Raw genomic sequence first — 144,179 nt, 5'->3', positions numbered from 1 at the left:
TGTGTGACTCTGGAAACAAATACACGGAGATTGACAGTTTCACCAAAAACGCATACAGCTGTACACTTCTGATACAGTATTGTATATCTGCTGGTTGGATTACGGTCAAATACATACTGGGAGAGCATCTGTGAGTAATGAATTATAACGGAGATTTAAATTTTTCCATACACCTTACACAGCTGTACGCTCCTCATACAGTACCATATCTCTGCTGGCATTTTTGGTACATTTTCCCAAACATGAGGAAGTATGGTGGAAGAGGCCATGTATGTGGGCGTGAGGGCGCAGCTGGTACTGATGGTGGTTGTGGTGCATCTGCTGGTTATGGCAAAAACACAATAGCAGTTAAGGCAGGAGGTGTTGAGCCTGCATCATCGTCTGGCACAAGAAGGCCTTTAAGGTTCCCTTTTCTGGGAGTAGCTAAACCGCTTTTAAAGCCAGAACATCAGGAACAGGTTTTGGCTTACATTGCCGAAACAGCCTCCAGCTCTATTGCCTCTTCAGAAGTAACAAATACTGCAAGCACAGAGTCGTCAGTGCAGGCTTCTGGTCAGGAACAAAACACTTCCTTGTGTCCTTCACCCCCACCAAAAGTGAAGGATGCCGCAGCACACACTTCAGATTACTCCATGGAGCTCTTTTCACATACCATGCCAGGGTTATCAAGTCAAATCCTGAATTCCCCAGTCCAAGATGAATCTGACATGGAGTGCACTGATGCACAGCCACTGCTAGATTTATCTTCTGGTACATTCACCCAGAGAAATACATTTGCCTGGCAGTCTAGTGAGCCTGAATCAGACCCTGATGAAACTCAGGTGCCCCTTCCCACATACTATACCACCTTACACGGTGACACAGAGGATGGTGCAGATGAAATTGAAGAGGAGGTGATGGATGACCCAGTTGTTGACCCGCATTAGCATCCATTGGGGGAAGAGGGTGCCGCTGGCAATAGCTCATAAGAGGAGAAGGATCCGCAGCAGGCATCGACATCGCAGTAGCGGTTATCTGGCAGGACCGTAGCTGTACAAAAACTTGTTTAAAAAAAACAAAAAGAGTTGCAGGACAGCTTGGCCAGACAGTCAAATTAGCACAGCGTGCAAGACCTGCAAATTTATACCATAGTACGAAGAGTGCAGTGTGGCACTTTTTTAACCAAAATCCTATTGATGACCCAAAGGTTATCTGTAAGAAGTGTGGAAGGACCTTCAGCCAAGGTAAAAATCTCTGAAATTTAAACACCAGTTGCATGCTTAGACATTTAACCACCATGCACTTGAAAGCGTGGACGGACTACAAAACCTCAGGTAGCAAATGTGCACATGCTCCAACTGAAGGTAGCCAGTCACTTTCCATTGCTTCCCCCACTGAAAGGCCACCGCTAAGCACACCACCAGCAAGAAATGTTGAGGTGTTGTCGCAAGGCCAAAGCAGTCAGAATCACAATGTTTTTGCAAAAAAAGACTGAATCTAGGCCATCACTGTGACGGGGTATACGACAGAGCAAGAAGGGACAACAGACCGAGGGACGATCCAACGAGATTTATTAAGGCAGGGAGCATACAACATCAAATAGCCATAATGTCCTTGGAGTCCATGAGAAGTCCACAATAAGTCCACACAATGGAAACAAATTCGGGCACCTCACGATAGTCCTTGTGCCAGATGCGATAACAATAATCCTTGCAATAGTCCACAGGATTCCACACAATCCCACGGACGTCACGAGCTGGCCTCAACTCAGTTCGTGACTCCTTCCACCTCCGCACTCAAATTACAACTGATCTTAAAACAAGAATGTATTGTCAGGGCTCCTGGGTTCAGCCCATCTGAAGGGGGGTAGGGGTCACACCTACTATTCAATGGTTTGGTCCATCAGAAGATTCTAGAAATGTAAGGGCTCCACTGAGTCTACAGGATGTGTATTGTAGCTTATCTTCTGCTTAGGAAACAATAGCCAAAGTTCGACTAGCTGTTGACACAAGCCTAAATTAGATTATGGTCCAGGTACATCACAAGACATTGCAAAGTATTGGGGAAAGGAGACATGGTTAATTTACAGCAAATACAACCAGAGAAAAGTTAAATGACATATTATACAAAATACAGGACAGGGCAAAACTACAAATCATGACAATCACCAACACCATCATCACCAACACCACCATCACCAACCCCCTCTCAGTCCTTAATGTCCACCGCTAGTTCCACCCTATGCAGCTCTCAAGTCCAGCTCACCCTAGCAGACACTCTGAGTAGGAGAAGAAAGTACTCATCCGCGTACACTGGCTTTGAATGGCTACATTGCCAAACTGATCTCATTAGAGATGATGCCCTTCCGTTTGGTTGAAAGCGAAGCTTTCTGAGAGCTCATGGCCTGCGCTGTACCATGCTATGACCTACCCAGTCAGCACTTCTTTTCTCGAAAAGCCATCCCTGCCCTCCACCTGCGTGTGAAAGACCGCATTGTCCATGCACTCAAACTATCAGTGAGTGGAAAGGTGCACCTCACAACAGATGCATGGGCCAGTAGGTATGGCCAGGGCCATTACGTGTCCATCACTGCACACTGGGTTAATGTGGTGGATGCTGGCTCCATAGGGGACAGCAGCGGTGGAACAGTGCTTCCTAGCCCACGGTATAGGAAACAGTTGGCTGTAGCCGTTCAACCCTCCTCCTCCGGAAGCGAAACCTCGGCGACAGAGCACAGTCGCACGAGCACTCCATCCGCAGCTGCCAGTGTCCCACTATCGAACAGCTAGTGGTAAGCGGCAGCAGGCTGTTTTAAAGATGATGTCTTTGGGTAACAAAAGACACACTGCGGAGGTACTGGCCGACTACTTGCGTCAACAAACTGAGTCATGGCTGGGCAGTCTACATCTTGAGCCAGGCAAGGTAGTCAGTGATAACGGCAGGAATTTTTTGGCAGCCATAGCCCTTGCAAAACTCAGACACATACCTTGCCTTGCTCACACCTTGAACCTGGTGGTGCAGTGCTTCCTAAATAATTATCCAGAGTTAACAGCCATGCTCAATAAGGTACAAAGACTGTGCTCGCACATCCGTCACTCGCCTGTACACTCCAGTCGTATGCAGAAGCTGCAGTGATCGCTCCACCTCCCCAAGCACCGCCTAATCATAGATGTTGCAGCAAGGTGGAACTCCACCATGCACATGGTTGAGAGGCTGTGCGAACAGAGACAGGCTGTAATGCATTTGAGGGAGGATACACGGGCAGGCAGTTTGAGGGAAGACATGGAATTGTTGGGTGTACAGTGGTCAAAGCTGAAAGACCTCTGTAAAGTCCTTCAGTGTTTTGAGGAATGCACACGGCTGGTAAGTGCAGATGACGCCTTCATAAGCATGAGCATACCACTTATGCGTCTGCTCATGCAAACTTTGACACACATTAAGGATCATGCGTCTGCAGCAGAGGAGGAGGAAGAGGAGGAGGGAAGCCTTGATGACAGTCAGCCATTGTCAACGAGGGCAACTGACCTGGACGAGGTGGAGGAAGAAGAGGAAGAAGAGGATGAGGATGAGGGGGATGATTATTTTGGGGAGGAGGATGCTTCTCAGGGGACAAGAGATAATTTTGGCGTGCCAAGGTCAGGTCCAGGGTTTGTGCGTGACTGGAGGGATGTGGATTTCCAAGAAAGTGCTCCTCCACCCACCACCGGCAGTGCATCATTGACACCGGGAACATTGGCCCACATGTGTGATTATGCCTTGCGGATCCTAAAAAGGGACCCCCGCATTGCCAAAATGATGAGGGATGATGACTACAGGTTGGCCAGCATCCTTGATCCATGCTATAAAGGCAAATTACAGAACATCATGCCACAAGAGAACCTAGAGATAATATTGGCTAACAAACAAGCAACTCTGGTAAACCGTTTGTTGGAGGCATTCCCAGCACACAGCAGCGGTGCTGGTTCTCCCACGAGCCGTAGAGGTCAAAATGGAAGAGGTGTTCGTGGTGCACACAGCTGAAGTGGAATGGAGACAGGGGTTTCATGACTATGTTGTGGACTGATTTTTCAAGTACCGCTCGCACGACTGCTAATACAGAATCGATTGCAAGTGACAGGAGACAGCAGTTGTCAACTATGGTTACAAGCTACTTCTCCTCCCATATCGATGTTTTCCCTCACAGGTCATTCCCCTTTGACTATTGGGCCTGTAAACTGGACACCTGGCCTGAATTGGCACAATATGCCTTACAGGAGCTCGCTTGTCTTGCTGCTAGTGTGTTATCTGAAAGAGTCTTCAGTGCTGCTGGATCAATCCTGACAGAAAAAAGGACCCGTCTGTCGACCCAAAATGTTGATGATCTAACCTTCATTAAAATGAACCTTGCATCGGTTTCAAAGGATTTTGTCCCACCTTCCCCTGATGACACATAGGTGTCAATAAAAATGTCTCGCTTTTGTCCTCCTCTTCCTCGTACTTCTCCACTTTCTCCATTTGCAGCGGCTGAACGTACAGCCTACACATCAACATATGCCATTTTTTCATCCACCCAAACTGGGCTGCCCCCCCATGGCCAGGTTCACCACCTGGCAAACCCGGGCAAGTGTCGTTGCCCTGAATGGGTGGGTGGGCCCACTCTTGTGCGACGGCACTGGCACAGGGCCCCTCGTAGTACAATAAAGTGTCTCTGACGGTGGGGGGCCCACTCGCCGTCAGACACACCGGTGTACTGAGGGGCCCTGTGCCAGTACCGCCGCCCACGAATGTGCCCCCCCGCTTGCTCAGGGCCCAAGCACTTGCAATACTTACCTCTCCCTGCTCCACCGCCGTGTAGTCTGGCCAGTTAAATCCTTCACAGGGACGGGCACTACAACTTTGATGAATTGATCGATGATGGTTAAAACGTATCTATGGCCAGTCCTGCTGGGCTCTACCTTCAGATGATCAATGGCTACCATTTGTAATGGACGTCGACTCACAATCGGATGCAGGGATGCTTTATGATCAGCTTTCACAGTTTTCCTAGTCACAGATGCGTGACATTCCTGCCACCATTTTTCAATGTCTCCTCTCATGGCAATCCAATAGAATCGCCTACGGCCTGTGGCTACTGTCTTTTGCACTCCAAAGTGAACAGACAGATTATGATAGGCAGTGAGGACCATGTGTACATCTCTCGCTGTGATCACAATTTGATGGAGATGAGTAACGGTGATGGGATCCACGCTACTGCGATTCAGCAACCCTTTATTCACAAAAAAACGTTTTCGCAGTCTCCACAGACAAATTCATTGAGGGTCAGCATCGCCTCTGCGAATTCTCCCGGGATGATTTCCTGTGATTAGTAATTTCCAAAATTTCTGCAATCACTTGACTTTTCTTCTGGACTTGTATCCATCGAAGATTCCTGTAGCGGAGTGTCTGGACTAGCTTACTGACACTGAAATATATATGAATATTTAAAAGTACCACAACACTGTATACTGTTGTACATGTCGAATACATTTCCTTTTCTCTAATTTTTATATTCTGGTTTAATCCGTATTGAGCCTGTGAGAGTTTGTGTCAGACTCTGCAAAACTATAAGGAGATTTAAAATGACACCAACACTGTATGCAGCTGTACGCTTGTAATATATTACCCTTTTTGGACTTTTTATATTCTTGTCTAATCCATACTGAGCCTGGGAGTGTATTTTTCTGACTCCGGAAATATAGACGGATATTTCCAATTACCCCCTGGACTGGATACACCTTGTATCTGCTGATACAGTACCTATTTTCAACTTATTTGAGAATGGTTAAATCCATACTGACTGAGTGAACGGGTGTGGTTGACTCATGAAATCCGGTGGTTGGAAAAAATAATGGAAACACATGGAAACATCAACAAAACTTAGGTTAATATGGTGTAGGTCCACATTTTGTGGCGATTACAGCCTCGATTAACCGAGGTATGGATTTATACAAGGTGTTAATTGTTTCCAAAGGAATTGTAGCCCATTCTTCAGTTAAAACACCATCCAGTTCTTTGAGCGACAATGGTGGCGGAAATCGACGTCTAACTTGAATCTAGAAAATCTGCCATAAATGATCAATAATGTGGAGGTCTGGGGATTGTGGGGGACAGATGAGATGCTCAACTTCATTAGAGTGTTTCTCGTGCCATGCTTTAACAATTCGAGCTGTATGAATTGGTGCATTATCATCCTGAAAGATGGCGTTCCCGTCCAGGAACAGTGCTTGATCCACAGGATGCACTTGGTTGCCCAAAATGCTTAAATAATCGCGGCTGTTACTTCTTCAATTAAGGGATATCATTGGCCCAGCGTATCTCCACGAAATATCACCCCAGATCATCACAGAACATCCGCCATGTTTTACGGTTGAGAGAAGGTAGGCTATCTCCAAGCGTACACTCGGCAGGAAGTCGTAAATAGGGTAACGATTCGTCTGAGAATATAAAATGTTTTCACAGCTCAAGAGACCTTTTCTGTAGGTTTCTACACCACTCTAAACGCATGGAAACATTTGTCATTGAGAGAAGCATTTTTACAATTGCAGCTCTTCCGTGGAATCCAGATTTGTGCAGCTCGCGACAAACTTTTTTCGTGGAAACTGTGTTCTGTAGGTGTTCATTGAGCTCTGCATTGTTTTTCTGAGCAGTGGTCTTGCAATCCTCTCTCCAAATTTGCTTTACAGTCTGACAGTAACTCTCTCAGTCAACTTCGACTTTCGGCCGGACCTGTGCTTTGCTACAGACATTTTTCCTTCTCTTTCAAACGCAGTCATTACTTTGGAGACAGTACTTCTTGACACGCCAAGCATACGGTCACTTTCTGTTACACTAGCGCCTGCCATACGAGCACCAACAATTTGGGCTTTTTGAAAATCAGAGCGGTCTGCCATTGGTATCAGGTTTTCCTCAATGTTCTTAGAATTATGCAAAACAAACATTTAATTTACATACACATATCACATGACACAAATAATCAACTGCAAAACATTAACATATGTCACGGTTTGCATGTTTATAACATGTTTGAAGATTATGATGCCAAAACGTTAGGTGTTTGCATTATTTTGTCCAACCCCTGTATATACAGAGTGTGTATAAAAGCCCTCACCGCCGACCGCCATTTTTCTTCTGCCCATCTTTACAGTAGGGAGAGGTTGCTGACGCTGTTTATGATTTGGGAGACACTTAGGCCTGTAAACAGAAGTTGTTATGTGCTTGCGCTGAATGCAATTGTTGTGTTCTGTTAGTGTGCAGTGACAGGGGAGGATTTTCTTGTGTGCAGCAGAGCTAGTTATTCGAATGCCTGCCAGTGACAGGGAGGATTTTCTTGTGTGCAGCAGCGCTGATTATTAGCCTGCCTTATAGCAGTATTGCTGTGTGGACACTGCTGTGCAGACTGCTTTTTACACAGCACTCCTACTTTTATTCTGTTTTCCTGCAGTGAACGAACGTTCATTATTTCCCACAACGTATAGAGCTGTACACTCCTCACACACTACCGTGTACCGGATGGTATCACAGAGAAATACATGCTGACTATCTGTATGAGACTCCGGAAATATATAGGGAGATTAACATTTTCACTTATACTATCTACACCTGGTATCTGCTGATACAGTATCTTAGTTCTAAATTTTTGCTTACGGTATAATACATACTGAGTGAGCGTGTGTGGTTTACTCATTCAATATATACGGAGAAAAAATTTTTACCCTATACTCTATACACCTCCTATCTTGTGATACAGTACCTTTTTGACATTTTGTATTACGGTCAAATCCATACTTGGTGAGTGTCTGAGGGTGACTATGGAAATATATACGGACATTTAAATTGTACCCTACAATACACATACTTGCTATCTTGTTATCCAGTACCTTTTTTAAACATTTTGTATTATGGTTAAATCCAAACTGAGTGAGCGTCTGAGGGAGACTCGGGAAATATATAGGAGGCTGAGGACTAAATATGTACCCCAAGGACTGTCACCTGCCCTCAGTCGGCCTCTGCTCCAGGGAATGAGCTCCCGGCTCCATCAGGTTCCAACACACCAGTGCGGTTGTACTTAGTGTCAGGGAACCCAACCTGCTCCTCACTTCTGCACCAAGGACGCCATCTTTTTTCGGTAATAGATAAGGAAGATGAGGAAGCTAAAGGACCTTCGGTGACGTCATGACCATGTGATGCATCACATGTATGTGTGGGCGGGATCAGAATGCCGGCAGGGCCAGAAGTCAGGTGCTTCATTCATCACAGAGAAGTATGTGTCTGCACTACAGTGCCATGTGTGTACAATATGTGCTTGACAAACCATAAATATATACTGTATATACTAGCTGGAGAGCCTGGCGTTGCCCAGGCATAGCAACTAACTGTGGTTAGTTATAACAAATTAAAATGATTATCCTCCATCCCATAGTCCAGTGCCCATATACCCATCATACATATCTGCCATCCCATAGTCCTGTGCCCATATACCCAACATTCATATCCGCCATCCCATAGTCCCGTGCCCATATACCCTTCATACATCCTCCATTTCATAGTACCATGCCCATATACCCATCATTAGTGTTGAGCATTCCGATACCGCAAGTATCGGGTATCGGCCGATACTTGCTGTATCGGAATTCCGATACCGACTTCCGATATTTTTTCAATATCGGAATTCGGCATCGGAATCGGAATTCAAAGTTGATTGACAGACTGACGTCATCATGATGCGCGGTGTGTGCGCATCATGATGCGCCGTCATTTCGGGCCTTCCGGGGGTCTCTGCCGGCCTGCCGGGGGGCTGTGCCGGCCTGCCGGGGGGCTGTGCCGGCCTGCCGGGGGGCTGTGTGGACTGCCCGGGGTCTGTACCGGCCTGCCGGGGGGCTGTGCCGGCCTGCCGGTGGTCTGTGCACCCTGTGGGGGTCTGTACCGGCCTGCCGGTGGTCTGTGCACCCTGTGGGGGTCTGTACCGGCCTGCCGGGGGGCTGTGCCGGCCTGCCGGGGGGCTGTGCTGATGTCCGGGGGTCTGTGCAAGCATCGTCCGATGGGACTACAAGTCCCATCGGGCGATGCCTGCTACCATGACAGTGATTGACACATTAGCCAATGATGGGACAGTAGTAGTCCCATCATCCGGCTAATGTGTTAAATGTTAAAAAAAAAAAAAAAAAAAAAAAAATACTACATACATACTACATGCATGCTACATACATACTACATACTACATACATACTACATATATACTACATACATACTACATGCTACATACATACTACATGCATGCTACATACATACTACATACATACTACATGCATGCTACATACATACTACATACTACATACATACTACATATATACTACATACATACTACATGCTACATACATACTACATACATACTACATACATGCTACATACATGCTACATACATGCTACATACATGCTACATACATACTACATGCATGCTACATACATACATGCTACATACATACTACATGCATGCTACATACATACTACATATATACTACATACATGCTACATGCATGCTACATACATACTACATACATGCTACATACATGCTACATGCATGCTACATGCATGCTACATGCTACATACATACCACATACATACTACATACATACTACATATATACTACATGCTACATACATACCACATACATACTACATACATGCTACATACTACATACATACTACATACATACTACATGCATGCTACATACATACTACATGCATGCTACATACATACTACATGCCACATACATACTACATGCCACATACATACTACATACATACTACATACATACTACATGCTACATACATACTACATATATACTACATGCATGCTACATACATACTACATGCTACATACATACCACATACATACTACATACATGCTACATATATACTACATGCATGCTACATACATACTACATGCTACATACATACCACATACATACTACATACATGCTACATACATACTACATACATACTACATGCTACATACATACCACATATATACTACATACATACTACATACAATACATTCATACAATACATACATAGACATACAGTACATATAACATAGAGTAACATACTTACCAATACTTGTCACATTGTTCCCCGAAGCCATTGTCTTTTCTGGAATAAATATTAACATAACAAACCACAAAAATACTCACCCACGATCCGAAGCAGTCCACGAGTGTGTCCCACGACGATCTTGGGTAGAGAACTGCAGCATCAGCTGTTGCTGCCGTTCTCTACGGGCTGCAGGAATCCAATGACGGAAGGTAGGTATCCTTCCGCACTGTATTCCTCCGCCACTTAAAAAAAAAAAAAAGTCCCTAGTCTCACTTTATGCCATTGCTGTGTGGGAATTTCCCACGCAGCAATGGCATAAAGTGAGACTAGGGACTTTTTTTTTTTTTAAGTGGCGGAGGAATACAGTGCGGAAGGATACCTACCTTCCGTCATTGGATTCCTGCAGCCCGTAGAGAACGGCAGCAACAGCTGATGCTGCAGTTCTCTACCCAAGATCGTCGTGGGACACACTCGTGGACTGCTTCGGATCGTGGGTGAGTATTTTTGTGGTTTGTTATGTTAATATTTATTCCGGAAAAGACAATGGCTTCGGGGAACAATGTGACAAGTATTGGTAAGTATGTTACTCTATGTTATATGTACTGTATGTCTATGTATGTATTGTATGAATGTATTGTATGTAGTATGTATGTAGTATATATGTGGTATGTATGTAGCATGTAGTATGTATGTAGTATGTATGTAGCATGCAGTATGTATGTAGCATGCATGTAGTATATATGTAGTATGTATGTGGTATGTATGTAGCATGCATGTAGTATGTATGTAGCATGCATGTAGTATGTATGTAGCATGCATGTAGTATATATGTAGTATGTATGTAGCATGTAGTATGTATGTAGCATGCATGTAGTATATATGTAGTATGTAGCATGTAGTATGTATGTAGCATGCATGTAGTATATATGTAGTATGTAGCATGTAGTATGTATGTAGCATGCATGTAGTATATATGTGTTATGTATGTAGCATGTAGCATGCATGTAGTATGTATGTAGTATATATGTGGTATCTATGTAGCATGCAGTATGTATGTAGCATGCATGTAGTATATATGTAGTATGTATGTTGCATGTAGTATTTATGTAGTATGAATGTAGCATGTATGTAGTATGTAGTATGAATGTAGCATGTATGTAGTATGCATGTTGTATGTATGTAGCATGTAATTTTTTTTTTTTTTACATTTAACACATTAGCCGGATGATGGGACTACTACTGTCCCATCATTGGCTAATGTGTCAATCACTGTCATGGTAGCAGGCATCGCCCGATGGGACTTGTAGTCCCATCGGACGATGCCTGCACAGACCACCGGCAGGCCGGCACAGCCCCCCGGAGCCTGCACAGCCCCCCGGCAGGCCGGCACAGCCCCCCGGAGCCTGCACAGCCCCCCGGCAGGCCGGCACAGCCCCCCGGAGCCTGCACAGACCACCGGCAGGCCGGCACAGCCCCCCGGCAGGCCGGCACAGCCCCCCGGCAGGCCGGCACAGACCACCGGAGCCTGCACAGCCCCCCTGGCAGGCCGGCACAGCCCCCCGAAAGGCCCGTACAGACCCCAGAGAGGCTGTACAAGGGCAGGAAAGGGTTTTTCTTATTCCGATACCGGAAGTCCCATAGACTTGAATGGGACTTCCGGTATCGGAATCGGCGATACCGATACTTTTTTTAAAGATCGGCCGATACCATCCGATACGATACTTTGAAGTATCGGACGGTATCGCTCAACTCTACCCATCATACATATCCTCCATCCCATAATCCTTGTGTTTCCTCCCGCTACTAATGTACCTACACCCGACATTGCCATTTCCGTCTGTGGTTCCACTATTACTCCCCAGCAACATGCCCGCTGTCTTGGGGTCATACTTGATTCCGAGCTTTCCTTTGCCCCCCACATTCGATCACTGGCTCGCTCTTGTCATCTGCACCTCAAAAACATTTCTAGAATTCGACCTTTTCTTACTTTTGACTCTGCAAAAACTCTTACTGTTTCTCTTATTCATTCTCGTCTCGACTATTGTAACTCTCTTCTAATCGGTCTCCCTCTTACAAAACTCTCCCCTCTCCAATCTGTCTTGAATGCTGCAGCCAGGATCATATTCCTCACCAATCGTTACACCGATGCCTCTACCTTGTGCCAGTCATTACACTGGCTACCCATCCACTCCAGAATTCAGTATAAACTTATTACCCTCACCCACAAAGCCCTCCATGGCTCAGCACCACCCTACATCTCCTCCCTTGTTTCAGTATACCACCCTACCCGCGCCCTCCGTTCTGCTGATGACCTGAGGTTAGTATCCTCAAAAGTCAGAACCTCCCACTCCCGTCTCCAAGACTTTACACGTGCCGCGCCAATTCTTTGGAATGCACTTCCCAGGTCAATACGATTAGTCCCCAATCCCCACAATTTTAAGCGTGTCCTGAAAACGCATTTATTCAGACTGGCCTATCGCCTCAACACATTAACCTAACCTATCCCTGTGTGGCAGAGCCAAAAGTTTTACCATAACCAGGTTCCCAGCATCATGTTCCCACATGCTTTATGCATCCATTAGCCCTCTGTGTCTGTACTGTTACACACTTAACATTATGGCTGGTCCATACAATCAGGGCAACTGTTACCACCCACCTTTCGTGTCTACCTCTTTCCTCATAGACTGTAAGCTTGCGAGCAGGGCCCTCACTCCTCTTGGTATTTGTTATAATCTACTGTATGTGATTATTGTTATGCTGTAATGTCTATTGTCTGTACAAATCCCCTCTGAAATGTAAAGTGCTGCGGAATATGTCGGCGCTATAAAAATAAAATTTATTATTATTATTATTATTATTATAATCCAGTGCCCATATACCGATCAAACATATCCTCCATCCCACGGTCCCGTGTCCATAGACCCATCATACATATTCGCCATCCCATAGTCCCGTGCCCATATGCCCATCACACATCCTCCATCCCACATAGTTCCATGCCCATATACCCGATATGACATCATCTTCGCCATGGCATGACATCATTGCCACCACGGCAACCATTAAGACATCATAATGAGGGGCGGGGCTTGATACACACACATACACACACACATACACTTGTTTTTATATATAGATATACAGTGTATATATATATATATATATATATATATATATATACGCACGCACAAAGTATATCACAAAAGGGGTGGAGCTATGGAGTGAGTGTGGCTATGCGGAGTGGGCAGGGCTATGTGGAGTGCATGTGGCTTGATGCATACACACACATACACTCAGCTTTATACATATAGATCCTTAAACATATGGAGACAAGGAGAAGTATGAATAGCAGGATGAATGGATGACGGCAAGTGTGCTTCATTGGGTCCTGTGTTCAGGAGGACATGACGAGGATACCATTTAAATCATGGATCCCGCACCTTATAGGCGACAATGGAATACAACTCCTCAAATATCCTAGAAAGTGAACAAGAACTCCATGCAAAACTACCCCTCCTAGATTATTAAAACAATTCAAACAACATACCATCAAAAGCAAATAAAAAATACAATAATAAAAAGACAGTCATGTCCAATCATAACAGCAACGGGTGATTTTGGTGCCGGGTATATTTTGCTCTCAAATCATACTTACACTTTACTTTTTGCCAAGCACATTATCACGGCTAGTTAGCCTGTCTGGGAAAATGTATCCCTGTTCAGTTTGAATGGAGTATTAGCGGATAGAAAAAATGTGGATCAATATTTTTGGGATTGTGAACAGAAGGGTGTCCTTCACACTATCAGCACTAAAACGCTGGAATACAAACTTACCAGTCTGGCAGAATGAGAGGTCTGACCTTTTTGGTCTTTAGACAAGTAATTCTCTAAAGTCATAAGCAGAATGTGACAGAGTACCCTGTGGTTTGAAACTTTGTAAAGATATATTCCATTTTCAAAACAACAGGGATTTTTCATGGAATGGGAAGCAATATTGCTGCAAGGCTCCCAGCAACTGCTGAATTTAGTAGTCAAAGAAAATGAAAAATACTATCAGGATACTAATGCGGAGTTAGCGAAAGCAAAATGTGAACTGCATTCGTGATTGACTGAAATTCAATGGACTACCTTCAATAAAAAATTGGATAAAAGATTTGTCTTGATCCAGGCAGAGATTCAACAAAAAAAACAAGATACATTAATAAAAGACAAAGAGAACTTTTTCCTGGAACAAAAACCAACCTACAGCAGAAAAACTGTTTTTCTCCTTATAAAAAAAGTTGCAAAAAGACAACTGATTTGGACTCTAGTGCCGATGAGGATATGGGTGTAAGATAGAACCATGATACAGAATCCCACTCTCCAGGATCTCTAGTGGTACTTTCAGGAAGTGTATACAAATGGGTGGCAGGAGGCGTAAGCCATATCCTGGATCGGAAACGAAAACACATGGAGACATTACACTGCTGTGCAAATTAATTGGGACAAATCATTTTTTTAAGTAAAATCGTACGTTGGTTACCAGTCTGTGATTCAAACCAGTTTTAACAGCTTTGACCAGGCACTCACACCTGTTCAAAGCAGTTAAAACTGGTTTGAATCACTGACTGGTAACCAACTTACGATTTTACTTAAAAAAATGCTTTGTCCCAATTAATTTGCACAGCACTGTAACTGACTATTGTTCCCAGAACAACATGATCATTAACTTAACTGAACATGTATTGGATAATGATGTATGCTTTGTATTATCTAAGGGGATGTGTTTTTTGTACCTGAAAATTTTGGTCTGGTAGATTTTAAAATTGATATGTATAAAGCATTCAGAAAAGTGCATTTGCATGAATCCTTTGTAACTCCTAAGTACAACACAAACACCACTCCAGAAGGGGAGAATCCATGCTCTATACGACCACTTGGGTTCATGGTGAGATCACCGCATGATTCTACATTAGCTTCAGTCACTGAGGAGGATGCTCTACTAGTGAGCATTGGGGAAAACCCAGAGAACCCTAATGGTGAAACAATCAATTATAGGAATAGTCCAGGGTCCCCATTAGCACCCTTTACAAGGGGAATTAAGTCCACCTATACGCCACCCATTGTGCAGGGCAATGCCATCGACAAGTTGGAATGACACAATAATAAGACAAGCCGACAAGGAGGGCAATATTGTTCTGCTGCCCTGCAGGAGTCCCATAGATAATCATTAGATACACGCCCTTACAATAGATTGCTCTGCCCTGTTGAGGGGCCACGACGGGAAGCAAAGAAAACTACATCACCGTTAGAAGATAGGAGGCGCCGGACTGGACCGCGACACCCATCGGACCAAATTCGGACCCGGACCGCCCCTGGGTGAGTATAATATAACTCATTTTTCTCATCTTTCAGGTTACATCGGGGGCTTATCTACAGCATTACAGAATGCTATAGATAAGCGCCTGAAGGCGGTGCCGGCAGGTGATACTCAAAAAAAGAGGTGACAGATTCCCTTTAAATCGATCACCACTTGCAGAGGTTGCTGCTTTGAAAAGATTTAGGCCACCAGCATGGGGAGGAAATCTGCATAAACTGCTATTGACAAAGGAAGCTATATGGATCCTGCGCACGAAAGTCCCACAGGTTTCAGTGGCAAGTCGGACATGACTGTCTATTTATAATTGTAGTTTTTATTTGTTTTTGATGGTATGCTGTTGTAATTGTTTTAATAATGTATGAGGGGTAATTTTGCATGGAGTTCTTGTTCACTTTCCAGGGTATTTGAGGAGGTATACTCCATTGGCACCTATCATGTCCAGAATCCATGATTTTAATGGTATCCTCATCAATTCAGGACCCATTGAAGCTCAGTTAGGGCGAAACTGCCATCGACCATTCATCCTGCACGCCACACTTTTCCTCGTCTCCATGTTTTTAGGGATATGTAATAAAAGTCTTTTTACAAGCACTAGACGTAGCGCAGTTTCTATTCAATACAAATGAAAGGAGCATGGCCTAACCATTGGCTGGGGATATGTATAACTCATACATATCCTCTGGTGTTGGGTCTGAAACTGATGAACCCCTGGAGCTCACAGTGCATACATTGGGGGATTCATTAGTCTGCCGTCACACAGAGTGACTGCAGACTTGTCACTTTTGACCGGACAACCCCTTTAATGCGATTACTCTAGGCTGGATTAAGGGTAAATGAGAAACTGGGTCTGAGCAGAAAAAGTAAATTAATGTGCATGCAAAATGTAATTGCATATGAACACATGACCTTTACACAGAGAAAACCAAAAACAAAACACAAAACAAATATCCTGGAATAAAAAAGTAAAAAAAAAAATATATTGCAAAAATTGCATGAAGGTAGTAATAATAGTAATAATAAGGGTATTTAGTTAACATAATTTTGATCAAAATAATGTAGAAGCCATCCCGCCACGTCACGGCAACCCTTGTGGGACAGTCCTAACTCTTGTATTTAAAACCTTTGCACTTGTCAAGTGACGTAAATGTGAACAAGGACAGAGGGACTGAACCACCAGTAATAGTGTAGGCCAGACAGGATGGATTTTCCAACTCAGAAGCAGGGCGGTCACACCCTTATATGCACAGAATGCACAATGAAACAAATGAGAAACTGGGTCTGAGCAGAAAAAGTAAATTAATGTGCATGCAAAATGTAATTGCATATGAACACATGACCTTTACACAGAGAAAACCAAAAACAAAACACAAAACAAATATCCTGGAATAAAAAAGTAAAAAAAAAATACGTGACGTGGCGGGATGGCTTCTACATTATTTTGATCAAAATTATGTTAACTAAATACCCTTATTATTACTATTATTACTACCTTCATGCAATTTTTGCAATATATTTTTTTTTTACTTTTTTATTCCAGGATATTTGTTTTGTGTTTTGTTTTTGGTTTTCTCTGTGTAAAGGTCATGTGTTCATATGCAATTACATTTTGCATGCACATTAATTTACTTTTTCTGCTCAGACCCAGTTTCTCATTTGTTTCATTGTGCATTCTGTGCATATAAGGGTGTGACCACCCTGCTTCTGAGTTGGAAAATCCATCCTGTCTGGCCTACACTATTACTGGTGGTTCAGTCCCTCTGTCCTTGTTCACATTTACGTCACTTGACAAGTGGAAAGGTTTTAAATACAAGAGTTAGGACTGTCCCACAAGGGTTGCCGTGACGTGGCGGGATGGCTTCTACATTATTTTGATCAAAATTATGTTAACTAAATACCCTTATTATTACTATTATTACTACCTTCATGCAATTTTTGCAATATATTTTTTTTTACTTTTTTATTCCAGGATATTTGTTTTGTGTTTTGTTTTTGGTTTTCTCTGGATTAAGGGTAAGACTAGTGCTCTACTATTAAGATTAAACCGCTCTCGAGTGTGGAGGAGTGGAAGATGAACTTGGCGACAGGCATCAGATTGTTTGTCTACGTTATTCAGTTACATGTGAGACAGTGTGATGAGAGGTTGCCTGCCGCTCTATATAGTGAAAAGTATTTTGAAAATCTGTATACAAGCATAATTTTTTTTTTTTATTTGCACCCTTATTTCCTTTCTTTCAGATCATGTCTGTCTCTGCTATTTCAAGTAGTAAGAGCCTAAACAGTCCTGATTCCTTTTGTTATATCTTTGGCAGTTTCACCATTCCCAGTCCAAGAACGACCAGCACATTTGTTAAGCAAGCCTATTTTGCATATTTCAAAGTAAAATCTGGTGATCAAGATAAGTCTTGTATCCATCACAAGGTGTGCAAGCAGTTTGTCAAGAATTTACGGATGTCAACTAAGGGAACACGTGGTAAGATACCTTTGGTATACCGATGGTTTGGCAAAAACCAAGGGATCATTTCAGTGACTGTTACTTTTGTAAAATGAAAACTTCAGGATATAACAAGAAAAATCAATCTAAAATAGAGTGTCCTAGTCTACCATCAGCTGTACGTCCAGTGCCTCACTCAGCTGAAATTTCAGAGACAGTTTTCCTTGAAGTGACAAACACTTTGAGGGTGTGTGCACACGTAAGCATTTTTTTCGCGTTTTTTAAGCGTTTTTACTGACAAAGACGCTTAAAAATGCTTACAAGCATCCCATTCATTTCAATGAATTCTGCACTTTTTGTGCATATTGATGCGTTTTTTTCCGTGAAAAAAACGCATCGCGGTAAAAAACGCAGCATGCTCATTAATTTGCGCTGAAAAATCCGCATTTCTAACTATATTCTATGAGACTGGGGAAGCTGCTGAAAAAAAAAACGCATAAAAAGAGCGCAAAAATCGCACAAAAAAACGAGCAGAAAAAAACACGCGTTTTCTGGGAAGGAGTCCGGTTTTTAGTCAGGAATTTTCTGCATACATGGGTGCATAGCCTGAAACTGAAGATGTCTCAGTTCATAAGGGGTAAGGTTTCTCCTTGTGGAGAATTTCATACCAGCTCTGGCTTGTCAAGGTAAGGAGGCTTATTTGCCGAGCAATGCTCCTCTGGGAAATTTAATATGCAAATTGCCTCTTCAGAGAGAAAGAGGACTTTTTCTCTACATCTCCACCTATTGGTAGTAGCGATCCTACAAGTCACAATCAACACTTTAATGAGTCTTGTAAAATGACTTAGGATAAAAGCCAAATCAGAATCTCAATTTGCAGACATGGTGTTTCGAGCTATTGGCTCTCATCAGTGCAAAGTATGAGATCTGATTTGGCTAGGTGAGAGGCTCTGGACTGAGGTCTAAAGGGTAAGGTTTCTCCTTGTGGAGAGTGACATACCAGCTCTGTCTTGTCAAGGTAAGGAGGCATATTCGCCGTGCAATGCTCTTCTGGGAAATTTAATATGCAAATTGCCTCTACAGAGATCGCTACTACCAATAGGTGGCGCTGTAGAGTAAAAGTCCTCAGTTCATAAGGAATTTGACCAGCATGTGTTAATCAATTTGGCATGAGATTTGAGACTATCAATAAAGGCTTCAGAACGCCTAGCATCAAGACTGCATGAGGAAAAACTTGCCTGAAAAAGGAGTAAAGGTATCCTACTTTTTACCCTGACAAAGTGCATTTCTGCAATACTTTAGAAGTGACAGAAGCTTTGGGAATTGCCATAACATATATGGCTTAATTGAAGAATTGAGAATGAATGGTGACTGTTCATCGATAGCTCAACACAAAGCTTCCTCCACAATGGCTATGTATTTTATGCATACCCAATTGGCTATTCAGTTTTTCTTTGTGAAAAATATGGAGACATAAGGAAAATCATTAAGTTGTTCCAATATCACAAACACAATTGGATCATCTGTGTTTACCTTAATATTGCATTTTTATTTCTTGGTCAGCAACGTGAATACACCAAGTATCCTTGTTTTCTGTGCATGTGGGACAGCAGAGCTTTTGAGAAGCATTGTGTAGAGAGGAATGGGTTCAAAGATCTGACCTCAAACTTGGTGATCCAAATATTCTTCAGGAGTCACTTGATGACAGAACATTATATTCGCACCTCTGTAAATGAAACTGGGTCTCATAAAGCAATTCATTAAATATTTGCTAACTGAAGGAGACTGTTTCACGTGCCATGTATTAGCATTTTCTAGCCTGTTATTTGAAAAAATATAGTTTGGTGTGTTTGATGGTCCACAGATTCAGCAGCCCATCAAACATGAATATTTCAGAAGAACTTCAAAAGAATGCTTAGTTATTATTCAAACACCTTGTCAAGAACTTTCTTGGACATACACAAGCAAAGAGTTACACCAAAATTATTCAGAATTTATTGGAGAGCTACAAAATACTTTTGTCGCAACAAGAGCATCAAGGTGCATTTTCTGCATCGCCATCTTGTTAACTTCCCTGAATATCTTGGTGCAGCCAGTGTTGCGCAAGGGGGACAATTTCACCAAGATCTGAAGGTCATGGAGGGACAGTATCAGGGTAGATGGGATGTACATATGTTGGCTGACTATTGTTCGAACTTCATGCGAGATTGTCCACAAATTGAACACTACAGGAAAAGCTGTAATCATAAATTTTCACTTTAACATCTACCAAATTTTACTTCTTGCACACAATTTGACTTACAGTAACTATATCCTTTGTATGAACATAGCAAATACATTCAGGTAATTATTTTCCATTATTTTCCATTGTATGGACATTTTGTATGGTTTTGAAGACAACGAGAGGGTATTCTGTAGCTTAAAAGGGTGTTGTGATAGAGAAAAATTGGTCAATTTTGGATTCAGAAACCAAAAGTTAGTCAAAATTGAGTTAGATCTAACTCAATAAAAATTGTTTTCCCCCAGAGTTATGAAAGGGTCCCCAAATCTTTACTTTTAATCCCTTTCCTACATTAGACGTATTATTCCGTCCATGTGGCCTGGGACCTAAGTCCCAAGGACGGAAGAGTACGTCTAGCGCGATCAGCTGCGCTCATGGGGGGAGCACAGCTGATCGCGGCCGGGTGTCAGCTGATTATCACAGCTGACACCCGGCACTATGTGTCAGGGGTGGTCACGGACCGCCCACAACACGTTAACCCCTGGCACACTGCGATCAAACATGATCTCAGTGTGCCAGGGGTTTAGGGAAGCATCAGCAGGGAGGGGGCTCCCTCCGTGCTTCCCTGAGACTCCCCAGCAGCGCAATATGCAGCGTTGCTTCGGGGGCCTCCTTCCCTGCAGGTCCCCGGATCCAATAAGGCGGCGGGGACCTTCGGGGGCTTGCAGGGAGCCGGCTTCCTCATGCCTGCAAAGCTCCGGCATGAGGAAGCCTCCAGCACTGCCTGTGACAGATCGTTGATCTGTCACTGTGATCTGTGATGTGACAGATCAGCGATCTGTCCATGACAGTGATGTCCCCACTGAGACAATGTAATAAAGTAAAAAAAAAAAAAGTAAAAATAATTTATAAAAAATCGCTAAATAAATTAAAAAAAAAAATTCCCTAATGAATTCATTTACTGAAAATAAAAACAAACAATAAAAGTACACATATTTGGTATCGCCGCGTCCGTAACGACCCGCCCTATAAAACTTTCCCACTAGTTAACCCCTTTATTGAACCCCTTAAAAAATAAAAATAAAAAACGAAGCAAAAAATAAAGCTTTATCATCATACCGCCGAACATAAAGTGCAAAACGCGTGATCAAAAAGACGGATATAAATAACCATGGTACCGCTGAAAACGTCATCTTGTCCCACAAAAAACAAGCCATGACAGACGTCATCAGCAAAAAAATAAAAAAGTTATAGCTCGCAGAATAAAGCGATGCAAAAATAATAATTTTTTTATATAAAATTGATTTCATTGCATAAAAGCGCCAAAACATAAAAAACCGACATAATTGAGGTATCGCTGTAACCGTACTGACCCAAAGAATAAAACCGCCTTATCAATTTTACCACACACGGAGTGGTGTAAACGCACCCCCCAAAATAAATTCATGAAACGCTGGTTTTTGTTCATTCTGCGTCCCAAAAATATGGAAAAATGACAGCTCTCAAAATGTGGTGAAGCATAAACTATTTTTACAATAAAAAGCGTCTTTTAGCATGCGACAGCTGCCAAAAATAAAAACCCGCCATAAATAGTAAATCAAACCCCCCGTTACCACCCCCTTAGTTAGGGAAAAATAATAAAATGAAAAAAATGTATTTATTACCATTTTCGCATTAAGGCTAGGGTTAGGGTTAGGGCTGTGTTAGGGTTGGAGTTAGAATTGGGGGGTTTCCACTGTTTTGGCACATCAGGGGCTTTCCAAACGCGACATAGCGTCCGATCTCAATTCCAGCCAAAAAAATTCCAGCAATGGCATAAAGTGAGACTAGGGACTTTTTTTTTTTTAAGTGGCGGAGGAATACAGTGCGGAAGGATACCTACCTTCCGTCATTGGATTCCTGCAGCCCGTAGAGAACGGCAGCAACAGCTGATGCTGCAGTTCTCTACCCAAGATCGTCGTGGGACACACTCGTGGACTGCTTCGGATCGTGGGTGAGTATTTTTGTGGTTTGTTATGTTAATATTTATTCCGGAAAAGACAATGGCTTCGGGGAACAATGTGACAAGTATTGGTAAGTATGTCACTCTATGTTATATGTACTGTATGTCTATGTATGTATTGTATGAATGTATTGTATGTATGTAGTATATATGTGGTATGTATGTAGCATGCATGTAGCATGCAGTATGTATGTAGCATGCATGTAGCATGCAGTATGTATGTAGTATGTATGTAGTATGTATGTAGCATGTAGTATGTATGTAGCATGCATGTAGTATATATGTAGTATGTATGTAGCATGTAGTATGTATGTAGCATGCATGTAGTATATATGTGGTATGTATGTAGCATTTAGTATGTATGTAGCATGCATGTAGCATGCATGTAGTATATATGTAGTATGTATGTAGCATGTAGTATGTAGCATGCATGTAGTATATATGTAGTATGTATGTAGCATGTAGTATGTATGTAGCATGCATGTAGTATGTATGTGTTATGTATGTAGCATGTAGCATGCATGTAGCATGCATGTAGTATGTATGTAGTATGTATGTAGTATGTATGTAGCATGCATGTAGTATGTATGTAGTATATATGTGGTATGTAGTATGTATGTAGCATGCAGTATGTATGTAGCATGCAGTATGTATGTAGCATGCAGTATGTATGTAGTATATATGTAGTATGTATGTTGCATGTAGTATTTATGTAGTATGAATGTAGCATGTATGTAGTATGTAGTATGAATGTAGCATGTATGTAGTATGCATGTTGTATGTATGTAGCATGTATGTAGCATGTCATTTTTTTTTTTTTTTTTACATTCAACACATTAGCCGGATGATGGGACTACTACTGTCCCATCATTGGCTAATGTGTCAATCACTGTCATGGTAGCAGGCATCGCCCGATGGGACTTGTAGTCCCATCGGACGATGCCTGCACAGACCCCCGAAGCCTGCACAGACCACCGGCAGGCTGGCACAGCCCCCCGGCAGGCCGGCACAGCACCCCGGAGCCTGCACAGACCACCGGCAGGCCGGCACAGCCCCCGGCAGGCCGGCACAGCCCCCCGGAGCCTGCACAGACCACCGGCAGGCCGGCACAGCCCCCCGGCAGGCCGGCACAGCCCCCCGGAGCCTGCACAGACCACCGGCAGGCCGGGTCAGCCCCCCGGCAGGCCGGCACAGACCACCGGAGCCTGCACAGACCCCCTGGCAGGCCGGCACAGCCCCCCGAAAGGCCCGTACAGAACCCAGAGAGGCTGTACAAGGCAAAAACAGGGTTTTTCTTATTCCGATACCGGAAGTCCCATAGACTTGAATGGGACTTCCGGTATCGGCATCGGCTATACCGATACTTTTTTTTAAAGATCGGCCGATCCATTCCGATCCGATACTTTGAAGTATCGGACGGTATCGCTCAACTCTAGTCATGAGAAAACAGTGTCAGAATCACTGGGATCCAAGGAAGCGTTCCAGAGTTATTACCTCATAAATGGACAGTGGTCAGAATGGTAAAAATTGGCCCAGTCATGAATGTGCAAACCACCCTTGGGAGTAAAGGGGTTAAGGAGCAAATAACTCTATGTCTCCCATTCTTTCCTGCAGGCTTTCTTTTAACTGGAACAAAGATTTAGTTTGAAGTCCTTGAAGCCCTGTATCTAAATACAATGGCCAAGACTAGAAGGCTTTCTGACTCATAGCGCCCCAATCACAAATCCTAGTAGCTCCTCCTGAATACACCCATGCCTTCCTATATATATCTCCAACATGCAGGAATTTTGTTTTTTACTAAATTAAGTACATATGTAGAAAAGTATCATCAGTCTATACATTGTAGAATAATTCTGGATATACTGAGTGTTTCTTGCAATAAAAAGATTCTCATTAAAACCATAGTATCAGTGCAGGGACACAGACAGAAGAGGGGCCCTGCTGAAGAACAACATAATAGCTATTTGAAGTCCAATAGATTATCATAATGCACAATTCCACAGCTTTGGAGGTAGAAGTTGGACTCCATTACCTCTTGGGCCCCTGTGTGTTTGCACAGGTTATACCAATGGAATGGGCAACTCTGTAATCAGTCATAACTCATAAGTTATGTTGTGAAGCTGGCCTTCCTTCCCGGCACAAATCATCATCTGTGAGAGGCATGAATGATACTGTCTGGTTAAAAATCCTCTACTTTCTCTAGAATGGAAGTATTTTAAATTCTATATTTACTGCTCATTTTCTAGGTCACCGACCACCTTTACAATGTACAATTTTGTTTTGTTTTGCTGTTTGTAATGTTTTGTTTGTAATGCTGTTGTAACGCTGCTGTGATACCATAATTTCCCTTGGGATCAATAAAGTGTATCGTATCGTATCAGAGGTGGCCAGTTCCCTAAGCAAAAAGCTCAAACTTGCAAGCTCTTTGCTTTACATCTGGATCTGTAGATGGAGCAATAAAATTATTTCTATCTTTTTTTGTAATTCCTGAAACGCGATTTCAAAATATTTGTTTATAAATCTTGCAAAGTCACCAGCCTTCACCATTCTCAGCTGCCAAATCATCATCATCTTTATTTTTATATAGCGCTAACATATTCCACAGCGCTTTACAGTTTGCACACATTTTCATCACTGTCCCCGATGGGGCTCACAATCAAATGTCAGGGTCCTGTCAGCGCCGGTGTGCAGCCTACGCAGAGCAGGGACTCACCCGGACTGTAGGGGTGCCCGGGGTCAGGTATGGCCAGGAAGCTCAGACAAACAGGACCTGGGGATGCTGAAGTTTAGCAAGCAGTGAAGGACCTACGGTCATGTGACTGCAAGGGGCGGGGCTTAGCGTCCTGCTGCCTGAGATCGGCAGGACACAACTACAGGAATGCTCAAAGTCAGGTAAACGGTGGTCATACACAGAGATAGCAGTAAAGTACCAGCAATGAGACAGAACGGATAGTCAGGGCCAAGCAGAGGTGAAAACCAAACAGACATAGAAGGTACCAAGCAGAATCCAGCAAGCAGTATCCAGAGAACAGACCGAGTCAAAACCAAAGTATCAGGCAACCAGAACACAGCACAAACACACTCAGGGGTCAACACACTCTGCCAAGGGTGAAATTATAACTGACGGGGATTGGAGCTTCCTGAGGCTATAAGAAGCCTTCCCAGAACCAAGGAGAGGCCACAATAATAAGCCCCAGGTGTGCAGGTAAGAGTCTGCACTGAGATCATAACATTAACCCCAGAAGTGCAGGTCTACCAGCACTGGTTCCAGACATTAACCCCAAGCGTGCGGGTCCAACCTGCACTGGGATCATGACACCAGAAAGGTTTCCTAATCATGGCTCTCACTTTCTTGAGCTGTATGCTTGTTCAAGAGAAGCCGTATGGGGCCTCTGGCCTCACCGGGAGGCTGACATGACAGGGTCTTGTGTGAATAGGGTGAGTGTTTAAGATCTGGCTTGGATTAGGGGCTAATAACTTTAGGAGGTGTGGCTTGTGGTTTTTCTTGGGTCTGGATGAGAGGAGGGGCTAAATCGTGGAGGGGGTAGGACAGGCGGGGGGTTAGAGGGCTGGTATATAGGGTCCAGCCATCTTAGAGTGGGAACCATTTTAGGTCCCCCCGTTTACTCAGGAACAAGCTGTGGGGTTACCTGACAGGATGGATGTGGAGGCCTTGATGCAACGTTTGAGAGATGCGGTGGGCACTCAGGGTGCGGGTTGGCTGCAGGCTTCAGTGGATAGATGGCTGCAGGGGTCTGTGACTGGAGCTTCCCAGGATTCTGATGGTGGACGCCGGCCACGGAGGTCTTGGCGCGCTTAAGTCCCGAGGTCACTCCCCGGGCCCGGCGCCGTATTAGGAGCCCCTCCGCGGACTCTCCGGCAAATAGCACGGGACGCAGGCCCGCGATCCAAGTGCAGAGTGCCAGGAGGAATCCACCTGGTCGGAGGGGCGTACAGCGGGAGGAGTCGGCCTCCCTCTCAGCAGCTGCCGGACGCCGAGGATTGTCAGGAGCAGGAGTGGCAGGCACCTATGTCAGAGCAAGCCCTGCTCAGCGTAGCAGAGGCAGAGAATCAAGGGGGCTGGGGCCTCACCGGGGGTCCCTCAGCATGTGGAGAGCAGCGGGCAGTCACTGCCGTGTCTGGCCCTGGCACCGACGCTCTGCAACCAGCGGTGCAGGAGGTATTGCTACAGCCCAGCGGAGGTCAGGGGGTTCTGGAGCCACGGGATCTGTCAGAAAGAGGTGGGCAGCAGGTGACTGCCTTGGTCTGCAACCTTTCCAGCCTGTCAGCAGGGAGTGGAAGCACGTACTTTCACGGGCAGCCGGACGCTGGCCTGTCACAACCATCCACAGCATCGTCAGCAGCTCCAAAGGTCTCTGGCTCGGCAGTGGATACGGCTGTAGGGGGTAGCCGGCTGTTGTTGGATCGGAGAGACTCAGGAGCTGCAGGCTCATCGGTGAATCTGCCCAGAAGTGGAGTGGCGCAGGGTCCATCATCACTGGATTCCGGACCTTCAGCTGCTGGGTTCACAGCACCCAGGCAGCCAGGTGAGAGAAATCACTTTTTTCTTTTTAACCCCTATATAGCTTCCCTTGAGTCTAGAGGGCAGGATGGGTTTTACGGGGGTGCGTGTGGGGGGGGTTGTGTTAATCTTGCATGGTTTGAGGGATTTAGCTTTGAAGCGGGGATCTGGGGGGCTGCAAGGAGGAACATCGCCTTCAGCAGTGTGGATAGGGGGTCCCAATACAGTATTGGGACCTATGGGTTTGTCGGGTTTATCGGGTAGTTTAGGGAATGCATGTATCGGCGTGCCTGCGGCTTCTGGGGCCAGTAGTGAGGCAGCTGTGAGTAATTTGCAGGCAGAAGAGCCATTGATGGTTGCAGGGTCTGGCAGTGAGAAGGATAGGGAGTCTGAGGTACGCTTGGATGATGCAGCAAAAGGGAAAGTTTATGTGTGTTTTGAGGGTCCATTGGGGGCTCACTTAAAACAGGAAACAAGAGAAAAAATAAGGAAAGGGGAATACATTGAGATATTTTCGGTATTACAGCAGGAACGTTTCAATTTGGATAGACCTAGGGGGGATGATTTTAAAAAAGAGGATGAGGAAAGGAGGAGGTATCGCTTGATACCCAGAACCTTCCCTAATTGGTTGCAAGCATTTGCGATTTTAGCCAGCGTTATTGGGGAAAAGGCTCCTGAGAATTATTTGGGCCTTTTTTGTTACATGGATGCAATAGATGAAGCTTACCGGGTTTACGGGGGTCAGGGTTGGCTAGGTTATGACAAACAATTTCGCCAGCGTAAGGCGGTTCGTTCCAACATTCGGTGGGATCACAAGGATATCGCTCTCTGGATGAAGATGATGGTTCCATCTCGGTTAGGGCCAGGGAGTCAGCCCTTTCCAGGGGGCACCGGGGGCTCCGGGCAGTCAGGACACTCGGTGGCTATGCAGAAAGGACTGTGCTTTGCATTTAATGAGGGGACATGTAAATTCGGCGGTAAATGCAAGTTTAAACACGAATGCGCAGCCTGCGAGGGCTCTCACGGTGCAGCAAAATGTTTTAAGGGTAGCATATCAAAAGAGGGCGACAAAGTTAAAAATAGCGGAGTCGCCGATACGGCTGGACGCGATGGCATGTTTCCTAGATAGGTACCCGGATACTTCAGCTGCAGTTTTGCTGTATGAGGGTTTTATGGATGGTTTTAAGATCCCTTTTGTTGATCAGGAAGTACGTTTGAGTGCAAAAAATTTAAAGTCGGCTTTACAATATCCGGAGGTGGTTTCTGACAAGCTAGAAAAAGAAGTTAGTTTGGACAGGATGGCGGGTCCGTTTGCTGCAGTCCCACTTAACAACCTGAGAGTATCACCACTTGGTGTGGTTCCTAAGAAAGAGCCTAATAAGTTTAGGCTTATTCATCACTTGTCTTTTCCCAAAGGGTCATTGGTTAATGATGGAATAGATCCACGGTTGTGCTCGCTGTTGTACACGTCATTTGATGCAGCCATGGACTGGGTACGGTTGTGTGGAAAAAGAGCATTGTTGGCAAAGACGTACATCGTTTCGTTTGTTACCAGTTCACCCAGATAATTTGCATTTACTAGGTTGTATTTGGGATGGCGGCTGTTTCGTGGATCATTGTCTTCCCATGGGCTGTTCGCTTTCAGGTTTGAGTTCTTGCATTCATTATCTCAATTATTTTTTGTTTGTTGGCCCTGCTAACGCGTCAGATTGTTCAATTTTGCTGCATACTATGGAAAGTGCATCAAAAAGGTTTGGGGTTCCACTGGCGGCCGAGAAAACCGTTGGGCCATTGTCAGCCTTGAGTTTTCTCGGCATTGAAATCGATACTGTGGCTATGGAGTGCAGGTTACCCTCTGATAAATTGCTTGCATTGCGGGAGGAGGTGTTGAGGGCCTGCGGATTTCGAAAAATGTTGTTACGGAATCTGCAGTCGCTGCTGGGCAAGCGGAATTTTGCCTGCAGGATAATGCCGATGGGACATCTTTTGGGAAAGCCATGGATGACGAGAGTAAGTTACTTTTGCTAGTGGGTTATTGCTGGGAGTCCGGTTGGTCGGTGTCTATGGTGAACAAATTTATGGCGGGCCTGGCTTTCGTTTTTAAGTCAAGGGGCTTGAAGGATGTGACTAAATCTTTTCTGGTGCTCCTGGTGTTAAGGAGCTGGAGGAAGGGTTGGAAATCGGCTGACACTAGGAGACCGGTTTCGTATGAGATTTTGATGATTATTGGTCGACACTTATCGTGAGTGTGTTATTCAAATTGGGAAGTGGATTTGTTTAAAGTGGCTTTTGCTCTGGTGTTTTTTGGGGCCTTTCGCTTGGGGGAATTAATCAGTCCGACCAGGTACAAAAAGGGGGGAGTGTTGAGGGAAGACATGGATGTGTTTGCGGATTGAGCGGTGGTATTTCTCCGTTCCTCAAAAACAGATGTGACGGGAACAGTATGTAAGGTAATTTTGTTTGAAGTTCCCGGTTCACCATTGTGTCCAGTGGCCTGTGTGAGGAACTTTATGGTCTGGGGAGGGATTCCGCATGATCCTTTGTTGGTTCATGCTGATGGTTCGTTTTTGTCTCGTTTCCAATTTGTGACAATATTTCAACACTGTTTGGGGTTGGCGGGTATATCGGCAATGGACTATAGTGGGCACTCATTTCGAATTGGGGCAGCTATGGAGGCAGCAAGGTTAGGCCTAGGTGAAGAGGTGGTTAAGAGGATTGGGCGATGGGAATCAGCTAGATTTCGGTCTTATGTGCGTCCAAATTTGGTATAGATTGGTGGTGTTTGTATTTTTGTCTGGTTGGGTTTAAAACGTGTTGGTGTTTTGTGCTTTATTTCAGGGTTCAGTCGGCCTCTCGTTCGGATAATGGGCCATTCGTATGTTTTCTGGGCAGCTATTCGTGCAGCGGTTCGTCCGGATGGACGTTAATTAGGCTTCCCTTGTGAAGGAGCGGTTCTGCGTTGGATTGGAAAAAGGGGGATGATGTGGAGGCAGTTTTTACCAGAATTTCATCGACTTGTCCATTTGGATCACGCTCCTGGTGTTGTCATCATTCACTTGGGTGGGAATGACCTGGGAATGAGGCCATGTAGGGAGGTGATTAAGGACATAACATTTGATATACTGAGGTTATAGGCGGAGTTTCCGAAAGTAGTGGTAATATGGTCTGATATTGTTTTTAGAAAAGTATGGAGGGGAGCTCGGTCTGTGGAAGGGATGAACAAAGCAAGGATAAAGGTGAATCGGGCCATATCTGGCTTCATGGCGAGGAATGGGGCCGTGGTGGTTCGTCACTCGGATTTGGAGTCAGGCGTGGAGATCAGATGGGGTGCATTTGAATGTAGTATGTATGGACATGTGGTGTCTCAACATTCAAAATGGCATTGAAATCAGTTTGAAGGTGTGGGGGGACATAAATGTTTAAGGGGTCAGAACTTTTATGTTGGTGGCGTGGTGGGAGGTCCTCGAAGTCGATTGATCTTTGGAATGGTGAATTGGTGGGGGGGATCTTAACAGGTCCTGGACTCCCTATGGGGGAATTTAAGTGGACGGGGTGAATTAATCCTGTGGAATGGATAATCAGGGGACCCGTGATGGGTTCAGTTTGGCAGGGTTGATTACGGTATGCCTCCGAGCTGGTGCTGAGCGGCTGGGGGTAAGACTCAACCTGGGGCCAAGGTGGAATTTTCTGAGCAGTTGGTGGCTTTCAAACTTTGGGGCTTCGAGGACCACCTCCTATGGTAAATGTTTGGCTTTAAAATGTTAAATAAAATGTTTGTAATATTTGTTAATAAAAGGTTGATGTGGCCATTAAATCCATTACATGTCTAGTGTATTTGATGGGGGGTGTTTTTCGTAATAACTGGTGTGTGGCGATCATTCAGGGGAATTACGGGGCTTGATCCAAGCTCACTTGAATCACGAGTACCCTCATGTCAAGTGTACTGTTATCTCTATGTGCAAATGTAGTGATAGTAGTGTAGACTCCAAATAGCACTCGGACCAATGTTATACAATAGGGCAGTGCAGATCTGCCAATCCAGCATGAGAAACTAGTTGTAGCATTCTGTGAGCAACCATACAAGTCTATGGGTGCATGTGAAAAATTGGACTGCACTCGGATGACTCCCAGAGACAATGGAGAAGATGGAGAAATTATATTCTTCATCCTCTCCACACCTGTGCTGCAATTTTGTCATGTGAGTGTGCCAACTGTCATTAGCATAATCGGCCAGATTCTTTCACATGAGAGAACATAAGGCAGTGTGAGCAAACCCTTAAGCTCACCACAAGTTGTGCTAATGATACAGGTGTGACCTGAAGAGTTAAGGTCCCGTTACATTTAGCAATGCAGCAGCGATCCCGACAACGATACGACCTGGTAAGGATCGCTGGTGCATCGCTACATGGTCGCTAACGAGCTGCCAAACAGGAAGATCTCACTAGCGATGCAGCAGCAGTCGGCGGTCATTACTTACCTGTCACACGCAGCTCTGATGACGTCTTCTGTCCGCGTCCATGCGTCGCTCGTCGGCGCCAGCAGAAACCAGGCGATAAGAAAATGGACCAGGACGTTCTCACGCAATCAGCGATATCAAGCGGGGGCCGGTTGGAGGTAAGTGTCACATGTGGCAAGATCGCTAACGATATCGCTGTTGCGTCACAAAATCGGTGACGCTTTAGCGATATCGCTATGTGTAAAAGGCCCTTTACTCAAGGAGGAGTGCCCGGCCCACCCAGAAATTAGGAAATATAGAAACTGCAAAGCCATGAGCTACTGAATACACAAGTTGAGAATACCCCTAAATAAGACAACCCAGAATTCACATCCAGTCATGAAATGTTTTTAATATTGAAATTGTAAATGTCAGCTAAAAATATGCCTTACAATAAACCACAGTTGAAGCCAACATTTTATGGAGGGCATTAATGAATAATATTTTTTCGATGACTTGGAAGCCAGTTACTTCATATCTTCCATGGCATATCTCACCAAACGGCCCCTTTTGCTTCTGTTAATTAGGCATATTTTACCATATCATGTGGGTTGGACTACTTGGACAAGCTTCTTGTCGACTCATTGACAGAAACCAATTTGTCTTCTCCTCTCCTGTATAACGCCTGCCAGATACTGATATCAGCACACCCATTACACTGACAGTGAGTGGAAATCAATAGCTCTGTTACGGCAGAATCAGACTGCTTTATCTGTATGTCATAAAATATTACTAAACTGTTAAGGGAAGACATAAAATATCTATGGACAAGACAGTCAAGTCCATTTAATTACGTTATTGATTTTAAAGCTTTGAAAGGTTTGGTTTATTATTTTACATTTATTTTGTACTACACATTGTTTTAACATCACAAACGCAAAATATAAAGCCTAAGACATTTTTTTTTCTTTTCAGTTTAAGACACAGACAAAAAAAATGATAATATTGGTGCTGTCGCCCATATGTTATGCAATATAGCAATATCTAAGACAAGGGTAAAGTTGGAAGATGCCATGACAGGAAAATCACTATTAAAGGTACTGATAAATGCAGCAGGAGTGTTGGACTGGGGAGGCAAGGGAACACCAGTAGGATTTACTCTGAGGTGCCACTTATTCAGCTACATGCCAGTATTACATTACCCTCTTTCATAAATTTACAGATATTTCTAAATAGTAAACTAGGTAGTTTGTTGAATGAAGAATGAAATGATGCTTTTGTCTGTACATAGTGAATCAAATACTGTATATTGGGCATGACACTGCTCATTTAAAGAGGGAAAATGGCTTAATCCTGCAAAGAGGCCCACCTGGGGATCCTACTGTTCATTTGTGAGACAGTCAGAGCATAATGCTGCTGGTGGATGTGGACCCACTGCACCCTGGGGCGAGCTTTACCCTGAAGGATTGTGACTAAGTGCCTACAAGGTCTTCACTAGGGCCTCTGATGATTAGGGTAGGCAGAGCTGCCGTTGCACAGCTGTTACCACTCCAGGGCAGTCCCCGGGACTGAAACAGCTGACTGGATGGTCAGAAGTGTTGGTTCGAGATATAGGAGGGCAAGCCAAAAACGTAGATAGATGGTCCGAGCTCAATGCAGACATCACTGCTTCAAAAACCAAAGCCGGAGTAAGGGATGAAGAAGTCAAACTGAGAGGGTAAATAGGCCGGATCGATAATCAGAGACTGAGAAATGTATAAACGGGTATTAGCAGGCTAGGAGCCAACATTCAAGCAAGGAATAGAGGGTGAAGTCGCCTGGTACATCACCTGCTAGTGGATGATAAGCTGAGAAAGCAAGTCTCTGCATGACAGAGTGGATACAAATTCATGCAGCGTTCGGCTGCGCCCCGCTATGACTCACAACTAGCACAATCAGGGCAATGGTCAGGTGCTGGATGGAGCAAAGTGAAACACAAAGTGAGTAGGGTGGCACTTGAAAGGCATGCAAATGGCCGACATAACAGTACCATACCTTCCGCCACCTCCTTTTCTGGCCAGACCGACAGAAAAACCTTTCCTAGATGATAGGGACACAGATTTTCTCATCAGGTTTCCAGGATCTTTCATCAGGTCCAAATCCTTTCCCTGGAAGAACTGCGTGGTGAGCTTAGGAGCAGATAGAAGGCCAGCCAAAGGAATGAAGTGAACCATCTTAGAGAACTGATCCACCACAACCCAGGTGGTGATACAACCCTTGGTTTGAATATGATGAATATGAATATATTTCCAGGGAGCAGTAAGAGGATGGAGGTCAAACGCCTGTTCAGCTTGTTTCTGTGAACAGGCGTTTATGAAGTTACATGCATCCTTGACCAGCGAGGGCCACCAGAAGCAATGAGCAATCAGCAAAGAGGAATTGCATATGCCCTTGTAAGGGGGCCAGGGTGGTAGTCGTGATGAGCTATAGCGTCCCCATACCCTGGCGCCCCACAGAAAGTCCTTACTGTTGTGTGTGCGATGTGTGCAGCAGAGTACTCACTTCACTTGCTGGAGTTCCCTCACTCTCTGTCACTCCAGCTTCATGTTTCCAGGTTCTATAAAACACTGCAAGAGTCACAGTCCTTTTCAAACAGTTCAACTTTACTGACAACATGGGCACTCATCACTTTGGCAGCACAATTCACAAAGAGCCGCATATCATGCATTTTCCCTGCCTTCCGGGCAGACTCCATTCTTTCTGTATCCTCTCTTTCTGCTCTCCTAGTAATCCCTGCTGTCTCTGAGGACATACCGTGTCCCATCCGTACTTCCTGCGTCACAAGCTCCCTGTCAGCCCTTCGTCCATTTCCAATTGGGAAATGTGCCAGGAGTGCCATCCTAATGACTCCCACCCCAGTCATAGACCCCAGATCCTTGGTGAGGATGGTCCTGCTGAGCTTGTGCCCATCTGCACTACTCTCCAGCCTGGGGCCCCTTAATGCCATCTGCAGCTTTATCCCTATGGCCTGTAACTGTCTCCTGCACTGCATGCACCTTGCCCTTGGGCAGGTTGCTGGGCTTCTGACTCTAATCAGGAAGAATCCTGACTATACTTGCCTGCTCTGTGCTGTTCCTCCAATTTAGTTAACCCCTGTGCTGCCTATCTCCTACTCTATTTTTAAGCTGTTCTCTATCTCTAATGTGCCCCCCTCTTTTCTACCCCACTATGGTCCTATTCTATCTAAGATCCTATAACAGTACATGACATCACAATGTATAGACATTACATTACATATCACATCAATAACAATGATAACCATGCCAACAGCAACAGCGTCCAGGAGACAAAAGGTGTTGTGAGTTCATTTTCCGGTCAACCAGTTGTGAGTTCTCCTTCCAGGCTCCCTCTGGTGGTAGTGAGGCTGATTTAATCAGTAGAGATCTGCCACCTGATAATGAGGATGACGATTGGACCTCAGGAATCTCAGACTGGATTTAAGATAGCCGACACCCTAGTCTGGTGCTGGTGATACCTTCTGGCTTTTCAGGTCCTGGTATTCAACTTTGTTTCAGTCATTTCAAGCTAAGTTTTTCTGCTATTGTTCACACTTGATTTTGTTGGTCTATTCAGTTTTTGTGTGGTCAGCCAGCCCCGGCTGGGGCTGTGCTGAATTTCCACTCTTATTTATCTGTATTTGCCAATTTGCTTTTTTTGTCCCTTATTAGATTGGCCTCTTTTTGCTCTGTCTCAGAATATTTCAGAGTGCTGATATAGTGGGGGAAATCTAGTGACTTCAGGGTTAATTTTCTATCTGAAGTGTTGGACATTATTTTTGTAGGGTTTTTGGCAGATTGCAGACAGTGTCTTTCCTTTCCTATCCTTTCTAGCTAGTCTGGGCCCTATCATTTGCTCAGCCTATTTTCCTGCCTGTGTTTGTGCTTTCATCTTGTTTCACCGTCAATACATGTGAGGGGGCTGTCTTTCCTTTGGGGTCTGCTCTGGGGCAGTCAATTTTCCCCTTTTCTTGCTGTAGGCTTATTTAGTCCTCCGGCTGTGTTGAAGCGTCTAGGACCATCGTAGGTACGCACCATGGCTGCTGCTAGTTGTTGTGGTTAGGATCAGGGATCTGCAATCTGCATAGTTACCAACCTTTCTGGTTTTCTGTGACTTAGCTTGTTCAGTCTTTTTCTCCTCGGTGACCCATTCATAACAGAATCACCAACCATAACGCAGATTCTTTGGTACTCAAAAGTAGGAAAAAGTTGTTAAAAAAAAAAGAAAAAACGTGTCAGAATTTTTTTTTTTAATTTATTTTTTCCTCTTTTTTTTCTGGGGCCGTAGGAGGATTTTTTTTTTCCTAATGGAGATTAAGCAATTGTCTGATCGTGTGGAGCAACTTGCTGCTGAAGTACAGGGAATTTCCACCTACCTCATTCAGTCACATGCTGCTGAACCTAAGATCCCTACTCCTGATGTGTTTTCTGGGGATCGGTCTAAATTTCTGAATTTTAAGAATAATTGTAAATTATTTCTTGCCTTGAAGCCTAACTAATCGGGGAGCTCTGTGCAGCAGGTTAAAATTGTCATCTCCTTGCTGCGCGGCGATCCCCAGGATTGGGCTTTTTCTCTGACACCTGAAAATCCTGTTTTGACTAATGTGGATGCATTTTTTCAGGCCTTGGGGTTGTTGTATGATGAACCTAATGCTGTTGATCAAGCTGAGAGAACCCTGTTGACATTAAACCAGGGTCAGGATTCTGCAGAGTTATACTGTCAAAAATTCCAAAAGTGGGCGGTCCTTACTACATGGAATGATAGTGCATTGGCAGCTCTCTTTCGGAAGGGTTTATCAGAGACCGAAATGTTATGGTGGGATTTCCTGTTCCCTCTGGTCTGGATGATTCTATGTCATTAGTAGTGTTGAGCGATACCGTTCGATACCCAAAAATATCGTATCAGATGGTATCGCCCGATACGAAAAAAATATCGGGTATCGCCGATTCCGATACCGGAAGTCCCATTCAAGTCAATGGGACTTCCGGTATCGGAATTTAAAAAAGCCCTTTATTTCCTTGTTGGCTAATTCTACATAATTGAAAACAAATAAGAATCATGTAGAATGTATTGTGGGAGGTGGAGGAGACATTAAAGGCATAGTGGTTTATTCAAATCACATGGCATAGCATTAATTCCAATTTTTTTTTACAAGACGTTCGGAGTTAAAAAGATATTCACTATGTTAACCTTTTTTATATTTTGTCAGATATGTATGTTTCACAACTTCCATGCTCTTCACCTTGTTTTGTACTTCTCCCACACTTTCTCCTTCATGATACGCAGCAGTAGCATTTTTTTCATCAACTTTTTCTTCACCTTATTCATCTTTTTCTTCTTCATCTTCTTCCCATTAAGTTTTTTTTTCCATTCTTTATATTCTTCTTATTCAGCTATTATAAATTTTCATATGCTATTTCTTCATCTTCTTCCTATTCTTCTTTTTCTTCATTTGCTTATGGTGACAGGCATTCCTGTAGTACTTATCTATAAAAGTTATAAGATTACACCTTACGTTCTGCCTGTCACTAAAGATTTACAACAGGATTTGTCCGCGTTCAGTTTGGCCTGCAGCAGCAGGCATTTTCCAGGGGCACCACGAGGAGGAACGGACTCACCCCCATTTACTGTTTAGTCTTCTTCTGCTTATAATTTTGATTTCTTCTATGCTGATTTTTAGTCTTATGCTTAATGTTCTTCTGCTTTCTGTTCTTCTGCTTTTGCTTCTTCTGCTTCTTGTTCTTCTGTCTTTTGTTCTGTATCTTGGTGGTTGTCTTCATATTCTTTGTCCTCTTGGTCATATTATTTAGGGTCATATTTCTGGTCTTCTTTGGTGTGGTCTTCAGGGTCGTCGTCATGGAGATCAATACAAATTACCAAAGACAATTTCAAAAAACTTGATCTTGGAAATGTAGCAGAAGGTACAAGAAGGCTGAGAAACTGGCGAGAACCAGCTGACAGTACTGGAACCCGTAGTGGCAGCAGAAGGAACAAGAGCCAATGGCACTACTGAGGAACAGCTGACAGTGCTGGAACCCAGATGGGTAGCAAAAGCTACAAGAGCCAATGGCACTACCGAGGACCAACTGATGGTGCTGGACCACGGTTACTAAGCAGAAGGTACCTGTGCTAAAAAGCACTACCAAGGACCAGCTGACGTTGCTGGACCTCGGATACCGAGATGGAGGCACCTAGGCCAAAGGCTCTGGCGAGAACCAGCTGACAGTGCAGGAACCCGGATGGGTAGCAGAAGGAACAAGAGCCAATGGCACTACCGAGGACCAACTGACGGTGCTGGACCATGGTTACTAAGCAGAAGGTACCTGTGCTAAAAAGCACTACCAAGGACCAGCTGACGTTGCTGGACCTCGGATACCAAGATGGAGGCACCTATGCCAAAGGCTCTGGCGAGAACCAGCTGACAGTGCTGGAACCCGGGTGGGTAGCAGAAGGTACCCATCCAAAGCAAAGTAGCCAGGCCGCAAGCCGACCGCAGTTACCGAAACCCACAGTCCTACAGGGGGTCCATGTCCCATTGGCACTACGGATCCAGCCTTCAGTGCCAGTTCCCGCAGCCCACATAGGAGTCACCTAAACTGCAGGCACCGTAGAGTCGGCTAACCCGGCCGCAAAATGACAGGACAACGGATTGTTGGCATAGTGACCTTGACACTACCCGGAAACAGCTGGCGTGCTGGAACCAGGATGGGCAACAGGGAGTACCCGTGCCAAAGACACTGCTGAGAACCAGCTGACGGTGCTGGAACCCAGATGGGTAGCAAAAGCTACAAGAGCCAATGGCACTACCGAGGAACAGCTGACGGTGCTGGACGACGGTTACTAGGCAGGAGGTACCTGTGCTAGAAAGCACTACCAAGGACCAGCTGACGGTGCTGGACCTTCGGATACCGAGATGGAGGCACCTAGGCCAAAGGCTCTGGCGAGAACCAGCTGACAGTGCTGGAACCCGGGTGGGTAGCAGAAGGTACCCATCCAAAGCAAAGTAGCCAGGCCGCAAGCCAGCCACAGTTACCGAAACCCACAGTCCTACAGGGGGTCCATGTCCCATTGGCACTACGGATCCAGCCTTCAGTGCCAGTTCCCGCAGCCCACAAAGGAGTCACCTAAACTGCAGGCACCGTAGAGTCGGCTAACCCGGCCGCAAGATGACAGGACAACGGATTGTTGGCATAGTGACCTTGACACTACCCGGAAACAGATGGCGTGCTGGAACCAGGTTGGGCAACAGGGAGTACCCGTGCCAAAGACACTGCCGAAAACCAACTGGCGTTGTTGGAACCCAGGGACAATCATGGTGCAGGCCGAGGCCTACTAGGAGCCAGGTGTAAATCGGAGGTATATTGACTTTGGAGGGAGCAGGACACTTTGCAATCCACACAGCAGGGGATCAGCTGACGTTACCGAACCCCACTTTCACATGAAAGAGTGTTTTTTTCTGTGTGGACAGCACTTCCGAGCACCAACTGGCGTTGTTGGAGCCCAGGGACAATCATGGTGTAGGCCGAGGCCTACTAGGTGGCAGTTTTAGATTGTTTGTAGGCTACAACAGACTGTCAACGTGCTCCAATTAGGCATCTGTCTCCACTCTGTTTCCAGGATTTCACGTGACCACCAACACCGCCAGTTTATGCGTACAGCAGCTGTCTGCCCAATCCACACGTGTTCAAGTGTTACTGGGGTTCTGTAATGTCAGCAGATCCCCTGATGTGTGTCTGCCACTGTCTCCTGCTCTGTCCACCTTCCCACCACTTGCAGTGGGAAGGTGGACAGCGCAGGAGACAGTGCCGGACACACATTGGGGGATCTGCTCACTTAACAGAACACCAGGAACACAGGAACAAGTGTGGAATGCGTGGACGGCAACTGTGAGCAGGAACTGGCGGTGTTGGAGGTCAGGGGAAATACTAGAGACAGAGTGGAGACAGAGGCCAAATCAGAGATTGTTTAAATCTGAAGTAGCTACAATTTGGAGGCAGCAGCAGTTTGCACTCTACACAGCAGGGGATCAGCTGACGTTACTGACACCCACTTTCACATGAACGAGTGTTTTTTTCTGTGTGGACAGCACTTCCGAGCAACAACTGACGATGTTGGAGCCCAGGCATAGTCATTTTGTAGGCTGAGGCCTACTTGGAGGCAGTTTAAGATAAGACGTTGTTTGAATTTGGAGGCAGCAGGAGAGTTTGCCGTACACACAGCAGGGGATCAGCTGACGTTACCGAACCCCACTTACACATGAGCGAGTGTTTTGTCTGTGCGTACAGCACTTCTGAGCACCAACTGGCGGTGTCGGAGCCCAGGGAAAATCAGGTAGTAGGCCGAGGCCTACTTGGAGCCAGGTGTAAATCTGAGGTTGTTTGACTGTGGAGGGAGCAGAACACTTTGCCATACACACAGCAGGGGATCAGCTGACGTTACCGAACCCCACTTACACATGAGCGAGTGTTTTGTCTGTGCATACAGCACTTCTGAGCACCAACTGGCGGTGTCAGAGCCCAGGGAAAATCAGGTAGTAGGCTGAGGCCTACTTGGTGGCAGTTTTCGATTGTTTCTAGACTACTACTAACTGTCAACGTACTCCAATTAGGCCTCTGTCTTCACTCTGTTTCGAGCATTTCCTCTGGCTTCCAACCACGCCAGTTGCTGCTCTGAAATGCCATCTGCACAACCCACACTTGTTCCTGTGTTACTGGGGTTCTGTAACAGCAGCTTCTCCCTAGAGGTGAGTCAGGCAATGTCTCCTGCTCTGTCCACTTTTCCACTACAAGTAGTGGGAATGTAGACAAAGCAGGAGACATTGCCGGACTCACCTCTGGAGATGAGCAAATGTTACAGGACCCAGGTAACACAGGAACAAGTGTTGATTGTGCAGACGGCACTTGAGAGCAGAAACAGGCGGTGTTGTAGGCCGGAGGAAATACTCAAAACAGAGTGGAGACAGGGCAAATCAGAGAACATATTAAATCAGAGGTAGTCAGAAGTTGTAGGCAGCAGGAGAGTTTGCCGTACACACAGCAGGGGATCAGCTGACGTTACCGAACCCCACTTACACATGAGCGAGTGTTTTGTCTGTGCGTACAGCACTTCTGAGCACCAACTGGCGGTGTCGGAGCCCAGGGAAAATCAGGTAGTAGGCCGAGGCCTACTTGGAGCCAGGTGTAAATCTGAGGTTGTTTGACTGTGGAGGGAGCAGGACACTTTGCCATACACACAGCAGGGGATCAGCTGACGTTACCGAACCCCACTTACACATGAGCGAGTGTTTTGTCTGTGTGGACAGCACTTCTGAGCAACAACGGGCGTTGCTGTAGCCCAGGAAATAAAGTTCAGGTCATAGAAACATGAACACAACAGGAGACCTGGATCCTGTTGCCAGCCAATTATTTATTCTGGAAGAGGACTGGCAAATTCAGGTGAGATCCAGGCCTTGTTCATTTTCACAAAAGTAAGCCGGTCAACATTATCGGCGGATAGTCGCGTGCGACGGTCTGTTACCACACCACATGCAGCACTAAAGACACGTTCCAATAATACACTGGCAGCAGGGCAAGCCAGCACCTCCAATGCATACTGGCTAAGCTCTGGCCATGTATCCAGCTTAGAGACCCAATACTTGAACGGGGAAGAGCCGTCTGGGAGTACACTAACAGGGCAAGACAAGTAGTCTGTCACCATCTGACGGAAACGTTGCCTCCTGCTGACTGGAGCCGTCTGTGATGGTGTAGTCGTTTGTGGCGGACCCACAAAACTTTTCCACATTTGGGCCATACTGGCCTTGCCTTGTCCGGCGGCACTGCCTCTGCTACCTCTTTGTGCAGAGCTTCCTCCACTGCCTCTACCCACATGGCTGCTTTGAAAAGCACTACCAGCAACACTTGCGGGGGGAATGGAGAACATGATGGCCTGCACAAGTGTTTCTTGGTACTCCCGCATTTTACGCTCCCGATTCAACTGTGGTATGAGGCTTTGTTAGTTGTCCCGGTAGCGAGGATCTAGGAGGGTGTACACCCAATAATCAGCCGTGTGGAGAATGTTGGCGATGCGGCGGTCATTTAACAAGCACTGCAGCATGAAATCAACCATGTGCTTCAGACTGCCAACTGGACCGGAAACACTGTCCCCAGCTTGAGGCAGCATCTCAGCCTGCTCAGCATCACCCCACCCTCGCTGTACACACTGACTACTAGAGCCTTGTGTACCTCCCTCCTCTGGAGAGATGTGTTCCTCCTCCATTGACTCCTCGTCATCCTCCTCACTAAGTGTCCCCTGCCTGAGCCTTTGTGTGGAGGCACGTTGCGCAGACTTGCCAGAAGCAGATGGCATTTCTGACTCCTCATACTCGACCTCTTCAAAAACCTCCTCACTTAGTGCTTGTAAGGTTTTTTGAAGCAGACAGATAAGGGGGACAGTCATGCTGACTAGTGCATCATCTGCACTGGCCATCCACGTGGAGTCATCGAAGGCACGCAAAACTTGGCAGATGTCCCTCATAGTGGCCCACTCAGTGGTGGTGAAGTGTGTCCGGCGCACAGTGCGACTTGTTTGCGCCTGATGCAGCTGGTACTCCATTACTGCTGCCTGCTGATCACACAACCGCTCCAACATATGTAACGTTGAATTCCACCTGGTGGGGAGGTCACATATGATGCGATGTTCTGGCAGGCGGAATCGGCATTGCAGAGATGCAATGCGCGATCTTGCCATGCTGGAACGCCGCAAGTGAGCACACTCTAGGCGAACCTTGTGCAGCAGTGCATCAAGATCCGGATAGTCCCTCAGAAAGTTCTGCATGACCAAATTGAGCACGTGTGCCAGACATGGTATGTGAGTGAGGTTGCCTAGGCCCAGAGCTGCCACTAGATTTTGGCCATTGTCACTCACTACCAAATCTGGCTGGAGATTCGCTGGCACAAACCACACATCGCTCTCCTGCTTGATGGCATTCCAGAGCTCCTGTGCTGTGTGGCTCCGATTCCCCAAAGAAATTAATTTAAGGACGGCCTGTTGACGTTTGGCCACACCTGTTCTCATATCTGGCCTAACAGGCTCATGCAGTGCTGATTCGGAGGAACTAGAGTAGGAGGAGGACTCAATATGTACAGACTGCATTCCTGCAATCCTTGGAGTTGGCAGAATATGTACAGAGCCACTCTCCAGATCTGTACCCGGCTCCACAACACTGACCCAATGGGCAGTGAGGGAAAGGTATCGTCCCTGTCCATGGCTACTGGTCCACGCATCGGTGGTCAGGTGGACCTTGCTACTGACGGCGTTTAGTAGCGCATTTTTAATTTTTCCCTCCACATGCTTTTGCAGGGCAGGGACGGCTTGCCTGCTGAAATAAAAGCGGCTGGGCACATTGTATTGTGGAACTGCCAATGACATCAAGTTCCGGAAGGTGTCAGTCTCCACCAGCCTGAATGACAGCATCTCAAGGGCCAGTAGTTTGGCAATGCCGGCATTCAGAGCCAGTGCTAGGGGATGGTTTGCCGAGTATGGCCGCTTTTTCTCCCATGCCTGTGCTACCGATTGCTGGTGAGTGGCCTGGGAGTGTGCTGATGACTGAGAACATGGTTCAGTGGGTGGAATTTCACTGGGTCTCTGGACAACAGTGGCAGTGGTTCTTCCATGGCGTTCCAGTGAGGAAGTCGAACCAGCTGTGTGTGAGCTGGAGGAAGAGGCCCCAACACGAGCTGAAGAGGTGGTAGGTGCTGCTGAAGGTTGGCCTACATCTTCAGTGTGTCTGTGTAACTCCACCTCGTGCTTGGTACGCACATGTTTCCACATATTTGTGGTATTGAGGTTGCTCACATTTTTCCCTCATTTAACTTTCTGATGACACAGCTTGCATTTAACAAAGCAAATTTCATCTGCAACTGTGTCAAAAAAAGACCACGCACTGCAAGTCCTGAGAGCGCCCGTTTTGTGTTTTGGAAGAGGATTGCTCCTCACGGGTGCCAAAGTGGAGGCTACAGGCAACCAAGTCTGCCCCCGCCCTCTCCCTCCTCTTTTGGCCGTTCGGGGAATCTCTTCCTCAGAGCTGCTCCCACCACCTTCCTGTGGCTGACGCCATGATGGGTCAATGACCTCATCATCTCCACTCCCCTCTTCAAGCACCGGCTGGTCCTGGGTTGTCTCGCCAGCACCGTACGCACCAGAAATTGGCAACTGAGTCTCATCATCATCAGATGAGCACTGAGTTGTGCTGACAATAGGCACTGGCCCACCCGCCTCTTCAGATTCAGAGGGACAAAGCAGTTGCGCATCACTGCATACTCCCTCTTCTTCACGCTCTAGAATGCTGCTTGGCTGGCCACCTCTTTCCAAGCCAACAGATTCTAAGAACAGAAGTAAAGATTGAGATGGCTCCTGTCCAGGGCTCTCAGACTGCCTGGGCAATTTGGCAGGTGGTGAAGAGACAGATGGTTGCTCTTCAGTGCTCTGGCGCTGGGAGGATGCGGAAGTCTTTGAAGTGGATGCGTTAGCTGCCATCCATCCGACAACGGCTTCAATTTGTTCGTCGCGCAGCAATGGGGTACAGCAAGGTCCTACAAAGCTGCGCATGAAGGACTGTTGCCTGGTAAAAGTGGGGGATGCCGGGTCACTGGTGGCCACAGCAGACACTGAATCCCCACGTCCTCTCCCTGCTGAATCCCCCCGTCCTCTCCCTGCTGAAACTCCACGGCCACGACCACGTGCCTTACTCCCTGCCTTCTTCATCTTGGTAGACTGATAAAGATAGGCAGAAAAGTAAAAAAGGGGTGGCTTAGTGTTCTTATTCCTGAACACCTGCTAACCAGTATAAGAAACACTAATTTGGCTAAGAGTGTGTGTACTACACTTTAATATGATCTAATGTGGCCTACACAACTCTAAAGTGGAGTGTTTGGTGAACTTTATTTCCTTTTTTTTTGGGGGGGGGAAAGAAAAGGATGTGACCAAAGTTTGAAAGCTATAGTATCACAAACTTTTTGGAGCGATTACAATGCAGAAAGCTAACCTACAATGCAATTGATGAGGCTCCAAAAATAGGGTGATACTAGTCTGGCTGGCCCTGAACGGCACAAGCCAGCAAAAAGGCTCCTCTATCTAATCCTATATAGTGTTTGCAACCAACCAATGACAATGGATGCGGATGGAAGCACACTAATATAGGAGCAAAAATCTGGACAAATTAGCTGCAAAAAAAGGACCATGTATGAGGCAGTGACGCACGCTGAGCGGACTACAACCAGTGGTGGCTGTAGAACACACTGCAACATGAGCTGCACTCACACACAGAGAGACCTATCAGACAGCCAAAAACAGTGCAGAGAAATGGGCTATAGCACTGAAAGGCTGCTGAAAGGCTGCTGAAAGGCTCCGCTGTCCACTCCTTTAGTGTTTGCAACCAACGTATATGGATACGTATGGAAGCACACTATACAGGAGAAAAAAAAAGCAGCAATAAAAGAAAAATGTGTATGAGGCAGAGACACACGCTGGGCGGCCTACAAGCAGACGTGCCTGCAGGACACACTACACAGCGTGGGTCTGCACTCACACAGCCCTTGCAGACAGCTATTAAAACAGCGCTGCTGGGCTACAAAAATGCTACAGTGGTGGATTATGTAGCCTGGGTAGAGCAATAGATATGTTTGATGATCACTATTTCTAACTGTCCCTCACAGTCTTCAACAGCAGCCTGTCCCTAACTGAATTCACAGCAGAGTGAACCCGAAATGGCGGCTGCTGCGGTTTTTATAGTGCATCATGACATCATTTCAGCAGCCAATCATAGCCATGCCAGTAGTTAACATGCCTACATGCCTAACAGGATGTGCCCACACTTCTGGCTGAATCAAATCGAGCGGGCTCCTAGCATTATGGGAACTTCTGATTCCGGTATTCGATATGAAAAAAGTATCGGAACTAAGTATCGGAATTCCGATACAGCGAATATCGGCCGATACCCGATACTTGCGGTATCGGAATGCTCAACACTAGTCATTAGCCATTCAAGTTGATTGACGTTTACGTCAACGTAAGACTACACGGGAGGCGCTGCCACCTTTTGAACAAATGTCTGAACCTATGCAATGTGATGGGGTTTTGTCTAGGGCACAACGTCAGGAGTTTAGAAGCCGTAATAAGCTGTGTTTTTTCTGTGGAGACGCCACTCATACTATTTCTGTCTGCCCTAAACAAGAGAAACGTTTTGCACACACATTTGCTGTGGGCAGTGTACAACCTAAGTTCCTTTTGGCAATTACTCTGATCTGCTCCTTATCCACGTTTTCTACTAAGGCTTTCGTGTATTCAGGAGCAGCGTTGGATCTGATGGATTTGGACTTTGCTAAACGTTATGGTTTTTCCATGACGCCTCTGCAGACTCCTATTTCTTTGAGGGGTATTGATGCTACTCCTTTGGCGGAGAATAAACCTCAGTTTTGGACCCAGGTGATAATGCGAGTTGCCCCAGACCACCAAGAAAATTGTAAATTTTTGGTGCTGCATAATTTGCATGATACTATTGTTCTGGGTTTTCCCTGGTTGCAAACTCATAATCCAGTTTTGGATTGGAAGTCTGGGTCTGTGGTGAGTTGGGGTTGTCAGTGTGTTCTTAGGGATGCTCCTGTTTTCTCCACCTCTTAGTTTCATGATATTCCTGATTATCTAGCCGATTTTTCTGATGTATTTAGTGAGAGTAAGTCTGCGTCTTTGCCTCCTCATAGGAGTTATGACTGTGCAATTGAGTTGATGCCTGGGTGTAAATTTCCCAAGGGTCAGCTTTTCAACTTATCAGTACCCGAGCATGTTGCTATGCGGTCCTACATTAAGGAGTCATTGGAGAAGGGTCATATTAGACCATCCTCGTCACCTTTAGGTGCTGGGTTTTTTTTTGTGGCCAAGAAAGATGATTCATTAAGACCGTGTATTGATTATCGTTCCCTTAACAAGATGACTGTTAAATATCAGTACCCGTTACCTCTGATGTCTGATTTATTCTCCAGAGTTAAGAGTGCCTGCTGGTTTACTAAGCTTGACCTCAGGGGGGCGTATAATCTTATTCGCATCAAGCACGGGGATGAATGGAAGACGGCGTTTAATACTCCAGAGGGACATTTAGAGTACCTGGTGATGCCTTTTGGGCTCACTAATGCCCCTTCTGTCTTCCAGTCCTTTATGAATGATATTTTCCGTGCCTTTGTGGATAAGTTTTTGATCATCTATCTGTATGATATTTTGATCTTTTCTAGTGATTGGGATTCTCATGTGCAACACGTCCGGACTGTGTTCCGGATTTTGAGGGAGAATTCCCTGTTTGTTAAGGGATCGAAATGCCTCTTTGGTGTACAGAGGATTTCATTTTTGGGATTTATCTTGTCTCCATCGACTATTGAAATGGACCAGGCCAAGGTACAGGCCATTTATGATTGGGTTCAGCCTACTTCTTTGAAGGCCCTCCAGAAGTTTTTGGGTTTTGCCAATTTCTATCTTAAATTTATTGGTAATTTTTCTGGTATTGTCAAACCACTGACTGATCTGACCAAGAAGAGCGCTGATGTGCTGAATTGGTCTCCTGAGGCTGTCTCAGCATTTCAGGAGCTTAAGCGGAGATTTACTTCAGATCCAGTTTTACGGCAACCTGATGTCTCACTTCCATTTGAGGTGGAGGTAGATGATTCTGAGATTGATGCAGGAGCTGTTTTGTCCCAAAAAGACCCTGTGACTTCTACGATGAATCCCTGTGCCTTTTTTTCTCGAAAGTTCTCTCCATCTGAATGCAACTATGACATGGGGAATCGGGAATTGTTGGCCATGAAATGGGCATTTGAGGAGTGGAGACATTGGTTGGAGGGAGCTAGACATCAAGTTGTGGTCCTCACCGATCACAAAAATTTGATTTATCTGGAGTCGGCCAAACGCTTGAATCCTAGACAGGCTAGACGGGCCTTGTTTTTCACGCGTTTTAATTTTGTGGTCTCTTTTCTTCCGCGCACTAAGAATGTTAAGGCAGACGCCCTTTCTTGGAGTTTCTTTGCCGATTCTCTTAATGTGACCGAGCCTACTACCATCCTAGGTGAGGGGGTAGTTCTTTCTGCCATTTCACCCTATTTGAGACGCTACCTGGAGGAATTTCAGGAGGATAAACCTGAGCGTTGCCCTTTGGGAAAATTGTATGTTCCTGACCAGTGGAGAAAGAGAGTGATGTCTGAAATTCATTGCTCCGCATTGGCTGGTCATCCAGGTATTTTTGGTACCAGAGATTTGGTAAGTCGGTCTTTTTGGTGGCCTGCCTTATATCGTGATGTCAGGAATTGTGTGCAGTCCTGTGGGACTTGTTCTCGGTCTAAACCCTGTTCTTGTTCTAGTGGGTTGCTGATGCCCCTGCCGGTGCCCAAGAGGCCATGGACCCATATCTCAATGGATTTTATTTCTGATCTTCCTGTCTCTCAGAGAATGACTGTTATCTGGGTGATTTGTGATAGATTTTTGATGATGGTCCATCTTGTACCACTCCCAAAATTGCCATCTTCCGCTGGGTTTGTACCCTTGTTTTTGCAGCAGGTGGTTCGGTTACGTGGGATTCCTGAGAACATTGTGTCCGACAGAGGAGTCCAGTTTTGTTTCCAGATTCTGGAAAGCCTTTTGTTCCAATCTGGAAATTCAGCTATCTTTCTCCTCTGCGTTTCATCCCCAGACCAATGGACAGACTGAGAGAACAAACCAGACCTTGGAGTCTTATTTAAGATGTTTTATATCTGCTGATCAGGATGATTGGGTCTCATTTTTGCCCGTGGCCGAATTCTCACTGAACAATAGAGCTAGTTCTGCCACTTTGATGTCACCCTTTTTCTGTAATTTTGGGTTTCACCCTCAATTCTCTTCAGGTCAAGTGGAATCTTCGTCCTGCCCAGGTGTGGACACTGTGGTTGAGAGAATGCAGCAGATTTGGGACCAAGTAGTGGATAAGTTGTCACTCTCTCAGGAAAAGGCCCAGCGATTTTCCAACCGGCATAGGACCATTGGTCCCCGGTTTAAAGTGAGTGATATGGTTTGGTTGTCATCCAAGAATATTCCTATGAAGGTTGCATCTCCAAATTTTAAGCCAAGATTTATTGGACCTTACAAGATTTTGGAGATTCTTAATCCTGTTTCTTTTCGATTTGGTTCTTCCAGTTACATTCAAGATCCATAATGTATTTCACAAGTCTCTGTTGAAGAGGTTTGAGCCAGTGGTTACTATGGCAGCACCTCCTGACCCTGTGTTGGTTGAAGGCAATGTGGAATATGAGGTAGAGAAAACATTGGATTCTCGTTTGGTTAGACGGAGACTCCAGTATTTGGTAAAATGGAAGGGATATGGCCAGGAGGATAATTCTTGGGTCTCTGCCTCTGATATTCATGCCAATAGATTGGTTCATGCTTTTCACTGGGCCCTTCCTGATCGGCCTAGTGGCGTGGATGAGGGTTCAGTGACCCCTCCTCAAGGGGGGGGGTACTGTTGTGAGTTCATTTTCTGGTCCACCAGTTGTGAGTTCTCCTTTCAGGCTCCCTCTGGTGGTAACTGGAGGTAGTGAGGCTGATTTAATCAGTAGAGATCTGCCACCTGATAATGAGGATGACGATTGGACCTCAGGAATCTCAGGCTGGATTTAAGACAGCCGAGGCCCTAGTCTGGTGCTGGTGATTCCTTCTGGCTTTTCAGGTCCTGGTTTTCAGCTCTGTTCCAGTCATTTCAAGCTAAGTTTTTCTGCTATTGTTCACACTTGATTTTGTTGGTCTATTCAGTTTTTGTGTGGTCAGCCAGCCCCGCCTGGGGCTGTGCTGACTTTCCACTCTTATTTATCTGTATTTGCCAATTTGCTTTTTTGTCCCTTATTAGATTGGCCTCTTTTTGCTCTGTCTCAGAATATTAGAGTGCTGATATAGTGGGAGAAGTCTAGTGGCTTCAGGGTTAATTTTCTATCAGAAGTGTTGGACATTATTTTTGTAGGGTTTTTGGCAGATTGCAGACAGTGTCTTTCCTTTCCTATCCTTTCTAGTTAGTTTGGGCCCCATCATTTGGTCAGCCTATTTTCCTGCCTGTGTTTGTGCTTTCATCTTGTTTCACTGTCAATACATGTGAGGGGGCTGTCTTTCCTTTGGGGTCTGCTCTGGGGTAGTTGGTTTTCCCCTTTTCTTGCTCTAGGCTTATTTAGTCCTCCGGCTGTGATGAAGCGTCTAGGACCATCGTAGGTACGCTCCACGGCTGCTGCTAGTTGTTGTGGTTAGGATCAACCTCTCCGGTATTCTGTGACTTAGCTTGTTTAGTCTTTTTCTCCTCGGTGACCCATTCATAACAAAAGGGCACACAAGGTTCCCCGCCACCTCCTTACACCCTTATGATCAGCCAAGTAAGATTTGTGAATCTAAGACAGGGTTCTGCTCCTCTTAGCAGTAGGGTCAAAAGTCTTGCCTGGAGGAATCCCCATTAATGTGCACAATCATGGTCTGTATTGTGAATAATTGCTACTATTCAGGGTGAACCATTCTCCATATAGAATGATGATAATTATGATAGGGATGTGAAATGAGCTAATGTGTGCCTCACCAATCACACAAATGAAATGTCTGGATAGAAATACCGGTATAACAGTAATTAGCAAACATGTACAGAATGTACTTTTTCACTTTCTAGTACATCAATAGCATCTAAGGCTTAGAGAGGATTTGGTAAAGTCTTTTAGAGATGAAAACTTTCAGTCATTTGACTCATCATCTGCACTGAATCCAGAGAAGCCTATCGCCTAGCATTTCAGGGTATGGATGTCTACCAGGCAGGCTGTCTGTGTGCTGCTGAGGTCAGGTATTGTAAGAAGTACCCGCTGACCCTCAGTTCCTGCGCGTCTTTGCAGCCAATCCTGGGGGCATGTCCACAAAAATACACATGGGGCAGGTGTTCCACATGAAAGGCTCCGAACTTGTAGAACACCCCAAAATATCTGGAGCAGTAGGACACGTGCCGAGTTGCAGGGTCCATTTCAGAATCTCCAGTGTAACATCTGCCGGCGCCTCCACATGATTCCCCTCCTCCCACCATAAGGAGATGCCGACATCCTCCTGAGCTGCCTCCTCCTCCCCTGTAGGTGCCACACTGTGTTCCGGTGGCACACCTTGTATGCACCTAGTACACACGTGCACGCTACCCTGTTCTTAAAGGAGTTGCGCACACATGGTAAAATGTTGGTCTTAGTGTGGTTATCAGCAACCCCCCCACGCCGTGATGACCTGATGTGTGACAGGCTGTGGGATGTTCTCAGCCCTTCAGGTGTTTAGGAAATGTCCAATTTATGAGATATCTTCACCCTGGAAGCTTTATCTTTCCCAAGAGACCAAAAATGACATGGCTGGTGTCAGTTATCTGGCCATTATTGATTTGGAGCTTATTGTCAGGTGCTACTGTTCTGAAAAAAATATGCATACTCTTCCCCTATTAGTCCTGAATTTGAAAATGTATGCCTAGCACCATCAGATCCATACAGGCTTCAATATTCATAAATCCTCACCAGTGCCTCAGCGTCTGCCAAGATGCTTTGATGAAGGAAGCTTGCATCCTGAAGGAACAATCTCTATCTCTAACAGGTGTTAGATATTTACATTCAAAGCATAAGAGGCCTCTCCTGTCTATTGCATGAATCTCAGTTTTTGATCATAGGAGTTTCATCCTGGAAGGCACAATAGGTATCCTGATTTAATTGTTTGTTCACACCAGGGATGTATTGGTTTCAAATGGAACTTGAATGGTTAACGATTCATATCTTAATTGTCTTACTCACGCCCCTGGCTATATGTAATTCTTTTTTCCTATTTTTTCTACCTTCTGGTCTTTCAAAAACATGGCAAACAACTGAACTTTGACATGTCATGAGTCTCTTTAGTGCTGATTTTTTTGTTAAATCAAGTAATGTAATGTTGGTGGTGTGGACCCATTGTGACACGATGGTAAGGATAGACTATGCTGCCGGTAGACACCAGGTGTCACTCCAGGGCAGTCCCTGGGACTGCAGTAGCTAACACAGCGTGAGAGGCATGGGTATGAGGTACAGGAGGCTGAGTCAAAAGCCTAGTCAGACTGTCCAAGATCAGGGCAGGCAGCACAGGTTCACAAAACAAAGCCGGAGTCAGGGACGGAAAACTCAAACTGAGAGGATAAACAGGCTAGGTAGATAATGCTGGACAGAATACTAAGAAATGCATAAAGGAACCAATGTTTGTACAATGAATGGAGTCACCGTATACCGTATATCACCTGACAGCAGCTGATAGGCTGAGGAAGCAAATCTCTGCAGGACAGAATGGATACAAGTTCCTGCACAGTTTGGCGATGCCCCCCCATGACTCACATTCATAACAGGCAAATTGCCTCTTCAGAAAGAAAGAGGACTTTTACTCTACAGCGCCACCTATTGGTAGTAGCGATCCTACAAGTCACAATCAACCCTTTAACGAGTCTTGTAGTATGACTTAGGATACAAGCCAAATCAGATTCTGAAGAGGCAATTTGCATATTATTTTCCCAGAGGAGCATTGCACGGCGAATAAGTCTCCTTACCTTGACAAGCCACAGCTGGCATGTCACTCTCCGCAAGGAGAAACCTTACTTCTTAGACCCTATTCATAACAGGGTAACTCAAGGCAGTGTTCAGGTAGTGGGTGGAGCAGAGTGAAACACCAGTGAGTAGGATGGTTCTTAGAAGGCGTGCAAGCGGCTGGCATAACACAGAGCCTGTAAAGCAGTTTAAAGGTAACATAATTATTTGAAATTCTGGATCCTGTTCCTAATTTATGATGACTATTGTTAGAGAATCTAATAGATTCCATTTAAATGTTGGGAGACAATCCAGGTCAATGTGTCACCACAGAAAAAGTATATACACTGCTCAAAAAAATGGGAACACTTAAACAAGACAATGCAACTCCATGTCAATCACACTTCTGTGAAATCAAACTGTCCAGTTATGAAGCAACACCGATAGTGAATCAATTTCTCCTGCTGGTGTAATAATGGAACAGACAACAGGTAGAAATGATAGGCAATTAGCAAGACAACCCCTAAAAAGTCGTGGTTTTGCAAGGGGGACCACAGACCATTCTTCTTGGCTGTTGTTTTGGCACCTTTTGCATTTGGTCATTACTCTCACCCCTAGAGGCACTGTGCAGTAGTATGAGGCGGTGTCTACAATTCGCAAAATGCAACTCAGGTAATGCAGATCTGTAAGGAGATGGAGCGGGCTGAGGCTGCTTCTTGTGTGCAGAGAGAAGGGGAGACTGTGATGCAGTACATGAACGTATTGCAGGAGTTACATACTGCGATTGTCAGGAAAGTGAAACGCAGAGAAACACAGTACAACAAACGTGAAAAAATACTCTGCTGTAAAAAAATATCTAACAATAAACAGCAAGTGCTAGTAAAAAGATGATATCAAAACAGGGTATTTAGTTGACACGTTTTTTGCAAAAAATGTATACTAAACCGCTCTACCAGACGCCAAGTTATACCCATCAGAGCAGTCCTAACCAATGTATTTAAAACCTGACCATGTGAACAGTACCTATATGAACAGTATTCAGAAAGGTAATGTCTGATGTGGACACGCTGTGTAAGACGGCTTTATATGTGCATGGCCCACAAGAGAGGGGTGGAGACCGCCCAAAAACTTGTAAAAGCAAGAAGCCAATTAAATACAAACGCATGGGCCATGCACATACAGTGAACAAGTCGGTAGGACAGTGTTCACACCACCAAGAGACTGAAACACAGAGAAACAGTACAACAAATGTGAAAAAATACTCTGGTGTAAAAAAAATCTAACAATAAACAGCAAGTGCTAGTAAAAAGATGATAACATAACAGTGTATTTAGTTGATAAGGTTTTTTGCAAAAAATGTATACTAAGCCGCTCTACCAGATGCCAAGGTGTACCCATCAGAGCAGTCCTAACCAATGTATTTAAAACCTGACCATGTGAACAGTACCTATTTGAGCAGGATTCAGAAAGGTAATGTCTGATGTGGACACGCTGTGTAAGACAGCTTTATATGTGTATGGCCCACAAGAGAGGGGTGGAGAACTCCCAAAAACTTGCAAAAGCAAGAAACCAATTAAATACAAACACATGGGTCATGCACATACAGTGAACAAGTCGGTAGGACAGTGTTCACACCACCAAGAGATATTTTTTTTACAACAGAGTATTTTTTCACGTTTTCACGTTTGTTGCACTGTGTTTCTCTGTGTTTCAGTCTCTTGTTGGTGTGAACACTGTCCTACCGACTTGTTCACTGTATGTGCATGGCCCATGCATTTGTATTTGATTGTCAGGAAAGATGGCATAGACGTAGGGCCTACGGACATAATGCTGCGTGATCTTTTAGTGACAGGGTTGCGAGACATGCTGACAAAGCCGGCCCTGCGGGAGTGTGTGCAGGTGAACTCTCGCTTGACGTTCTCCGAAATAGGAAGTGAAGCACGCACATGAGAACAAGAGCAGGGGGTGACAGTCCCAGTGGGGAAGGTTCAGGTGCAGAAGTGTTCGTGAATATCAACTCTGAACCTCACTAGGTGAAGGAACTATGGAAAGAACGTCTGAATTTGAAAGAAGAGTTGGCTGAGGTAAAGAAAAAGACTGAAACTGTTGCGGATGCTTCAGGGGCCCATGGAGGCCCGGAGTCTTGGCGGGACCCCAGAGGTTTCCGTCAACAAAGGTCTCTCATGTGCTTTAGTTGTGGCGGACACGGACATATGGCGCAGGAGTGCACGCGCCAGGGAAGTGTTCAGCCCCGGCATCTGTTAAACTAGAAGGCTCCGAGTCGGGGGGACGCCGGCCGGAGCCAGGTCAGATGGGGAGGAGTAGTGGAAGTCCCGTGAATTTGGTGTCTACGTGCCCTCTGGTCTGGGCTGAGTTTGATGGTCATACAGTATGCTGCTTAGTGGATACAGGCTCCCAAGTGACAACGATGCCAGAGGCTCATTTTCGACAACATTTTCCCAAAATTGGTCAGCCTCAGTGGGGTCCGGTGATAAAGTTGATAGCTGCCAATTGCCCATCCCGGTCACAGGGGTGATGTGAATGTAGATCTCCATGTGTGGCAAAGACCTGAGACAAAGTGGTGTGGTGTTGATGGGTCACCCTCCCAGGGCTGTGGGGTACTCGGTACCGGGCCGGTGTCAGCGGGATGTGTCACAGCAGCGGTGACCCGGACCATGGCCCTGGGCACCCAATTAATGGGGGGAATTGTAATGGTGGTTTATAGTTAATGGAATAGTTTGTGACGCCACCTGTGGTGTTTGGCAAGTGAGATGTTAGGCCGACGCTGCATGCAGATCCTCTGGACTGATGGTGTGTTGCAGCCAAGATGGTGAAGCTCCCCACAGGTGGAGCTGTAGTCCCAGGGCAGTGTAGATGTGGAATTAAAGGAGAGGCACAAGCGGTGTAGAAGCTGGTACCCAGATGTAGCTGTGCTGGGTGCATTGGCGCAAGAATGAATGGAGGACACCAGGGCTTGCAGTTCCAAAGCTTTACTCACAGTCTGCAGTACACACAGGTGCCTGCCTCCGCGCTGTGTCCTCCAGTCAGGGACTCAGTCAACCTCCAGGCAAGATGGAATGCTCCCTTCCAACACTCTGCCAACATGTGCCTTTCTGATCGTCTCCTCTATAGCGCCTTTAAGTGTGAAGTACTCCTAGTACTGAGTTACACTGGAGTGCCTCCTGACAGATGTTCCCAAGAACTCTACTTGTATGGCAGACAGCTGTAGCCTGCATCGGGGACTCTCTACTCCTGAGTCCCGGCTCACTATCCAAGTTGCTGTTGTGCCCCCTAGTCTTAGATGGGAGTAGTGCATTTACAGCCCACTACTCCACCGGTGTCTGCTGCAGAACCATTAGTGCCCATACAACCTCGGGGACCGGGCCCCGGCCTTGCGCTTAGAACTTCTAGGCAGGGTCCTTCCTCTAACCCACGTCCTCTCTGTTCCCTTTTACTCCTACGTTCCATACTTGTCTTTCTTTCTTATGGAAGCTCAGGCTTCAGTTCAATGTCTTTCTCCTTTCCTTTCCCATGCCAGCAGACCCAGGTCACTCAGGTCTGCTGCAGCACCTCCTTCCTCCATCCCTCTTCCAGGGATCTCCTTTCCTCACTCCTCTCTGAGTGACTTCCTCTCTCCGTCTCATCCACTGTCTGACTGACCTGTAATCCTAAACCTTCCCACTCTTTTATGTATTCTAAACTCCACCCTCCTCCAAGCACGATTCGTGTTCCAAGCAGGGAGCCACCAAAGGTGCTCTGCTACTCTCTACGCAAGGAGCCGCAATGTGGCTTTGCTGAACTACTGTGTTGTGTGGGATGTGAGTGTTGGAGCGTGGTCAGGAACCTCCAACTTACCTGGATGGTGGGGCACCACACCTCAGGAGGAGGTGCAGTACCTCTGTGGCGACTGAGCTTCAGGGGCGCCACATTGATTCATGGAGAAATGAACAACGGACACACCGTTACTCTAGGGATGAACATCTTAAAGAATTTGGAATTTGGAAGTCTTCTAATGAATGAATCCTCCAATGAGACCTGTAAGCAGTGGAGTTCCCACACCCTTCAACGAAGAATATTCCAACAGTTGGTCCATGTAACTCTAGTGCAGGAATCATACCAAGAGGGAGAAGCATTTGGAAAAGTGATTGTGCCCTCTGCTGAAAAACTCGTGTTGCCCCCAGGACAAACAGTGATATCTCTGCCTGTTCGAGTTCGTATTCTGCTGGAGGGAGTGGACATTCAGATTGAGCCTTCCTGGTCGGAGAAGCTGCCTTCAGGATTTTTGGTAGCCCATACATTGGCCATGGTGTGGGATGGAGCAGTGCCCATACGATGTGTTAATTTGGAGGACTAGGACATCACAGTTTACCCAAGAAGTGAAGTGGCCGAGTTGTGGACATGCCTGAGGAAATAATACCACCTCAAATCGAGCAGTTGAAAGTACATCATGAAGATCCCTGGACTGTAACAGTAAATGCTTCGGTGTCTTTGGAGTCTCAGCATATTCAAGAGGGCCAAATTATCCTGGACCAAATGCGAACAGAATAGGCTGAACTCACCCAGAAACAGCTGCAGCAGGTAGAAGCCCTATTAGGAAGATATAAGGATGTGTTTAATCGTCATGAAGATGACTTTGGCTGTTCCACGGCCATCACTCACGAGATCCCCATGGAAAATACTGCACCTATTAGAGAACGAAATCTACAAATTCCACCGCAATTATATCAGGAGGTGAAAGGTATGCCTGGACAGATGTTGCAAAAAGGAGTTATCAGAGAAAGCCAGAGCCCCTGTGCTGTCAGAATAGTTTTGGTATAAAAGAAAGATGGGACTCTGCGTTTTTGTGTGGATTATCAGAAACCCAATGCTTGTACCGTGAAGGATTCCTATCCACTACCCAGAATTGAAGAGTCATTGTCCTCGCTCGTGAAGGCCCGCTTCTTTTCAACATTAGGCCTCGCCAGCGGCTATTGGCAGGTACCGATGTCCGAACAAGATCGAGCAAAGACCGCCTTTATTTTGCCCATGGGCTTATTTGAATTCAACTGAATGCCTTTCGGGCTGGCTAATGCCCCTGGAACTTTTCAAACCCTCATGTAAAGATGTCTGTGTGATCTGAACTTTGAAGCTACGCTACTCTATTTAGATGATATCATAGTTTACACTGCTTAATTTGAGGAACACTTACAACATCTAGAACCAGTGTTGAGCCGCTTGCAGAAATACGGGCTGAAGATGAAACCCCAAAAATGTCATCTGTTCCACCATCAGATTGAGTACCTGGGTCATGTTGTGTTGGCTGAAGGAGTAAAACAATCTCGGGAGAAGATGGCGGTGATACAAGATTGGCCCACTCCGGAGACAGTAAAAGATGCTCGAGCATTCTTAGGACAGGCTGGATACTATCACCGCTTTGTGAAAAATTTTGCTCGCCATGCCAGACCGCTACAAGAACTGTTGAAAGGAGTGCCCTCTAGGGCAAAGAACTGGAAGATTTGTTGGAAAGAACAACAAGAGGAAGCTTTCCAAGACTTGAAGAAAGCCTTGACGGAAGCTCCTGTGCTGGCTCATGCAGACTTTTCTCAACCGTTTATTCTACACACTGATGGGAGTTTGCATGGACTTGGGGCTGTGTTACTGTATCTCAGATCCAGGGTGGAAGAGAGAGGGTGATCGCTTATGTGAGTCGGTCCCTTCGCGATTCTGAACTTAATCAGGACAACTACAATTCCTTCAAGTTGGAGCTGCTTGCACTGGTGTGGGCTATGACAGAGAGGTTTTGCGGAATATCTGTCCAGGTCTGAAGTTCTAGTGCACACCGATAATAACCTTCTGGCTCATTTAGAGAACACGAAGCTAGGGGCCCTGGAACAACGATGGGTGGCCAGGATGGCGAAGTTCTGGTACAGAACCATATACAAGAGAGGGGCAGAGAACATCCATGCTGACGCTCGGTCCAGGATAAAACATTGGGAACCTTGAAGAAATAGAGATGAAGAGCTGAAAAGTGAAGATATTCCTAGGTTTTTAGAGCCCGCCAGCACAATGGTGGCAATGCAGGACCAGATACAAACACAGTTTCCAGTAGGAGTTCTAGGGCGATCTCGAGATGAATAGGTCCGCTTGCAACAAGAAAATGGAGAACTTGCTCTATTGAGGCGATGTGACTTCCAAAGACACCCCAGTCTGGCAGAAAGGAACTCTCTGTCTCTTAGAAACGCTGTGGATCTTTCACCAGTGGGAACGTCTCCAGATGAAAAATGGGTTACTGTATCGGAAAGTGCAACTCCAAACGGAGCTTGGGATCACCTGGCAGGTGTTAGTTCCAAAGACTCTGTTAAAAAAGACTTCCACCGAGGCCCATGACAAAGGAGCGCACTTTGGCCAGTAGAAGACTTTTCAGTGGTTACAGTGGTTCATTTATCACCCTCGGCTATAGGCGGTAGTTGAAGAGACATGCAGAGCTTGCCAGACATGTGAACTGGTGAAACCACACGAGCAGAAGGCCCCGATTCAATCCAACGTGACATCCACTCCCTTTGAGTTATTAATGGTAGATTAATTGACCATCGGACCGGATCACCAGGGATATGAATATTGCTTAGTTATGGTGGGGCATTTCACAAAATTCACAGTGTTGACCCCCACCAGAGACCAAACTGCAGAATCTGCTGCGTATGCCATTTGCAAAAATTTTATCCAAGCTTTTGGCTGCCCACAGCAGATTCATTCAGATCAGGGAGCCTGTTTTTTGGGGAAGGTGATGGAAGAGTTACACCGTCTGTACCGAAGTGATAAATCCCGGACCACACCATATCACCCGCAGGGTAGTGGCGCTTGTGAACGCTTTAACCACACATTAATCCAAATGCTGAGAACTTTGGAAGAAGATAGGAAGGCAGGTGGCCTGAATTCGTTTCAGAATTGGTCTGAGTCTATAACGATCGAGTGCATACTACCACAAGTTACACTCCCTATTCACTCCTGTTCGGCAGGGATGGTAAATGAATCACTGAGTTAGAGTTAGATTCAGAGGAAAGCGGTTCACGGGTAGGAGTGTCTTCATGGGTCTGAGAACATCGACATCGTCTACAGACTCTACATTGTCTAGTACAGACCAGACTCCGAGAATTGGAACATGCTAAGAGAACTGCACCACGGGCAACAGACCTTCAAATTGGGGACCATGTCCTAGTGCAAGACAAACGTCCACGGGACAAATGGAAAATCGCTGGGAAAAAGATGCCTATCAGGTAAAAAGGCGAGTCAGCTCTGAAGGCCCTGTGTATGAGATTCAATCTGAGGGGGAGAGAAATTCTGCTTCTCGAGTAGTTCACCGGAACATGCTATGGCCTTGCTTGTCTAGAGACCCAGTGCAAGTGGAAGAGATACCAGAACCTGTCGAGTCAGTTCCTGTTATAAAAGAAGAAGAAGATGAGGAAGGTACAGAACAGGGGCTCAGGATTCCCCAGGAAGTCTCAGAGAATACAGCCATGTCCGGACCTCCGACAGTGCCAAATACAGCCATGTCCGGACCTCCGACAGTGCCAACGGATTCAGTCATTCCAGAAGACTCCACTACTCCTACCAGTTTATGCCACTCCGAACGAAAACAGCTGGCAAACCTCCCAATAGTTATGAGCAAGATCAATTTATCTGGCAAAAGAAAATAACAAAAAGAAGATAACCCCCACGCAGTTCTCGAGGATTCTCGCCCATGGAATGGGAGCAAAAGGAGAGGCGGAATGTAGGGAGATGGCCCGGGCTGGGGCTGTAACCATCGGGGCTGTAACCATGGACCGGGCTAGAACCATCGGGGCTGTCACCATTGTTGCGAGGGGAAGTATTTTCTGACTGGAGCAGACCTTTGCACCTGACTGCAGGGGGCGGGTTGGGGATAAAAGGGGCTGAGCGCACAAAAGAGGGACTTCTGGTGGGAAGATGGAGAGCAAGCAATGAGAAGGTTGACTCTGTCTCCCCTGTCCCATGCCTGTCAACAGGCCGATGCGGCAGCTTACCCGCTTCTACGCGCACAGCCTGCACCCAGACAGTGCAGCGCTCCTGACCAACTTCCACACCTGTGATCTCTGATTGGACAACCCCCATCACAGTGCCTGACAGTCATTATCAAACGAACCATGTGCAACTCACTGACTACGAGGTCCCCTCATCGGCCTCCTGTCTGTAATTTTGTGGCCCACGTGTTTTTCCACCTTCTACACTCTGAGCAATCCCGTACACTGGGACCAGAACCCTGCATCAGGAAAAGTCAGGAACCGCTGTTTCATTCAAGAGACATTGTTTCCACATCATCCAGGATCACTTCCGAGACTTCTCCTATCACCAACGATGACCCAGTGGAATTGTGTAACCCTGAACGACCGGGAGCTACAGACTGATAAGTGGTGATCCATTCCTTTACCGATCGTTGTTAGCGTTAGATCTACACTGTTCATTTTTCCAGTATTTGCATTATTGTATTTTTTCCATTCTCCCTGCGCGGAGTACTGACTGCCGATTAATCTCTGCATAAAATACCCGCTAACTCTTGTTCTGCCTCTTGCTCATCACTGCATCCCGCATTTCTGCTTTCACCTTACAGATCATCCAGGATGGCACATCAATGTGAGCTGTGGCAAGAAGAGTAGCTGTGTCAGTCAGCACAGTGTCCAGAGCATGGAGTAGATACGAGGAAACAGGCCAGTACACCAGGAGACATGGAGGGGGCCATAGAAGGGCAACAACCAGCAGTAGGACCGCTACCTCCTCCTTTGTGCATGGAGGAACAGGAAGAGCAGTGCCGGAGCCCTGCAAAATCGCCTTCAGCAGACCACTAACATCCATGTGTCTGCTCAAACTGTCAGAAACACACTCCATGAGGGTGGTATGAGGGCCCAAGGTCCACAAGTGGGTGTTGTGCTTACAGTCCAAAACCATACAGGCCGATTGGCATTTGCCAGATAATGCCAAGATTGGCATATTCGACATTGATGCCCTGTGCTCTTCATGGATGAGAGCAGGTTCACACTGAGCATATGTGACAGACATGACAGAGTCTGAAGACGCCATGGAGAATGTTCTGCTGCCTGCAAAATCCCCTCCAGCATGACCGGTTTGGCAGTGGGTCAGTAAAGGTTTGTAAAGGCATGTTTTTAGAGGGCTGCACAGCCCTCCATGTGCTAGCCAGAGGTACCCTGACTGCCAAAAGGTACCGGGATGAGATCCTCAGACCCATTGTGGGAACATATGCAGGTGCATAGGTCCCTCAGAAGAACATCCTCCACCTGATCTGGAGCATCCCCAGGCATTTTAGGGAGATCATACAGGCACTTAGAGGCCACACACACTACTGAGCATCATTTCCTCATATTGAGGCATTTCTACTGAAATTGGATAAGTCTGTAATTTGATTTTTCACTTTGATTTTGAGTATCATTCCAAACCCAGACCTCCATAGGATATTAATTTTGATTTACATTGTGTCACGTGGACCCGTCCTGTGTGACGCGACCAGCAGGCCGGTAACTAGAACAACAAGACGCGGCACGTGATACTGTCCTGTGTGACACGGCTCGCAGGCCGGTAACTGAAATGACAAGACAAGGGGTAGGGAAACAGTTACAACGGTGGGCCCTGTGATAGGGAAAGGGGACGAGGAGACCTCCTGCACTCCCCTGAGTCAGTGTCCCTAACGCTCCTAACGTTCCCTATGCCGGTTCCGCATCAGGCGCCGATCACGAACCTGTCGCCCTAGCACACCCTACACCTACTATCCCTTGCTAGGGAGCTGGGCAGCACAGGCACTGGCCCCACCGCTGTACTAATATACACTAAGGAAAAACACAAACAGGGAAACACAACTTAGCTTTACTCTGTTGCACTTGCTCCTGGCAACAGAGTCCACCACCAGCATGCAGTTCTCCTCCTGAATCGCTGCCACCAAGCTCTGTAAGAGCTGCAAGGAAATCCCCTATGACTCCTTCCACACCAGGGCTGACAGTGCTGCAAGGAACACTCTCCAGCTCCTTCCTCCACCAAGGATGGTTGAAATGAACACTATCACCAACACTGATTGCAACACCTGTGACTCTTTTATAGCAGAGCCAGCAATCACACCTGCATTATAATCATGTGCACTTAACTAAAGAAACTAGAGTGCAATGACGCTCACCACCACCGGGGGCAAACTTAGAACAATCGCCACCACAGTGCAATAATCCTAATGGCCACCGGGGGCAAAAACCAACCTTAACCCCTTACCTACAATTGACGTAATATTCCGTCCATGTGACCATGGACCTAATTACCATGGACGGAATATTACGTCATCGCGATCAGCGGCACCCACGTGGTGAGCGCCGCTGATCGCGGCCGAGTGTCAGCTAATTATCATAGCTGACATCCGTCACAATGTGTCAGGGGCGGTCACGGACCGCCCCAGACACGTTAACCCCTTGCACACCGTGATCAAACACGATCGCGGTGTACCGGGGGTTAAAGGGAAGCATCGGCAGGGAGGGGGCTCCCTCCTTGCTTCCCTGAGCCACCCACGGCAGCGCAATGTGCAGCGCTGCTGCGGGGGGCTCCTTTCCTGCAGGTCCCTGGATCCAATATGGCGACGGGGACCTCCAGGGGCCTGCAGGAAGCTGGCTTCCTCAGTGCCTGCAAAGCGCAGGCATGAGGAAGCCTGTGCAGTGCCTGTGACAGATCGCTGATCTGTCACAGTGATCTGTGATGTGACAGATCAGCGATCTGTCACAGGACAGTTATGTCCCCCCTGGGACATTGTAATAAAGTAAAAAAAAATTAAAAAAAGTGTAAAAATAATTAAAAAAAAATCGCCAAATAAATTAAAAAAAAAAAAAAAATATTCCCCAATAAATTCATTTTTTGGAAATAAAAAAAACAAAACAATAAAAGTACACATATTTGGTATCGCCGCGTCCGTAACGACCCGCCCTATAAAACTGTCCCAATAGTTAACCCCTTAAGCGAACCCCTTAAAAAATAAAAATAAAAAACGAAGCAAAAAATAATGATTTACTATCATACCGCCGAACAAAAAGTGCAATAACGCGCGATCAAAAAGACGCATATAAATATCCATGGTACCGCTGAAAACGTCATCTTGTCCCGCAAAAAACGAGCTGCCACACAGCATCATCAGCGATAAAATAAAAAAGTTAAATTATAAATAAAGCAGAATAAAGCGATGGAAAAATAATTATTTTTTATATGAAATTGTTTTCATTGAATAAAAGCGCCAAAACATAAAAAAAGACCTAAATGAGGTATCGCTGTAACCGTACTGACCCGAAGAATAAAACCGCCTTATAAATTTTACCGCACCCGGAACGGCGTAAACGCACCACCCAAAAGAAATTCATGAAACGCTGGTTTTTGTAAATTCTGTGTCCCAAAAAACGAAATAAAAAGCGATCGAAAAATGTCACATGCCCGAACATGATAACAATAAAAGCGTCAACTCGTCTCGCAAAAAATACGACCTCACATGACTCGGTGGGTCAAAATATGGAAAAATTATAGCTCTCAATATGTGGTGATGCAAAAACTATTTTTACAATAAAAAGCGTCTTTTAGTGTGCGACAGCTGCCAAACATAAAAACCGCCATAAATAGTAAATCAAACCCCCCGTTATCACCCCCTTAGTTAGGGAAAAATAATAAAATTTAAAAAATGTATTTATTTCCATTTTCCCATTAGGGTTAGGGCTAGGGTTAGGGTTAGGGCTAGGGTTAGGGTTAGGGTTAGGGTTAGGGCTAGGGCTAGGGTTAGATTTGGGGGTTTCCACTATTTGCGCACATCAGGTGCTCTCCAAACGCAACATGGCGTCTGATCTCAATTCCAGCCAATTCTGCGTTGAAAAAGTCAAATGGTGCTCCTTCCCTTCCAAGCTCTGCCATGCACCCAAACAGTGTTTTACCCCCTTATGGGGTATCAGCCTACTCAGGACAATTTGCAAAACAACTTTTGGGGTCCTATTTCTCCTGTTGCCCTTAGGAAAATAAAAATTTTGGGGCAAAAATATCATTTTTGTGGAAAATTTTTTTTTGTTATTTTCACGCCTGGGTGTTATAAACTTCTGTGAAGCACTTGGGGGTTCAAAGTTCTCACCACACATCTAGATAAGTTCCTTGGGGGGTCTAGTTTCCAAAATGGTGTCAATTGTGGGGGGTTTCCACTGTTTTGGTACATCAGGGGCTTTCCAAACGCGACATGGTGTCCGATCTCAATTCCAGCCAAAAAAGTCAAATGGCGCTGCTTCCCTTCCGAGCTCTGCCATGCGCCCAAATAGTCATTTACACCCACATATGGGGTATCAGCGTACTCAGGACAAATTGCACAATATCTTTTAGGGTCCTGTTACCCTTGGGAAAATAAAAATTGGGGGTGAAAAGATCACTTTGTGGAAAAAATATGATTTTTTTAATTGTACCGCTGTACATTATAAACTTCTGTGAAGCCCTTGTGGGTTCAAAGTTCTCACCACATATCTAGATAAGTGAGGGGGTCTAGTTTCAAAAATGGGGTCACTTGGGGGCTTTCCACTGTTTAGGTACATCAGGGGCTCTCCAAACGCGACATGGCGTCCGATCAGAATTCCAGCCAATTTTGCATTGAAAAAGTCAAACGGCGCTCCTTCCCTTCTGAGGTCTGCCATGCGCCGAAACAGTGGTTCCCCCCCACATATCAGGTATCAGCGTGCTCAGGACAAATTGCACAATAATTTTTGCAGTCCAAATTCTCCTGTTACACTTGTTAAAATAAAAAAAATTGAACCTGAAGTAATTTTTTTTGTGAAAAAAAGTTAAATGTTAATTTTTTTTAAATATTCAAAAAATTCCTGTGACGCACCTGAAGGGTTAATAAACTCCTTGAATGTGGTTTTAAGCACCTTAAGGGGTGCAGTTTTTAGAATGGTGTCACTTTTGGGTATTTTCTATCATATAGACCCCTCAAAGTGGCTTCAAATGTGATGTGGTCCGTAAAAATAAAATGGTGTTGCAAAAATGAGAGATCGCTGGTCAACTTTTAACCCTTATATCTTACTAACAAATGAAAATTTTGGTTCCAAATTTGTGCTGATGTAAAGTAAACATGTGGCAAATGTTACTTATTAACTTTTTTGTGTGCCATATCTCTGTGATTTAAGGGCATAAAAATTCAAAGTTGGAAAATTGTGGAATTTTCAAAATTTTCGCCAAATTTCCGTTTTTCTCACAAATTATCGCAAGATATATGAATGAAATTTTACCAATAACATGAAGTACAATATGTCACGAGAAAACAATGCCAGAATCACCGGGATCCATGGAAGCGTTTCAGAGATATTACCTCATAAAGGGACAGTGGTCAGAATTGTAAAAATTGGCCCGGTAGTTAACGTTAGAGTTGAGCGACTTTTGGTTTTTTAGGGTCGAGTTTCGTTTCGTGAAACCCGACTTTTCCAAAAGTCGGGTCGAGCAAGATCGTCCGATTATAGGGAAAAGTCGGGGTCGTCCCGAAACACGAAACCCAATGTAAGTCAATGGGGAATAAAAGTCGGCAGTGAGAGGAGGACAGGAAACACACCTACAGTGCCCATTTGAATGCCAAAAGGATCAATTCTTCTAATTAAGCTTGTCAACCTTAATTAACTTCATAATACAAGTTACGCACTGAAAAATGTGGGTTATTTGGCTAAAGTTGTGGGGGGGTAGGGCTGGCTCCAGGTTTTCATGTGCCCTGGGCGAAAGAGCGCCCCTTTAACACATACCACAACTCATCATGCTCCGATACGGCAGAGAAATAGTGGTATAGTACAATGAAAAATACTTCACTTTTTACATCTCATGACGAGGCCCATCTATTTCTCCATACAGAATCATTGGTCCCATATAATGTTTGAAACAGTATATGATGAGCTCCACATAATGCTACAGTATATGTTGGTCCCCATGGATGAAGCTCCACTGTCTTATGGGCCCAAATAATGCTCCAAACATAATGGGCCCCATTTCTAATGCTCTAGTGTATAATGGGCCCTGTAAATGCTGCTCCAGTGTCTGATGTCCACCTTTGGAATGTTCCAGTGTATGGTGGGCCCCATCGATCATTCTCCAGAGTATAGTGCTCCCCAAAAATTGCTGTCCCAACATTGAAAACAATCAAATAAGTCTCCTCGCTAGGGAATCCCTGTACTAGTCTGGACTCCTCGTCGTCCCCATCTTCCATCTCACTGCACAGTATTTCAACCTTGCAAGTGCTGTGATCCTGAGCAAGCAGGGGGGGCCCACTCGTTGGCGACGGCACTGGCACAGGGCCCCTGATAGTACGGTGGTGTGTCTGATGGTGGGTGGGCCGAACCTGCACTTTCATCTGCAGCTTCCTCTTTGTCACCGTGTAAGATGGAACTGTATATGGGAAGGGTAACCTGAGTTTCATCAGGGTCAGATTCAGGCCGTGTAGCGTGCGAGGGGAATGTAGTGGTCTGGGTCAATGTACCAGCAGATTCATCGAGCAGTGGCTGGGCATCAGTGCACTTGTGTCGCCCCCAGGAGTACGGTCGCCACAGTGGCATTACCTTCCTCCTAGGGAGTGTGATGTCATGCTTGGGAGCAACGAAGGATCTCTCTAGCAGGTTAACTGATTGGGCGGCGTTATTCCCACGAGTCATGACCCTCCAAACAGCGTTCATGAAGGCAAAGTGTTTGTTTTACGTGGGCAGTATGGTTGCAAAGCTGAACCTTAAAGGAATGTCCAGAAGGGCACCACCAGGAGTGGAGCCTATGGTTTAATTCGACTCCACTTGGGAAACCTCAACCATGCCAGCTACAGAAAAGATGCACACATTGCAAGCTTAATTCCGTTAACGAACGAGACTCCGTCATGCCCCGCGGTCCGAGTCCGGCTTACTAGAGGGACACGTGAGGCTCTGGCACATGAGATTGGCCAATAACTGGTGTGTCATGCCCTTACATGTCCGTGGCTGCATGTGCGCTACACTGAAAAGGCCAGCGTTTGTCGCTTACAGGTGCAGATAACCCGCTGAACAACGTTAGTGATGGGGATCTGTGATTACAATTATTACCCGTGAACGATGATTTCCCAGTAAGTGCAGGTTAACCGCAGTTCTGGAATTAGGCCTAACCGTCATTCCTGAAAAAATTTAAAACTTACGTGTGCAAACCACAGGTGCTGTAGCTTGCTTAACAGCTCGCCAGCCGTTCTCACGCCCAGTATGGATTACACGTGATTGCACAAAGGTGAGAAAGGGTACCGTATCCCCAGATAACATGTATGGATAGCGTACACATTCAAAATATATGTGTATACATCAGGAGGCAGGCTCAGATGGTGTTAGGCCCAGTATGGATTGCACGTGATTGCACAAAGGTTAGAATGGGTACCGTATCCCCGGATAACATGTATGGATAGCATAGTGTACACATTCAAAATATATGTCTATACATCAGGAGGCAGGCTCAGACGGTGTTAGGCCCAGTATGGATTGCACGTGATTGCACAAAGGTTAGAAAGGGTACCGTATCCCCAGATAACATGTATGGATAGCGTACACATTCAAAATATATGTCTATACATCAGGAGGCAGGCTCAGACGGTGTTAGGCCCAGTATGGATTGCACGTGATTGCACAAAGGTTAGAAAGGGTACCGTATCCCCGGATAACATGTATGGATAGCATAGTGTACACATTCAAAATATATGTCTATACATCAGGAGGCAGGCTCAGACGGTGTTAGGCCCAGTATGGATTGCACGTGATTGCACAAAGGTTAGAAAGGGTACCGTATCCCCGGATGACATGTATGGATAGCATAGTGTACACATTCAAAATATATGTCTATACATCAGGAGGCAGGCTCAGACGGTGTTAGGCCCAGTATGGATTGCACGTGATTTCACAAAGGTTAGAAAGGGTACCGTATCCCCAGATAACATGTATGGATAGCGTACACATTCAAAATATATGTCTATACATCAGGAGGCAGGCTCAGACGGTGTCAGGCACAGTATGGATTTGACGGCCCAGATTACACAGCAGAGGAGCAGGGAGAGGTAAAGATTGCAAATGCTGGGGCCCTGCCCAAGCAAGGGGGGCCCACTCGTGGGCGTCGGTACTGGCACTGGGCCCCTCATTGTACAGCGGTGTGTCTGACGGCGGGTGTGCACCACCACCGTCAGAGACACTTGATTGCACTATGAGGGATCCTGTGCCAGTGCCCGCGCCCAAGAGTCGGCCTACCCACCTGTCCAGGGCAACGGCACTCGCACGGTGTCGTGCGCTAGGTGGTGACCCCGGCCATGGGGGGGAGGCAGCACAGTTAGGGAGTTTTAGAAAGTGGCATATGTTGATGTTGGACATTCAGCTGATGCAAAAGGCGAAATAGGTGAAGTCCCAGGAAGAGGTGGAACAAAGCAAGCCATTTTTCTGTCACCCTATGTGTCATCAGGGGAAGGTGGGACAAAATCCTTGGAAACCCATGCATGGTTCATTTTAATGAAGGTTAGATCATCCACATTTTGGGTTGACAGACGGGTCCTTTTTTCTGTCAGGATTGATCCAGCTGCACTGAAGACTCTTTTCGATAGCACACTTGCAGCTGGGCAAGCGAGCTCCTGTAAGGCATATTGGGCCAATTCAGGCCAGGTGTCCAGTTTAGCGGCCCAATAGTCAAAGGGGAATGACCTGTGTGGGAGAACATCGATATGGGAGGAAAAGTAGTTTGTAACCATAGTTGACAACTGCTGTCTCCTGTCACTTTCCATCGATGCAGTATTACCAGTTGTGTGAGCGGTATTTGAAAAATCAGTCCACAACATTGTCATGAAACCCCTGTCTCCAACGCCACTTCTGCTGTGTGCACCACGAACACCTCTGCCAAGCTGCCCCCGGCCCGTACGGTTCGTGTGAGAACCATCACCGCTGCTGTGTGCTGGGAATGCCTCAAGCAACCGATTTACCAGAGTTGCTTGTTTATTAGCCAATATTAGGTCAAGGTTCTCCTGTGGCATGATGTTTTGTAATTTGCCTTTATAGCGTGGATCCAGGATGCTGGCCAACCAGTAGTCATCATCGTTCATCATTTTGGCAATGCGGGGGTCCCTTTTTAGGATTTGCAAGGCATAATCTGACATGTGGGCCAATGTTCCCGGTGTCAATGATGCACTGCGAGTGCTGGTTGGAGGAGCACTTTCTGGCAAATCCACATCCCTCCAGTCACGCACAAACCCTGTACCAGACCTTGCCACGCCAACATTTTCACTTGCCCCACGAGATGCATCCTCCTCCCCTAAGTAATCATCCCCATCATCATCCTCCTCCTCCTCTTCTTCCTCCACCTCGTCAAGGAGAGGTCCCTGAGCAGACAATGGCTGAATGTCATCAAGGATTCCCTCCTCCTCTTCCTCCTCATCAACATTGGCTGCAGACGCCTGCTCCTTAAGGTGCGTCAAAGTTTGCATAAGCAGACGCATAAGTGGGATGCTCATGCTTAGGATGGCGTCGTCTGCGCTTACCAGCCGTGTGCATTCCTCAAAACACTGAAGGACTTTACAGAGGTCTTTCAGCTTCGACCACTGCACACCTGTCAACTCCATGTCTGCTCTCAAAGTGCCTGGCCGTGTATCCTCCCACAAATGCATTATGGCCTGCCTCTGCTCGCACAGCCGCTCCACCATGTGCAGGGTGGAGTTCCACCTTGTTGCAATGTCGATAATGAGGCGGTGGTTGGGAAGGTGGAGCAATCGCTGCAGCTTCTGCATACGAACGGAGTGTACAGGCGACCGGCGGATGTGCGCGCACAGTCTTCGCACCTTCTGGAGCAGGGCTGTTAACTCTGGATAATTTTTGAGGAAGCACTGCACCACCAGGTTCAAGGTGTGAGCCAAGCAAGGTATGTGGCTGAGTTTTGAAAGGGCTATGGCTGCCACAAAATTACGGCCGTTATCACTAACTACCTTGCCTGCCTCAAGATGTACACTGCCCAGCCATGACTCAGTTTGTCGCTTCAAGTACTCGGCCAGTACCTCGGCGGTGTGTCTGTTGCCCAAACACATCATCTGCAACACAGCCTGCTGACGCTTTCCACTAGCTGCTCGATAGGGGGACACATCGTGTGCAACAGTGGCAGCTGCAGATAGAGTGCTCGTACGACTGCGCTCTGTGGACGAGCTTTCGCTTCTGGAGGAGGAGGAGGAGGAGGCGGAGGGTCGAACGTCTACAGCCAACTGTTTCCTATACCGTGGGCTAGGCAGCACTGTCCCCTATGGACCCTGCATCCACCACATTAACCCAGTGCGCAGTGATGGACACGTAACGGCCCTGGCCATGCCGACTGGACCATGCATCAGTTGTGAGGTGCACCTTTCCGCTCACTGACTGCTTGAGTGCATGGACAATGCGGTCTTTCACATGATGGTGGAGGGCTGGGATGGCTTTGCGAGAGAAGAAGTGGCGACTGGGTAGGTCATAGCGTGGTACTGCATAGGCCATGAGTTCGCGGAAAGCTGCGCTTTCCACCAACCGAAAGGGCATCATCTCAAACGAGATTAGTTTGGCAATGTGGGCGTTCAAACCCAGTGTACGCGGATGAGAGACTGAGTACTTTCTTGACCTACTCATAGTGTCTGGGAGGGTGAGCTGGACTTGAGAGCTGCATATGGTGGAAGTAGCGGTGGACAGGGCGGACTGAGAGAGGGTTGATGATGGTGATGGAGTTGTTGTTCTTTCTGATGGCCTAGAATCAGTCTTTCGTTGATATAACAGTGGGATTCCCTGACTGCTGTGGCATTGCAACGACACCTCAACATTTGCTGCTGTGCTAACCGGTGGGCTTACAGTGGGGGAAACAATGTAGCGTTGCTGACTACCTTCGTTGTGATCAGTTGCACATGTGGCACTTGAGGTTTGTTGTTGTGTCCACGCTTGCAAGTGCATGCTGGTTAAATGTCTAAGCATGCAACTGGTATTCAAATTTTTCAGATTTTTCCCTCGGCTAAAGGTCTTTGCGCACTTCTTACAGATAACCTTGGCCTGATCATGAGGATTTTGTTCAAAAAACTGCCACACTGCACTCTTCCTACTTTGGCAGACATTTTGCGGCCTAGCACGCTGTGATCTTTTGACCCTCTGGACAAGCTGTTCAGCAACTCTTTTGATGTTTGGAACCTGTCTTTGGAGTGCTCCGGGCCTGCCAGATAACAGCTGTTGCGATGTCGATGTCTGCTGTGGATGCTCCTCATCTGAGCTATTGGAAGCAGCACCCTCTTCCCCCAATGGATGCCAATCTGGGTCAACAACTGGGTCATCCATCACCTCCTCTTCTATGTCATGTGCACCTTCCTCTGTGTCACCGTGTATGGTGGTATAGTGTGCGGGAAGGGGCACCTGAGTCTCATCAGGGTCAGAATCTGGCTCTGTACACTGCGAGGACAATGTAGTGCTCTGAGTGAATGTACCAGCAGAATCATCCATCAGCGGCTGTGCATCAGTGCACTCCATGTCAGATTCATCTTAGCCTGGGTAATTCACCATTTCACTTGATAATCCAGGCATGGTATGTGAAAACAGCTCCATGGAGTAATCAGTAGTATGGCCTGCGTCATCCTTCAATCTTGGTTGGGGTGAAGGACACAAGGAAAGGTGTGGTTCATGAACATGAGCCTCCAATGACGACTCAGTGCTTTTACTTTTTACAACTGAAGAAGAGGAGGCGATAGAGCTGGAGGCTGAGTCAGCAATGTAAGACAAAACTTTTTCCTGTTGCTCTGGCTTTAAAAGCGGTTTGCCAACTCCTAGAAAACTAAGCGTTCGAGGCCTTATGTAGCCAGACGATGACGCAGGCTCAACACCTCCTGCATTCAGTCCTATTTTGCTCTTGCCACTACCATCAGATCCACCACCAACACCATCATTACCAGCTGCCAACCCCCGCCCAATTCCACGGCCTCTTCCACCAGCCTTCCTCATTTTTGGTAGAAATGTAGACAAAATCCAACAAACTATATAGTAATGTAAAACAAGGTACAAGGTGTCTATAGGACAGGGGAGATTTTGAATTTCTGCAGACACTTGTGAACACTGGACACTTTTGGATTGTGTGAGGCCCACCGAGTATCTGAGCGCTCTGTCACAGGCTCGATGGCAGAGCTGTGACCAAAGTGACTAGAGGATAAGGGAGATTTTTAATTTCTGCACACACTTGTGGACACTTATGGATTGTGTGAGGCCCACTGAGTATCTGAGCGCTCTGTCACAGGCTCGATGGCAGAGCTGTGACCAAAGTGACTAGAGGATAAGGGAGATTTTTATTTTCTGCACACACTTGTGGACACTGGACACTTATGGATTGTGTGAGGCCCACTGAGTATCTGAGCGCTCTGTCACAGGCTCGATGGCAGAGCTGTGACCAAAGTGACTAGAGGATAAGGGAGATTTTTAATTTCTGCACACACTTGTGGACACTGGACACTTATGGATTGTGTGAGGCCCACTGAGTATCTGAGCGCTCTGTCACAGGCTCGATGGCAGAGCTGTGACCAAAGTGACTAGAGGATAAGGGAGATTTTTAATTTCTGCACACACTTGTGGAGACTGGACACTTATGGATTGTGTGAGGCCCACTGAGTATCTGAGCGCTCTGTCACAGGCTCGATGGCAGAGCTGTGACCAAAGTGACTAGAGGATAAAGGAGATTTTTAATTTCTGCACACACTTGTGGACACTGGACACTTATGGATTGTGTGAGGCCCACTGAGTATCTGAGCGCTCTGTCACAGGCTCGATGGCAGAGCTGTGACCAAAGTGACTAGAGGATAAGGGAGATTTTTAATTTCTGCACACACTTGTGGACACTGGACACTTATGGATTGTGTGAGGCCCACTGAGTATCTGAGCGCTCTGTCACAGGCTCGATGGCAGAGCTGTGACCAAAGTGACTAGAGGATAAGGGAGATTTTTAATTTCTGCACACACTTGTGGACACTGAACACTTATGGATTGTGTGAGGCCCACTGAGTATCTGAGCGCTCTGTCACAGGCTCGATGGCAGCGCTGTGACCAAAGTGACTAGAGGATAAGGGAGATTTTTAATTTCTGCACACACTTGTGGACACTGGACACTTATGGATTGTGTGAGGCCCACTGAATATCTGAGCGTTATGTCACAGGCAGAAATTGGCTAGTGTATCACAAACTACAAGGTCTATGTAGAATTGGGCAGAATTGGAATCTCCCTAGAGTGCAGGTCTGTAAGAACGGAACATGTCCTCGACTTATTCTCACAGAGTGACTCACTGATAGCTTCACTGTGGCTGTGATAACAGCCGTTACACGGTACTGTGTGAGGAGCGTACACCGCTGTATGGTGTGAAAAAATGCACGCTCAGTACCTCAGCAGGACAAAAAAAAAAAATTGTGATTGCTTTTAAAAAAGCAGTTTGCGGAGCAGTGGGTAAACAGCAATGCAGGAATGTCAGGAAGCCTTAGAAGGCAGCCCAACAACCAACACCACTGATACACCACTATATAGCCTCCCCTTGCACTGCACAGTGACTGGTGTGTTGTACAGGCAAAATCGCTAGCAGCAGAAGCAGTTTTTTTTTCTTCTTCTCAGCAGGACAAAATAAAAAATTGGGATTGCTTTTAAAAAAGCAGTTTGCGGAGCAGTGGGTAAACAGCAATGCAGGAATGTCAGATAGCCTTAGAAGGCAGCCCAACAACCAACACCACTGATACACCACTATATAGCCTCCCCTTGCACTGCACAGTGACTGGTGTGTTGTACAGGCAAAATCGCTAGCAGCAGAAGCAGTTTTTTTTTCTTCTCAGCAGGACAAAAAAAAAATTGGGATTGCTTTTAAAAAAGCAGTTTGCGGAGCAGTGGGTAAACAGCAATGCAGGAATGTCAGGAAGCCTTAGAAGGCAGCCCAACAACCAACACCACTGATACACCACTATATAGCCTCCCCTTGCACTGCACAGTGACTGGTGTGTTGTACAGGCAAAATCGCTAGCAGCAGAAGCAGTTTTTTTTTCTTCTTCTCAGCAGGACAAAAAAAAAATTGGGATTGCTTTTAAAAAAGCAGTTTGCGGAGCAGTGGGTAAACAGCAATGCAGGAATGTCAGGAAGCCTTAGAAGGCAGCCCAACAACCAACACCACTGATACACCACTATATAGCCTCCCCTTGCACTGCACAGTGACTGGTGTGTTGTACAGACAAAATCGCTAGCAACAGAAGCAGTTTTTGGTGTCTTCTTCCCTGCCTAACGCTCTCCCTACAAAATCAGCAGCAGCAGCAGCTCTCTCTATTATGAGATCAGCATGAGTAACATGGCGGTCGGCGTGCATGCCCTTTTATACCCCCTGTGCATGCCCTTCTGAAAGATGGTGGTGACCCGTGCCTATGTCATCACGTTGCCCACAGTGTCCGTGGATCCTGATTGGCTGAAAAAGAGCGCAAAACAAACTTTTGAAACGCGACTTTGGCGCGTAAGTCGCCGACCTCGTGGCCGACCTCATCCTAGGGTCGGGTTTCGTTTCATGAAACCCGACTTTGCCAAAAGTCGGCGACTTTTGAATTTTTTCGACCTGTTTCGCTCAACTCTAGTTAACGTGCAAACCACCCTTGGTAGTGAAGGGGTTAAGCACAGATTAGGAAAAAAAAGGTTACCTGTGCTTTTTATCAGTCCTGATCCAGCAAGGATCATGACAGTACCCTCCCCTTAATGAGGGGCCTCTGGACCCTCAAGACAGCTCCCCATCAGGGAACCACCTACAGTGGAGACGCCCAGACCCAGAGTTCACCCCAGCAACTACCTGCATGTCAGGTTGATGATAAACGAGCCCGCTGGTATTGGCAACGTATGTTCTGGAGGCAACACACATCTCCGAAGCGCTGACCTGGGGAACAGGTTGTGTATGTGTATGTTTGGTATGAGCTGGTAACACTCCACAACACACTTCCACTGGATGTTTTTTGGTGGCCACCCATACACACTCGTTGACACAAAGGTCCGGACCTGAACGTTTATTGCCACTCGTTCGTTTGTCACCACTTGGAGAACTCTTTCTGGGAGGGATTGACAACAGAGGCGTCCCCCTGTGTCACCACACTCACACCCCCGCACCTCACCAAGGGGTACCCCACCCTCCAACCCCTTCCACCATGAGGTCTTCACCTCCCAGGGTTGGCCAATGGCTAGGGTTGAGACTTGCCCCTACTCTCCTGCAGTCCTGCAGCACATATGCTGCCCTCACCGGAGAGGAAGGGGTCCGTTGAAGAGAGACGGCAGAGACAGTAGTTCCTAGGCAGCAGCCCTCACACGAGTGCCCCCAGCTAACCACTTCCCTCGCCCGCCAATCTATTACCGGGTTGTGTCTTTTCAGCCATGGGAGGCCTAAAACAATAGGTACTGGCATTCCCTCCAAGACGTAGCATGACAAGGACTCCTCATGTCCTATACGCAGATGGATATTCTCTACGACCTTGGTCAAGCTCCCCGGGCTCAGTGGAACAGAGTTTATGGCCTGGACGCTTATGGGCTGGGCTAATGTCCTACACCTCAGACGATGAGTCTGAACAAAGCTAGCATCCACCAGACTGACTCCTGCTCCGCTGTCCACAAACACCGGCGGTATCACCTCCGGCACCCCGCCTGCCAAAACCTCTGCTGACATGGTACTTTGGGAGGGCAAAATGGAGGAAATGTATACTCCCTGGTCGCCTCCCTCCAAGCAACCAGGGGAATGCGGCTTCTCAGATGGCACAGATAATTTGGCGCGCAATGGGCAAGCCTTCAGGACATGACCAGTCCACCCACAGTACAAACATGCCGACACCACTTCCCGAACCGTAGGCAGCTCCGAATACCAACTAGCTCCTCCTACTTGTATGGGTTCGTCAGGAGACTTGGCATGAACTGGGCAGGCTCTCATAAAATGGCCAGGCTTCCCACAGGAAAAGCATACCCCCCGCCACGACGAGCCGCAGACACCCCCTTTTTTGTATCAACAACACCGGGCTGTCTGGGTTCCTCCGTCCGCACTGGTGAGTCCTCCTCCCTAGCGAGGACATCAGGGGGCACTTTTTGTATATGTCTTTCCCTAAGGCGTCTATCCACCCGGATGGCAAGGGACATGGCGGCCTCCAGCGACCTGGGGGCGGCGTACTGCACCAGAGTATCCTGCAACTTTGGAAACAAACCCTGCACAAATTGACTCCTAACTGCAGGGTCATTCCACCGAGTATTAGTGGCCCATCTCCTAAACTCTGAGCAGTACTCCCCAGCAACCCGGGCTCCCTGTTTACACCTACGGATTCGAGTTTCTGCCAGGGCGACGCCATCAGGATCCCCATAAACAAGCGCCAAAGCTGCAAAGAACTCGTCCACGGACTCTAAAGATGGAGAATCGTCTGGTAGGGAGAAGGCCCAGGATTGGGGATCCCCTTTAAGAAGGGACTTAATGATTCCCACCCGTTGCTCTTCACTCCCTGATGAACGAGGGCGCAGCCTGAAATACAATTTACAGGCTTGTTGAAACACCAAGAATTGATCTCTCCCTCCAGAAAATCTGTCAGGGAGGGATATCTTGGGTTCTGGCTGAGTCTGTCTCTGAACCAAGCCCCCAAAGCCCATCAACTGCTGCAGTTGCTGCACCAACTCTCCGCGCAGCCCCCTAATCTCAGTAAGGGTCTGCAGCATTTGGGCAAAGGTCTGAACTGGGTCCAAGGCTCAGCAGAAAAAAAAGTTTGGTTGGTGATAATGTCACGTGGACCCGTCCTGTGTGACGCGACCAGCAGGCCGGTAACTAGAACAACAAGATGCGGCACATGATACTGTCCTGTGTGTCACGGCTCGCAGGCCGGTAACTAAAATGACAAGACAAGGGGTAGGGAAACAGTTATAACGGTGGGCCCTGCGATAGGGAAAGGAGACGTGGAGACCTCCTGCTCTCCCCTGAGTCAGTGTCCCTAACGCTCCTAACGTTCCCTATGCCGGTTCCGCACCGGGCGCCGTTCAAGAACCTGTTGCCCTAGCACACCCTACACCTATCCCTTGCTAGGGAGCTGGGTGGCGCAGGCACTGGCCCCACCGCTGTACTAATACACACTAAGGAGAAGCACAAACAGGGAAACACAAATTAGCTTTACTCTGTTGCACTTGCTCCTGGCAATAGAGTCCACCACCAGCATGCAGCTCTCCTCTTGAATCGCTGCCACCAAGCTCTGTAAGAGCTGCAAGGAAATCCCTTACGACTCCTTCCACACCAGGGCTAAGACAGTGCTGTAAGGAATGCTCTCCAGCTCCTTCCTCCACCAAGGATGGTTGAAATGAACACTATCACCAACAGTGATTGCAACACCTGTGACTCTTTCATAGCAGAGCCAGGAATCACACCTGCATTATAATCATGTGCACTTAACTAAAGAAACTGGAGTGCAATGACGCTCACCACCACCGGGGGCAAACGTAGAACAAACAACACCACAGCACCACAGTGCAATAATCCTAATGGCCACCGGGGGCAAAAACCAACCTTAAGCACAGCTTAAGAAAAAAAAAGGTTACCTGTGCTTTTTATCTGTCTTGATCCAGCATGGATCATGACACATTGATAATTTTTACGATTTATTGTTCTCATCGCATTCCACTGTGTTATGAATAAAGATTTACAACTGGATTATTTTATTCGATGATATCTAGGATGTGGAATTTTAGTGTTCCTTTTATATTCTTGAGCGAGCAATGTATGTAAAAGAAAAAAAGAAAAAAGCATGCTTCATAAGGCAACACTTTACCTGTACGTTATGGAATGTATAGTACAGTAGGACTCTCTTCTCTAAGGGATACTGGATCGCCCGCCAGGGCAGTGGGGTTACTCGGTATCAGGCCGGTGTCTCAAAGGGATGTGTCAAGCTGGCAGTGACCTGGTCTGTGGCCCTGGGCATCCATGCAAAAGGGGTGAAACGTAGCTGAATAAAGTTTATAGGTAGATGATACGTGACGCCACCTGTGGTGCTCGGCAATGAAGGGTGTTGCGAGTTCATTTTCCCCTTCACCGTCGATGTCTGATGAACTCCCTCTTCTGGTGAAGGAAGGTAGTGAGGCTGATTACCAAACACCTGATCTGGTAGATGATGACTGGGTAACAGGAACTGCTGACTGGATATAAGGCAGCCGACGCCCTTCTGAGTCGCTGGTGATTTCTCTGCTGGATTCTTGGAGACCAGTCTGATTCCTGCTTCCCAAAGATAAGTTTTTGCTCTGCTATTGAACTTATTAGTTTTGTTTTGTTTACCTTGTTTTTTGGAGTTCTGCCATCCGCAGTCGGGGGTGTGCTGAGTTCCATTTTTTGTCTCTGATCAGTTTGTATCTTTGCTCTGTCTTCAGAATTTACCTGAGTGCTGATATAGTCATTTTGAAGTCCTAGCGACTTCAGGGCCTGTTTGTCCTATCAGACGGTTGGGACATTTTTTGGTAGGGTTTTTTGCGGATTGCAGACAGCAGCTTTTCTATCCTGTCCTTTTTAGTTAGCTTGGGCCCCATCGTTTGCTCAACCTATATTATCTGGGTCACTGGCAGTACTGAGTTACACTGAAGTTCCCCTTGCTTGCTGTCTTTAGAACTCCCCTCATATGGCAGACAGCCATAGCCTCCTTTTTCTGGCTCGCACACACGTTGCTGCTGTGCCTCCGAGTCTTATGTGGGAACAGAGAATTTACAGCCTTCTGTTCCTCTGGTTTCTGTTGCAGGAATATCAGCATCCATATAACCTCAGATACCGGACTCCGGACCATGCGCTACCGCTAGAAGTGAGCCTGAATTCTGCTCAATCCTCGAGCTCCTCTCTCCACATCTGCACTCTTTTCCCTCTTCACAGGAACTCAACTAACTTCTCTTTCCTGACCCCAGAGAGCAGCTCCTCCCCCAGTTTGGTTCAGAGCTCCCTCTGCTGGCCTCGAGTGGGAACTGTGCTGTGTGCTCGATTTACCTGATAGTTAGACCCTTTCATTGCTTCCAAGCATGACATCACACTCCCTAGAAGGAAGGTAATGCCACTGTGGCGACCATACTCCTGGGGGCGCCACATTATGGTCGGACCTTGAGAATATATGTAGGTGATGGCAACCCGGTCTTCCTTATCGAATATTCCATCTGGGTCCAAAAATAAATGTCACAGTGTAAGATTGAAGGAGGTCTGGATATACATTTTAAGAATTGGAAGGAAATGCTAATGATGATGAATGCTAAGAAGATGAAGGAGATAAAAGTACAAATAGAGATAAATGTACAAATGAAGTGCTTTACTATTTATTTCCAATTGTATTATTGTAGCCCCCTTGCTTGGATAATATTTCCATAAAATATCTTGACATATTATCCCATTTTAAATAATGCATTATTTTAACCATTTTATTTTTATGGAACTTACCATACATACCGTATATACGTACCATTTACTGTATGTCATCCTATGTCATATATGATTTGATACTTTCCTTTTAATCACCGTTTTATTCCAAAACAACCATTTTTGTATTGTTATAATACATATTTATGTGGTATAGCTTTTTTTTCTTCTGCTATTTTCCAATCTTCAACTATGCAACTCACTAAAGAAGTCTACTTGCACATATTTGCTGTAAGAACAAAAAATCTGGGAGTCATTTATCAATATGTCACAATTTTCCAATTTTTTTACATTTATATTTTCATTGTACTCTAAGTTATGTAAGCATTTTATTGTGTATAGTTGTCTAGGTGCTATACTCCTAATATTTATTTGCAGTAAAGAGCAAAAGGGTAACAATGTTTTGAACTTTTAACTTTCAGGCTCCATATCTCACCATCCTGTTTTGAACATGACTCTCATCATTTTATAGACATCTTATCATCTTGAATATCTCCAACATAAATTTGACTTGCAACTATTTTGAACATGATTAGTTATGCACATTCTTGTCATGTCACTGCATTGTTACTGTTTGGCTACAAAAATCTTTTTCCTCCTGTATTCTGCAAATTACAACCTGTTCTCACATTCCCTAATAGCTCAGTGTATTATCTTTATCTATAATAATAAATGCGCTAAGCAGCTTCTGTCCGGTTGTAACTTGGTGACGTCACATCCAGATAGAAGCTGCCTTTGGCGGTATCACTGTGCCTCTTCTGCCCCCCGCACACTCCCCAACACCATATACCTTCCTAACACACACCTTCCTCACCATGCCAGCCGACACCACACACCTCTTGCCATGTTAACCCTCAGCACACACACCTCCTCAACACACACACCTCCTCAACACACACTCCTCTCACCTTTCACCATCTCCACTCACGTCCCCCCCTCTTTCACTCCACATAAGACCATTTCTCTCACTCTGTCTCTCATACTCACGCCGTCATCGCCGCTGCTCCACGATCGCCGTCGGCATCGGCACAATCCCCGACATCTTCTTCCGCCGGCGCCATCCTGGATCCCGACGTCGTCCACGCCGGCGACATGTTCTTGCGGCGACGCCATCTTGGATCGGCAAAATCCCGCGATACTCAAGATGGCATAGGCAAAATCTTGTGAGATTTCGTCGACGCCATCTTGAGGATCGCGGGATTTCGCCGATCCAAGATGGCGTCGCCGCAAGAACATGTCGCCGGTGTGGATGACGTCGGAATCCAAGATGGCGTCGGCAAAATCTCGCGAGATATCGCCGACGCCATCTTGGATCCCGTGGAATTTCGTCATTTACCTCATGCCAACTTGCTGTGCGGACATGTTGTATTGCTCCTCTGCCTGTTCACTGCCGGTGTCTAATTATAGGGCCAATTTGCCTCTACCACTTCATAACTACTGCTGGGCAATTACAGGGTCAATTTGCCTCTACCACTTCGTAACACACATTAAGTATAAGAGGGGAGATGTGTATCATCAAAATTCTTTCATTTGGTGATATGAACCCGGATGTCAAGGTCCAGCATCATATTTGCTGCTGAGATATGTTATTTCCTCTTTTAACAGGGCTGGGTTTTGTGAACAGCTAAAGAGATAGGCGGGATGGCTGTTTACCACATCTCCTTCTCAAGGTGTGCTGCTCACAGTGCCGCACAACACATGGTCAACGCTACATCAGTTTCCTCCCGATGCAATAGCATCGGGCCTTAATCTAGTAAATAATAATCTTTATATAGCGCTAACATATTCCGCAGCACTTTATCGTTTGCACACATTATCATCACTGTCCCCAGTGGGGCTCACAATATAGATTCCCTATTATTATGTCTTTGGAATGAGGGAGGAAACCAGAGAACCCAGAGGAAACCCACACAAACACGGGGAGAGTGTTATGATCGAGTCACCGTAGGAGGCAAAAACAGAAATGCTAGCTAAGTCCTGAAAACCAGAGAAGTTGGCAACTATCAGATTGCAGACCCCTGAACCTATCAACACAACTAGCAGTAGCCGTGGGGGGTTCCTACGATGACCTAGACCCCTCGATCACAGCCGGAGAGATACATAGGCCTAAAGAAGGAAAGGGGAAATCTAACTGCCCCAGAGCAGACCCCAAAGCAATAGGCAGCCCCCCACATATAATGACGGTGAAGCAAGATGAAAACACTTACACAGACAGAAAGACAGGCTGAGCAAAGACGGGGCCCAAAAACTACCTAGATAGGAACGGATAGGAAGGCTGCTGTCTGCAATCTGCCAAAACCCTATCAGAGACAAAAGCCAACAAGCTGATATAAAAATGGCCCTGAAGCAACTAAGCTTCAAAAACTAAATCAGCACTCAGGTACCTTCAGAAGACAGAGCTCACAGAACACTGCACACTCCAGCAGGGAGTGGCAGAATCCAAAAAGCAAGAAAAACAAAAACAAACAAATCTTAGATGCAAAAGGCAAAACAGAAAACTTAGCTTTAGGAGAGCAGGAATCAGACTGGTGTCCAAGAGTCCACAGAGAAATCACCCGCAGAGCAGAAAGGGAGTAGGCTGCCTTAAATCCAGTCAGTGACTCCACTCAGCCAATCGTCTTCATTAGTCCCAGGTGTCTGATAATCAGGCTCACTACCTTCCTTCACTAGAATAGGGAGTTCACCAGGCCTCAGTGACGGAGGGGAAAATGAACTCACAACAGTACCCCCCCCTTGAGGAGGGGTCACCGAACCCTCAACAACGCTACCAGGGCGATCAGGATGAGCCCGATGAAAGGCACGCACCAATCTTTTGGCATGAATATCAGAGGCAGAGACCCAGGAATTATCCTCCTGACCATAACCCTTCCACTTAACCAAATACTGGAGTCTCCGTCTAGCCAGACGGGAATCCAGAATTTTCTCTACCTCATATTCCAAGTTACCTTCAACCAATACAGGGTCCGGAGGTGCCACCTCAGGCACAACTGGCTCAACAAACCTCTTCAACAAGGACTTATGGAACACATTATGGATCTTAAATGTGACAGGAAGAGCCAAACGAAAAGAGACCGGATTAATAATCTCCAAAATCTTGTAAGGTCCAATAAATCTAGGCTTAAACTTAGGAGAAGCCACCTTCATAGCAATATTTTTTGATGATAACCACACCATATCACCAATCTTAAACTGGGGACCAATGGTCCTATGTCGATTGGAAAACCGCTGGGCCTTTTCCTGGGAGAGAGATAACTTATCCACCACTTGGTCCCAGATCTGGTGCATTCTCTCCACCACAGTGTCAACACCTGGGCAGGCAGAAGGCTCCACCTGCCCTGAAGAAAATCGAGGGTGAAAACCAAAGTTACAAAAAAAAGGTGACATCAAAGTGGCAGAACTAGCTCTATTATTTAAAGCAAATTCGGCCAAGGGCAAAAATGAAACCCAATCATCCTGATCAGCGGAAATAAAACATCTCAAATACGACTCCAAGGTCTGGTTTGTTCTCTCTGCCTGCCCATTGGTCTGAGGGTGAAAAGCAGAGGAGAAGGACAACTGAATTCCCAACTTGGAACAGAACGTCCTCCAAAATTTAGACACAAATTGAATTCCTCTGTCAGATACAATGTTCTCAGGAATCCCGTGCAAGCGAACCACCTGTTGTAAAAACAGAGGCACCAACTCAGAGGAAGATGGCAACTTAGGGAGTGGTACAAGATGAACCATCTTAGAGAACCTATCACAAATCACCCAAATAACAGTCATTCTTTGAGAGACCGGCATATCAGAGATGAAATCCATTGAAATATGGGTCCATGGCCTCCTGGGGACCGGCAAAGGCATCAACAACCCACTAGAGCGAGAACAAGATTTAGACCGGGAGCAAGTCCCACAGGACTGCACAAAATTCCTGACATCATGAGACAAGGTGGGCCACCAAAAAGAGCGACTCACCAGATCTCTAGTACCAAAAATACCTGGATGACCAGCCAATGCAGAGCAATGAACTTCAGACATCACTCTCTTCTTCCACTGGTCAGGAACATACAACTTTCCACTGGGGCAACGCTCAGGTTTGTCCTCCTGGAACTCTTGCAGAGCAAGTCTCAAATCGGGCGAGATGGCAGAAAGAACTACCCCTTCGCCTAAGATGGTGGCAGGCTTGGTCACCACAGGAGAATCAGCAAAGAAACTCCTAGAGAGGGCGTCTGCCTTGACATTCTTAGTTCCATGAAGGAAAGAGACCACAAAATCAAAACGTGTAAAAAACAAGGCCCACCTAGCCTGTCTAGGGTTCAAGCGTTTAGCCGACTCTAGGTAAATCAAATTTTTGTGGTCAGTGAGGACCACAACTTGATGTTTGGCTCCCTCCAACCAATGTTTCCACTCCTCAAATGCCCATTTCATGGCCAACAGTTCCCGATTCCCCACATCATAGTTACGTTCAGATGAAGAGAACTTACGGGAAAAGAAAGCACAGGGATTCATTTTAGATGTTACCGGATCCTTTTGGGACAACACCGCTCCTGCACCAATCTCAGAAGCATCCACCTCTACCTGGAACGGGAGTGAGACATCAGGTTGCCGCAGACCCGGGGCGGAGGTAAATCTACGCTTCAGCTCCTGAAAGGAAGCAACAGCCTCCGGAGACCAATTTAACACATCCGCACCCTTCCTGGTCAGGTCAGTCAATGGTTTGGCAATACTAGAAAATTTTGCTATAAATTTCCGATAAAAATTAGCAAAACCCAAAAACTTCTGGAGGGCCTTCAAAGAAGTGGGCTGAACCCAATCATAAATGGCCTGTACCTTGGCCGGGTCCATTTCAGTAGTTGACGGAGACAAAATAAATCCCAAAAAAGAAATTCTCTGTACTCCAAAAAGGCATTTTGATCCTTTGACATACAGAGAATTCTCTCTCAAGATCCGGAACACAGTCCGAACATGTTCCACATGAGAATCCCAATCCTTGGAGAAGATCAAAATATCATCCAGATAGATAATCAAAAATTTATCGACAAAGTCTCGGAAAATATCGTTCATGAAGCACTGGAAGACAGAAGGGGCATTAGTGAGCCCAAAAGGCATCACCAGGTACTCAAAATGTCCCTCCGGAGTATTAAACGCCGTCTTCCATTCATCCCCCTGCTTAATGCGGATAAGATTATACGCCCCCCTGAGGTCAACCTTGGTAAACCAGCAAGCACCTCTGACTCTAGAGAATAGATCCAAAATCAGGGGTAACGGATACTGATATTTAATAGTAATTTTATTGAGGGCACGATAATCAATACAAGGCCTTAAAGAACCATACTTCTTGGCCACAAAAAAAAACGGCACCTAAGGGTGAAGAGGATGGTCTAATATGACCCTTCTCCAACGCCTCCTTAATATAGGAATCGCATAGCTTCGTGCTCGGGTACAGATAAATTGAAGAGCCGACCCTTAGGAAATTTACACCCCGGGTTTAGTTCAATTGCACAGTCATAACTCCTATGAGGAGGCAAGGACGCAGACTCATTCTCACTAAATACATCATAGTAGTCCGCCAAATAGTCAGGAACCTCATGCGACTGAGGAGAGGTGGAAAAAACCGGAGCCTCACTAAAGGTACACCGGAAACCCCAACTCACCACAGACACAGACTTCCAATCCAAAACTGGATTATGAATCTGCAACCAGGGAAACCCCAGAACAACGGCATCATGCAGACCATGCAACACCAAAAATCTGCAATTTTCTTGGTGGTCTGGGGCGACCCGCATGACCAACTGGGTCCAAAACTGAGGTTTATTTTTAGCCAGAGGGGTAGCATCAATCCCCCTCAAAGGGATAGGCGTCTGCAGAGGTGTCAACGGAAATCCACAACGTTTAGCAAAATCCAAGTCCATTAGGTTTAGCGCTGCTCCCGAATCCACAAAAGCCTTGGCGGAAAATGTGGACAGGGAACAGATCAGAGTACCAGGGGAAGAGTCTTGAGGAGATCATTTGCATATTCCCAGTGCCTTCTGGGATAAGTGAAGAGTCTCCGCGAGCTCAACGATCACTGGGTTTTGGCCGTTGCAGCTGAAAAGAGGAAATCGGAAAACCAGGGGAAGAGTCTTGAGGAGATCATTTGCATATTCCCAGTGCCTTCTGGGATAAGTGAAGAGTCTCCGCGAGCTCAACGATCACTGGGTTTTGGCCGTTGCAGCTGAAAAGAGGAAATCGGAAAAACCGCGCGCCGACATCTTTCATCGTTTTTAAGAAATCTCAAGATGGAAGAGGCCAGGAGCCATTTGGTGAGCTGCATTTCTTGCTACATGTTCACAGACTTACCAGTGGAAAAGCCAAACTTCACATGCCACAAATGCAAGCTTGTGTCCCTGTTGGAGGAAAAGTTGCAAAATCTCGAAGAGAGGTTGGCTACGTTGAAGATCATTAAGGAAGGTGAAGAGTTCTTGGACAGAGCAGAATTATCTCTTCATGTTACAGAAAGAGAAGAAATTCGAAGTGCACCTGAAGAAACAGAGGAATGGAGACATGTGACCCAGAGAAGCAGGAGGATCAGGAGGCAGTCAGCACCCATACTGCTCAGAAACCAGTACCAGGCTCTCACGCAGGAAAATGATGAAGAAATACATCAGGATAAGACTTTGCCAACAAACAGCAACCTTATACGCCTTCAGAGTCCTCCTGGATGGAGAAAGAAAAATGTTGTGAAGAAGAAACGGAGAGTGGTGGTCATGGGGGATTCCCTGTTGAGAGGAACAGAGGCCGCTATCTGCAGACCGGATATAACTTCAAGAGAAATGTGCTGTCTTCCAGGTGCAAAAATTAAAGATGTGTCTGACAGGATATCAGGACTCTTCAGACCTACAGATGACTACCCATTCCTGCTACTACATGTGGGGACAAATGACACAGCAAGAAACGACCTGGAAACCATCTGCAGAGACTTTGAAGACTTAGGCAAGAAAGTGAAAGAACTGGGAGCGCAGGTGGTCTTCTCTTCCATCCTCCCAGTGGATGGCCATGGACCAAGGAGGTGGAATAAGATTCTGCAGGTGAACAACTGGCTACGTCGATGGTGCCGTCAGCAACGATTTGGATTTCTGGATCACGGAGTGAACTACTTATACGATGGACTACTTGCTAGAGATGGGGTGCACCTTACGAAGACTGGAAAGCATGTATTTGGAAGTCGCCTTGCTACACTTGTAAGGAGAGCTTTAAACTAGAACAACATGGGAAGGGAAGCAAAAGACCAGAAAAAGCCATACACCTGACAAATGCTATTGAGAACTCTGCTAATAGAAGTGGAAAGGAAGAACAAAGACGAAAGAATCTAATTAATAAAAATATTGGAGAAAGAGAAACCAATCACAAACTAAAATGTTTCTATACTAATGCACAAAGCATGGGCAACAAACAAGGAGAATTGGAACTACTAACACAGGAAAAGAAATATGATGTCATTGGAATCACTGAAACTTGGTGGGACGATACACATGATTGGAATACAAGACTAGAAGGATACAACTTATTTGCAAGAAACAGACTTGATAAACGAGGAGGGGGTGTTGCATTGTATGTTAGAAACGCGTATATCTGCACAGAGATTGAAGCTTCAGAGACTGGGAGTTCTGTGTAAACTGTTTGGGTAAGAATACAAGGACAGAACAATGGAAAGGACACCATTGTAGGCATTTACTACAGGCCGCCTGTGCAAGCTGAAGATATGGATGAACTCTTTATGCATCAAATGGCCAAGTTCTCCAAAAAATATGACATAGTTGTCATGGGAGATTTCAACTATCCAGACATTTGTTGGGAATCTCTCTCAGGCAAAACTAACAGGTCAAGGAAATTCTTATCCTCTCTTGCTGACAACTTTATCTTCCAAAAGGTAAGGGAGAAAACAAGGGGAACTGCTACCTTGGATCTAATCCTTATAAACAGAGAGGAAATGGTTGAGGAGGTAAAAGTGGCTGGAACCCTAGGAGGTAGCGACCATGCTATTTTAGAATTTTGGATAACTAGAGGCGGAAGACCTGTGAAGACTCAGACGTCAAGGTTAGATTTCAGAAATGCAGATTTTAAGGGATTCAGAAAGATAATTGGAGGGATCCAATGGCTGGATATCCTTAAAGACAAAAATGTCCAGGAAGGATGGGAAATCTTGAAAAATCAAATTCTCAAAGCACAGTTGTTAACAATTCCGAAAAGAGGGAAGAATAGGAAGCATTTAAGGAAACCAGGATGGGTGAACACAGAACTTAAGCACATGCTAAAAAGGAAGAAAAAAATGTTTATAAAATGGAAAGAGGGAGGCATATCTAAAGAAGAATATAATGCTGTCTGCAGAATCTGCAGGGCACAAATCAGATTAGCTAAAGCTGAAAATGAATTGAGGCTTGCAAGAGATGTCAAAAGCAATAATAAAGGATTTTGGGGATATGTCAAAAGTAAAAGAAAAGTCAAAGATGCTATAGGATTTTTACAGGATGAAAATGATGAAATGGTAAGACAGGATGTTGAGAAGGCTGAACTTTTAAATTCCTATTTTGCATCTGTTTTCTCTCAGAAAGGAAATGTAACACCAACTGTTATTCAATGTCCTATTAAGGGAATAGAAGAATCCAGGATATCTATAAACAGAAAGATAGTGAGGAAACACTTAGCTAACCTAAATGAATTCAAGTCTCCAGGTCCAGATGAATTACACCCCAGAGTACTGAAGGAGATAGCAGAAGAAATTCCTGAACCACTCTCCATAATCTTTGAAAATTCTTGGAGAACAGGAGAAGTGCCAGAAGACTGGAGAAGAGCAAATGTTGTTCCTATCTTCAAAAAGGGGAAGAAGGTGGACCCAGGCAACTATAGGCCGGTGAGTCTGACTTCTATACCAGGAAAGATCTTTGAACAAATTATTAAACAACATTTAAGTCAATACCTGGATAAGAATGAAGTGATCAAACAGAGTCAGCATGGGTTTGTAACTAATAAGTCATGTCAGACTAACTTAATTTCCTTCTATGACGGTATCACTGATTGGGTGGATCAAGGAAATGCTGTAGATATAGTATATCTTGACTTCAGCAAAGCATTTGACAAAGTCTCTCATACAATCCTTATTGAAAAAATGACTAAGTATGGAATGGACAAGGCAACTGTTAGGTGGATTCATAGCTGGCTTAGTGATCGGACCCAAAGAGTGGTCGTAAATGGCTGCACATCCAGTTGGAAGAATGTCTCAAGTGGGGTACCACAGGGCTCTGTCCTGGGCCCTGTATTGTTCAACATCTTTATCAACGATTTAGATGAAGGAATTGAGGGTAAACTGATTAAATTTGCTGATGACACAAAGCTAGGAGGGATAGCTAATACTAGAGAAGAGAGAGAGAGGATTCAAAAAGATTTAAATAAACTGGAGAAGTGGGCAGTAACTAACAGAATGGTTTTTAACAGGGAGAAATGCAAAGTACTACATCTGGGCAATAAAAATGAAAAAAGCATATATAGAATGGGAGGAATAGGGCTAAGTGACAGCACATGTGAAAAAGACTTGGGTATACTAATAGATCACAGACTGAATATGAGTCAACAGTGTGATGCAGCAGCAAAAAAGGCAAATGCAGTTCTAGGATGTATTAACAGAAGCATACAGTCTAGATCACGTGAAGTCATTATTTCCCTCTACTCCTCTTTGGTCAGACCTCATCTGGAATATTGTGTCCAGTTTTGGGCACCACATTTTAAAAAAGACATCAACAAACTGGAGCAAGTTCAGAAAAGAGCGACCAGAATGGTGACCGGTCTGCAAACCCTGTCTTATGAGGAAAGGTTGCAGGATTTGGGAATGTTTAGTTTGCAAAAGAGAAGACTGAGAGGAGACTTAATTGCTGTCTACAAATATCTAAAGGGCTGTCACATTGTAGAAGGATCAACTTTATTCTCATTTGCACAAGGAAAGACTAGAAGCAATGGGATGAAACTGAATGGGAGGAGACACAGATTAGATATTAGAAAAAACTTTTTGACAGTTAGAGTGATCAATGAGTGGAACAGGCTGCCACGAGAAGTGGTGAGTTCTCCTTCAATGGAAGTCTTCAAACAGAGGCTGGACAGACATCTGACTGGGATGATTTAGCGAATCCTGCTTTGAGCAGGGGGTTGGACCAGATGGCCCAGGAGGTCCCTTCCAACTCTACGATTCTATGATTCTATGAGAGTAATCGCCAAAAGAAACTTAGGCTGAACCCCACCAACAGAAAACGTGTGTGCAAAGCGTTTCTCACGTTTAGGACAAACAGAAATAACATGTGAGGCATCTCCACAGAAAAAACACAGCTTATTACGCCTTCTGAATTCCTGATGTTGCGCCTTAGACAAAACTCTATCACATTGCATAGGTTCAGACGTCTGTTCAACCGGTGGCAACACCTCTGGTGTAATCCTGCGTTCACGTAAACGCCGATCAACCTGAATGGCTAAAGACATAGAATCGTCCAGACCAGAGGGAACAGGAAATCCCACCATAGTATCTTTTACGGCTTTTGACAAACCCTTCCGAAAGAGAGCAGCCAAGGAACTATCATTCCAGGTAGTAAGGACCGCCCACCTTCAGAACTTTTGACAGTACAACTCTGCAGATTCTCGACCCTGGTTCAATGCTAACAGGGTCTTTTCAGCCTGATCAATAGCATTAGGTTCATCATACAGCAACCCCAAGGCTTGAAAAAATGCGTTCACATTAGTTAGAATAGGGTCATCTGGTTTCAAAGAAAACGCCCAATCCTGGGGATCGCCGTGCAGCAAAGAGATGACAATTTTAACCTGCTGCGTGGGGCTCCCTGACGAGTTAGGCTTCAAAGCAAAAAATAATTTACAATTATTTTTGAAACTCAAAAATTTAGATCGATCCCCAAAAAATACATCAGGTGTGGGGATCTTTGGCTCAACAGCATGTGAACGAGCAAGATAGGCGGACACTTGCTTTATCTCCATTGAGAGAAATAAAAAATTCCCCCTACGGCCTCAGAGATATAGAGGAAAGAATATACACACACCTTTTTTTTTTTTTTTTTTTTTAAACACAATTCTTTCCTGCTATTGAGTACCCCAGGATCTGCGGTTGGGCGGGTGATTCTGTTATGATCAAGTCACCGTAGGAGGCAAAAACAGAAATGCTAGCTAAGTCCTGAAAACCAGAGAAGTTGGCAACTATCAGATTGCAGACCCCTGAACCTATCAACACAACTAGCAGTAGCCGTGGGGGGTTCCTACGATGACCTAGACCCCTCGATCACAGCCGGAGAGATACATAGGCCTAAAGAAGGAAAGGGGAAATCTAACTGCCCCAGAGCAGACCCCAAAGCAATAGGCAGCCCCCCACATATAATGACGGTGAAGCAAGATGAAAACACTTACACAGACAGAAAGACAGGCTGAGCAAAGACGGGGCCCAAAAACTACCTAGATAGGAACGGATAGGAAGGCTGCTGTCTGCAATCTGCCAAAACCCTATCAGAGACAAAAGCCAACAAGCTGATATAAAAATGGCCCTGAAGCAACTAAGCTTCAAAAACTAAATCAGCACTCAGGTACCTTCAGAAGACAGAGCTCACAGAACACTGCACAATCCAGCAGGGAGTGGCAGAATCCAAAAAGCAAGAAAAACAAAAACAAATCTTAGATGCAAAAGGCAAAACAGAAAACTTAGCTTTAGGAGAGCAGGAATCAGACTGGTGTCCAAGAGTCCACAGAGAAATCACCCGCAGGGCAGAAAGGGAGTAGGCTGCCTTAAATCCAGTCAGTGACTCCACTCAGCCAATCGTCTTCATTAGTCCCAGGTGTCTGATAATCAGGCTCACTACCTTCCTTCACTAGAATAGGGAGTTCACCAGGCCTCAGTGACGGAGGGGAAAATGAACTCACAACAGGAGAGCATATGTTGTTCTTGGTGGGATTCGAACCCAGGACTCCAGCGCTGCAAGGCTACAGTGCTATCCACTGAGTCACCGTGCTGCAGTTGATTCCCAAGGTCACTGGTTCGAATCAAGGAGCATCCATGAAGAGGATTTCCCAAGAAAACAGAAACAGCATCATCCAGTCCATTGACAGTGGCCTTTTGGTCAAGAAAATTGCCAAACTACATATGAGTACCATTACAGTTGGAAGAATACAAAATAAAGTCTGTCCATCTATTCAACATCCAAGAGGTGGACGTCCAGTCAAAATATCGAAGTCAACAAGTTGGCTTATCACAAGGTCTATCAGTTCTGTAATAATGGCAGTGGAGGCGGTTCGTATGCTTCAAAATAGTGAGATCATAGGAGTCCATGCAAGCACCCTGAAACGCACATTGCACAAGTCTAGAATGGTGGGCCGCATAAAAAAAACTCTACCGGACCCGAACATCCAGAGGTCCACCCACCTCTACTTGTAAGTAAAGCTTCTGCCTTGGATTCCTGCAGGAAAAAAGTGCTTTTCTGAGATTATTATTATTTTTATTATTATTGCTTTTCAGATTTCACCTTCATATCAACATTTCTATGTTTTTTATTTTTTGAGGGGAGAATTAATTACCTCATTCAACGTTGTCTATCTGAGGTACCTTGGTTTTACTAGGGTGGATGATTCTGAGGGCGCATCTTCCACTGATCTTCTGCTGAATCATTAGTGCCAAATCTTGTTTCAAGCCCTGGGCTCAATGGAAAACTCTTTGTTTCTCTGGTGGAACAGTGTAACAATGTCAATATGTTATCATGCTCTGAACTCCTGTATGGCAAGCGCTGAGTAAATTATTTTCAATTAATTGATCATTATTGGGTTTAGAAGTTCGGCTACGTTCGCACACCAGTAATACGTACCAGGTTTAAATGAAACTATACAAAGTATTTAAAAACAGTCGATGCTAATCCAAAAATATCACATAAATCTGCACAACCATTAATAGTGTATTGCTTATCTGAAAGAAACTATTACCTGGTCCATAATTCTTTCATGGATTGTATATTTCATGCCTGGTGCTGCTTGTCAAGCTTTGCTTTCTGATAACATGTGGAACCTCTAGAGGTCAGTACAGACCACATTTAGGAGGCAAAATACGAGCGCTGGGGTCAGACTTTTGTAATCACATTTCCGTAACAAGAGAGCTTTGTGTGACAGCAGCGCAGTAACAGCAAGGCCCCGGTCACAGGATTCAATTTGGGGAAGATTTTGCTTATTCCGCACATGCGTCAAATCCATCTCCGATTCAACTGAAATCTTACCTACTTTATGACCTGAAGCTTCAATTCTACATCTACTGTATGAATGACCTGTACGTGCGGCTTTGCAAACCCCGAGTTCATGGTTCAGATGTTAAGATTAAGAATGGAAAATTTAGTGGGAATGAAAAGGTATCCTGTTACTTTTCTTGCTGATTCTATATAAAAAAAAACTGGCCGAATAGCCACACAGAGATTTGCGTCATTGAATACAAGTCCTGTGTGGATACAAGGCACATCTAACTGCAGAAATCAAAGAGTCAACCTTGGATTTATCATACTTCCCAACTTCCCAACAATAAAAGGAGAAAACTTTTGATCACATTCTTAAAGGGCACCTGTCACCAGGTTTTTTCCCATATAAAGTGGGGTCAGCAACTACAAGTCCTCTTATACAGCAATTTTAGTATGCTGTATGTATGTCCCCAATGTCCTATACAAAGAACAAAAAAGACCTTTTATTATACCCACAGACAGCATGGTCTGGTATGATGGGCATATTTGGTCTTGATCCGGCGCCTCGTTTATTCTTGTGATCGCCGTCCTCCTTCCCTGCCTCCTGTGGATGACGCGACCTATGTCATCCAAACAGTGTCCTCCATTGCCCTCCTGTGCAGGCGCACTTCTCTCAGCCCTGCTAAAGGTAGAGCAAAGTACTGTAAGATGCATGCACAGGGAAAGGCCAAAGAGCGCTGATGACCAGGAAGTAAACCCAGCGCATGCGCACTACAGTAATTTGCTCTTCATTTGGCAAGGCAGAGAGAAGTGCGTCTGCACAGGAACGCGATGGGGGACACCATGAGAATAATGTAGGACGTGTAATCCACATGAAGCAAGAAGGAGGACTGTAACCGCAAGAAGAAATGAGGATCAAGATCATTGATGCCCATCTAACCGGATTGCGCCATCTGTGAGTGTAATAAAAGTTATTTTTCGTGCCTTGCATTGGGTATTGGGAACTTATATACAGCATAACAGACTTCTGTAAAAAAGGCTTTAAAGGGGCTGGCCATACTGGGAAACCTGGTGACTGGGTCCCTTTAACGAAACCAATACCCACACTCATTTACCATTATATTCTCCCTTGACCATACAATGAAACTGTTAACAACTGATGAATGAATACAGGCAGTTCATGCGTTACAAACCATAGGTTCTGATATATATGTAATCCTTGCTCCCCGCCGCTTGCCGCCGCCAGTCGCCTTCTTTCCATCGCTGGGCGCTCTTTACTGTAGCCTAGGACCTAAGGCTGAGTCTAGGCCTTGAAGGTTACACCGCATCGTAAAGTGAACTCTGTGACTACAATCTTCTGAATAGTGACAATGTGTAATGAGCGCAGTAACACGATTTCCCAGTATTGCCAGTGCAAGTAGTCATCTCTCGATTTGTATGCTTGCTAAATAGATCAAATTGTCAAAATTTCAGTATGCCATCAATATCCCTTTATTTGTTTTCAGCCCCCTAATGTGCAGTTTGCAGCCTGATAAGCGTTTCATATAGTTTCCTACAGTAATAAAGGCTGGATATGAGATCTGAGCGTGTCTAAGATGCTGCTGTCTTCATTGCCTCAAATGTCAGCACAGTTTCTATCCTGCACTTATCTCCTCTTCATTTCTTCAGCCTGTTTTCTCTGCCCTCCCTAAGACTGTACATGATTTCCTGCCTATTTGATTTTGAGATCTGTGTCCAGTCAAGTTATTGCAGACATACTGTGTAGTGATAACATTTGGGGCTCTTCCTTTTAATAATTTGCGGTGGTTAAATGTAAAATTATGCCTAAAAGTGGTAGCCCAAAATTGCAGAAAAGTTGGGCAACAGAATGAATTGTTATAAAATATTAAAAATAACATTACTTGCCTTTTCAATCCCTCTGCTCCAGTCAATCACTGACCACTGCAGCCAATCACTGACCGCAGCAGTTACTCGTGTGTACAGAATGTGACTGCTGAGGCCAGTGATTGGATGCAATGATCATATGACCTAGGCCTGGCAATGACCACTAGAATGGCGGCAAGGTAAATAATGGTTATGTCTTTATTTTACTACAATATCTGCTGTTAGACATTTTTTTGCACAATCTCTTCATCCTTGACTAACACAAATTATTTTTATAAATAGGATGCATGCCTTTTTTAAGGGTAACCTGCTATGAGATTCATTCTATCAGCACCGTGGGCAGCATGAATAAAAACCCAACTGCACAATTGCAGAATTTTAGGTATGTTTTATATTTCAGAGAAACCATAGTTTGAAATTCCAGCCAAGGGCTATACTGAGAGACCTGTCCAGTCCATTGCAGTCCCCTGTGGCCTCTCCCCACCCAGCTCCGGTTGATTGACAGATCAATCCCATGTGTTTTCATATGGAGGGACCTGTTAATCAGCTGGGGCTGGGTGCGGAGAAGCCAGCTGCGGACCACATTGGACAAGTCAGGTCTTTCTATATATTCCCTGGATTTTCAAGACTAGTTTTTCTCTGAAATGTTACAGTTTCTTAGTAAATCTGGCTGCAATCTGATTCATGTTGCCCATGGTTCTGGCAAAATGAGTCTAGTGACAGGTTTTCTTTAATCGGTGATCTAAAAAAGTTAATGTTTCAAACGACAACTCTAAATATCCAATTAAAATACCTTGTCTAGTGACCTTTGCTAAACCTGTGACTTCTGATGACGTTCAAGTGAGCACAAGGAAATAGGCACCAATCCGGGTTTTTAAGATTCAGTTTCCAATAAACTGCATTACATCAGACAAAAATAAAAAATTAATCCAACACATTAGAATATGTTTTCCACAAATATCTACATTATCTCAGCATGGTGATAACAGTGGAGAGCAAACAGTCCACATTGGCTTTGTTGCTGACAATCTAAATAACTAATTTCCATAACATCTTTGGGGAAACATTCTGAAAATAGACTCGACTTAAAGGCTGGAATTAGTTTTCTCTTGTTCATGAACCAAGAAGACATATTAACAAAGAGTTGGCTTCAGCTAAATGAGATTTTCGGAATTTTGACAGCTCAGCCACCAACTCAAAGCTTAAAGGGTGAGATGCATGGCAGGCCAACGCTCAGGTTTCCCTAATGTTATACTTACTATTAATCTCTTGTTCATAACATGCTAATCATTTTATATCCTCTTCTCCTACACACCGTCTCCTGTTGTGTCATGCAGACAGTCCTAGCAGACTGAGCAGACTGCACATTGTATTATAATGGGTCAACAGTATGAGCGAATCTGCCAAACTTAGAATTTGGCAGATTCACTAAGATTCGGCAAGAAAATTTAATCCGCATCTAATTTACTCAATGTGAATCGAATGTCCCTTATTATGCTTTGAATTGTCTCTAAACCATCTATTTATATAATTGCCTTGTAATATTTTCATTTCCTGTTCTGTCCAGATATCACCGTATCCAAGAATTCCAAGCAGAGGAAGTTCACCAACCGCCATATTGGACACCCAAGTGATGGGTGTCTCAATATGGAAACTGCTGCTGGTACCAACCTATTGCATGGTACCATCAGCGGAACATTGTTGCACCACACAAACACACACACTATACGCCGTATGCAGGCTTGGACTGGCCCACCGGAGAACCAGAGGATTCTCCGGTGGGCCCAGGCACTGACACCTGCTGGCATACTAGCCAGCAGGTGCCTAGGGCCCCCACTGCTCCAAGGGCTCCTGCTGCTCAAGGAGCCCCCAAGCCAGTGGCTATGGGGCCCCTGAGTCAAGGGGGCCCGCCCTGTGCCAGCTAGCAGCAGCAGGAGACAGGATTCTGTCCACGCTGCTAAAGCGAAATGAATATTCACGCTTCCCCATGCCCCTATGGGCGTGGAGAGGTGTGAATACCATTCCTCTTTAATAGCGGGCAGCCCAGCCCCACCACCGCACACACACACAGCACCGCACCGCATACACCCGCAGACACACAGCACAGCTCACCTCCCCACAGCCACATCACATCCCAGCGTCCTGCTTTCTTGGCGTTTCCTATCTGAGACAGCCCAGCTGGATGACGTCATCATCCAGCGTGCTGTCTCAGAGAGAAAGCTGCAGGAGAGAAAGAGGCTTCCGAGATGTGCTACTGTGGCTGCGGGGAGGTGAGTTGTGCTGTGCTGTGTGTCAGCGGGTGAATGTGGTGCAGTGTGTGTGTGAGTGTGAGAGAGTGATGCGGTGCTGTGTGTGAGATGCAGTGCTGTGTGAGTGAGTGATGCGGACCGCTGCTGTGTGCGTGTGAGTGTGAGAGGGGTGGTGGGGAAGGACAATGATATTGGTGGCGGAGGCAATGATGGAGGTGATGGACAATGATATTGGTGGGGGGAGGCAATAATGGAGGTGATGGGCAATGATGGTGGTGGGGGAGGCAATATTGGAGGTGATGGACAATGATGTGGTGGGGGAGGCAATGATGGAGGTGATGGGCAATGATGGAGGTGATGGGCAATGATGGCAGTGGGGGAGGCAATGATGGAGGTGATGGGAGGCAATGATAGTGGGGAGGCAATGATGGAGGTGATGGGCAATGATGGAAGTGGGGGGGCAATGATGGAGGTGGGGAAGGCAATAATGGAGGTGATGGCAAATGATGGTGGTGGGGAGAGGCAAAAATGGAGGTGATGGGCAATGATGGCGGTGGGGGAGACAATGATGGAGGTGATGGGCAATGATGGTGGTGGTGGAAGGCAATGATGGAGGTGATGAAATGGACAATGATGGTGGGGAGGAGGCAATGATTGAGGTGGTGGAATGGGCAGTGATGGGGTGGTGGGGGAGAAGGCAATGATGGAGGTGGTGATGATTACAATGATGGGGTGGAGAGAGGCTGCATTATACTTTATGAGGGGGCTACATTATATTCTGTGGGGGACTGCATTATTCTCAGGGGACTACATTATATTCTGGGAGGCTACAGCATACTATATGACGGGGCTACAGTGTACTCTATGGGGGGCTGTATTATATTCTGTGGTGGGGCTGCATTATTCTCTCAGGGGACTACATTATATTCTGGGGGCTACATCATACTATATGAGGGGGCTACAGTATACTCTATGGGGGGGCTGCATTATATTCTGTGGTGGGGCTGCATTATTTCCTCAGGGGACTACATTATATTCTGGGGGGGCTACATCATACTATATGAGGGGGGCAGCATTATGCCCTATTAGGAGGCTACAGTATACTCTATGGGGGGCTGCATTATATTCTGTGGTGGTGCTGCATTATACTATATGAGGGGGGCTGCATTATATTCTGTGGTGGTACTGCATTATACTATATGAGGGAGGCTGCATTGCAACCTATGAGGGTGCTACATTATATTCTATGGTGGGGACTGTGTTATACCTTATGAGGGGGGTTGCATTATATTTTGTGGGGTGCTGCATTATACCCTATGAGGGGGACTGCATTATATTTTATGAGGGAGGCTGCATTATATTCTATGAGGGGGCTACCCCTCTATGATTCTACCCCAACCCCTGCTACATAATTAAGACATGTACTACCTTATATTATACCCGGATAGTGGCGTGTTCTACCACACAATTGGTGGTCTTGTATTTATTTCTATGTAGCTACAATACATAGTGGGCCCCAGGAATGATTTTCTCTGGTGGGCCCAAGGTGCTCCAGTCCGACGCTGGCTGTACGCACCTCACACACTCGCACACTCACACACTCATATCACATTAAAGAGGTTTTCCCATGAACGAAAGTTCATTTTAAAAATTGTCTGTGTCTGACCGTGTACGGAGCATACCACATCTCCTCGGCAGGGGAGGAAGCAAAAGACAATACTGACATTACAGCAGGGGATCACAAAGGATTTATTTTGTGAGGTAAAATGTTTCACTGACTGTTTTTAAACAATATTTTACCTCACAAAAATGTATCCTCTGCGATCTCCTGCTTTAATGTCAGTATTGTCTTTTGCTTCCTCCCCTGCCCAGGAACTGTGGTATGTTCTGTACATGGTCAGAAACAGGGGTGAGAGAGACAGATCACAGAGGGGAGATAGCTCAAATGGGACAGCATATGAGGGGAGAACAAAGCACAGGAAGGAGAGAGACAGCAGACAAGGGGGATAGCACATGGGGCAGACGGGTCAAAGAAGAGAGCACAGACGGGTCAAAGAAGAGAGCACAGACGGGAGAAGTCAGCACATGGGGAAAGAGTGGATAGGTGGGTGAGCACATGGGGGGGAAGATTCTCAACGCTGCATCGTGACATTACCGCCCTCCCGATGCGATCACATCAGGCCCCCATCTAGTAAAATATAAGAAACAATTTTAAAAAAGTATATTCACCACCTCCCAGTTTTCACAAACAGCTCTCTGTTTGATCATCTCGCCTTCTAGTCGCCACCAGTTTCTTTCTGTCTTCACTGTGGTCTTCTTCAGTTTTTCCAGCACTGACAAGAACTATTGACATCATGATGTCGTGAGATGACACACATCTTTATGATATGTGAGGCCTAATCAGTGTTGGAGACAATAAAGATCACTGTGAAGTTAAAAAAGACTAGAAGAAGACCAGAGGCACCGAGAAGAGAACTGGAGGACCAGAAAGAATCTGTGTGCATGAACATGTGAGACACAAAGAGAAGTATGATATTTAAATTTTTTTTTTGACATCTCGACACTTTAGAATGCATGCCACTATTTTCCTGAATTCTCTCAAAGATAATCACAAAAAAAATTGAATTTGGGTCAATCTGAATGTGTCATGACATATGAAACAAATTAGGTTCGACTCATCTTTAGACAACATTTCCCAAAGGTACCGATGATAACTAGGCTAGCTACGAAATTGTAAGGGAAAAGACCATATACTGTATACCTCCTATTTAATGTAGTGCTGATTCGGTTACATAAAAAACACAAACAGTGCCATATAGACACCGATGAATTATAGGGTACTTCGGGTTCTCTCAGAGTGTCTATCATAAAGAATCTGGAACATGCTCCTGTGAGTGTCTGCAAGGATAATATCATCTCAGCCTAAGTGAACAGAAAATGATTTTGCTAAAAAAAGTTATTGGGTGCAGTAACACTCAATGAAAGTAGTGTGCTCTGAAAAAGTTGTAAGTATATGCTTTTACGATGCCCTAATTCCAGTGCCCTGCACATATGAAAAAGGAGCACACAGGGTTTAAAGTACATTAAATAAGAAGTATAATAAAACAAGTACTATAAACTAGATAAAATAAGTGGAAGGCTGGTGCTATGGGGACAATGTCCTGCCCTTGAGGGCTTACAATCTTCAACACAAAGAAAACATTAGGGAGGACCAAGCTGTTTATGTGTGGTGGCAGCAGGGTTACTGCAGGTTATAGATTTTCTGGGAGAGTTAGTTTTGTTTTGAAAGTTTTAGGATATGTTTCCACGTTAAGGAAATGCTGCTGAGAGGACGCAGCTCCGCCCAAAGCGCTGCCCCTTTTCTACACGCAGTGATTCCGCATGTGTTCATTGAACACATGCGGAATTACTGCATCCTATACATAGACTGTGTTATTTATCTTGCGGAGACTGAGCATCTCCGCAAGATAAATAGACATGCTGCAGTCTAGAAAGACACGCCGAATGTCTGGTTACGCAGGTCTACCACCTGCGTGTTTGCACGCATAGTGGAGATGGGATTTCATAAAATCCCCTCCACTATACTGTAACATCTGGATGCTGCAGATTGGACGCTGCGGCTGTACACAGCGTCCAATCCGCAGCGTTTCCTGAACGTGGAAACATACCCTAAAAGGTGGGAAAGTTCCAGAGTACAGCAGATATCTTGGAGGCAGTTGTGGGAGGAGCAGGTAAAATATGAGCAAAGAAGGAGGTCTTGTGAGGACCTGAGATTATATAGTAAGCAATGTACTAAATAGACAATCTGTCAATCACTAAATTCAAAAATCATGTTGTGTTAGTGTAAGGGTCGGCCAGGCAGGTAGACGGGGCTGAGGCAGTCAGCTCAGGCACACCCTGATCTTTCCTCACATAGCCATGACAGTTTTCTGTCAGCATACCTGTTGCTCCATTAATCTCACCCTCAGGGCCTTCTCCAGGTGGCTCTGCTTTTTTTCCAACTCTTAGCAAAAACGTAGACAATGTCCAATTCCAACTTTAAACAAGAAACTTTACTCTTTCGTATTCTCAGTCCTTTCTTTTCAGTTACAGCATTGATATCAGGTAACATACAATTGTCCTTTTTCACTTTCCCTAGTTTCTCACTGTCACCTTCCAGAACATTCCCGGGTCGTCCCATTCCGGTCAGCATCACAGCATCCTCTCTGTCCAGCTTCACCATCTTTTGGAGTTTCCCTGTCTGTTTCACCCCAGACAAAAGGGCATTTGCCCATGTAGCAAGCTGCCTCATAATGAGCGATATGTGCTGCCGTACTGCTGCCAACTGCCTCACTACCATCTGCAGTGTAGTGCTCGGTACTGCAATGTTCTGCACTGCTGTCTTCTGTGGCCCTCAGGCCCTGAATGGCTGGGCTCGTGACCTTAAACGATACGGGGCTACCTGCCAGTGTCTGGGCTACTAAGCCCAACTGACTAAAATGCCAGATGCTCCCTGGTTTGTGATATCCCACAAAGTGGCCATTTCTATGGGATACCGGATATATAGTGTGTTTTCATATAAATGCTGTGAATTTTTATGTGGACTGTGCATTTTAAATACATTGTGAGACCTGCTGACAGGCAGTACAAAAAGTTTTAATCTTCCCCTCCCAGGCTTGATCAGGTGACCCAGCTCTGTGTTAATATGCAGAAGGTTCTGGAAAAATGCTTCAGGGCAGTCAGCCAATGACTGCAGCTTTACAGTCACATAGAAGAGGAGGAGCCAAGTCCTGGGGAGAGTTTTAAATATGAAGTGGCAGTTGTTGGTCTGACTTTTTAAGAGGAGATAGCCATTTTGTAGGAAGAAGAATTACCTCAGGGTAGAAACAGAGCACAGTGCTGAAGAGATATTCAGACTTAACAAAACAAGAGGTTACTAAGATCTGCCTGTCTGCAGGTATACAGCAATCAACCGTGAGTGTAATCCTGTACCTCAGCATTAATCAGCAGCTAAATAGAAGGCCCCCACCCACATGTCCAGAAGCCATCCCACCAACTCCATCCCCACGCACTTGTCTGGGGTCCTGAGGACTGAGAGAGTCAAGGTGTTGCTGCAGCCCCTTGATCTCCTGCTGCTTCTTTCCATGTCTCCCCGCTACTGCTCCATCTGTCTCTCCAGCTCCTGAGTCTCAGCCCTCAGCTGGTTCAGGATCTGGATCCGAGAGATGGAGCAGCAGCTGGAGACATGACTATCCCATAGAAATGGCCACTTTGTGGTATAACACAGCTAAACCGCAGTTAGCCCCTCCTACATTAACTTTTTACATTCTGAGCATAACTATATCCCCATCTAGTGGGCCTACTAGGTAACTACACTTGCCCTACATAAATACGATAAGAGCAAAGCGCACAGAGAATTATACGGTGGATATTAATCAACATTAAATATACATAACATAGATAAAAGGCATGTATATCATTGCTTTAGACATCCTGTTGTGAATTCTCTTGATCTGACTTCTGAGTCGGGGCTCCCTCTGGTGGTTACTGTGGGTAGTGGCCGGGTTGACAGAAGTCGGCCACCTGACGACGAAGATTGGAAATCAGGAGTTACTGACTTTGAGGATATAAGTGAGCAGGCTTCCATCAGTTGCTGCTGGTGATTTGTTTCTTCCTGTGCATTTTGAGGTCTGCAGTCTCCTGCCTGATCCTGCATTTTTCAGTTAAGTTGTTCATTTGCTAATCCTTTGCATCTGATCTGGTTTTGGCTCTTTCTGCTTTGCTGTGAGGGTTCAGCGTGCTCTCTGCTGGGGCAGTGCAGGACCCCGCTCCATATGTTACAGTTTGTCAGTTTGTTCAGTCCCCTGTTATATTAGTCTCCTTTGCTTTGCTGCCAGTTCACACCAGAATGCTGATATAGTGGGGGAGAGGTCATGAGACCTCAGTGTTTTTTGTACATCAGACGTGCTGGATTTGTTAGGGTTTTTGCATGATTGCAAACAGTGTCTTTCCTTTCCTATCCTATCTAGACAGTTTGAGCCCCATCATTTGCTCAGTCTATTTTCTGCCTGTGTTTGTGCCTCATCTTGTCTCACCAACAATGTATGTTTGGGGGCTATCTATTTCTTTGGGGTTCTACTCCGGGGCAGTTTAGATTTCACCTTTCTTGCTTTAAGCTTAGTTAGTTCTCCGGCTGTGCCGAGGCGTCTAGGGCATCGTAGGTACGTCCCACGGCTACTGCTATTTGTGTTGTTAGGATTAGGGGTCTGCAATCCGCTAAGTTACCAACCTTTCTGGTTTCCTGGTGGCCTAGCCTATTCCTGCCATCCTCCTGGGTGACCTATTCATAACAACATCCCTTCCATCAGCACAAAAATTAAGTCTCTACATGCCTACCTTCTGTGTTACTTGCAGTCAAGTACCTGTTGTCAAATGTAATAATAACAGCAAAAAGGGTTAATGGAAAAGGGGTGGATCTGGTCTCTCTGCTCCTGCTCTCCTGTCTGTAAGGCTGCATACAGGCATAAATGAAAGACTGGTTTTACATTCAGGGCAGGCAAGTGTGTGTTCAATTGCAGGAGCACAGATAAGAGACATAATGTTCCAGTAATGGTGATGGCTCAATGCTGAAAACGAGTGGACTGATAGTTACAGACCCTGAGAATCGGGATAGTTGCTGGAAATAGTAAACTGGTAAATGCACCAAAAGCAGTTTCAAATGGGTGTTGTTAATGTAGCTGATGCAATAAATCTGGACTTTGAACAGGAGTTTGGTACTGTACAAGTGTATGGAGCGAGGCTGGGCCCACAGGCCTGGGGTAAGTATAATTCATACATACCCTCCGCACCTGGGTTTGACACTGGCGAATCCCTGCAGCGGTGTCTGACTATAGTTTTATCGGTTTTGACCGCGACAACCCTTTTAAGGGACAGGAAACTAAGAGTCACAAGTAGTGAATATAGGATCCAGTTTAGGGCTACACATTCTAAAAATGAAAAGATAGAGTCAGTTCAAAGGCGGGCACCTAGATTATTACATGGGGTGGAAGGTCTCTCCTATGATGAGAAGTTAGAAAAGTTGGGCTTGTTTAGCTTAGAAAAAAGATGTCTCACTGGAGAGAAATGGGTGAACTTGATGGACCCATGTAACAATAAAACTGTGGAACTGGGAAGAGGGAAGCAAGACCATGATTTTCTAAAGTAAAGCTATATACATCATTCTGTCTGTGAGACAGATACTTTGAGAACAATACGCTTGATCACTGCTATACTGTCTTAAAAGGGGCCTACAGGGCAGTGAGGAGAGCAGCAGTGGGCTTTTCAGATCATTGTCTAATTCATTTAATTCCAGCCTACAGGCAAAGGTTGAAAACATCCAAACCTACAGTTTATACAAAGAAGACATGGTCTGAGGAGGCAAAATTGCAACTGCAAGCATGCTTTGAATGCACGGACTGAGAGGTATTCCAGGAAACATGCTCGGGTCTGGATGAATGGGTGGATGCAGTGTCCTCATATATCCGTTTTTGTGAAGACACGTTTATTCCATCCAAATCTGTCCACTTTCGGGGAAACAACAAGCCGTGGTTTACAAATAAAGTCAGGTTGATCCGTAAGAGAAAAGAGGAGGCTTATAAAGCAGGCGATATTACTGAATTCAAGAAACTTAGGAACTCGCTATCTAAAGAGATCAAGTTAGCCAAACACGAGTATGCAAAGATTCTGGAGGAAAGGTTCTCATCAAAAGATACTAGATCTGCATGGAGAGGATTAAGAGAGGTCACTAATTATAAAAGCCACCCCACTATAGTGAACCCCAGCAGAAGTCTGGCAGCAGAGTTAAATGAATTCTACTGCAGATTTGAGGCAAGCTCTACACACAGTGGCTATTCATCTCTAAGCTCCTCAGTCTGTTCATATAAAGATCATTCATTGTGCAACACCCAAGTAGTGATCTCCGAGGCAGAGGTGATACGCATCCTGAAGGGACTTAAGGTCAAAAAGGCCCCTGGCCCTGATGGTGTATCTCCAATGTGTCTGAAAGTATGTGCTACCCAGCTTGCCCCTATACTGACAAATATATACAATGTGTCACTGAAAGAGTGCGTTGTACCTCAGTGTTGGAAAAATTCCACAATTATCCCTGTCCCCAAGAAAGTGGGATCCTCTGAGTTGAATGACTATAGACCAGTAGCACTCACATCTGTAGCTATGAAAGTCTTCGAAAGAATTATGATGTCCCACCTGATAAAATTCACGCAGAAGCTATGGGACCCGCTTCAGTTTGCCTATAAGGAGAATCGTTCGGCAAACGACACTGTCAATCTGGCACTGAAGTACATTTTGGATCATACAGATGAACGGCACTCATATGTCCGGATTCTTTTCATGGACTTTAGCTCAGCGTTCAATACCATTGATCCGAATTTACTTCATAAGAAAATGGTAGCTCTTGGAGTCCCTCTCAACTTATGCTTGTGGATTTATAACTTCCTGACAGCCAGGATACAGAGTGTAAAAGTTGGACCATTCACTTCGGACACCTTGGTCACAAACATCGGGGCACCTCAGGGGTGTGTTTTGTCCCCGTTACTGTTTTCTCTCTATACGAATGATTGCATCTCTTCAGCAGACTCAGTAAAAATCTTGAAATTTGCCGATGATATGACACTGATTGGTCTCATCAGGGGAAATGCTGAAGACTTGTATCGGAGTGAGGTGGAAAGAATATGTGACTGGTGTAAAGCCAATAATCTTGTACTCAACACTAAAAAAACTGCTGAGATGGTTGTGGATTTTAGGAAAGATCAACATGAGATACTTCCAATCTACATCCATGACGAAGTGGTTCTTAGGGTCACAGAGACCAAATTCCTTGGTGTTATCATCTCTCATGATCTTAAATGGGGGAAAAACGTGGATGCTGTTATAAGAAAAGCACAACAGAGGATGTTCTTCCTGCGTCAGCTGAAAAGATATGGTTTGTCTAAGAATCTGCTGATCTTATTCTTTAATGCTGTCATCAGATCTGTGATTTGTTCCTCTCTGATAGTCTGGTATGGGGAGCCACTGCGCATGACAAACTCCGCTTACAAAGGACTTTCAGAACAGCAGAGAGAATTATAGGCTCCCCCCGGCCTAAAATCCAGGATCTTTATGATAAGAGTATTCGATCCCACGCATTGAAAATTTCATCCGATCCCTCTCACCCGGGACACTCCTCATTCCAACTACTCCCTCAGGACGTCGCTTCAGAGTCCCCAAATGCAGTACCAACCGCCATATGAACAGCTTCTATCCACTCTCTGTTCAACAATTAAATCGTCATGTGTAGACTATATACTGTATCTGTCTTGTTAGATGTTACTTGTTGTATCTGTTGTTATATATTATGTTGCCTCTTTGCCACAAAGAATTCCTTGTATATATGTAATATGTACTTGGCGATAATAAATTTGATTTGATTTGATTTGATTTTGATTTTTGAAAGATAAACCTTAAAGCAAACCCATCCCTACTTCTGCTCGGCCATAGTAATTGTTGGTTATCTGTAAGTTACATTTGCATGGCTTACTCAACAAGTTATGTGATGACCAGTTTACATACATGGTAGAAGTAAATGCTGCTTACTGAAAACTTAAAATCTCTCAGCATATAGCCTGGGTGTGCCCATTCTTGTGTTCACACTATTGTTCCTGTTTTGTATTAAGCCTCAGAAAAAGAGTAGGAATTCCTGCAAGAAAACTTTCTCAGAACTTCCAAAACAAGTGACAGGAAATTTCCCTCCCTGTTCTCATCTTAGTTGTAAAGTAATTAATGAACTGTACAGCAATCAGACATCTGCTGCTCTTTACAGAATACATCCGAGGATAAACATGAGATGCTGCAGCAGATTTCCAAAATGCTGACTGTGCATTTTGGAAAGGCTGGCCGCGTCTGAAGTCATGGTTGTGGTTTTCATAAAAATGAATATTGTTTTTCCAGTTTTATTAACAAGTGATTTTCCACATTGATTGGCTGATATGTATACTTTAGTGGATTTATTTCACAGATGCGGTCCTATTGGGGTGTCACACTCAGACACTGGGGCAAAATGTGAACATATTGTTGTAGCAGAGATTGCACTTCCTGCTATGAAGAGGCTTTCTGTGGACAGTCAAGAGCATCCCATTATAGGTGGTACGTTGTTCAAAAGAATTCTACATCTAATCTTGTGCTACTCACCTGTCTTTGTTCCCTTCCTTAGAGCTGGTTCCCTTTGCACAAATCTAATCCAGGTTACCATGGTAAAGTGACAACCACCTTTTGCCATCACCTTTAAGGCTGACTTAGCCAACTATGTGCCGTCTGAGTATTCAGGAAGCCAAGCATTCAGTTTCCATGTGTGCTTCAGGAGTTTGCCTCACCTTCCACTCCTTTCAGCTGCCTAATCATGTGTTCAGCAAACTTCTGCTTCTTTATCAACTATCTACAATTAATTCTTAATTCAGGCTGTTGGAACAGATGCAGTTCACATTCACAACTTTGCTGCAAGAGTGTGTATTTTTCTCTGGGAGCAAGTAATCAGTTTGTCTGTTTTTTCCTGCAGTTCACCATTTGTCTGCTGAAAGCAGAACAAACGTTTCTCTGCTAATATTGGTGCTATTCACATTTAAATCTCTGCTGCAAAAGTGTCTAATCTACTCTGCAAGCAAGCTAAGATTGCCTGTTCAACACTTATTTCTTGGTGTTAACCATTTTTCTGCTGATAGCATTATATTCTGTAATTAACAATTTGTCTTCTGCAATTCTTGAATTGACTGTACAACTACAATTCCTATATATATTTACAATATTGGTTCAGTGTCTAATTGTGTTTCTTGTTCCTCTTCTCTTCTTCTGTCCTGAATACCCTGCTGTCCTGGTCTTTGCTGACCATATGCTGGACATCAATTCTCACTCTGATGCTAGTATCTAATTCATGCTGCCAATGGTCACTCCTAGCGAGGTTGTAGATTCAAAAAATCTAATACATTTTTAGATGTCCTATATTGGAAAAATCCATGTGTGGTACATTCTCTTGGCACCTTTTTTCTTCTTTTGATACAGTCTACAAATAAGTATACCATATAGTTTTATTATAAGAATCACACAATTAATAAATGAACAAGAATGTTAACATCTAAGCAATTGTTAAGGGCAAAATATCTGCAAAATAGCAGGTCTTGCGGAGTGTTCTCAGCATGATTAGTACTTAACAAAAATGGTCCTCCAAGACAAGACAACCAGTGAATAAATGACAATGTCATCATGATACAGGAAAGATGTATATCTTTGTACCGTGTTAGCCAGTAGATAGAAAAATATTCAGGATTGAGAGTCCTCAGTAGTTGATACCTTTTAATGGCTAACTGAAAAGATGGTAACACATTGCAAGCTTTCGAGACTACTCAGGTCTCTTCATCAGGCTAACTAATACAAAATCTGAAGTCACATATTTATGCACAATACTGCCTAGGAAAGATGCAATAGATAAGACAAGTGACGTGAAGCAGAACGTGGATATGAAATTACTGGCATCGAAAGGTAACTTCAATTCTCAGAGAGAGAGACGAGTTTGGGAGTACAAATTTATGACGACCTTTGACACTCTCAGTGCTGGAATGAATGTGTTGCATGGATTTATGTCTTTTTACATCAATTAAGGAATTTCCTTTTAAAACCTTGTGGGGGCATCACAACACAGAACTAGACCCCAATCAGAGGACCATACAACATCCGGACTCCTTATCTATGAACTGGTCCAATGTTTATATTTATGTTTCTCCCTCTCCCATATTGATAGTTCTGCTTCACGTCACTTGTCTTATCTATTGCATCTTTCCTAGGCTGTATTGTGCATAAATATGTGACTTCAGATTTTGTATTAGTCCAGCCTGATGAAGAGACCTGAGTAGTCTCGAAAGCTTGCAATGTGTTACCGTCTTTTCAGTTAGCCATTAAAAGGTATCAACTACTGAGGACTCTCAATCCTGAATGTCATCATAGACACTCTAGGCTCAATGAGATGCAATTGCTGGTTCAAGGCTATGTCATGCTCTGGTCAATATTCTACTGGAAAATCTTTGCATTCTGGCATTCTTTCAATGTTCTTTTTATTGAAAAGGTGTAAATGTAACAAACAGTGTTTGAGGAAGAAGCAGTATCTATGATAGAAACAGTAATAAATGCTTCCGGCAAAGTTCATAGAGTCAATTTTGTGTATCAGATTCAATCACTGTTATTAAAAGAGTTATAGAAACTTTCAACATTTGTTGGAAAGAATAATAAAAGTAAATCAAAAGTAATCTGGGAAAAGGGGGGAGGGGGAGGAAGTAGAAAGGAAGGGGAATAGCTGAAGGGGGGGGAGGGGCAGTAGCACCCTGGGATGCGTGTTTAGTAAAGAGTTATGATGAAATTGCAGAGTAGAAGGATGAATGAGACCTAAAGTAGGTCCAGCACCTCCAAATGTTATTAAAATTAACAGAGCAATGATTTACTCTTGCCGCTAATTCTTCTATGTGAAAGATTTGTTCATTTTTAGTGTAGAATTGCTGTGTAGTAGGTAGATTTGAGGAGTTCCAGTTGATAGGGATCAAGGATTTCCCAGCTGCTAGAATATATTGTGCAAGTTTAGTATCGTCTTTATCGTTCTGCCATAGTGGAAGGTTTAATAAAATATTTTCTGGTTTCAAGATGACACATTTGCCCAGCACCTTGTTTGTGATTGTGAATACTTCTTCCCAAAAGGGCTGAAGGATCTGACAGGACCACCAGATGTGAATATAGCTGCCATCAATCTCTCCACACCTCCAACAATTGCTGCTGTAGCTTGATGCCATCTATGGATCTGTTTGGGCCTCATGTACCATCTAGTTTTAATTTTGAACAAATTTTCCTGGATTCGTACGCAATGTGAGGGACCGTGGGAGTTTCTATAAATGTGTTTAATTTGTGTTTCAGAGAAGCAGGTGCCCATATCCTTTTCCCATTGAGTTAGGTAGGCCCTTTTCAGAGGTACATACAGCTTAAGTAGGGACTGATATATTGCTGAGAGAATTTTGGTAGGTGGTTTTGTTTAGGCACATAAGATTTCATAGGAAGTTAAAGATCTGTCAAAATCAATCAAGTGGTTTCGTTGACCTAATAGATAGGAAAGCTTTCCATGCTGTAAGAATGTAAGGCTTGATAGCCCAGGTAACTTATGCATTTCTTGTAGGGGGAGGAGAGTTCCCTCCTCAAAGAGTTGTTCTATTGGGATATGTGTGGCTCGGTGAGGTGGGGTATCAAGTAAATCAGAGATTTTAGCTAATGGGGAGAGAGAGGGAGCCAGAGCACCACTTAACTTCCTCCAAATTTGAATTGTGAAGAAAAAACAAAAAAACTGAACTGGAGTAGAATTGAATGACATGCATGATGTAAAAGCATGTTCACACTGGCCATAAAAGCAAGCAAAACCAAAGGAAAAAACAATGTGTGTATATACCCTAATGAAAATAAATAAGTAAAAAAGCAAGTGCATTAAATAACATGGGGTACTTGGTAAACACTATTTTGATCAAAAAAGTATAAAGCTGTCCCACCTCGGCAAGGTGTACCCATTTGAGACAATAACTACACTAACGGTTAAAACCAACCTAGTGTGAATAGTTGCAGAGTCTCTTGGTCCCAAACGGACATCCAGCTTCAGAGGGACTATAAGTGAACTACACATCTCAGTAGAAAGGAGGCCACACCCTATTTGTATTCACACTAGGTAGGTTTTAACCGTTAGTGTAGTTATTGTCTCAAATGGGTACACCTTGCCGTGGTGGGACAGCTTTATACTTTTCTGATCAAAATAGTGTTTACCAAGTACCCTATGTTATTTAATGCACTTGCTTTTTTACTTATTTATTTTCATTAGGGTATATACACACATTGTTTTTTCCTTTGGTTTTGCTTGCTTTTATGGCCAGTGTGAACATGCTTTTACATCATGCATGTCATTCAATTCTACTCCAGTTCAGTTTTTTTTGTTTTTTTCTTCAGCATTTTTGTATTAAGTACAAATAGGGTGTGGCCTCCTTTCTACTGAGCTGTGTAGTTCACTTATAATCCATCTGAAGCTGGGTGTCCGTTTGGGGCCCAGAGACTCTGCCACTATTCACACTAGGTAGGTTTTAACCGTTAGTGTAGTTACAGTCTCAAATGGTACACCTTGCCGTGGTGGGACAGCTTTAGGCTAAGTGCACACGTACCGGAACTCTCGCGGAAATTACCGCGAGAATTCCGGAATTCCAGTCCGTGGGAAAATCGCATTTTAAATTCCCGCGATTTTCCCGCGGAAAAACTAGCATTTTGCAAGCGTATTTAGCTTGCAAAATGCTAGCGTTTTCCAAGCGATCTGTAGCATCGCTTGGAGAACTGATTGACAGGTTGGTCACACTCGTCAAACATAGTGTTTGACAAGTGTGACCAACTTTTTACTACTGAGGCCGCCTATGCAGCATCAGTAGTAAAAGATAGAATGTAAAAAAAAAATAAAAAATAGTGTTATTCTCACCCTCCGACGTCCCGCGCAGTCTTCCTGCTTCTCTTCACGCTCTCGTTCCCAGTAGTCCTTTGCGAAAATGCCCGCGATGGCGTCCGTTCTCGCGGGATCGCGAAGTCTCGCGGTCATTCGCGCGACGTCATCGCGAATTACCGCGAGACGTCGCGATCCCGCGAGAACTGACGTCATCGCGGGATCGCGACGTCTCGCGGTAATTCGCGATGACGTCGCGCGAATGACCGCGAGACTTCGCGATCCCGCGAGAACGGACGCCATCACGGGCATTTTCGCAAAGGACTACTGGGAACGAGAGCGTGAAGAGAAGCAGGAAGACTGCGCGGGACGTCGGAGGGTGAGAATAACAATATTTTTTATTTTTAAATTCTATTTTTTACAGGGATATGGTACCCAAAGCCCAGAGGACAGTCTCCTCTCCTCCGGACCGTGGGTACCATCCGCAAATGTTCTGCTTACTTTCCGCATGGTGTGCACAGCCACATGCGGAAAGTAAGCGGAACAATGCATTCCTATGGGTGCGGGATCGCCGCGATTCCGCAAATTAATGAGCATGCTGCGGTTTTTACCGCGAAGCGATTCCGCCGCGGTAAAAACCGCAGCATTAGCACAGCATTGCGGAATCCCATAGGAATGCATGGGATGCTTATTTTTCGCGTTTTCGCGGCAAAAGCGCTCGGTTAAAACCGCTGCGGAAACGCGAAAAAAACGCCACGTGTGAACTCAGCCTTATACTTTTTTGATCAAAATAGTGTTTACCAAGTCCAAGTGCCCTATGTTATTTAATGCACTTGCTTTTTTACTTATTTGTTTTCATTAGGGTATATACACACATTGTTTTTTCCTTTGGTTTTGCTTTAATTTTAATTGTGGCCTGTGTGGATATTTTTGCAATCAATCGAGATTGGGTCGTTAATGTGACCCAATAAGATAGATCGTAGGGGAAGTGGAGACATCCATTCTTCTATTTTAAGCCATTGTTTATCCACTGAGCCCGTGATCCAGTGCACTGTTCTGGCTAAGTGCGCAGCTTGATAATATTTTGTGATGTCCAGAGCTCCTATCCCACCCATATCTTTCGGTAAGGTAATGCACTCTGGCATTCATGTAGATATTACTTTAAAACTCTATGTACCACCAATGTAATCATTATAAAGACCAAGACACCTCATTGGAATATCGCTAACCAGTTCTACTCCAGCTTCATCTTCTTCAATGCACAGATGATGTCCAGCTAGTGATTAGCCTGGAGGAAACCTGTGATTCTGTGTAAGGGGTGTACCGGGACTGTGTAATAGTCCACTCCCTTCCTTTATGTAAATATTGCCTTTATGTATAACTGAATATATATTTATATATGTTCTGCTAATAACATAGGGAAAGTCTAGTTGGTCACTAGATTGGGTACATGACACCCTAGTGTAATAGGCAGTGTATATAGTTAACTATAGGAGGAGTTTACTGGGGGTAAGGCAGGAACAGATTCCTGGTGAGTTCAGAAGCACCTAGGGAGCCCATACAGCTCAGGTGGGTTTAGAACCAGAGCTGCCCAGTAGCTCTGTAAAATTTAAAGCTTAGGACCCAGTCATCCCGGGCCCAGTGGACAGAAGTGCAGCTGTAGCAGCAGTGTGACAGCAGTGGAGAGCAGAAGTGGTGAAGAGGTACAGAACAGTATGGGAACGAGGTCGCTCATCATGTGGCAGATCATCGCATGGGCTGATGACCTCAGATCCGGGACAAAACGACTGAGGGAAACCCCAAGCGCAGAGAATCTGAACAGGGAGGATGCTGCATTACCGCAAGAGGTGGTACGACCTGGGCACGTACTGGGAGACCAAGGAAGCAGTGCAGGGAAAGTGTAGAATGGAAGCTATTTGGAACCTTATGCAAATGCTGTCTCTGATAAGGATGTGCTGTGCAAAGAGGAAAGTAAAGTTCTACATTTTCAGTTTGAAATAGACTCTGTCTCTTATTATGCAACAATGCTAGCAGTGGAACTTTAGCCAGCCCGATGGGACCCTGACAGTGCAAAATGTGAAGCAGAAGGTATGCTGCAGAGGGGACATTAAATTCATGTGATGGGAGACCAGGGCTCGGTAAAGCACATTCTCTCAGCCACGACTACGGCCCAGGTCCTCCCTCACATCTGCTCACCCAGACTAATGGGTCTAGCAAAAGAGCAGGTATAATCAATTCCCTGTTTTGGAATGAGGGGCAGTACCACACCCTACATAAACTCCAAACCTTCTTGGTTGCCAGATATTATACTTGGATTCCCCCCTGAACGATTATTCTCTGTGCTGCTATTACTGACTACTTGTACCTCAGCTGTCTGATTCTGTTATCCTCTTATCCTAACCTTGGCCTGGATGACTTTATTTTTGTCTGATTACCTGGTATCTGACCCCAGCAGCTGTCACTCTGACTTTGGCTTTTGATTCCCGATTTAGTCCTATGTTTTGTCAATGCAAATAATGAGCCAGATAAATTGACTTCTCTCACCTTAAGCCCCTGTTACACACTGCGATATCGCTAGCAATATCGCTGTAAAGTCACCGATTTTGTGACGTTGCAGCGATATTGCTAGTGATATCGCTGCATGTGATACTTACCTCCGACCGGCTCCCCCGCTGGTTATCGCTGATCGCGCGAGAAGCTCCTGGACCATTCCTCGTCGGCCACTTCCTGCTGCGCTTCCTGTGGCGCCGACGAGCGATGCGTGGAGCCCGAGCGACGCGTGGAGCCGAGCGGGAGGACGCAGGATCGCCACGTCTGACAGGTAAGTAGCGACCCCCGACCCCAGCGATGTCGCTAGTGAGATCTGCCTGTTTGGCAGCTCACTAGCGACCACCTAGCGATGCACCAGCGATCCTGACCGCGTCATATCGCTGGTCGGGATCGCTGGTGCATCGCTAGGTGTAACGGTACCCTTAGGCTAATTCCTTCGAACAGTGGACCCTTAGTGGAAGTAACCTAGGGGACCCCTTTGTAACACGAGATGCCTGTACAAGGGTTAATGTATGAAGGCCAGGGTTCTTATGGGATCTGCTAGACAGAGAGACTAGTGCCAAGTCTGCCTGAGCTATCGTTTTTGAGCCAGTGGCCTCTAACAGACTTTATGGCAGTAGTATTCCCTAATGGCAGTTGCCTATTACAGAAGGATAACACTCCTGTTATACTACAAAACCTACTCAGGAACCATTTGAGGAACATCCTAATTTTAAAAAAAATCACAGAAAAAGATATAGCTTTATCAACACCAGGTCAGATTACCAAGGCACCAGCAGAATGCAGCAGACTCCCATGAGACATGTAAGCCAGACACCGTTCCTAAAACGTATCTGTGTGACTGGCGTCCTATGCAAGCTCCATCTGTGTGCATATTTAATACTACACAGCCACCCCGTCCATGAATTAGTAGGTTTGTGATTGGCTGTTTTTTTCAATATTTAACACTTGTGGTGCCCCCCGCCTATATCATGGGGGTCTGCTGCATTCTGCTAGTGCAATTGGGTCACCCCCAAAGGGCTGTGGGATACTCGGTACCGGGCCGGTATCAGTGGGTTGTGTCACAGCAGCAGTGACCCGGACCGTGGCCCTGGGCACCCAAGTAATAGGAAAATGTGAATGGTGGAATGTAGTTAGATGAATAGTTCGTGACGCCACCTGTGGTGTTCGGCAAGTGAGGTGCTAAGCCGACGCTGCTTGCAGATCCTCTGGGGCTGGTGGTGTGTTGCAGCCAAGATGGTGAAGCTCCCCACAGGTGAAGCTGAAGCCCCAGGGCAGTGTAGATGTGGAATTAGAGGAGAGGCACAATCGGTGTAGAAGCCGGTACCCAGATGTAGCGGTGCCGGGTGCGTTGGCGCAAGAATGAATGGAGGACACCAGGGCTTGCAGTTCCAAAGCTTTACTCACAGTCTGTAGTACACACAGGTGCCTGCCTCCGTGCCGTGTCCTCCGGGTCAAGGACTCAGTCAACCTCCAGGCAAGATGGAATGCTCCCTTCCAACACTCTGCCAACATGTGCCTTTCTGAACGTCTCCTCTATAGCCTTTAAGTGTGATGTACTCCTAGTACTGAGTTACACTGGAGTGCCTCCTGACAGATGTTCCCAAGAACTCTACTTGTACAGCAGACAGCTGTAGCCTGCTTTGGGGACTCCTCACTCCTGAGTCCCGGCTCTCTATCCAAATTGCTGTTGTGCCCCTCCTTCGTTCCATACTAATCTCTCTCTCTTATGGAAGATCAGGTTTCAGCTCAATGTCTTTCTCCTTCTTTCCTTTCCCATGCCAGCAGACCCAGGTCACTGAGGTCTGCTGCAGCACCTCCTTCCTCCATCCCTCTCTCAGGGATCTTCTTTCCTCACTCCTCTCTGAGTGGCTTCCTATCTCAGACTGACCCATAATCCTAAACATTCCCGCTCTTTTATGTATTCTCAACTCCAACCGCCTCCCAGCACGTTTAGTGTTCCAAACAGGGAGCCACCAAAGGTGCTCTGCTACACTCCAAGCAGGGAGCCGCAATGTGGCTTTGCTGAACTACTCTGTTGTGTGGGGTGCGAGTGTTGTAGCATGGTCAGGAGCCTCCAAGTTACCTGGATGGTGGGGCAACACACCTCAGGAGGAGGTGCAGTACCTCTGTGGCGACTGAGCCTCAGGGGTGCCACACATTGGTAATCTGACTTGGAGTTGATAAGACTATTTCATTTTCTGTGATGTTTTTTTCAAATGTTATCCTATTAGCCATTTTTACCAATACCTCATGTAATGTATTTATATTATGCTTTACTTTTAATCTTCATTTTTCAATTTTTATGCAGGATGCAGCCAGACCGTTTAAGTGTTGTTTGGGTGAATTGGGATGTCTGTTTTGTGGGGTACACTTATAATGTGCTGGGAAGCCCCCCTGATCTAATAGTATGTGCATCGCAGTGAGATTTTTCTCACTACTCGTGGTGATCTGCTTGAAGTCACCGCAGATCACCTGGCCGCTCACAGTGAAGTGTGAGAATGCAGCTTCAGTGGCCGGTGGTGAATTCTATGACATCACCACTAGTCACTGATACTGTGCTCACAGCATCTCATTCTCCCATGGTTTTCAGCCTGGACGGTCGCATCATGCCACCATCCGGGTTGTAAACTATATATCACAGACATGGATTATGGCGTGGGACAGTATTATTGTTAATCATCACTTTGGACAGGTGAGGGATATGGTTGTTTTTATTTTTGAATTGATACAAAAGCCAAGGTCTTCAATGGAATGGGCATAAGGTGAGTATTATTTTTTTTTATTATTTTCTGTTTTTTTTTAACAGGGAACAAGGGCTTCAATGAAATGGACGTAAGGTGAATATAACTTTTTTAAGTTGTAAAACGTTGTGGATTCTTATTTCAAATAAATTACTTTATTCTGGCTGTCTTTATTACACTATGACTATGAGGTTAGTAATGGAGAAGCGTCTTGTAGACGCCTCTTCACTACTAACCAGTGGGCTTGATGTCACCTGACAATACCAACCCCACAAAAATTAACCCACTTGCCACTGTCACAGGGCAAGTGTGAAGAGCAAAGCTAAGAAACAGATTTGGCGCATCTTATGGATGCGCCATTTCTGGGGTGGCTAAGGGTTGATGTTGGTAGTCTGAGGAGGCAATACCTCTAATCCATTCCCAGGCTATCTAAATCAGCTGTCTTTTTAGCCTTTGCTGGTTTGAATTTATATTTTTTTCTGGGGTCCCTTGTAAATTGACCAGGAAAGGCTAAGCAAACAGCTGTGAGCTGTTATTAATAGCCTGGTAACCTTATGGGGTATTGTCCCTTTTCCCACGTTATTAAAATCAGCCTCTGGTTGTACGTTTTCTCTATGCCGGTTATGAAAATTGTGCGAGAGCCCAAGCTGTTTTTTTAATTTCATTCTTTATTTAACACAGGAGAGACACAGCTGCTGCTGAATACAACTCCCATCATTGTCTCCTGATCTCAGCATGACTAGGCGACAATGATGAGAGCAGTCTGCAGCAGCCAGTGCCTGGGATCAGCACGAACTGTACTGCTTTTCCCAGGCGCTGGTACATATCACATGGACATATGGATGGCACACAGATGTAAAATATGGACACACAGACCACAGACAGCACATGGAAACACAGATGTCACATACATACATACGGATGGCACACGGACACGGACCATGGATCTCAACACTACTGTTTTTCCTGTACAGAAATCACTAGGATGTGTGAAGGAGACCTAATGGCTGTGTCTGATCATGCAGGAACATGATCTGATCTGATCATACCACATTTCCTGGGCAGGGGAGGAAGCAAAAAAAGAAAGTATACAGACATTACAGCAGGGGATGATTGATTTTGTGAGGTAAAACATTTCCCTGCCTGTTTTTAAGCAATCATTTATTTTGTGATCCAGTGCTATAATGTCTGTATCGTCTTTTGCTTCCGTATGATCAGCCCATGTTCCTGTACGGTGAGACACAGCCATTACACAGTACACAGCAGGGGCACATTTATAAGATTGTCTCAGCACAGGAACAGTTTATTTAAACTCATCCAATTGTGGAAGTTATTATTCCAAGATGGATTGATTAAAATGCACTTTTATTTGTGGGTATACCCCTTTAATACAACTCTTGAATCTAAATGTTAAAATATATTTGCCAGTTGTAGTCATCACCCCTCCATTCTGCATTGTTTGCTTCCCTCTATCAATTTGAAATCTATTTCTACATTTTTAAAAAAAAAACAAAAAAAAGCACTCTGCACCAGTCATTTTGAAAGGAGGAGGCGAATGGTCCATGAACTGACAGGGAGTCAGTGGCTGTTGAACAGGGACGCACCAGCTATCCTGACTGTGCATGGAAAATGTATGGTCACCTTTAGGTTCATGTGTGGAGGGCTGCTCTAAAAGATCTGCTGGTAATGTCTTGGTCCTAGATATTACAGGACAACTTCATAGATCTTGTAGAAACTATGCCTCAATGGATTGTAGTTGTATTTCTTGACATGAGGAGGACCTATACAACATCAGGCTTTAATGTTATGGCTGATCTATGTAGACATTCAGTATATTGGCAGCTAGTCCAATGACCTTATTGAAAACTGAACAGTATCATATTCATCGGAAAAGTCATAAATAGGGATAAGTGGACCCGTGGAAATTCAGTTTTGTCGGGTTTAACGGAACTTTAGTCCAAAGTTTAGTTCGAGTACCAGAACTCTACACCAACTTGGACCACCCGAACCCTACAGAAGTCAATGGGGACTCGAACCCTGGTGCTGTAAAATGGTCGTCATAATGGCTAGGGGACTGCCAAAGGAAGCAGAGTGCCCCACAGAATCTCTCTCTCTTTCCTCCATCCGAACTCCGAACACTAAAACAGATTTCTAGGAGAAGTCCGTGTTTGGAATTCAACACTAGTGTCCGGCACAAACCCCGAATTTTACAGTTCGAGTTCGCTCATCTGTAGCCATAAATTCTGCACTTTTTTTCCTTTGAAGGAAACTTTACAGGGACATGTATACTTAGGATGTATTATTATGTTGGATTTTATCACCCATTGTGCACGTAACATTAGCTAAAGGGGAAATTTGTGTAACATCAATGAAGGTGCGAACAGGATGTAGAATGGAATTAGAATTGAATTCTGTTTATCAGCACTTATTAAAAAGCAATTAACGAGTACTGCCAACTCTGATTGCCTGAAGTTTGGGAGTTTTCTTATGAAGAGACACAATTCTGACGAACATTCATGTAACAATAGCATTAGGTTATAACTTGTCATTTATAATGACACAATATACTATACTAGCTATGAACCCTTTCTACGCCCGAGTGGCGAGCATTTTTATTGGTATATGGTCTCCCATCCTGGTATATGCTGCCCCCTCCTACCCTGGTATGCATGGCACCCCTTTATCCTTATCCTGTTATGCATGGCCCTCTCATCCCTATAATGGTATGCATGACCCCCTCACCCCCCAATCCTGGTATGCAAGATACCCCTCATCCCTATAATGGAATGCATGGTCCCCTCACCCCCCAATCCTGGTATGCATGGCACCCCATTCCTCCTCCTGGTATGCATGGTCCCCTCACCCCCCAATCCTGGTATGCATGGCACCCCCTCATCCCTATTCTGGTATGCATGGTCCCCTCACCTCCCAATTCTGGTATGCATGGTACTCCCTCATCCCTATCCTGGTATGCATGGTACCCCCTCATCCTTATCCTGGCATGCATGGTCCCTTCACCCTCCAATCCTGGTATGCATGGTCCCCTTACCCCCCAATCCTGGTATGCATGGTCCCCTCACCCTCCAATCCTGGTATGCATGGTCCCCTCACCCCCCAATCCTGGTATGCATGGTCCCCTCACCCCCCAATCCTGATATGCATGGTCCTCTAACCCCTCCAATCCTGGTATTCAAGGTCCCCTAACCCCCCAATCCTGGTATGCATGGTCCCCTCATCCCCCAATCCTGGTATGAATGGTCCCCTCACCCCCCCAATCCTGGTATGCATGGGCCCCCCTCATCCCTATCGTAGGATGCATGGTACCCCCTCACCCCCCAATCCTGGTATACATGGCACCCCTTACCTCCCAATTCTGGTATGCATGGTCCCCTCAACCCCCAATCCTGGTATGCATGGTCCTCTCACCCCCCTATCCTGGTATGTATGGTCTTCTCACCCCCCCTATCCTGGTATGCATGGTCCTCTCACCCCCCTTTCCTGGTAGGCAAGCTACCCTTCTGTGGCACCCCTGAGGGTTCAGTCGCCACAGAGGTACTGCACCTCCTGAAGTGTGGTACCCCACCATCCAGGTAAGGTGGAGACACCTGACCACACTCCAACACCTGCACCCCACACAACAGAGTAGTGTAGCAAAGCACCCTTTGGTGGCTCCCTGCTTGGAACACGAAGCGTGCTGGGAGGCAGATGGAGTCTAGATTGCACTAAAAAGAGCGGGAAGAGGATAGGAATAAGGGAGTTAGTCACAGAAGTCTGACGAGGTCGGACCTGTGTAAGGAGATCCCCTGAGAGGGATAGATGAAGGAAAGTGCTGCAGCCGACCTCAGTGACCTGGGTCCGCTGGCACAGGAGAGGAACATTGATAGAAAGCCTGACTGTCCATAAGAAGGAAAGGATTAGTACGGAACGTGAGGAGAGGAAGAGAACCAAGGACCAGGGTTAGAGGGGAATCCTTCCCAAGTTCTAAGCGCAAGGCCGGGGTCACGTCCCCAAGGTTGTTTGGATGCTAATGGTCCCGCAACAGACACCGGAGGAATAGAAGTTTGTCATCACTTTATTCCCACACCAGACTTGAGGGCACAACAGCAACGAGATAGAGAGCCGGGACTTGGTAGCAGAGAGTCCCCGAAGCAGGCTACAGCTGTCTGCCGTACAAGTAGAGTTCATAGGAATATCTGACAGGAGGAACTCCAGTATAACTCAGTACTGTGAGTACTTCACTCAAGGCGCTAAGAGGGAGACATTCAGAAAAGGCACATAAGTTGGCAGAGTGCTGGAAAGGTGTGCTTCATCTTGCCTGGAGGTTGGCTGAGCTCCTGACCCTGAGGACACGGCACTGATGCGGGCTCTTGAGCCACAACAGACTGTGAGTAAAGCTTTGGAACTACACGCTCTGGTGTCCTCCACTTATTCCTGCGGCAACCTGCCCGACACTGCTACATCCCCTGCGCCTGACACTACACCATCTCAGTGTCACTACATCTACTCTGCCCTGGGACTACAGCCCTGCCTGTGGAGGGCTATACCATGATTGCTGCACCACACCATCTGTCCCAGAGGAACTGTCTGCAGCGTTGGCTTAACATCTACATTGCCGAACACCACAGGTGGCGTCACAACTTATTCATTCACACTGAACATTTACAATGGGCGCCCAGGGCCACGGCCCGAGTCCCCGCTGCCGTGACATCTCTCATTGAGGCTCATCAGGACTGATACCGAGTACCCCACAGCCCTGGGTGTGAGGGTGACCCACTTCACCCCCTATCCTGATATGCATGGTCCCCTCACCACCAATCATGATATGCATGGTCCCCTCACCCCCTATCATGATATACATGGTCCTCTCACCCCCTATCCTGATATACATGGTCCTCTCACCCCCTATCCTGGTATGCATGCTACCTCTCACCCCTATTAAACTGCACACATACAAAAAAGAAGCAACACATTTATACTCCCTTTTCTTCCCTGTGCTCCAGTGCTGTCCTGTTCTGGGGGAAGAGTGCGGCACCAGAGTAAGCGCATGCCTATACCGTGCTATCCGGCGCCATATTGCTGAAGACACACTGCAAATGTGTCTTCAGTAAAATGGCACCGGTAGCACTATGCACATGCGCGATTCTGACAGCACTCCTGCCCCCCTATCCTGGTATACAAGGTCCCCCCTCATCCCTATCGTAGGATGTATGGTCCCCCCTCACCCCCCAAACCTGGTTTACATGGCACCCCTTACCTCCCAATTCTGATATGCATAGTCCCCTCACCCCCCAATCCTGGTATGCATGGTCCTCTCAGCCCCCTATCCTGGTATGCATGGTCTTCTCACCCCCCCCTATTCTGGTATGCATGATCCTCTCACCCCCCTTTCCTGGTAGGCAAGCTACCCTTCACCCCCCTATCCTAATATGCATGGTCCCCTCACCTCCAATCATGATATGCATGGTCCCCTCACCCCCCTATCCTGGTATGCATGGTCCCCTCACCCCCTATCCTGATATACATGGTCCTCTCACCCCCTATCCTGGTATGCATGCTACCTCTCACCCCTATTAAACTGCACACATACAAAAAAAAACAACACATTTATACTCCCCTTTCTTCCCTGTGCTCCAGTGCTGTCCTGTTCTGCCGGAGGCGGGGGAAGGAGTGCGGCACCAGAGTAAGCGCATGCCCATGCCGCGCTATCCGGCGCCATATTGCTGAAGACACACTGCCAATGTGTCTTCAGTAAAATGGTGCCGGATAGCGCTATGCGCATGAGCGATTCTGACAGCAATTGTGCCCCAGTCTCCGTCGAGAAGAGAAATGCCGCGGCAACACTCCTCCTAGTCAGGTAAGTATGTAAGTATGTCACCGGAAATGGCGGTATGCATTCAGTGTCTATGCATACCGCCATCTCCGGCGCCATACGCACTCCTCTTGCCTGTAACCGCTGGATGTCTTCTTCTGTGTGGAGCCAGACTGGGCAGGTGCGTTGCACTTGCGCAGTCTATAAAGGCTTCGGACAGTGTGACGCTCCCAGTGTTATATTATAGATTGCATGGACAGGTTACTGACACAGCAGGCCTGCCAGGTCATCTACTATATCCATGATAATTTAGTATCTAACACCCGTTGCCTGATGTCCAGCATCTTGCTTTTCTATACTTAAGAAACAAACACTTTCCTTCGGAAGACTCATGAGCATAGTCAGTGGCAATGCAAATGCAACATATTACCTGTGTGCCAAATGCCAAGGGTGTGCCACCACACCACTTTGCTTTGGTCAAGGTGTTCATACAGGGCTAGACCAGAAAAAAATTGACAACTGAGGACATGTTATCTCTTTGCTTTTGTACATACTTGTACTTTTGTACATGTAAACCCCACAAAATAATTTCAGAACACCGTTACAGGATTCCTATGTTATTCCTGCTGGAAATCTATGAATACATTGACACATAAATTAGTACTGATTGTACTGTGGGACTACAGTTGAAATCAGAAGTTTACATACACTATATAAAAAGACACATATGCTTTCTCAATATCTGACATGAAATCAGAATAAATCTTTCCCGTTTTAGGTCAATGAAGATTACCTTAATTATTAATTTGTTGAAAGCCAGAATAATGAGAGATAGAGAAAGTTTTAAGGCATTTTTATTACTTACTTGCTTTTTTTTGGAAGTGCATTGAGCAGCAGGGTGGTGTGCTGGTAAAAGGGAAGAAAAAAAAAAACCTCTTTTAAATCTTCTGCCTTAGTGAGTGTGAACGAGCTGAGTGTGACCTGAGCGTAAGTGCAAACTGTGGTAAGTGTGTGACTTGTGATTCAGTGACTTTGGATTCAGGGAGTTTCCAAGGGAGGTATTACTGAAGTGCTGTTACATTTTATTAATACTTTTTATTTATTTTTGCTTATCTTTTCTGTCTGGTGCAATCCCCATTAGGATGTGCTCCACTATTGCCAATGCCATTCAGTGCACGTCTTGCCGCATGTATGAAATCCATGAACAGCCGGTTGAGGGTGCATACTGCTGTGCAAGATGTGAGCACGTTGTGCATTTGGAAGCCCAGATACTGGATCTAAATGTGCAGCTGGCAACACTGAGATCCATAGACAATATGGAAAGGAGTCTTCTGCTCACTGAGCAGACGTTCAATGGGATAGATGAGGGGGGATGCTAGGTTGGAGCTGCACGACAATGAATCAGCTAGCTGGGTGATAGCTAGAAAGTGGGATAGAGGGAAGAGCACCAGGGAGCCTAGTCCTGATCTGGCACAACCCAATAAGTTTGCTAAGTTGGCAGATGAGGGGAGTGTTAGTGCAGGAGTAGCGCTGCTGCAGCAAGGCATGTCCTCTGAAAGCCAGAGGAGTGTCTGCTCCAGTAAGGGGGGAAATAGGAGAGCAGGGCAGGCCAGACAGGTTCTGGTAGTGGGAGACTCAATTATTAGGAGAACAGATAGGGCAATCTATCACAAAGACAGGGATCGTCGAACGGTGTGCTGCCTACCTGGCGCTCGAGTCCGACATATCGTTGATTGGGTTGACAGATTACTGGGAGGGACTGGTGAGGATCCAGCGGTCATGGTGCACATTGGCACAAATGACAAAGTTAGAGGTAGGTGGAAGGTCCTTAAAGATGATTTCAGGGAATTAGGCTGCAAGCTTAAAGCAAGGACCTCCAAGGTGGTATTTTCGGAAATACTTCCTGTACAACGTGCCATGCCAGAGAGGCAACGGGAGATTAGGGAGGTTAATAAGTGGCTCAGGAATTGGTGTAGGAAGGAGGGGTTTGGGTTCCTGGAGAACTGGGCCGACTTCTCGGTTGGCTAAAGGTTCTACTCTAGGGACGGGCTGCACCTCAATGGGGAGGGTGCAGCTGTGCTGGGGGAGAAAATGGCTAGACGGTTGGAGGAGTGTTTAAACTAGGGATGGGGGGAGGGCATTAATTTTATAGGAGGGGAAGACAGTGCAGATAGAGACCTGGGCACAAATAATGAAATTGGGGGTGGGGTTAGAACAGATAAAAATTTAAGAAAGAATAGAGGTACAGAGAGATACATAAAGTGCATGTATGCTAATGCCAGAAGCCTCGCCAACAAAATGGAGGAATTGGAGATAATGTTGTTGGAACCTAATTATGACATGGTGGGGATATCTGAGACATGGCTGGACGAGAGCCACGACTGGGCGGTTAATTTACAGGGCTATAATCTGTTCAAAAATGACGGTACAAATAAGCGAGGGGAGGCGTGTGTTTATATGTAAAATCATCCTTAAAACCCATCCTTCGTGATAATATGTATGAATCTAATGAAAATGTAGAGTCCCTGTGGGCAGAGATAAGGGGAGGGGGGAAAAACAATAAATTACAGATAGGGGTTTGTTATAAGTCTCCAAAAATAATGGAAGCAACAGAGAATATCCTCATAAAGCAAATAGATGAAGCTGCGACTCAAGGAGAAGTCATTATTATGGGGGACTTTAACTACCCTGAAATACATTGGGGAACCGAAACCTGCAGTTCCAGCAAAGGTAATAGGTTTTTGACAACTATGAGAGACAATTACCTTTCACAACTGGTTCAGGACCCAACAAGAGGGGGGGCACTGCTAGACCTAATATTAACCAACAGGCCAGACCGCATATCAAATATAAGAGTTGGGGGTCACTTGGGTAATAGTGATCACAAATTAATAAGTTTTCATGTATCCTTTAATAAGATGTGTAGTAGAGGGGTTACAAGGACACTAAACTTCAGGAAGGCAAATTTCCAACGGATGAGAGATGATCTTGGTGCAATTAACTGGGACGATATCCTGAGACATAAAAATACACAAAGAAAATGGGAGACGTTTATTAGCATCCTGAATAGGACCTGTGCACAATATATACCATATGGGAATAAACATGTGAGAAATAGGAGGGGACCACTATGGTTAAATAGAGCTGTAAAGTGAGCAATAAGTGACAAAAATAAAGCATTTAGAGAATTAAAGCAAGTAGGTAGTGATGAGGCATTAAATAAATACAGAAAATTAAATAAATTCTGTAAAAAGCAAATCAAAATAGCAAAGATTGAGACAGAGAGACACATTGCCAGAGAAGGTAAAAATAATCCCAAAATATTCTTTAACTACATAAATAGTAAGAAGCTAAAAAATGATAGTGTTGGTCCCCTTAAAAATAGTCTGGGTGAAATGGTGGATGAGGATGAGGAAAAAGCCAATATGCTAAATGACTTTTTTTCAACAGTATTTACACAAGAAAATCCCATGACTGATAACATGATCAGTGATAAAAAAAAAAATCTCCATTAAATGTCACCTGCTTAACCCAGCAGGAAGTACGGCGGCGTCTAAAAATCACTAAAATTGACAAATCCCCGGGCGCGGATGGGATACACCCCCGAGTACTGCAGGAATTAAGCACAGTCATAGATAGACCATTATTTTTAATCTTTAAAGATTCCATAATAACAGGGTTTGTACCACAGGACTGGCGTATAGCAAATGTGGTGCCAATATTCAAAAAGGGGACAAAAACTGAACTTGGAAATTATAGGTCAGTAAGTTTAACCTCAACTGTGGGTAAAATCCTGGAGGGTTTTCTAAGAGATACTATACTGGAGTATCTGGAGAAGAATAACCTCAAGACCCAATATCAACATGGGTTTGCAAGGGACCGTTCCTGTCAGACTAATCTGATTAGCTTTTTTGAAGAGGTAAGTTCCATACAGGACCAAGGGAATGCAGTGGACGTGGTGTACATGGACTTTTCAAAAGCTTTTGATACGGTGCCACACAAAAGGTTGATACATAAAATGAGAACAATGGGGATAGGGGAAAATATGTGTAAGTGGGTTAAGAGCTGGCTCAGGGATAGGAAACAAAGGGTGGTTATTAATGGAGCACACTCGGACTGGGTCACGGTTAGCAGTGGGGTACCACAGGGGTCAGTTTTGGGCCCGCTTCTTTTTAACATATTTATTAATGACCTTGTAGGGGTCATAGAGAGTAGAATTTCAATATTTGCAGATGATACGAAACTCTGCAGGGTAATCAATACAGAGTAGGACAATTTTGTATTACAGGAGGATTTATGTAAACTAGAAGCTTGGGCAGATAAATGACAAATGAGCTTTAATGGGGATAAATGTAAGGTCATGCACTTGGGTAGAACGAACAAGATGTATAATTATGTGCTTAATTGTAAAACACTGGGCAAAACTGTCACTGAAAAAGACCTGGGTGTATGGGTGGGCGACAAACTCACATTTAGTGGCCAGTGTCAGGCAGCTGTTGCAAAGGCCAATAAAATAATGGGATGTATTAAAAAAGGCATAGATGCTCATGAGGAGAACATAATTTTACCTCTATATAAGTCACTAGTGCGACCACACTTAGAATACTGTGTACAGTTCTGGTCTCCGGTGTATAAGAAAGACATAGCTGAACTGGAGCGGGTGCAGAGAAGAGCGAGCAAGGTTATTAGGGAACTGGGGGGTCTGCCATACCAAGACAGGTTATTACACTTGGGGTTATTTAGTTTGGAAAATCGAAGGCTTAGGGGTGATCTTATTACAATGTATAAATATATGCGGGGACAATACCAAGACCTTTCTAATGATCTTTTTACTCTTAGACCTGTGACGGGGACAAGGGAGCATCCTCTACATCTGGAGGAAAGAAGATTTAAGCATACTCACAAATGAGGATTATTTACTGTAAGAGCAGTGAGACTATGGAACTCTCTGCCATATGATGTTGTAATGAGTGTTTCCCTACTAAAATTTAAGAAGGGACTGGATGCCTTTCTTGATAAGTATAATATTACAGGGTATATACACTAGTTTCCTTAATATTGCGTTGATCCAGGGAGCTAGTCTGATTGCCATATGTGGAGTCGGGAAGGAATTTATTTCCCCCATGTGAAGCTTACTGTTTGCCACATGGGATCAACATGTTAGGGCAAGTTAGGATAGGATATGGGTTGAACTAGATGGACTTAAAGTCTTCCTTCAACCTTAATAACTATGTTACTATGTTACTGCAAAGTCAAAAGTTTACATACATTTCATTAGTATTTGGTACCATTGCTCTTAAACTGAATGACTTGGGTCAAACGTTTGGGATTTCCTTCCACATGCTTCTCACAATAGTTGGTTTGACTTTGGGCCCATTCCTCCTGACAAAACTGATGTAACTGATCCAGGTTTGTAGGTCGCCTTGTTCTCATCTGCCTTTTCAGCTTTGCCCATAAATTTTCAATAGGACTGAGATCAGGGCATTGTGATGGCCACTCCAAAACACTGACTTTATTATCCTGAAGCCACTTTGTTACCATTTTGGCAGTATGCTTTGGGGCATTTCCATTTGGTAGACCCATTTCCACCCAAGTTTTAACTTCCTGGCTGATGTTTTGAGATGTTGCTTCAGTATTGCCACATAATCTTTTCTCATGATGTCATCTGTTTTGTGAGTCCCTCCTGCAGCAAAACAACCCCACAACTCGATGCTGCCACCCCCGAGTTTCACAGTTGGGATGGTGTTCTCTAAGCTTCTCCCTTTTAGCTCCAAACGTAACGATGGTCATTATGCCCAAATTGTTCAATTTTAGTTTTATCAGACCACAGGACATGTCTCTAAAAATTAAGGTCTTTGTTCCTGTGTGCATTTGCAAACATTAGTCTGGCATTAATTTGACTTTTTTTTGTTTCATTTGGAGTAATGGCTTCTTCCTGGCAGATTGGCCTTTGAGCCCATGTTTATACAGTACTTGTTTCACTGAGGATAATGACACAATCTTAAGGTGCCGTCACATTTAGCGATGAACCAGCGATCCCTACAATGATACTACCCGGTCAGGATCGCTGGTGCATCGCTAAATGGTCGCTAGTGAGCTGCCAAACAGGCAGATCTCACCAGCGACATAGCAGCGGTCGGCGGTCATTACTTACCTGACAGACGCGGTGATGAAGACGTCCTCCCGCCCGCGTCCACGCGTCGCTCGTCGGCGCCAGCAGGAATCCCAACAGGATGCGGCCGACGAGAAACGGCCCAGGACGCTCTCGCGCGATTAACGATAGCCAGCGAGGGAGCCGGTCGGAGGTAAGTATCACACATAGCGATATCGCTAGCAATATCGCTGCTGCGTCACAAAATCTGTGACGCTTTCGCGATATCGCTAGTGATCTTGCTTAGTGTGATGGGCCCTTTACTAGTTTCCGCCATCATCTTCACAAGGCCTTTTTGCTTTTGTCCTTGGGTTGATATGCACATGTCGGACCAAAGCACATTCATCTCTGGGAACCAGAACCCCTCTCCTTCCTGAGTGGTGTGATGGCTGGACATTCCCATCTTGTTGGTACTTGTGTATAATTGTTTGTACAGATGAGCGAGGCACCTACAGGTATCTTAAAATTGCACCCAAGGATGATCCAGACTTGTGCAAGTCCACAATTCTATTCCTGATATCTTGGCTGATTTTTTTTTAGAATTTCCCATGATGCTACATAAAGAAGCATTGTGTTTCAGGTGTGCATTAAAATACATCCACAGGTGTGTCTCTAATTAACTCAAATGTTGCTAAAAACATATCAGAAGCTTCCAAACACATGGCATCATTATATGGGCAGTCCAGAATTGTTTAAAAGGCACAGAAATCTTAGTGTATGTAAACATTTAACTTTGCTGTAAGTAATACAAATGCCTTAACCCCTTAATGTCCAATGACGGACACAGTCCGTCACTAGACATATCCCCTGCTTTGATGAGGGCTCCGGCGCTGAGCCCACATCAAAGCAGGGGATATGTCATTAGTTAGCTGCTAATTCAATTGCCGGGTTTTGTGAAATCATTCCCCAACCTGACATGAAATGACACATGGTTTACATACAGTAAACCATTTCATTTCATGTTTTGTTTTATGTCTTTCATTAGTAATTAGATGAGGGTTGATGTGTAAAATTTGGGAGGTGTAGGTGTTAATTTAAGGGGTTAATTCCTGGTAAAAAAAATGTGTGGGCTCCCGCGGTAATTTGTCAATGCGAGAGCCCACACATTTTTTTACAACGAATTAACCCCTTAAATTAACACCTACACCTCCCAAATTTTACACATCAACCCTCATCTAATTACTAATGAAAGACATAAAACAAAACATGAAATGAAATGGTTTACTGTATGTAAACCATGTGTCATTTCATGTTAGGTTGGGGAATGATTTCACAAAAGCCGGCAATTGAATTAGCAGCTATTCTGCTGTGAAGAACTCTGTGAAATATAAATATATATATATATATATATATCTCAATGACATGTGTATATATATATATATATATATATATATATATATATATAATGTGTCTATATCTATTCTTTCGTTTCTTTATTAAACCTGTCAGTGTGAGTTTACTGTATAGCGCACTGAATTGCCGGCTTTGCTAAAAGACACCGGGTGCGTATTTCTCGCAAGTCACATGTGTGGTCCGTGTGTAATCCGTATTTTTTGCGCACCCATAGACTTGCATTGGCGTACTACGGCCGTAGTACGCTGACAATCGCAGCATGCTGCGATTGGCACGGACTGTGTAATACAGACGAGAAATATACGGCTGATGGGAGCAAACCCATAGAGAATCATTGGTCCGTGTGTAATGCGTGCTTTTAACGCCTCTCACTCGTCCGTATTCCTCGCCATTGTGACCCCGGCCTAAGCGCAGACCCACCCCTACACTTGTATGCTCATTTGCATAAAAATTTGACAATAGATTGTAAGGCTGCTTTCACATATCAGTTTTTTGGCATCAATCACAATCCGTCGGATTGACGGATCCGTCGCAGATTGTGAAAAACTGATGCAACGGATCTGCCGTTTTTTCGCTCGGTAAACAGCCTACTTCTATAGATACGCTGCAGCGATTCCGGATGTGTTCAATGAGCATATCTGGAATCACCGCACATACAGAAGGGGGTGGGTCTTTGGGTGGAGCAGGGTTTCCGCTCCGTCCAAAGCACAGACATTACAGTATGTGGAAACATACCATTAGACAACGAAGACATGGATTTTTAATATAAAAGTATGGAAATGTTTGTCATTACAGGTTCTTTACTATGGGGTTGTAACTTTGGGATCTAAAAACCTAAAGACGTTCCCTTTAAGTATATTATTTACATTAACAACAGATACCCATAATTTATTGTCACATAAGCAGTGGTGGCACCGTTGGAGACTGCTGGCTGTTTCGTGGGAGCTTGGCACACGGCCCAAAGTCAGGGTAAAGCAGTGTGACATTAAGACTATAGAATACACATCTACCATCGTCACTGAAATTACAATGGTGCTAATGACCCTTCCCATTCTTAGCCCCTTGTGTTCCTATTTTCTCACACTGTAGTTGAGCATGATTTATTGGTGTCATAAAAAGATCACTTTTTAACCTCTCCATAAATGACAGATTTTTTTCCATTTCTGAGTTTTTTTTATGAGTTCTAATGGCCGACATTGTATAAACATGCCGGACATCTGTTGCTTGGAGGGATCAGTAATGAGCAAGTTAATGAGAGTAGAAGAGTGATACCGATCGTCCAAGTTTGGAATTGCTTAGTGGGACATCTGTGAAGTTGATGTGTGACGGTTCCAAAAATAAGGAAGGAAATTAACACCGGCTGACGGTTTTCTGGTCCTATTCTACTAAGACAATTATAATTGCAGGAATGGAAAGTGTGATGTAAGGTAGTTATGAAAAAAGTGGAAAGCCCCAAGTAACTTATACTGGCAAATGCATATGATTAGCAGAATCCTCATAGCAATTATTTTTTCACTATAGACTGCTCCAAAATGCCATTCTGCAACCTAGCAACATGAACATAGGGGCAGCTAAGGCTAGTTTCACACTAGCATTTTGAGGCGCAGGGCACGCTCGCCATGAAGCTCCGCCCCCTGTCGCCCCTCCTCCGGTCAGCTCCGCCTATGGGTGCATGACCTGCATGCGACCTGCATACCCTATCTTTAGCATTGGGTACGGAGGCCGTGCGCAGGTATGCTTTTGCCGGCGCATTCTTCCTTTTGACGGTGGGCCGAGCTGCGCCAAACGCATCGTGTTGCATTTTGGTGCGGCACGCACACCGTCAAAAGGATGCAACCCTCTATAAACTTTGTCTCTAATTGTCAGTTATCTCTGAGCTAGTGGTTGGAGACTAGCTGCCATGATGTATCCTACACAGTACACAGACACATGTGATTACTGCTCTCCTGTCTCACAAATGTTCAGAAGCAGCAACAATATGGAGGATATTATACAGCAATATCTAGCAGTGTAGCTGTGAATCCAGCACCAAGGAGAAAACAAAACATGGAAAGCAGCAGCAATGATCTCCTAATCTCACTTCGCTCCTCATTCACCTCCTCTACACTCCATGGACATCAACAGACAGTGACAGCACAATAAGAGTCAGTGATAAGCGGTCATAAAGGAGCGCTTAGGAAGCAACCCAGGGGCAGACAAGGATGTCAGGTCTTCACCGCAGCTCCAGCCAAAAACCTCCAATGCGCTCCTAAGACCGTTTTCCATTTTCTCAGTGACAGCACAATGGCTCAGTGATTAGCATTCCCGTCTTGTGGTCCTGGGTTCAAATCCCACCAAGGACAACTTCTTCAAGGAGTTTCTATTTTCTCCCTGTGTTTGTGTGGATTTCCTCCAGGTTCTTTGGTTTCCTCCCACACTCCAAAGACATACTGATAGGGAATCTAGATTGTGAGCAGTGGTGAGAACGATGATGATGCCTGTAATGTGCTATGGAATAGGATAGAGCTCTTTAAGCAAAGCATAATAAATAATAATAAGCTGTACTGTGACATCTTATTGGGCTGTCTGTTGTCTTATATTGACCAAGACAGATTTTAGCAATATTTTAGCTTAAAGGTTGATTTCAGAAAGCTGGAAAACAGAATCCGAACATTACAAGTAGCGAAAGCTTTATTGCAAAGTTTCTTATCTTTTTTGTACTGTTTACATATTTATTAATTTATGCAAAGACTTCAAATTACACTTAGCATTTATCTTTGTAGAATAATTGAGCACACACTTGTGAAATTTTACAGAAATTCCATTATCTGGATTTGTACCTGTTCAAATACATTTTTCAATTTTCCCATTTTTCTCTTTACTTTTTAGCAATTATAAGTTGATTGGTACAGACTCAGACACGGCTTCTGAGTCTTCATAGTTTTGGAGCCAAATGTTTCCCATGCTTACACAATATAAGAGGTACTAGATACATACAGTAATTGCTTTGGTATGAAAATGACATACTTTGCATAATACGTGATTTCTTCAGAAATGGCTTTAGACACTTATTTGCATATGAACTCAATAGCATTATGTAGAATGCAAAGATGCAGAGATCAATGAGGAGACAGTGAACATTTTCCATATTTCACAAATGGAACTTACATTTGGAACTTTTTTGGGGGAAATAGAAGATTATGAGGATGCTAATCAAATCTTTACATCCCGAGTCCTATGTGTTAAACTGATAGTTTATAAAATGCTGGAAAAACAGAAAATGGCTATCAATCATGATATGGAGACCAAAGATGGGCAGGTGTCCCACCAACAACAATGATTCGAAAGGCACTCATGCGTTCTCAGTGTACACTAATTAAAGATTAAACGCAGTTTCACTGAGTTATTTTTTGTTCATTTACTTTCCAAATACAAAGTTAAGTAATTGTTTGGAAGGATATCATTAAAATTATTCTACCATTCTGTTACTGCAATGTGTCGGCCCATTTTTTTTAGCTGAGCACCCTGCAAAAATGTTGCAAATCTGTCAAAGTTCCTACACAGTTCTGACAGAGTTCTCTGTATCCCTCAACCGATCAGCAAACCATTTATCCTGCACTCATGTCCTTTTCATTTGCTTTCCTGCTTATCAAGCTTTTTTCTCTGCCCTCCCTGAGACTGTAGACACTTTTTCCCTCTCTACACAGTGGATATCTGAGTAGACCCAATCTCCCTTTCCTCTGCTATCTCTCAGGTTCTCTTCCCATGTTCATATAAAACTGGTATCATCAGTGTTCTGGATCTGTGTGTCATCAATGAGCCATCAGTGTGCCATCCGTGTTTTTCCAATATGGATAAAGAAAGAATTACATTGCAAGGCTTGACTTAAACTTTGCAGTGTTAAACACATACAGCACACTGATGACACACTGTTGCCATCTGCGTGCTGTACATGTTTTTCAAGGTAGCAGAGACTTGTATTGACTCTTGTCATTTGAAGGAAAAAAATTAACATGTGTCTGGGTGGTTCACATGACACACAGTCCTTGTGAAGATCACCAAATGTTATTATGGATGTTCATGATATCTTTGAAAAAAATGATGTCTCACATACCAGAAACACGAAACACATACATGCGGCTGCACCCTGACAAATGAATTTGGCCGGATCAGAGTACAGACATCTAATGTGTATGGGGGCTCCTTAATTCTCCCCTGACAGCTGACGTTGAGGTAAAGAAGGATCAGACATATTGAATTACAACCCACTGACTCTTTTTTTCTTCAGCCAGGGCTAATGTATAGAGGTTTGTAGAGAGATACAGGTGCATCAAGAATAACATCTGAGCCATTTTGGGAAAAAGAGGAACATTCTGTCTTGAAAATGAAAACATTTAGGGTGTGTGCACACGCTGCGGATTCTGCTGCGGATTTTTCCTTGTGGGTTTCGCAAAATCCGCAGGTAAATCTGCAGGTCAAAAGACCTACGGTTTATCTGCGGATTAGCCTGCAGTTTTCCCCTGCGGTTTGACACCTCTACAATGGAGCAGGTGTAAAACCGCAGCGGAATCCGCACAAAGAAGTGACATGCTGCGGTTTTGAAATTTCCATAGAATATAAAGGTACTGTACACTGCAGCAAAAACCGCTGTGGATCCGCAGCAGAATCCACAGCGTGTGCACACTCCCTAAGGCTACTTTCACACATCCGTTTTTTTAAATCCGGCACGATGCGGCGAAAGTTGTGAAAACCGGATCCAGAATTGGATCCGGTTTTTTCACATAGAATGTAATGATCGCCACATCGTGCCGGATGGACATGCGGCGCCTCCGGGTTTTGCCGGATACAGCAAACATGCGCCGTCCGTCGTCTGCAAAAAACGTTGGCTGCAACTTTTTTTGCAGCGCCGGACCGGCTTTTTCAACAGAGCATGCCCGGGCACTGTGAGTTTTAACCCCACAAGTGCCCGGCGCGCATCTCTCTCTCTCCCCCTCCCATTCTCTCTCTCCCTCTCTCTCCATACGCTTCATACCTTTCTTTGGCTGGCTCTGTCGTCCCCCGCTGTCTCTCTGGCTGCTCTCTCATTCCCCGCTGTCTCTCTGGCTGCTCTCTCGTCCCCCGCTCTCTCTTTGGCTGCTCTCTCGTCCCCCGCTGTCTCTCTGGCTGCTCTCTCATCCCCCGCTCTCTCTTTGGCTGCTCTCTCGTCCCCCGCTGTCTCTCTGGCTGCTCTCTCGTCCCCCGCTGTCTCTCTGGCTGCTCTCTCGTCCCCCGCTGTCTCTCTGGCTGCTCTCTCGCCTCCCGATCTCTCTCCGGCTGGCTCTCTCATCCCCCGGTGCTGCGGCTCCTTTAAATGTCCTCCAAGCCGCATCAGGCGCCGCATGTACATCCGGTGTCACCGCTGCAGGCCGGATCTGGCGGCCCGGCTTTTCACCGCACGCCGCCGGACCCCTGACACCGGATGTCTGAAACAGGCCTAAGAAGGCATGCTGCGCAGCCTTTATTATTCATCCAGTTTCTGTGGCGTGAGGCTGAAATGCTCAGTAGTATGGCTAAACCGTTTTATATGAACAGCTGAAACATCAGGCTTTCAATTACCTGTTAATCAATTAAAAGCCCATTAATATGTTGCCCCAGCAGCGATCTCCTGCCTCTTTATAGTACGTACCCAGCAACATGTTTAATGCATGTCACTGTTCTCTCCAAGGTCACCACAGTGTTCCTTCCCCTTCCTGCAGTGACATGGTGGTGAAAAATTGCTAAAATCAACTTAAAATACAATGAGATATTTGTTGGATGCGTATAATCTTTCCTTAAGTACCCTTGAACTAATGTTCCAAGTCTTTAGAATATTGCATAATGTTACTGAATGGGAATCATAAGATGTGAAAACATTGTAAACAATAATAACAAAGAACCAACCGTACAAACTTACCTCGCCTAGTGGTTTATTTTATTGCACTATAAATTGTAGTTGGGAATGGGGTTAGTCAAGTTCTCAATTCTCAATATACAGAACATCTGTAGAATCAGTTCTTTGTACACTTATCCATAGAGGTCCAAATGAACACAGCATGGGGTTACTCGTGGTCATTTCTCACTTTTGACTGCGGGGTTAGTAATGGGGGTGTCTGATAAATGCCTTTCCATTACTATCTTCTGGGCTTGATGCCAGCTGACATTACTCGGCTGACATGAACCCTATAAACTATTACACCACTTGCCAATGCACCAGGGCAAGCAAGAAGAGCTGAGGCTAAGCACCAGAATTGACATATCTAATGCATGTGCCATTTCTGAGATGACTGAGGGCTGGTGTTAGTAGTCTTGGACAAGGCCAATATACATGGACCCTTACCAGCCTATTAATATCAGCCTGTCTGCTTTGCCTTAGCTGGTTATTAATAATAGGATGGACCCAACATATTTTTTTTTATTTTTAATAACCAGCTAAGGCAAATCAGACAGCTTTGGGCTGATATTAATAGGCTGGGCAAGTCCATGAATATTTGCCTTATCCAAATTCAAAAATACTATTTTGAGCTCTACAGCCTTTCAACAAGCCATATTAGACTTCCTGACAGGAAGCTGGACATACAGTAAGAAGTCCGTGTTCGGGGTCTGGAACCGAACACTAGACGTCCGGTCCCAATCCCGTGCTTTACAGTTTAGGTTCACTCATTCTCATTTATTTTATTTATAATGCCTGGTTTATTCTTGACACTAAAGGGTCCCAACTTGCTCTAAGATATGGCAGCATGCAGTCTGAGGGTGACAGCAATTAAACTGAACACATATGCACACACTCAGAGACACCGGTATAGGTTGTTTAGAGATGCAGAAGCAACCATCAGCCAGTTGCCTCTCTTACATAAACACTGCACGAAGTGGAACATCACTGATTTGTCACACTATTTAGTGGCCGCTACAGAGTTCTGCAGATCAGCTTCTTTTATTTAATGACCAATCGGAAAATGATAGGTCATCAACATCAAAGTGGTGGCTAACTCCTTTAACTGTTACTTATGCATATTACTTGTTGGGTTTGTTTTGGAATATGCTATCCAGACCCTCATTGCCAAATAGAATGGACCTGTCAGAGACACCGCACTGAACTTGCTCACTGAGCCAGTGCGCGTGTCCTGAGTAAAGCGAACTGTGCTCAAAGCTACCAGTGGAGCGGGCAGCAACCAAATAGATGCGTACTTCAGAGCTGCAGGACCTGAAGCACGTGACTGCTAGAGGTGTGGCCTAAACTCCACAGAGCTAGGAGCTGCAAGACAATTCCTAGCAGAGTAACTGCGAGACAAAGTTACCAAGGGGCATAGACAGTGAGAATAGTCAGGACGTAGCCAATGAGTCACACACAGAGATAGCTGTAGGGTACCAAAGGGGGCGAGCAGAGAGTAGTCAGGTCAGGTCAGGTCACATGCAATGAGTCATACACAGATAGTTGCAAGGTACAAGAAGGGCGAGCAGAGAGTAGTCAGGTCACATGCAATGAGTCATACACAGATAATAACGCAGTACAAAATCAACAGGCAAACTCACAACGGGAAACAGAATCGGGTCAGAACCATATAAACAAGCTATAGCAACAAACAGGCACACGGGGGTCAGCACACTAGGCCAATGGCAAAAGTATAACTGGCAGGGATTGAAGCTACCCAGGGGTTTATGAAGCTCTCCCAGAACCAGAAAGAGGCCACAATCATTAACCCCAAGTGTGCAGGTTAAAACCTACACAGAGCTCCAGACATTAACCCCCGGTGTGCAGCTCAAAAACCCGCACTGGGATCATGACAGGACCTAGACACTTAGGCCTGTTTCACACTTCCATTTTTTGGCGTCAGTCAAAATCGGCCAATTTTAGAAAAAAATGGATCCCCCGAAAAAGGGGCGGATCCGTTTTTTTCCCCCATAGACTTACATTAGTGGCGGATCCTGACTTATGGTCGTCCGTCCCACCCGTTTTTGACGGATCCGCCAAGATTTTAGCGTCTCCCGGGCGGATGAGACGGACCCTGCAACGTTTTTTTTCCTTGACGGTCCGTCAATTTTAAGTGCGCATGCCCGGAAGCTTTACTCCGGAAAGCATTTTAACCCTGAAATGCCGTTTCGGGAGCGGTGAAAAATCTCTCTCTCCTTCCAGACCACTGCCGCTTAAATTTTTCATCTTCAGTGGATCCGTCCATATTAGCGTACGCTGACATCCATATGTCACAACGGAGGCGGATCCGTTAATTATCATTTTTGGCGGATGTCAACTGTCCGCCATCAACAGAAGTGTGAAACAGGCCTAAGGGGTCAATTCATCAAATTGTGTATTAGAAAACTGGTATAAAACACTTTGAAAAGTAGCAAATATTTTGTGCAATGTTGAGTTGCAGAAAATTTTTTGCAAATTTTGATGCAGGTTGATGCAGTTCTGCCAAAATCAGTAGAGTTGCGTAGGAGCTGGGGCAGAATGTAGTGTGGCTATTAACGCTATTCAAAGTCATCAGAAATGCTCCTCTTAACTTGGAGATGCAAGACATTGAGATGAGCCAAATTCATTAACTGGGGTGTGCAACACCAGTCTTAATGAGTCGTCACCTAAATGTTCTACGCAATTCTCTATGTAGCTTCTCATCTTCTTTTTACTCAAGGCTTAAAGTAGATGTTGTATCCACAGTAAAGAAAAAAAAATCTATAGTCACTTTTCAAACCAAATATCTCAAATTTTTATGAAGCCGATTATTACAGCAGTATTATGGGCAGAGCCGGCTTCATTGTATGATTACCATGTATCGCACGCTTCATGGCAATAAATGGCCATTATTTCTTCTGGTACATGCTGTACCCAAGGCTATAACTGTACCTCGCCATAATGGGTGTTCTAGTCGCCTGATGGGAATACATTAAATCCCTATGTGGAGCAACAGTAAATGCAAGCCACTAGAAATGTGATGAAGCCCTTACTTTTATGACTTGTCATGTCGCTGCTGCTCAGAACACGCTGTCTTATAATAGGATATGTACCCCTGAGACATGAATCTTTTTTCAATGTTTTTGGTGCATGACTAACAACCAATCAATATGTGCTGTCACTTCTGAAAAGAGAAGCAGCGTCATAATCTTGTCCGTCCCTTGGTTGCCGGCTACGTAACCTCATCATAGTCATCTCATGTATTAAGGCAGACATCTCAGCAGGCAGGGAAACCTCATTGTCTGTGGATATGGAGGGGCTATTCTTTGTTTTGTAGGCACTGTGTCGTCCTTCTGGGCTCCTAAAGTGTTATTTCAAATGAAGGCACTGAAGCGGAAAAAAATGAATAATTGCTTTGCGTTTTACTCTGGAAACAGTAGGATGCATTAGACAGTCATTTTCAATAGGTTGATTTACTGGAGGCTGTATTGAAACTTTATACATTAATTTCCAGATGCTATGAGTACAATTTTTAGAGACGTCTGTGTAAAAAATAGCTAGAGGCATATAATATCCGGCAAGGGTTGAAAAGTCGAAAACACTTGGGGGTTTCACTTTCAATTACACCATGTTCTTCTGATAATAGGAAAAACATCTTGGAGAAAGTTGGACACAAAGTCACTTTGTCAAATTGGTTCTGGCCATTTGGTGAGATTTTAAATTTGAATTCACTTATTTAGGCAAATTTCCCTGGGAAATCTAATATATAAATCTCAAGTGTATGTATGTATGTATGTATGTGTGTGTGTGTGTGTGTGTGTGTGTATGTCCGGGATTGGCATCCGCACCGTCGCAGCTACAGCCACAAAATTTGGCACAGTCACACGTCTGGACCCCGAGAGCGTCATAGGCTATGTTGTGAGGCGAAATTTTAACCCCGCGCGATCCAATTCACCAAGCAATTTTGCCTCTATCTACATAATGGGGAAAAAGTGTGTGTGTCAAGCCCCGCCCCTCATTTTGATGTCATAATGGTTGCCATGGCGACGCTGATGTCATCATAGGTTGCAAGCCCTGCCGCTCATTATGATGTCATAAAGGTTGACTATGGGATGGAGGATGTGTATGATGGGTATATAGGCACTGGACTATGGGATGGAAGATATGTATGATGGGTATATGGGCACGGGACTATGAGATGAAGGATGTGTGATGGGTATATGGGCACTCGACTATGGGATGGTGAATATGTATGATGGGTATATGGGCACTCGACTATGGGATGGAGGATATGTATGATGGGTATATGGGCACGGGCCTATGGGATTGTGGATATGTATGATGGGTATATGGGCACGGGACTATGGGATGGAGGTTAATTATAATTTGCTATAACTAACCACAGTTAGTTACTATGCCCGGGCAGCGCCGGACTCTTCAGCTAGTTCAATTTATAAACAAGTACTTCTTCGCAAATGCAATATCCCTTATTATCCTCTCGAGACCCCAGAGCATAATAAATTTAATATGCAGAAAAAAAAATAATCCCCTTGTCGCTCGCCTCTCCGGCCTTTCCGCTCTTCACCGTCACCCGTCCAGTCCCCATTACATCTTCCGATCCCTGTCGCTCACACTGAAATTACTGGGCCTCTCACACTAAGCCGAGTTTTCCGGCTCAGGAAGGGACCTGTGCAATTTAGATCAAGTGTGATTGCGTAAGGTGACAATGTTATGAAATAACGACGTATGCCATGACCTTGTGCGCACATGCTCAAGATCCTCCCATGTATCATAAGAGCCAGAAGTCTCGACTCTGTGTGAGAGGCCTGGGCATTTCAGTACAAGTAGCCTGGATCAGAAGATGCACTGGGGATGGGACATGTGACGGTGGGGAATGGAACGATTGGAGAGATGTGCGGTAAGGCGAGTATAGAAATTGTTTAAAAATTGTTGAACGTTTTGACAGTCCTTTATGGTTCAGAAAAGTGGTGGCTGAAGACCTGAAAATGGCTGTCCACCAATGTTCACCATCCAACCTGATGGAACTGGAGAGGATCTGCAAGGAAGAATGCGGTCAAAAACTTGCTGCATCATTCCCAAGAAGACTCATGGCTGCACTAGTTCAAAAGGGTGCTTCTACTCAATACTGAGCAAAGGGTCTGAATACTTATGACCATGGGATATTTCAGTTTTTCTTTTTTAATAAATTTGCAAAAATTTCTACATTTCAGTTTTTTTTCAAGTCAAGATGGGGTGCAGAGTGCACATTAATGACTGCAATGAAACAAAGAGTGAAAAATTTGAAAGGGGTCTAAATACTTTCCGTACCCACTGTAAGTCTACAAAGCTTCATTCGGAGTCTCCATAGGCTTACATCTATAGGAATAGAACCACCACGCACAATGATCTCTGTCTGAGCCAGCAAAGTAGAGGAACACTCATGTGTCCCAGAATAAAACTGGAAAATGGGGAAAATGGTGATCAGTGAGTTTTTTAATACACCTACCCTACATCACATACATATTTATGAAAAAAGGATACAACGTCTCCCAGGAGTGCTGCTTTAATTTCATTTTACACTTAATGAAAGTAAGTAGATAATGTGCAAGTACCTATATTTAAAAATTAAGATATCCTACCTCCAAAAGATCTAAAGTTACAGCTATTAGGTGTCTCCCTTCCGTCTACATTGCTGTCCACTGCCTGTTGTCAAGAGTAATCAGTCTGCAGCATCAGAGATGACACAGACGACAGGTAGTGGGGGCAGGACTTTGTTTCTCTGCCCCTGATTTTCCATCTATGAATTTGAGTACAGGAATAACAGAGCGGTAGACATTGGACAGTGGCAGGAGAAATGTGATCTAGGATCTAGGAGGAAAAAAGTGAAAATAAGTAGCAGCACCTATTATACTGGCCAAATACTGATTCAGAAGAAGCAACCTGTTCAAAAAACAGGATGGCAACATGATATTCAGGACAGCAAGATCATGCTTTTTTAGAGGTTTACTGTGAAACGAAAAGTATGTGTTATGGTTTTGAACAAGCAAAAGAAAAAGACAACTAGGAGACCCATACTATAGGACTGCCAAATAATGCCTGATACAGAGAGAAACAGAAAAAACTGACTGGCACAACCAAACTAGTATAAATAGGTGCAAGCTAGGACAAATAAGTCAATAAAGCTAAGAAAAAATAGCTGCACTCTGAACTGCTAAAAACAATGAATTTAGAAAATTGGAACTGCATTACTGACATAGAAAATATATCAATACAATAATATGCAAATACGAAATATAGAAAAATGGATCTGCAAAATTACAACAAGAAAATAAATGAACTTAGCGCATAAATTGGACAATTCATGACAGACCAACAGCCACCGAGAAGGTATACCTTATTGTTGGGAACCTAACCTAATATGATACCTATCCTAGGATGAAAAGCCTACAATTTATAGGGAAGGAAAGATCCAGCTAATTAAAACTGCTTAGGCTTATTGGAGTAGGAGTGCTCAGGTCGGCAGGAGTTTACTAAAAACAGAAAAAACTGACCATCACATTCAAACCAGTGTTAACAGGTGCAAGCTAGGACAACCGAATCAATAAAGTTAAGAAAAAACAGCTGCACTCTGAAATGCTAAAAACAATGAATTTTTCTTAGCTTTATTGATACAGACAGAACATTTTGTTTCAAATGATTCAGTTAAGCAATTGCATCCTTCTAAGTTGCTAGGTCTTATGTCTATCAAGGTCTAAAGTTTAAGGAGTGTTCTGTCCAGCCATATAATTGCTGTCTAGAAAGTCATTTTTGTGTGTATTAATCCTTCATATATTTCATACTGTAAGGTAACAGCACCACCTGCTGGCCATTTAATGCATAGATTTTAGTTTAATTTGCAATCTATTGTGGGATTGTTCCTGTTGCATCATAGACTTGTTTATGACACTGTGAGGGGAACAGCAGCCAATATTCCTCCATGTGTCTTAGGAGAAACTACACCATTCGTGTTCTTCATGCTTCTTAAACAGCCTGCTCTAAGCATAGTTGGTAAGCACTATCTAGGTGTAATAATCCTGTGTTTATAACGTTTGTTGTATTAAATAGGTAATCATCAGCTATGTATTACCTCATGGTACCTATGTATTACCTCATGGTACCTATGTATTACCTCATGGTACCTATGTATTACCTCATGGTACCTATGTATTACCTCATGGTACCTATGTATTACCTCATGTTACCTATGTATTACCTCATGGAACCTATGCATTACCTCATGTTACCTATGTATTACCTCATGGTACCTATGTATTACCTCATGGTACCTATGTATTACCTCATGTTACTGTGTATTGCAGACTATCTGTATTTTATGCTCTGTGCAGTTATATGTTCTGAAATGCTCCTATTATTGCATCCTATAGTTTCACCCTTTCCTGTCACATCTGCAATCAATAAAAGAAGGTTATAATTTTACAGTCTCTTTTGTTAAAGAAGACAGGGGGTTTAGCTACATGTCTCATTGCACACCCTGCTAACATGTATGAGGACAGTATAGTGAAACAACTGCTGAGAACAAGCTCAGAAGATCTGATGTTACAGAGCCCGCCATTATCCAAGCATACGGTTATTGCATACGGATATTGCAGCAACCTCCTAATGGGCGGACCGAATAATCGGACCATACGGAGCCCGCCATTATCCACGCAGAGCCGACAAAGGGATATCACAGCGGTCGCCTAACTGTTGAATCATGTCTCAAGGACGAGCATCCTCTTTCAAGACGAGATTACGAGTTGGTTCCTCCAAGACATCATCCGTCAGCAATGCCGCCGCTATTGCCCGTGCAAAAGCTGAAGCGGCAAAAGCAAGAAGCACCTTTGCTGAGCAAGAGATAGAATTGAAACTACAACAAGCATCCCTGCATGCAGAAAAAGCGCGCCTTGAAGCAACATTACAGAAACTTGCTATTGAAAAAGAAACAGCAGCTGCCATAGCAGAAGCTGAAGCCTTAGAAGCTGCCGTATATTCTGATGACAAACACAGCAGACACTGCAGTGTGCTAGGCCTACAACAAGTTACTCACGATCCATTGCAGTGTACTGCAGAGTACGTCCATCAGCATTCCAAATCAAATGACAATCCAGACCCACAGGCGAAAACAGAGCATTTTGTCAACAAGTCAAGCCAACCAGATAATTCGGACCACCAGAAAGCCAACTATCAGGTTACAATTTTACAGTCTCTTTTCTTAAAGAAGACAGGGGGCTTAGCTACATGTCTCATTGCACACCCTGCTAACGTGTATGAGGACAGTATAAGGAGGTTGTCTACTACTCAGACAACCCCTCCTTAAATTATACAATCCTCAATGCAAAATAAAAACACCTTATACTCCTTTCTGTACCGACACTGGGTTTTCCCAAGGCTCATGTGACTTTGCTATACCCCATGAGCAATGCATCAATTCTCTTGGGCCCCTGCGTTCTCACTTCTGTCGGACGTTCGATGAGGATGACAGTGCTGGAGACCCGGTAAGAGGCAAAGATAAATGACAGAAGAGAGAAGTTTGGACGGTTGAAAGCGGAAGAGATATGGGAAGCATTGAGGAGAGGTGTGTATAAAAATTTTTAGAGTTCCTTAAAATCCAGAGACATCGAGAATTCGTAACAGATCTCAAAAGTTCAAAATCTAGCAATTCTGAATCTTTTAGGAAATTTAGAATCAGTTTGTTC

This window comes from Dendrobates tinctorius, unplaced genomic scaffold (assembly GCF_039654945.1).
Source record: "Dendrobates tinctorius isolate UK_male_01 unplaced genomic scaffold, ASM3965494v1 ptg000083l, whole genome shotgun sequence".
Taxonomy (NCBI): Eukaryota; Metazoa; Chordata; class Amphibia; order Anura; family Dendrobatidae; genus Dendrobates; species Dendrobates tinctorius.
Note: the sequence above shows the minus strand (reverse complement) of the source record.